Genomic DNA, 144,179 nt, shown 5'->3' on the forward strand with positions numbered 1-144,179 from the left:
GTTTTCCAGGTTGTGTAACCAGATTCCCTAACAGTTCGTTAATTAAGATGAAGTTTCTACTTTTCCTTATTCCGTACCCGCCTCGCATCCTATAACCTGTGTTGTACTGCAACACCTGTGACAAATCTGCCCCATTGCTTTTTACTTTTTCTTCGTAGGCTTCCAGTGCGCTAGCAACTGCCCAGGAGGGAGAAGGTTCATTCAGTGCATTCCTACCTCGATACGATTTGCACAATATCTTAGACTCTATTGGGACAGCAATGCTCTATTCCCTCACATACGGATTACTGGGAAATATTCAACTTCTTTATTATGGTGATATTTGCTTCTGTGTTCTCCAATAAAGAAGGTAAGAATTGGGGGTGGGGAGAGAAAATGCAAAAATAAAGAAAAATATCTTATTTTCTGCTTGGAAGGATTGAGCCGCCTCAGAACAGGGATGAATTATGCATGAAATTGTCAGGTAATTCTGTTTTATTGGTGGCTTTCAAAACACACTGGTTAATTAGAGAACTAAACACACTGTCAGGATGTTGTCTTAAAGATATTTTAATTGTCACGGAAGGGAAAACATCATTTAAATTTGCAAAAATTTTTTTAGGTACAAATCTTTTGGCCTTTTTTGACATCTACTGCGGGATACATTAAATTCCTGGGAAATATTTCATTAGTGATAAAGAATTCTGAGTGGTAAATTGAGACAAAAATTGGGGCAAATTTCATTAGGATTGTGACGGCAGATTTCTGGTGTGCGAAAATGGCAAAATCATGGCGCATACTGTAATTTACAATGTTTGGCTTTTCTCCTCCAGCTTCTGCCATTTTTCTAAAAGTGGGCAGGGTTCTATATAATTTACACAGAGACGCCGCCAGATGCTACAAATATATTAAGAGGTTTGCACCTCTTAATTACTTCACGTCCGCATAATGTAAAATGATATTAATTAAAATGCCGAGTCCGCTCCGTACCCAGCGGCTATCAGTTGTTGCCGCCAGTAACTGCCATGATTAGAGATAGCTCTGATTGCGGCAGTTCAGTGTTTAGATGCTGCGGTCAAAGCTGACCATGTGCCTAAACAGTCAACGGGAAGGGAGTACCCCCTTCTTTAATGTCCCATTGGTAACCCCCTACAACAGAGTTGGAGGTGCTGATGGGTCCACATGGCAGCTTGAAGCCTACTGAAGGGCTTCACAGACAACTCTGAAAATCACTAGATACAACTAAAACATTAAATGGCCTCTGGCAATTTTTTCTTAGCTGATATCTCCTTCTGTGATTTGTTTGGAATGCTATTATATGGACCTGCAAGAAGATGTGGACCCTTGACGGTGGGTTGCGAGCTTCCATATTTTGGCCAAAATATTAACAAAGATTAGCTAGTTTTTATCGTTATTTTTGCGGTAAGAAGTCTGACTTTAGATGCTGGTGGAGCCTGGATGTCGATACCGGTGTGGTTCACTCTTGAGGTGCAGGGCAACCCACCTGTGCAATGCTCTTCCATACAGTAATTTGACCCACCTGCATGCTATGGGCTGTGGTGTCTATCAGTAAGTATGGCCTCAGGCAGTGGTTGTTTTTGGACAGATGTGTCCCCCTGCTGCGGTACATTACATTGTACCATTGAAAATTACAACTCGGCCCACAAAAAACAAACCCTCAGACAGCTAAGTCAATGGAAAAAAGAGGGTTAGGATTTTTTTGAAAGTGGTGAGGAAAAAACAAAAATAAGTAAAAGGGATTAAAAAGCTTAACATTTGTTTCTGGGAAGCTGGGGCCATCACCAAGCTTTTCTAGAGCCCCAAATGGCTATTCTATGTAGTTATACAGTGACACATTTCCTGGTCCCCTATGGGTCAGGGTGTTGCAGGTCAGGGGCCCGGCTATACCTTCTGTACAGGGGACTAAGACTGTATCATTGTGTAAGATATGCACATAGCCGTAGTCAGAGAAAGACATAAATATACTTAATAATATATTACATTGTTCTCCACTTCTGGCTCCTGCAGCAAAATAGGTTCTCGCAATATGTGGAAATAAATAAAAAGATTCATGAAGTGCATTTGCCTCAGGAATAATCAATAGCGCCTACGTCTGATTTACTCCACAGTCCCATAAATCTAATACAGAGCTGGTCCTGGTGTGAAGGGAAATGGAACACTTCAGACTGTGTGGTTATATGTTGCAGTATGGCCCCGGCTAAGTTCCGGAGAGACGTATTATTTCTACGGGTGGATGGTGGCAGCCTACGTGGGCACGGTCTTCACCACAGTGTGGGACCTCAAGATGGACTGGAGTTTACTGGAAACGAATGCCCAGAACAAGTTTCTCCGAGATGAGATGGTCTATGCAAAAAAGATAAAAACAACATATTAAGTATGCGCACAGAATGTATGATACAGCGCTCCTACTACTGTAAGGGCATATGAATAGCCACTTTATTAGAAACCCCAGTTAGTATTGCATTTGACCTCCTTTGGCCTTTAGGACGGCAGCAATTTGTCAAGGTATAGATTCCACTAGGTTTTGTAATAGTTTTGCAGGAATATTGGCCCATGCGGACAAGAATCTTTTTGCAGTTGCTACAAATTACATGGAGGTCCCACCCAGCTGACATAGTAGAAAAGGAGAGGAGTGCAGTAAACCCTATGGTAATGGAGTTTTTTTCTCTGATCATATCTGGAGACCAAATGCGCTGTGAAAATTGAATGAGCTGTAGAGGTGTTGCCAACCAGGAGAGCCCACCAATGGTTGGCACGACAGTTGTGTGAAAAGCTACAGAGAGAAAAGATTGGTGGATAGGCGCGACTCTCCAGAAAAAATAGTGGGACAGTAGGATATAATTCTCTTTTATTGAGCATATTAAAAACCAGGATGGGATACGCATTTCGGGGCAAACACCTTCTTCAGTCAAACTGGGTGGGAAATCACGTCTAGGACTTCAGGAGTAGGGTCCCAAACAGTGCTTGTGTAACCAGTGACGGAGCTGGAGACAAGGCAAGAGAAGTGGAGGAGGAAGAGAAGACTTGGTCTTATACATACCGGTAGTATTGCTGTTGAACTCGTCTTTACTAGAGATGAGCGAGCACCCAAATGCTCGGGACCACGTTATTCGAGTCGAGCTTTTCATAAAATTCGAGAGCTCTACCCGAGTAACGAACTTTGAGTTGACTACAATGGGAGACTCAAGCATTTTTGTATGTGGGACACTGGGTCCCGAGCTTTTTTTTTTTCTTTCGGGGTCGTCGGTCTCTCTCTCTCCTCCCCCCCCCCCTTCTCCTTCCCACCAGACAAAAAATTTTCAAATGTCGCGCGGGGAGGGGCTAAAACAGGCACGTCACAGCGGGGAGGAGCCAAAAGCGGGGCGGGGTCGTACATGATTTGATGTTCGTTCAAGTAACGAGCACCATCGGGTACGCTAATACTCGAACTGCATCAAGCTCGACAGAGTATGTTCGCTCAACTCTAGTCTTTACTCAATATGGTGAACATTTGGGCTCGGTGACCACAGGAGAGAGAGTTTGAATAGTGTCTCTGGCGTTCGGAGGAAGTTCAGGGCGATTTCCACCACTTCCACCAGAATCCGAATAAATTAAAGTCTATTAGTACCAGGCTTTTCTTTGGTCCAACTGCTGGATCCGCAAATTGACAACATGTCTGGTCCCAAGCACTTGCTACTGCGTTACAGATGTACACTGGGCTTCTGCCCTATTTATTAACTATGCAGGCTCCTCATTCCAGAGTGTCTTTCCGCATTTCTCATCTCATCCAAATCTCACTCCTAGAGGTTGTAATGCATATGGGTGATTGGTGAGAGCCCAGTTTGTGAACCTCCACTGAACACCTTTACAGTGTTATAATCTGCAGGGAATAATGATCAGTAGTAGCGAGAAAACATCTTAGTCTTTGTAGGCGTCTTATATGGAATTTCTTCCGGCTAGAGAATGAACATTTAAATAACTGCGGCCAATTCCGGGCAGTCAGGGACATCTCTTTAGCCCCCGTTCTTGTCTATAGCCAGGCTGCCCTGGAGCATCTAATGGATCAAGAAAATGGAAGCAAACACCCCAGGAGAGCGAGGGGTGGCGGGAGGAAAAATAAGATTTCTTTGCGAAGAGCCAAGTAAGCATTGAATCCTTATTAACCTGCTCAGGGACTGGAGGAGGGTGGAAAGTGATACCAGGGAATATGCCAGGGAAGGAGATGTCAAATAAGATTATAGGAGAGTGAGATCATCATTACTTTCTAAAGTGCCGCAAACTGCCTAAAACTAAACCCCACATAAATGCAGTTTATAACAAAAATATAGGGGAAGGAGCTCTAAAGAACTAACAGGGGCTCCTTCCTGGTGTTTAAGATCCCACCTGTCAATTCCAGCTTTGAAGGTAAAGAGGGTGGCATGAGTCAAGGACCTATAGGTTTCATAGAATTCTCCTGAACTCATAAGAGGGCGAGTCCAAAAATTATGGCTGTAGAATTAATTTTAATCAACTCTCAGAAAATACAAATACATTATTTTTTGACCTAATCTCCCTGCTTTTTTTAATACATTTTGTCCATCTGTCAACAAGCTTTCATATTCCCTCATTAAAAATGTTTTAGGCTGAGCTGTGAGCCACGAACGTGCCGCTGTCTTCACCAGACGTGAATCTTCATCCTCTTAGGGCTTCTATCAGGGGACCAAACAGGTGATAGTCTGATGGAGCAAGATCAGGACTCTAGGGAGGAGGCTTTAACACCTCAAAATGATCAAAAAATCAGTTCATGTGCAGCTCGATGTCATCAGCCGTGGACGGGCACCCGACTACTTCTTCACGGCTGAGACTTGTACAGCCCTCCTTGAACTTCTCTATGCATTCATACACAAGTCTTCAGGAACAAAACACTTTCACCCTACTGTGCACAAAGGTCGGTACCAGACACGGTCTAAGACCACAAAAAATGAATCAATGCAAACTGCTCTTCTTTCATGCAAATCACAAGTGGGGCAGCCATTTTTTTTGCACTGCAGACACAAATTAGCCGACCTAACATGCTCAAACCTGCACAGTAGTGACAGCAACCTGCGACGGAAAGCATTGATAAGACAGTGCGGCCAACAGAAGTTTTAATATAACTGGAGTATGGATCATTTTTGACTAACCCTCATATATCCAAGGGTGCCCTAAGCCATTATGCTGCCTGTGGCGAAATGTGAAATGGTGCCCCCTCCTCCAGCAAAAAACAACTTATTTTACAGGCATTGAAAGCGTCAACACGTAAGATACCCAACACATATGTGAGACCTGTCTGAAGTGACAGAGTAATAGTGTCCCCCTTAGTGGTCCCGGTAGTAAAAGTGACCCTATTAGAGGCCCTAGTAGTAATTGTGACCCCCATAATGGACTTTCAGCAAGGCAGCAAACCGAGGAACAATTCATTCACATAGCACTGTAGCTCTGGACAGGCAGTCACCGCTGCTGTGCTCAGTCTGTGATCCCCGACCTCTTTCCCCGGTGTCTGAGCTGCATACATGATAGTGTCTTCATGTGGGAATGCAGATGCCAAGGAGAGAGGTCATGGGTCCCAGAGTGAGTACAGCAGCAGCAGCCGCTAGAATGGAGCTATAGACAAAGTGAGTCAAACGTTTTGCCTGGCCAGCTCTCAGCTGGCAGTTCTTTTTTTATTTGCCATTAATAACAAATACCAGCTAGGAGCCAACCCCAGCGCCGCCCCACTGAGGTCCTGCAGACTCCCGCCTGAGGCAGCAGGCTCTGGTCACCTCATGGTAGGGGACCCTCCTGTGTACATCATCTCATAGACTAATAGTAAGGCATGTTCTGACAACAGTTTTCCCACAATTGCTCTGCAGGCTGAGCCGCATCTTGCTGAAATGCCAAAGGGACAATTGTCTGGATCAGGACACTCAATGGAGTTTGAGTTGACTGGATGGATGACCTACTTGGTTAGACATTTTAGAAAACACATAATTGAATGTCTAATTTTAAGTCGTGCTCATGGACAGTTGGTAACATCTTGGAATATTTCCCCAAAACATTTTGTTTCCTTTACACCCATCACATGATGCATAGTAGTGTTTCTTGAACATTTATGGTTCCCATCAAGCTAATTAATCATAATGTTCACATTTCCCTTTGTCTTTATCTCTGCCCCACACTTATTACCTTCTTATTGAGCTGCTGATGTATATCCAACGTGGTATCTGCACAGTATACATTTTCTGACATGCTTCGCTGTCTCTGATGCCTCAGAATGAAAGGAACCAGAGAGCAGGGGCTGTGCGCATGATGGATGTGTGACAGCAACTCAGTACAGTAGTAAATGTGTGGACAGAAGATAACAACAATAGATTGCAGGGTCACAAAGGGGAATGATTATTTGGGGTTCACAAAGGAGTCACTAATACTGTAGGGGAACACATATGAAGCACTATTACTGTAAGGGGAACACGAAAGGGGCACTAATACTGTAAGGGGCCACAAAGAGGGCACTATAACCGTAAGGGGCCACAAAGAGGGCACTATAACCGTAAGGGGCCACAAAGAGGGCACTATAACTGTAAGGGGCCACAAAGAGGGCACTATGACTGTAAGGGGCCAAAGCAGGGCCACTGATTGTTGGTAGACACAGTAGGAGAATTATTACTGTGTGTAGAGTACTGAGAGAATCATTAGCACTTAGGTTTGTGTGACATAAGCAGTACTGCCAAACTTCATAGCGATATAAATATAATATGGCATCACTGGCTGGCTACGGTGTCTGCTCTTAAGCAGCAACCCATGATTGTGACTTCTCCTAGCAAATGTCACTCTCATACATGCATCTATTTAAGAACATCCTTGTATTTCTGAATTTATATGGCGTGGTGAAATTAATATACACAGTACCGCCATATCAGTGTCCATTTGTGAGTGTTGGTATGAATTTGTGAACTGGGGATTCAGGTACGTAAGACTGGTCCACCTCAGAAGGGGTTGGGGCATCACATACCTTTGGATATCTGGACCCTCAGATGGGCAGGAGGTCATTGGTCGGTGATGGAGATACTCCAGTGTCTGCCATGACATTTGGCACCCGGCTAATTTGAAAGCATCACATGATTATATTTTGATGCTGGAAAATCGTTCACTACCAATGGCCAACATGGCCGTCAGTTTAGGCTGAGGATGAGCTGAGCCTAGTTGTTTGGGTCACTTTTCTTCTCCAGAGATCCTACTGCCAGAGCTCTTTATGTCAGGCAGGCGGATGTGGATCCACCTTGTCATACACCGGTTTGGCTGTTGGCTGAGGTAGCAGCACCTGGGGAACCCCAGTTTTCACGCTTCACCCCTCCAAGTGGAATACTGACTTTGCTGCGGGGTCCCCAAAATTGTCACACACAATCACAGATAGTCCAGGTGTGTAAACAGGGAAGTAGGTCAGGGCAGGCAGCGGACAAAAACAAAGTCCAAGATGCAGAGCTGAGGTCAGGGAGAACGCTAGTCAGAATGGTCATAAAACAGGCAAATGTCAGAACCCAGTACACACACAAACTGGGACTTGGTCACAATGGCTAATGAGACCAATTGCTTAGGCATCCACCCTAGGGTGTGGATGTTTAATATAGCACATGCTGGCTGGTGATTGGCCCCAGCGGTAATAGTGACATCCCACAGCGGCCCCCCAGTAGTAATAGTGACATCCCACAGTGGCCCCAGTAGTAATTGCGACATCCCACAGTGGCTCCTGTAGTAATAATGCTCCCCCCCCTACTCTGCTCAGTGCTGCTGCCACTGATCGCAGGTGTACACTGTGACGTGCTGCAGGACACCTCCTTCCCTCCCCTGCTCTCGCGGAACCAAGTAGCAGATGTCAGGGGAGGGGGGAGGAGGATCCCGGCTGCACACTGACGTCACAGTGTGTGCCGGGATCAGCGCCTCTAGCAGCACTGCTGAGTGAATACTGGCAGGGGAGCTGCGGCACCCCTGCCAGTATTCACTAATGTGGTGAGCGGCTGATGGCGGCGTGTGCCAGCAGGGAAGGCTCTGAGTGCCGCCTCTGGCATGCGTGCCGTAGGTTCGCCACCACTGCTCTAGAGGCAGACTGGTATGGGGTCTTTGGAAAGAGGGGACTCATGCTTGGTTGGTCCCATCCAGTTTTTAACTGAGTATCGATAACTAGTGCAGGACTTCCCTCTCCAGAGCAACGGTCTACTAAGGCAAGCAAAGAAATGGACATATGGATCAAGGGCCATGTAGAGGGGAACAAGCTCCGACCCTTGAGGCATAGTGGGGGGGCTCTTTTTAATGCTTACTCGGGGCCCCCTCTCGTCTCTGTATGGCGGCGGCAGGTTTAGGTTAAGAATCTCTCACTTTTTCAGATTCTGAGCAGAACATAAACATTCCGGAAAACAAGATTGTACTCACTTATAACAAGAACATCATTCTGACGGCAATGTAAGACTTCGGAGCGCTGAACATGACTTAATACCTCCACTAAAACAGCACAATCACTTCTAATATGTGGGCAATGGGATTTACATTCGTGTAATCTGTCAGGTTTTCTCCGTACCAGGAAAGCGACAAGGTTCTAATTTAGATTTTAGCAGTAGAAACATGGATTATTTTTTTCTTGCAAAAATGTAATATCTGCTCCCCGCGGGTGTAAATCACCGGTCCCCCATCTCCAGCCAAGCCTCCATGCCGGAGTAATTTACAGTGACAGCTAATACAGGCTGTGATTCAGTGTAGCACCAGATGTACTTACCGTAGAAGAGGAAGAACGAGAGTGCAGAATTACGTACAACAGTCTGGTACTATGATTTTAGAGGGGTAAGGGGCTATCGGAGGTCAGCGTTGACGTTCCTTCTGTAATAAAGCTGGGTGACTAACCACCAATATGGCCGTTGCAGATTATGCAGTTATTATCCCAGCTATACCACAGTGATGCTTATTTCTACCTTCATACGAGGGTATTGCTTGAGCACAGCATCAGGTCCACAGTTATAAGATGAGGCGGGGGGGGGGGGGGGGGGGTTATATTACTAGTAGAGATGAGCGAACGTACTTGTTAAGGGCGATTTTGCAATTGAGCATCACTTTTTTTCGAGTAACTGACTACTCGGGTGAAAAGATTTGGGGGGCGCCGGGGGTGAGCGGGGGGTTGCAGAGGGGAGTGGGGGGGGGGGGGAGAGAGAGAGCCCCCCCCTGTTCCCCACTGCTACCCCCCGCTCCACCACGCCGCCCCCCGAATCTTTTCACCCGAGTAGTCAGTTACTCAAAAAAAGCGATGCTCGATTGCGAAATCGCCCTTAACGAGTACGTTTGCTCATCTCTAATTACTAGCAGCTCTTCTCTGTAGTCCCTGAAATCTGCTGGTTCCAGTTGCTCTTTTCAGCTATGCAAGATGACCAATAGGGATGAGCGAGTATAGTCGCTAAGGCACTACTCGCTCGAGTAATGTGCCTTAGCCGAGTATCTCCCTGCTCGTCCCTAAAGATTCGGGGGCCGGCGTGGGTGACAGGTGAGTTGTGTTGGGGAGCAGGGGAGAGCGGGCGGGAGAGAAGGAGAGAGAGATCTCCCCTCCGTGCCTCCCCACTCTCTCACGCAGCTCCCCGCCCGGCGCCGGCACCTGAATCTTTAGGGACGACCGGGGAGATACTCGGCTAAGGCACATTACTCGAGCGAGTAGTGCCTTAGCGAGTATACTCACTCATCCCTAATGACCAACACAATTTTCAGACTACCTAATTCCCACAGTGCATTGGCAGTTTTAGACTACCAATATACTATATCTGCTCTCTGATTGGCTAGCGCTGCTCATGTGATTAACATTGACCAATAAGAGAGCAGTACACAGTGTGTTAGGTAGTTAGAAAATTGCTGTAGAAATTTGGGCCCAAAAATGGTGGATCAGAGGGGTGCTAAAGAAGAACAAGTGTCCCAAAACCAGGAGGGTTGCTTTAACTTCTACAGTGCACATTGCGTGCCATACTTTGCCCAGATAGTGCCATACTGTGTTCAGGTTGTGCCAAAGCGCAAACTTGAATAAGCACAGTGTTGAGAGCCTTGTCTACATAGCGCCATTCTGTGCCCACAGAGGCAAACAGTGTCCAGATAAAGAGCGTGCCTTAGTGTCTAGTTTAACTCCTACAGTGCCCAAATTGAGGTTAAGCTCCTGCCAGCCCTCAGAACCATTTGTAATGGAAGAAATAAAGACAGAATTTTAGATCCGAGTCACTTACTGCGCCAATTATATAGCTGTTCGCTGCTCTACTTTTTAGTGCCGTCCATCTGCACCTCTTGGACCAGGTCACTGGGTCTTTCTTGAGTACCTCTGGGGTCTCAGCCAGGATATTATATGATCCCACAAGCAGGTCTTGATAATGTGCTTTGGTTCAATGTGGCAATTCAATAGTTCATTCTTCCTGGTCTTTGGTCTCTGTTGCCATAGTGGTTTCTAATTAACTCATCAGGGCGCACTCATACAAGTGTATTTAGCCTGAAGTATACCCAGTGGTAAAAGCCTATCGATTCACATTGGGCTATTCAGACCTGCACGCATTAAAATAAACCACAGGAGCGTAATACACTCATATTTTGGTGTGTATTACATGCCATTATCATGGTCTAGTGCAGTGGTTCTCAACAAGGGCGTTATTGCCCCCTGGGGGGTGTTTTTACTTCTCAAGAGGGCGGTGGAATGAAAAGGGGCGGAAGGGGGCCGTTGGAACATAAAGTGGGCAGTAGGTTGGTGTCCTCTGTTTGCTTTGTTGATTTTTTTTTTGTCTAGCAACTACATTTAAAAAAAAATTAGTAGTGATACCTCGGTTTTCGTCGATAATCCGTCCGAAAACAAATTGGTGAAATCCGAAGCCGATGAAAACCGAGGCAATTATTTCGATATGAATCTCTTACATGTAATGGGGGTTGTGTGCAGCCTGTGCGCCTCGATCATATAATGTATGACTTTTATAACTCCATGACTGCGCTATAGATCAATCACACTTCAAAACACTGGATAACCTACAGCACAACCTAACCTGCTGTATTCCATAATGCCGCTGATTGGCTGGAACCGCTTCAAACTTTCACTTGTTGGGTCTCTGGGAGTTGTAGTCTTAGTGGACACCAAGTGTCAGAACACTGATATAGAGACCCACGCAATTGAAAGTTCCAGCCAATCAGCGGCATTATGGAATACAGTGGATTAGGTTGTTCTTTAGGTTATCCAGTGTGATTGATCTGTAGCGGAGTCATGGAGTTATAAAAGTCATACCTTATTATATGATAGAGCGACATAAGCAGTGCATTCTTGAAGCATACTTTATAAAAGAAGAAATGCCATCAATATTCAAATGAATACTTGAAATACAGATTCATCCCTTCTCCTACAAATGGACAGCTTCCCTTGTGTCTTGTGCGAGAAAAGGCATTTTCGAATGAAGCTATGAACCCTTCGGGCCTGAGTGATCACCTTGCAAAAAAATGCATTCAGCCAAAGTGGGTAAGCCTATTTCATTTTTCCAAGGTTTAAAGTCAAAGTTTGCGAACCGCAGCACTGTAGGCAAGCTATTTGGAAAATCTGCTCTCAATGCTGACAAAGGCCTCCTTGCTTCCTATAAAGTCTCTTTATTAATAGCGTAATGTGGCAAATCACATACTATTGGGGAAACACTTGTATTGCCCGCAGTTAAAGAGATTGTCAGTACCATGGTGAAATCGATTCCTTTGAGTACTGATATCGTTTCGAGAAAAATTGACAAGATGGCTGCTGTTGTGGAAGAAACGCATTTGGACGTGTTAAAGAACATAGAATTTGTAATGCAAATTGACGAGTCAACGGTTAGAGACAATGAAGCATTGCTGGTAGCTTACGTTTGCTTCATTAGTCGGAATGAAGAGGTAGCGGAGGAACTGTTGTTTACCAGAAATGTAACCACCGACACAAAAAGGCTCCTCTATATACAAAAGAGTGGAAGAATTTTTCCAAGAAAAAAACATCCCTTTAACAAATGTACTTGCTTGTGCAACCGACGGAGCTGCATCCATGATTGGTCGATATCGCGGATTTATAGCCCATTTAAAATCTGCTATACCTGGCATAATGGCAGTCCACTGTGTGATCCATCGGCAGCACCTTGTTACTAAACATTAATGTGAGAGATTGCATGATTCTCTGCACTATGTAATTAATGCTGTTAACAAGATGAATGCGCACTCTTTGAACGAACGTCTTTTCTGCGAGCTCTGTCAAGACCATGGCGAAGAATTCAAACGTCTACTCCTACACACCAAAGTGAGGTAGCTGTCAAGAGGAAAGTGCTTATGATGCTTCTACGAACTTTTTGACACAGTAGTTGAGTTTCTTCAGCCAATAGACCCAAATCTTTGTGATTCAATCGAACTACGACGTCATGACGTTGCCTATCTCGCAGACATATTTGACAAACTCAACGAGGTCAACACAAAGCTACAAGGAGACAAAATGAATTTCATTAAGGCTAAAGGCATAATCTCTTCATTCATTGCCAAACTGGACCTTCATACCAATAACCTGAGTCGACGTGAGCTCGATCAGTTTCCGAGTCTTCAAGAAATTGCATGTGAAGACAAACTTTAAGATGCAGACTTAGACGTTTTTTCCTCACACCTCAAACAAGCCAAAGACGACATGCAAACTAGGTTTCATGATTAGAGATGAGCGAGCGTACTCGGATAAGCACTATTCACTCGAGTAATTGGCTTTATCCGAGTATCGCTGTGCTCGTCCCTGAAGATTCGGGTGCCGGCACGGAGCGGGGAGCTGCAGGGGAGAGCGGGGAGGAACGGAGGTAAGATCTTTCTCTCCTCCTCTCCCGCCCACTCTCCCCTGCTCCCCGCTGCGACTCACCTGTCAGCCGCAGCGGCACCCGAATCTTTAGACCCGAGCACAGCGATACTCGGATAAAGCCAATTACTCGAGCGAGTAGTGCTTATCCGAGTACGCTCGCTCATCTCTATTCATGATCTATGTACCCTTGAAATACCAATGTGGGTACTCAATCCATTTTCAGCAGATGCAGGAGAATTTCATCCCAGATTACAAGAGCAGTTGATTGACTTGAAACATGATAGCAAAGCCCGAGCACTTTCCAACAATGTGGCTATAAATATTTTGGGTGAAAGTGAAGAATTCCTATCCTATCCTGTGGCAGGAAGTGTTAGCTTTTCCATCTACGTACTTAGTGGAGAGGGGCTTCAGCCCGGTTCAGCAGCTCCTGACAAAAGCGAGACACAAACTTCAGATATGTGTAAGAGGCGACTTGAGACTGCGGTTGATGAAGACAGAACCAGATATCACGAAATTGGCGTCCGCTCATCAGGCCCAAGGAAGCCATTAATGACACAGATTGATTGTGGCAAACATTATAATTATAGGTCAAATTTCATTGCTCTTGCATTTTAATTAGTCTTCTGACCATTAAGGATTAGGGTGTATCTTGGATTTTCTTTATACGCTGTACGTTTCTATCAAATGATAAAGATGGTATTATTGCTTGCTTCCCAGTTACCTACTTGGCCCTGCTACATCCCCCAGTTACCTGCCTGGCTCTGCTACTTCATCCAGTTACCTGCCTGGCCCTCCTACATCATCCAGTTACCGTCAGGCCCTGCTACATCATCCAGGTACCTTCACAGTTCTGCTACGTCATCCAGTTACCTTCACAGTTCTGCTACGTCATCCAGTTACCTTCACAGTTCCGCTACTTCAGTCTGCAACTGGCACAGCTTTGCTACATTAACCTGTTACCTACCTGAATTCTGCTATATCAGCGCTGTTACCTTTACCTGTCTGCCACATTCTCATCAAGCCTTGTCTCACCCTTCTGGTCGCGGTTCCAACGATCCACAAAACAACAGCACCTGAGGTAGGCGTGGTTACAGCATAACAATATAGAATCAGTGAGGACGGTCGGCTTCACATGGAGCGCAATGATTTCAAAGGATTTGTTCCCATTTCCTTATTTTGCACGCACACTTCAGTTGTGCAAAAAAAAAAAAACGATCTATTTTCTGCATAATTGCGCATCAAAGGTCCTCATAGAAGTCAACGGGGCGCGCAAATGTGTGCGCAATGAGATGTGTGAAAAGAACACATCTGGAACTCATTAATTATTTCAATCGTCTTTGTTTGCAGCGTGCAAATGAGCATGCCTTGCGGGTGCAAAAAGTACAGCAAAGTACGCCAATGTGCGCGCAAAAAAGCATAGTTCGTTACGCAAAAATGCTACACAAGTGAAACCAGCCTAAATGAGAATGAGGTCAACTTGAGTTGGTGTCATCCGTCCCGTCTGTGTCACCTATATCCTGTGACATAGTCTCTAGTAAGACGGGCTGGACTTGTGATTGACACCTCAACTTTTTGACTCCTCTATTTCATCAGAACAGAACATCTGGAAAGTTGGGGGGCGGCAGCCGTCTCGGTTCCATCGCAGTCACTTTCCCATTGTAAATCTTCTCAGGGCTATAATGAGGAGCTCATGTGAAATCTACTTTCTTATTCGGATTTGAGAAGCCTTTGTTCTCACACAAACATCTTCAAAATGTCACGTTTCCATCTCCCAATCTCCGGGCTCAAGATTTTTACTCAATTACACAAATCTCCGGGGACGGCTGGTGGAAATGAAACCTCATCTTGATACAACCTCATCATTTATCTGCTCCCGTCTTCTGGAGGGGGGGTGGGATGGAGGGGGATAGGACCCTCCGTGATCGCATGTTATATGATTAGAAGTGATGGTGGAGATTATATATATTCAGAGAACTCTAATAGATTTATTATACTCCTTATTATATTGCGCCCCCCCAGAGGAGGGACTGGGCGCGGAAAATGTTCACTTTCTGCCGTAATCTGGAACAGACCATCTAAGCAGAGGACTGCGACACAATCTGCCCAGGGCTCAACTCACACGAAAGTATTAGAGCACGGAACATTTGCGCATGTAATACGCAGAAAAGAGAACCCAATGGGTTTGTTCACATGCGCGTTATTGGGGGTGCGGAAATCAGTCGCGCAAAAATATGCAGAATGCTCTATTTTGCTGCATTTGCGCAGGGAAAGAACACATCTTGAACTCGATAAACTAATCGGCCATTTCAATGGCTGAGAACATTGGTGGGTGGGTTTTTTTGCATGCGCAATTGTACACAACTTGTGTGCGCAAAAATACGGTAAAATACGCTGATGCGCTCACAAATACGCAACACCCATTCTGCATAGACATGCAACAAAAACTAGCAGAAGTACGCTTACGCTCGTTTGAATTCGGCCTAAGTTTGTATCTATTTTCATGCTAATTTGTGCGCGTGTCAGATCGCGTGTGAGAAAAATGCGATTATTTAAAATGGTTGTATTTGCAAAGGCAATGTGCAGCGCTTCCTATATTTGGGGGATTCTGTTCAAGAATTGCCCATTATTTCCTATGGCTACCTACACATGAGGGATTGCGATCTTGGCCCATATCTTGCTCGCCAACGTGCATTTTTACTAGACGCTTTTATGTCAAAAACGCCGGCCATTGCTGCAGTGAAGTAACGATACGCCGGCGCGGCTTTCAGCCACGTGGTGGATTGGCAAGTGTTTTCCGTGGTTTCCAATGGAAAACCTCGCATTGCACTTGCGTGCCCATCACCGGCAGTGCGATGCGTCTTACTGTTTCAGTGAACATGGGCGATGTGTTCTGAGAAACGCCGAAAAATAGGACACCGCTCATGTATAGAACTCCATTTAAAAGAAAAGGCTTCATATTCGCGCCCATTTGTGTGTCTCACAACGCAAAGTTATCTCGGCCGCGTGAAACCAGCCTACAGGAGCAAAAAAAAAAAAATCACATTGCACTCATGTAAATGCAAGTTTCGTCCAAGTGCAATGCTAGTCTCTATTTTTTCCTATTAGAAGAACATGCAATTTTTACGCAGCGATGCATTTTTCTTGCACACAGTCGAGAAAATCGTGCGAGAGTTGTGCATTGCGAGACACACAAATCTTGCATGACTACGAATTCCATTCTTTTGAATGTGGTCGTACACATGAGCGATTGTTTTCCCCTATCTTTGGGCGTTCCCTCACATCGCCCGTTGTTCTCCATGGCCCGGTGACAACACATGCATCCGAACATGGAACCAATGAATGTGTAAGCGGGGTACTTCTAAAAAGCGCAGATTCAGGGTACTAAATACTGAGTTTTGTTTGGCCTGTTTTATACGGACTACCAAATCGGATGACTTTGTAGCGATTAGAGATGAGCGAGTATACTCGCTAAGGCACATAACTGGAGCGAGTAGTGCCTTAGCCGAGTATCTCCCCGCTCATCTCTAAAGATTTGGGGGCCGACGCGGGTGACAGGTGAGTTGCGGCGGGGAGCAGGGAGGAGAGAGATCTCCCCTCCGTTCCTCCCCGCTCCCCGCTGGCCCCCGAATCTATAGAGACGAGCGGGGAGATCTCGGCTAAGGCACTACTCGCTCGAGTAATGTGCCTTAGCGAGTATATTCGCTCATCTCTAGTAGCGATGCGACATCGCTACAAAACGCATGTACAGGAAGCTCATGGATTCTTTTGCACTCGAGCACCGCTTTTTCCGAGTAACTGACTTCTCGAACGAAAAGATTCGGGGGGCGCCAGGGGTGAGCGGGGGGTTGCAGAGGGGAGAGGGGGGGGGGGGAGAGAGAGTGCTCCCCCCTGTTCCCCACTGCTACCCCCTGCTCCACCACGCCGCCCCCGAATCTTTTCGTCCGAGTAGTCAGTTACTCGGAAAAAGCAGTGCTCGAGTGCAAAAACACCCGAACCGAGTACGCTCGCTCATCGCTACTTTTGTTGAGTTATAGGAAAAATTATTAGCCTCGAAAATCTGCAAGAAAAATGAAATTTTCACATTTATCATCCACTTTTCTTTAGTTCCTGTGAAACCTAAAGAGTTAATATACCTTGTGACGGTCATTTTGAAAACTTTGAGGGGCACACTTTTTTAAATTTGGGGTCATTTATGGGGGTTGGTAATAAATAGGCCTCTCAATGTCACTTCAGAACTAAATTGGTCCCTTAGACTGCCTTCAAAATCGTGCGAGATTTGTGCGTTGCGAGACGCACAAACATGAACCCCATTCAGGGTCATACGCATGAGCGATGTTTTCCCACATGGCACCGCGGTGAGATACTATGCGGGAAACATATGGCAGCACGTTTCATCCAGCTGTGAGATCATTGTTTTGAATTGGAGAACTGCGCGATCCTCTGCTGCGGCTGTGCCAGCTGTGACAGGGGGATTCCCTTCATCCCGCCGATGTGCGGCTGTTTTCACATGGCGGCAAGTGCAATATCGGGCCGTGAATCATGGCCTAGTATCGCAGTCAGCAGTGTGAAGCAGCCGTAAAAAATAGATTTTGGATATTTTCATCAAAATTACAAAAACAACCCCAATAATTACACGCTTTCTGACGTCCAAAATGAATAAAAAGACGCTTTCAAAATGGCCCCGACCTACAGCGCACATGGGGGAAATGTTATTTATTAGCTATTTTGCGTAGTATGACTATTAAAATTGTAAAGGACTTCAGGATAAACTACATTTTCAGTGCACTGACTTTCATCGGAGCGCACCCCTTGAACTGTTCACCGTCCACGGCTTGGTCTTCCACATTTTGGGGACATGGCAACAGTCAAACTGGTAAGCACTTGATATGAATGGCGCTGAGCACTGCTTGACTCTCCCTAGTGGTGCTGATGGCTGAAGCACAACACCGCCGCTAGACTTAACAAAGGAACTGTGACCTGGCCTGACTCAATGTATCAAAGTCACATTTTATGATTTTACAGCAGTTGTGAGGATGTCACAAATCTAATGACACCAAAATCATCCACCAAAGGTCAGGCGAAGGGGTCAAAGTGAGGTGCAAGAAAAAGCCTGCAAGCTTGTTTATATTAGATACTGTAAGTTGCAGTTTTCAGCAACTTGTATTTGTTGCCCATAGCAACCAATCACAGCACAGCTTTCACTTTACCTCAGCAGTATAAGAAATGGCAACCAATCACAGCGTAGCTTTCACTTTACCTCAGCAGTGTAAGAAATGGCAACCAATCACAGCGTAGCTTTCACTTTACCTCAGCAGTGTAAGAAATGGCAACCAATCACAGCGAAGCTTTCATTTTACCTCAGCAGTATAAGAAATAGCAACCAATCACAGCACAGCTTTCACTTTACCTCAGCATTATAACAAAATGGCAACCAATCACAGCGAAGCTTTCATTTTACCTCAGCAGTGTAAGAAATAGCAACCAATCACAACGTAGCTTTCAGTTGTTGTACAGCTGAGGTAAAATGAAAGCTGTGCTGTGATTGGCTGCTTTGGGTAACACAGGTTTTCTTTTAGACATCTTCCACTAGAGTGTGGGCCTACATTTCTGTAGCCGATCCTGTACAACAACCGCCATGCCTCACATCATCTACATTCACACAAAAGCGGCGCAAAGCTACTTCTCTCAATCAGAAATCAAAGTCCTGATTTAACAAACTTAACCCTTTCCAATCCACTGTCTGACATCTAAAGACATTATGATTTAAGGCTGTACAGCTCCGATGTTGGAAGACATCCGTCGGGGTTCTCTTACTGTATATTGCCAGCCGCTCTGCTGTCGGAGCCTATCTAACGTGTCACCTCATGCAGTACTGTCTTTAGCCAGCATATAGCGCCATTATATAATGGCAGAAAAAGAGTAAGCCCCCTAGGGAAACCAGGATACAAATTGGACTGGAAAGAATTAATTAAAGGGGTATTCCTAGCTCTGCTTTTCATGGCTGAGATGGGAATACCGGGCCCTCCATTTCCGACCACCTATGAGAAAGAGCCCAGCACGGTTTCCATAGCGTCTATTTACGCGAGTGATTTTTCATAGAAGAATTGCACCCTGTGTTACTTCTTTGGCAATATCGCCCCAATTATTTTCTATAGGACTACAAAAAAGTTGCATTGGACTCGTATGCAGATGCGATTTTCATGTAAGGGAGATTTTTAAAAACTTTTCCTATTGAAATAGTACGTCATTTTGTTTTGCGTAAAAAAAAAAAACACGTGAAAAATCCCCTGCACCGCGATACAACGCCTTTTTTCTTGCAACACTCATTGCAGTTGCATAGAAAAATCGCATATTAAGCGCTCCCACGCACTTGCATTTGTGTTTTTTTGTTAACGCGATTGTCAATGGGACTTTCTAATGTTAAAAATGCAACGCACCAAAAACGCAAACGCAAGTGTGTGGCAGCCCTAAGGCTGGATTCACACAACTGTTTCTGTGCGCGCAAAATGTGCGCACATTATACATATGAAGAGAACCCATTGATTTAAATAGCTTTATTCACTATCGTGTATTTTGCGTGCGCAATTCTCTTACGCAAAAAATATAGAGCATGTTCTATTTTTCTGCAAATACGCAACACTACATGTGCAAAATCGCAGTACAAATGTGCATACGCTCGTGTGGGCTGCGGGCGTGAGCGGGGGGAGAGAGAGAAAGAGAGATCTCTCTCACTCTTCCTCCCGCTCCGCTCCCCCCTGCCCCCCGCAGCCCACCCGAGCCTGCTCGGATCACTAAGCAGTTACTCGAGATGAGCGATGCTCGCTCGAGTAACTGCCTTACCGAGTAGGCACGCTCATCTCTAATTATTACTCATTGAGGCTGCAATATAGAGAAGGAGGCATTATCAATAGAGATGAGCGAGTATACTCGCTAAGGCACATTACTCGAGCGAGTAGTGCCTTAGCCGAGTATCTCCCCGCTCGTATCTAAAGATTCGGGGGCCGGCGAGGGGCGGGGAGCAGAGGGGGAGAGCGAGGAGGAACGGAGGGGAGATCTCTCTCTCCCTCTCTCCCCCCCGCTCCCCGCCGCAACTTACCTGTCCCCCGCACCGCCCCCCGAATCCTTAGAGACGAGCGGGGAGATACTCGGCTAAGGCACTACTCGCTCGAGTAATGTGCCTTAGCGAGTATACTCGCTCATCTCTAGTTATTAATTATGGGGTCAGTAAATTATTACTCCATAGGGCAGAGAAGAGACATAATTAATTAAAGGGGTTGTCCTGCGCCGAAACGTTTTTTTTTTTTTTCAATAGCCCCCCCGTTCGGCGCGAGACAAACCCGATGCAGGGGTTTTAAAAAAAAAAAAGACGGATAGTACTTACCCGAATCCCCGCGCTCCGGTGACTTCTTACTTACCTTGCGAAGATGGCCGCCGGGATCTTCACCCTCGGTGGACCGCAGGTCTTCTGTGCGGTCCATTGCCGATTCCAGCCTCCTGATTGGCTGGAATCGGCACACGTGACGGGGCGGAGCTACGAGGAGCAGCTCTCTGGCACGAGCGGCCCCATTCAGAAGGGAGAAGACCGGACTGCGCAAGCGCGTCTAATCGGGCGATTAGACGCTGAAAATTAGACGGCACCATGGAGACGAGGACGCTAGCAACGGAGCGGGTAAGTGAATAACTTCTGTATGGCTCATAATTAATGCACAATGTACATTACAAAGTGCATTAATATGGCCATACAGAAGTGTATACCCTTACTTTGTTTCGCGGGACAACCCCTTTAAGGAACAGAAAATGGGCATTTTTACTTATGGAACAGAAAAAAGGGTTTCATTATTCACTAGGACAGAAAAGAGGCATTTTCAGTTATGGGGTAGAAAAGGCGAATTGTTAATAATGGGGGCAAAAAAGTGCTAATATTAATTATGGGGGCCAAAAAGGCAGCACTACTTACTGGGGTAGAAAAAGTGGCATTCGTACTCATGAGAGCAAAAAAGGGTCGTTATGACTCATGACGTCAGAAAATAAATATTATTAGTTATGGGGCAGAAAAGGCAGCATTACCCACTGAGATAGAAAAGGTATCTTTAGTAACTATGGAAACAAAAAGGGGGCATTATTATTCATGGTAGGGGTATTATTAATTATCTACCACTTACTCTTAGTTAGGAGGTATGATATCACTGAAGCTTTTTGTCAGCCTTACACAAAACATGCTTTGATTTGCCCCCTGCCCGTCACCCACAGCCATGTTGAGGGCCTTGTCTGTTTCCTAATACCAGGCCTACATGTCTAGGTGGTGGGCTCACTCGTTGAACCTTTGAACTGGGCACATCAGTGTGTTAAAAATTATCCTACTTCCCCGGTACCCACATCTCCTCAGCATACCACAATGTTTTTGTCAGGGTCCGATAAGCATGGACCACCAGCCTATCACAAGTCTACCGAGGGCTGGATCATCTAATGGGCAACAGTTCCAGTGTCTGATTGTTCACCGTTAGATAACAGAAGCCATCCACCGGTCCTGGTGGTATGAGGGAGACCAGCAGACAGCAGAGTGCTGCTAATGGACCTGGCAATACACGTCAGAGTCCATGCAATAATTAAATTCGGCCTTCACAATTTCGCCTTCTTCGGTACCACTTTCTCTCTAATGGGTGGAGGCCCAGAATCTCAGCTCTCTCACCCTTACTATGAAGCAACCACTGACGAAGATGGCGCGAGCATGTGCCCCCTTTCTTTTTACCACCTCTACTTCCGGTTCCCACACTCACAAGACCACCCTGCTCCTCCGCTCATTTCGCTCACTTAATACATCAGCCTAAAATAATATGGAAAGTGTTACATTTCACACCTGAATATCACCAATATTAGTAAAACCAAATAATTGGTATCCTATATGGGCATGGACGATGCTGCCAGCAACTAAATGTATTGGGCATAATTGAATTTTGATTCGCTGCTACTTTTTCTGTATTTGGAAAGCTGAGAGAAGGGCTTTCTGGTTTTGCTCTGTAAGGGCATATTCCACTCTAGTGCTCCATCTCTGGACAGACTATTAATTACAGCCCAGCTGGAAGACTAATGTGCCAACTTCCACAATGTTGTGCCAGATGGCTGTGTGCAGTAACGAGCAGTGCTCACCAGGGAAGAGTTTAGTTAGTCTTGCCCCTATAAAAACACAGACTTGGCTCCCAGTAATCTAGCAGCAACTGTATGGTGTTCTCAGGTGATGGTAAGTGCTGATAACTTGCTCTTCTATGGTGACAAAAACTATCGCAGATATGCAACCGTAGCGTAGGGGTGTTACCAGGGGTGCCCCTATCATGACGTGACCTGAGCCTGCCACCTCAGGTGGCAGGACCTCAGGGGGACCGCGAGATGCCACCTGGCCGGTATTTCTTTTTTACCAGCCATATTAATGACCGGTAAAAAAATAGACAGCAGCGAGTCGGCGGGACAGCAATCCGACAAGTATTTCACTTACTGGGTCTTGCCATATGCTAGTTAGGGAGATAATAGGCAACCTTTCTAGAAGCAGGGTAGTCGCCCTGGTAAGAACGGCCACGCAATTTTTACTTCAAGCCTGACTAACTGTGAAGGAACACTGAACACATCACGTATACACTAATAACACAGGACAGGACCAGGAGTGGTGCAGGTTTGGGAAGGCAAAGGACAAAAGCACACAGACACAACAAAGAGACAAGAAGCAGGATACAAGACAGGGGACATATAAAGACTAGAGAGCTGTAAACACACAAACTACAATAAGGCACAGGATAAGCACAGATGAGATAAAGAGAGACAAGACCTATGCTTGTCAGAAGCAAACTTACAACAACACTGAGGCAATGAGGGGAAGTCCCAACTCAGCTAAATAGAGAGATAATTACCATGCTCTACAGCTGAGTTGGAATCACTGGAGCAGGTAACCATTGAAGTGCTGGAGGGAAGTATGCAGCAGTCCAAGCTACAGGAAAAACAGAATGCCTGCATCTGCCAGAAGTAGCAGGTGTTGGACGACTCTGAACTGTAGACCTAATAGAGTACCCCTGGACGAAACTAAGGGCAAAACAGGCACGTCGGGGTGCAGGGATTTCCAGACCCTCGGTTGCATGGTAACACTTTATTATGTGCATGACATCGAGCTTGGTTGCACCTATTGTAGGTTTATAGGAGCATGATTTTCTTTGGAAACTTCTTATATGTGTGACCTGAGGTGATGTATTTCCCTTGTATTGATGCTGCATTTCCTTTTTGTTCTGTTTTATTATATATGTAATTCTCAATAAACAATTTTTTAATGAGGTTGATGTACGGGACTGACATTCTTGGTGGGACTATACTTGTCTTCATATGTGATTCACAGTGTCAGAGTATGCAGAAACGCTCCCCTTTGACATGAGGAATGGTAACACCCAAGGACCCAATTCCTTGCATTATGGATTACTGATCCTGTAATATACATGGAAGATCCAGTGAACCAGATAGCGGAATAACTTCTTCAAACATGAATTATCCAAAAATCCAAAATGCGACAAGTGCCTACAGCCATATAATGAATAGCCTATACATGCGCTGAAAGGAAATAAGAAAAATGTTATACCGCGTTTCCCCGCAAATAAGGCCCTGTCTTATATGAATTTTTGCCCCAAAAGAGGCGCTAGGCCTTATTTTGGGGGATGTCTTATTACACTTACCTAGCAAGTTCGGTCCAGGTCCCCCCGCTGCTGAGCCGCGGCATTGATTGACGAATTCATAAATCTCGCCTCCTCAACACGATGGTTGTGATTGGTGCTTAATCGCTGCTCAGCCAATCAATGCAGCGCTTGATGAACCAATCACAGACATCGCATTGGTTAGTTCTTGAGCACTGCTCAGCCAATCAGAGCCATCATTTCCTGGAGGTAGGATTTATGAATCCCATAACCAGGAAGTGATCTTATGTGGGTGAATGAGGACTGCAGGAAGCACGGCAGAGCTCTGTCTGGCAGCAGGAGGATATGCACCAAGCCTGCTAGGTAAGTATTCCTATTTTAAAGGAACGCAGCTAGGGCCTATTTTCAGGGTAGGGCTTCTATTTCAAGCCTCCTCAAAAAAATCAGGGTAGGCTTATTTTGGGGGGAAACGGAGTATTTACTTCCATCATGTGACGAACTGTGTTGGTTTGGCCACCATGCCACGGAAAGGCCGAATTCACATCTGCACTGGAACCTTCAGTTGGATGTTCAGTCGCTGATTCAGCACAAAATACCAGAAGAAAAAATGCTGCATGCAGCACCAGTAAAATGCTGAGCAGAAACCGAATGGACCCCATTATAGTCAATGAGGTCCGTCCATTCAGGGCCAGCATAGGAGGGATCCATTCGCCCAGGGGATTCTCCCTCAACGGAGCAGGAAAAGGCAATTCCCACAACAGATAGGAGGTAGCACTTTACATTTATGCAGTCACATGTTTTTAATGTACTTGTTTCCTATTGTGCATTCATGCACTTGATATTAGTATCATGACACCTGCGACTAAATAGGACCATTGTGCGAAACGCGTCAGGGTCATTAATTAGAGCGCTAAGATTGTATTTCACTATCTGGTGCACTTGATCTGCCACATATAGAATCGCAATTGTTTACCACACTTGGAGCAGTTTCCGTGCGGTTCCAGCTAGAAGTGTTCCTTCCGTATAGCTGGCTTCTCTGTGCATCGCCTATTACTTATGAAGGGGCCCGAAACGCGTCACTTTATGGATTTCTAATAAAGTTTGTGGTGTGGAAATGGAATCTGCGTCCTGCATGTGAACTATTCTTTGAAACATACTGTTCTTTCCCTGGGATGAGGTTGGCACCCATGATCCTCAGGATGTTCCTCTGGGCATTCGCCCCTACATTATTCTTCACTAGTCTTTGCACAACACTAAAAGTTATACATTATTCATCTCGGTCAATCGTTTTTCTTTTTTGGACACATTTGGCTTATGTGATGCTGTTCTTTTTCCTTTTATGTGATCCGTGGTTTACAGGAGGAGCAACAGAGGAATTGCACAAGCCAGAGTTTTACCAAAAAATTGCTCCAGAATTGGCCAAGTATTTACTAAAAAAGACAAGTCAGGAAACAGACAGCTTCAAAAAATGCTAAAAATCTTTGCATCTCTCCCCAGAACATGAAGCCGTGCAGCCCGGCCGTCAGGCGCAGTTCAGCAGCACAACAGTTAAAAGCTCCCCGTTTGGAGTAACAAGCCTCAGTAATGTGCAGGTCTGCGAGAGATAACAACTCAGTTCAGACAGCCAGTGAAAAGGAACACCGAGGACATTTGGAGTTTTCTGCTGATTCAATTACTTCTATGTGCAAGAAGGCAAACAAAAGACTGCAGAATGCAAATGCCAGGAAGTCCACAATTGATGTTGACAGGCCGCGCGGCTCTGAAAGCTGCAAACGTTTCATGATTTACCTCTCTTGCTTAAAAACCCATCGGGTCTGCGCGCCATCCGTTTTTCTGATGGCGAAAAAAAACAAAAAAAACAACCTCGTATAAAAAGTCACCGGGCCTCCTATAGGAGCGGAGCGCTCGTCCAGGGCCTCCGCTAACAAATCTATGCAGCAAAATAAATGTGTAAAAATCCTAATAGCTTTACATTATAATGAAACATAATACAGCTATTAAAAGAGGTTGTTTTCACCCGCCGCATTATAGCGCAATAGCTCTACCTCCTTAAATAAGCCATTTATCTTCCCACTCCACTCCGCGGCTCGTAATCCCCCCACACGTACAACAAAGCACTAATTTTGGAAATGCTGTTTATAAGTAATCATGTTGAAATAGTGAAAAGCTTTAGCATCGTTTGCAGGAAAATACTGAGTCTGCAAGAAACGCGTCGCTACGGCGGCAAAGTCTGATTATTATAACAAGCCATTTAGGATAAATCAGACCGGAATATTCGCCATAGTTGTATACGTTGGCATTTTGCATTCAGTCTTGGCTTTTATTGAGTCGAGAGTAAATGAGGCCCGGAATGGTTTTAGTAATGTGAAGGAAGAAACTCCACGCGTTTTTATGGAAAGTCAAAGAAAGCAACAGATTAAGAGAGATGTGGAAATGACATGCTTCCCTCAGAATTATCGCCGCTTCCTCTCACCCTGCCAGGCCCAGAAATAGAACGTTTTGCTAAGAAAAGACAAATTCAGGCGCAGAGGAGATAAATTATACTATGTCCATATTTAAAGCACTGAACAAATGTAATGACATTCAGAGTACGGGCGATGGCATGCCGCTGGCACCAGATGTATTTATCATTAATGAAGAAGAGTTAATAGGATAAAATGGTCCGCGGCAGAAGGAGTCGGGAACAGGTGAAGAAAGCGAGCCGTAGAAATATTAGGGATGAAGCCACCGAAGGGCGGACAGACAGCAGAGGGACCCTGTCTCAAAAAACGTACATGGTCCCCCCCCCCCCCCCGCTGTCAATCATTCATTATCACCCCATAGTCAATGTGAGTCGCCAGTCTGGCACAAGCCTCTATTGACATATACATATATATAAAAATGTGCCATGACTAAAATACGAGGAGGTGAAGATTTGGGGGGAGTCAGCGGTCATCACCTTAGCCCCTTCTCACTGCAGCACTTTTTGGTTTTGCCATTTTCAGTTTTGCTTCCCACTTTTTAAAAAATCACGACTTATTTTTCTGGTGGCGTGGCGACAGGAGGGCTTGTTTTAGTTAGATTTTTCAATGGTGCCGTTTGAAGTATCATATGAGGTATTGGAAAACTAAAGAATTTCTAAGCAGGGCAAAATGGAAAAAGATGGCAATTGTGGCCTTATTTTTTGGGTCGGGGGTAGAGATGAGCGAGCGTACTCGCTAAGGCAAACTACTTGAGCGAGTAGTGCTTTTTGCGAGTACCTCAAAAGATTCGGGTGCCTGCGGGGGAGAGCGGTGAGTTGCGGGAGTGAGCAAGGGGGAGCGGGGGGGGAGAGAGTAAGATCTCCCCCCGTTCCTCCCCGCTCTTCCCCGCCGCTCCCCGCCCCCGAATCTTTAGAGACGAGCGGGCAGGTACTCGCATAAGGCACTACTCGCTCGAGTAGTTTGCCTTAGCGAGTACGCTCGCTCATCTCTAGTCGGGGGGTTATTTTTATGGGGTTCACAATGTAGTAAACAATGACATGTTATCTTTATTTTGTGGGTCGGTATCATCATGGCGATTCCAAATACATGTAGGTTTTTTTTACATAGTACGGCTTAAAAAAAACAAAAAAAACAAAAAAAAAAAAAAAAAGTTTTTTTTTGTTAATTTTTGAACCCCATTACTTTTTTGTCAATGGAGTTGTGTGAGGGCTTGTTTTTTTGTTTTTTGCACAGTGACCTGTAGTTTTCAGCGACACCATTTTGGGGTACATACGACTTTTTGATTGCTTTTTCCATTTTTTTTGTTGGAGATGGGGTGACCAAAAAAGTACAGTTCTGGCATTGTGTATATGTCTTTCTGATGGAATCCACCATGCAGGATTGGTAATATGTTATTTTATTTATTCTTTTAATGTGACTGGGAATTTATTTTTCTTTATTCAGTTTCTAATTTTTAGAATTTTATTTTCCTTTTTTTTTTTACATTTTCCTTTAGTCCCCACTGGATACTTGAACTGTGCTCATTTGACCATTCATACAATATAATGCAACACTATAGTATTGCATTATGCTCTATTTTGACTGGAAATCGATCAAGATGTGTCACCGGCACATCTAGAAAAATGATCATTCATCACAGCCCTGGGAGCTTCAGAAGGCCCCTGGCTGCCATGCAACCTGGATGGCTCCCTGCACACTTAGCGCAGAGGATCTGTTCGGAGCCCCCGAACACTGATCGGGACATTTAAATGCTGCTGTCAGAGTTGACAGCGGCATTTTAAGAGTTAACAGTCACAATCGGTGATCTCTCTGATTGCAGCTGTTGTGAACAGGTGTCGGCTATCAAATACATGCTGGATGTCAGCCATATGTAGCAGGCTTGGCTATAGAGCACGCTCCATACACAGACATCCGATGATAAGGCGATCTTGGTTTAAAAAATCCAATTTCTGATACTCTATTAACCCTTTGCAATCCAATTTTGGATTCAGGGTTTCCTAGGGTTTTTTCTCTTTCTGCCATTATACAATGGAGCCATCAGCTGGCTAGAGCCAGTACTGCGCTATGGGACATGCTGGAGAGGCCCCCGACAACAGAGCAGCCAGTAATATACAGTAAGAATACCCCGCCGGATGTCTTCCAACATCGCAGCTGTACAGCCTTCAATCAGAATGTCTTCAGACGTCAGACAGTGGATTGGAAAGGGTTAAGGAATTCTAAGTAAACAGGTGAGAGTCACCTTCATCTTCTAACTAGTGCAGAAAGTGGCCACAAAGAGTGTCTTTCGTTCTGGAGGACCTGACATGTCCATACGTTATATGGACAACCATTGATTTTAAAAGGCACTGTGTAATGCTTCGCTTTGCCTGTGGCGGTGCTGCAGGGAAACTGAACACTTTCTGCCGGGTTCCTTTACAGTTTACAGCTGATCTCTTGGGGTTCCAAGAGCAGAATATACTGCGATAAGGAAAGGGATTGTCCAAAGACGAAAACCATTTTAACCCTTTCCAGTCCACTGTCTGACCTGTGAAGACATTATGATTTAAGGCTGTACAGCTCCGATGTTGGAAGACATCCGCCGGGGCTCTCTTACTGTATATTGCCAGCCTCTCTGCTGACGAAGCCTATCTAACATGTCACCTCATGCAGTACTGGCTTTAGCCAGCATATAGCGCCGTTGTATAACGTCAGAAAAAGAGTAAGCCCCCTAGGAAAACCAGGATACAAATTGGATTAGAAAGGGTTAAAATATAAAACTTTGAAACAGCTGTAGGAACACTAAAGATCTTCTAGCAGGTGGCATCTGGTGGTTCATCAAACTGTTCTCTGGGAGAGCAATAATGATTGTGTTGACCAAGATTAAGGTGCCAACAGAAGCTGGCAACCGTCAGTAGCTAAAGACACTTTTACGGAGCCCAATTCTTGACCCAGAAGGAATATCAAAAGTATGAACACCCACTTATTCATCTGCTAATGATCGTTGTTATTCTCAGCCCATGTACAAGTAAATGAGCACTGATTGACAAGCTTGCCTATCGGTGCTCATTACATTGGCCTGTGAATCAACCCATGTAAATGGACCATAATTGTAAGAAGAATGAACATCTCCTAGAAGCAAGAATCTCAGCTGGCTACCCTTTCTTCCAAGACAAGTACCATCTCTAGTGGTGTCATTATTCAATGCCAGTCTCCTTTTGTTATGACCAGCCAATGCCATGGATTCCTACATAGGTAGATAGACTTCAATCATTTACTTGGCTCCAGGTCTCTTATATTGGAGTTCTTCTGTGAGGGTTGACCTAATAAGAACATACATTCCTGCCTTTTGTGGTGGACTGTCTGGTTGCTCCTTGCTTAAGGCTTCCCCTAAATCCTGAAGGTTGACTCAGCCTTCCGAGGTCGGTAAAATGAGTACCCAGCTTGCTGGGGGGAATACAAGATGACTGGGGAAGGCAATGGCAAACCACCCCGCAACCCTAGGAGTCAGTCATGACTCAATGCTTGCACCAGGAGACTTTACCTTTACCTCCCCTAAATCACAGCAACCGACAGACTTATGCAACGGAGACTGTGAGCCAGATTTGTAGAGCACACTGTCTATCCGTAACGTAAGCATGGCACCACCACCAAGTTCTTCAGCTTGGGACCTAGAGAGGTGAGTATTAGTTCCTCAGCTTATTACCTAAAACATTTCCTCAGATTGAGCAATGCCTGCATCGAGGACCCCAAATTCCCATTCTGAATTTCTCTTCTAGAGTGGCACAACGGCAAGCATTGGCAATCAGTGTTTGCCCCTCTTTTGCCATGACCCTTTTCTTGCTCGGTTGATGCATAGAGCAGATGCCCTATGGGTTGAGTAGCCTTGTTGCCACCACTACTCTTACTACCAAACAAGAGAGTTCCTGCACCAAAGCCCAGTTGTGTCCATGGCAGACATGAGTGCAGATAAGGTTAAGCAACGCCCTGAATGGCCTTGCCCACAAATATGCAACTTTAAAACGTAACCAGCTTTCTTGAAGTATAGGCATTGCCTCAAGTCATCCACCGATGACTCACATCTTATATATATCCTTCTTAGAGCAAACAGTAGCTTACAATAAAAAAAAAAGTGACAACATTATATACCAACAGTATGCTGTGTACTGTATATGCCAGCGGCGGGTACAGCTGAATAGTCAAAATGATTCATGGAAATGCTGGAAGCTGCTGACAGAATAAAATGGAACTTTGGTAAGAGAAGCCAACTTGGCGCCCGTAATACGCTTATCCCACACATCTATATTACTTTCATGTCACAAACCAGACGCAACACAACACTTTGCCAGGTACGTATCAAGTGTTGCTAATGGCCAGTATGCTATTAGGTTAATTAAGATTTAGTTTCATGCTGAGCCTCTTTGTACTGGCAACTGATGTGGAGACAAGGAAATGAGAAGAACCAATGAGTGCACAAAAATATTATCCTCCTGACTGCATAATCCCGCTGTAAAAAAACACCCATCAGAGATGTTACAGAGAAACGACTGCATAGAAACAACGGGGTGAGCCGTGCCAACCACTATTGTGCTTCTACGCATTTTGTAACCGTTGGCGGCAAAACAAAAAAAATTGAATCTGAGTGGATGCTTTGGGAGGTACCACGTTTCTTACCCGCACTACTTACACTTAAACTTGATTTTTAGGACTGACCTCATAAAGGGAAGCCACAAAAAATTAGACTTCCCTAGCATGGTCATGCTCTGCTCTGTTCAGTAATCAAAGGCTATTTGGGTATTCCGGTTCTGGAAGTTCCCGAATATATAGAGTCTAGCAGAGGTGCAACTTGAAGCTCCCCGACCCCGATGCAAAACTTGTAAGAGGACCCCCAACTATAATGCTTTACTCATAGTACTGGGCTCCCTATATGGAGAAGAGAGGCCTTATGGGCCTCCTAAGGCTCCTGGGCCCGGGTGCAACCGCACCCCCTGCATCCTCTATAGTTACGCCTCTGGAGTCTAGTCAAAAAGCCGGATACAGCGCTATATGTCAATACCGGTGTCCTGTATTGAAATAACAATAGGGTACTTGAATAGGAAGACATGGGGGTGCTACACAATGGTATGGCACACGGGCTACTGGAGGCCTTGGAACATGGATTTAAATTTTGCGTCGTGGCCCCTGTAAGCGAGAGTAAATCCCAATTGCAGAGTTGACGAGTAGCATGTGAGAAGCAGGAATCTGCTCTACTTGCCTATCTTAAGTCCGATGGGACCGCTGCTAGGACTGAAGTAAGGAAAGTGTACTGGAAGTGTCCTCCTCCTGCTACAATAGGGGGCAATTATCCAGGAAGTTGTCCGCTGTCATCTGCAGGAGGTTCAGACACCCTTTCACATTGAGCCCCTGGAATAAACACAGGTCCAACAACTCCATGCATGTATGGAGGCCACGTCAAGTACGCTTTCCTTACTTCATTCATAGCAGCAGTCCCACGGGACTTAGGCTAACTTCACACGGGCGAGGGTGATATGAGACCATGAATCCCACCCCTATATTGCGCTCGCCATCCATGTGAAACCCCCAAGGATGCAAGGCGTTTGATGTGAAAACAGCCTCGCATCCCCTCAGGATGCAGGGAACCTCCACTGTGACCGAATACTCTCTCTCTCTCTATTACAGGGGCTACAACGCAAAAATGAAATCCATGTTCCAGGCCTCCAGCGGCCGGTGCGCCGTACCTTCGTTTATCACATTCATGTCTTCCTATTTAAGTACGTTCTTGTTATTTCAATCTAGGACACCAGTGGTGAGATATAGCGCTGGATACCTGTAGGCTCACAGTCAACGTACACTTTAATACCTGAACCACTTTCCTCTAACAGGTTTAAAGTTGACAAAGAGCCCCAAAATTTAAATAGGAGCCCCTTCAGTTTGGTCAAGTGATCACCCATTTCCACCTCCCCTTAACCTCAGCCATGATACAACCCTACAACGGTAGTACTGTGTTGGCAGTGTCACACGTTGCCTTCAAAGACCTGCTAACGGAGACACAAGTTATTTGCCTCTCTGCTAGCTCTTTTGGGGGCATGGATTGCTGGTGTCCTACTATTTTTCTATGAATCTATAGTCTATAGATAATGGTAGACACGTCCAGAAATGCAGTTAGGCTTTCCTTCACCTGGGGTAAAATGCAGTTTGCTTTCTGGGCCTCTATCTAAATATCCCAGCCAAGTCAGAGAGGCTGCATAGTTGACGCTACTTCCCCTTGACACCCAACGCCTGGAGCACAGTTCCTTCCTAGCTATGCCCCTAGGCACATCACTTAGCAATATTTGCTCTCTTATGACATGACTTGGCCTCCATTTTTGCTGTGTGAAGGTATTTTTACATGGAGTAACTATCGTTACTGGAAACAGTGATTTTGGGCAAAAGTCAGCCTGTGTACACGCAATTTTTTGGGGAAGCTGAAATGAAATGACTAGTGACTTATCGCTCGTCACGCTGTTGGTGGCCACGTTTAGACGGAATGACCATCATCTGAATTAACTCTATCAAGTGCTTATTCGGCTGATAGTCATCCTGTATAAAGGTGCCTTAATACTATCATACACAAGAAAAATTTCAGCCAGCTCACCTGTGCATAGTCAACGCCCCGGTATGTTCTAACACTCCGCACACAGATGTTCCCGGAGCAAGGATCCACATAACGGCAAACATAGAAGTAATCCAGCAGCAGGAAATCATCAGGTTAAAAACCAGCAAACAGTTCACCTTGAGACAAATTCAGTTGACCCGTTTTGGATGGAACATACTTAGCCAAAACATTAGGTTGTGGTAGATCTAGTATAGGATAGAGATATTTACTATGAAGAGGAAGGAGGCTCCCATGGTGCAGGTAGACCCCATTCTTGGTGTCAGTGTGTGCACTTGGGACACTACCAGCTGGAAATTAACAGTAGTTAATAAGCGTACCTGGGTTTTCAAGATGTTTTTTAAAATAGAACAGGTTCTCCTTACCCACTCATTTGCTGCTGCCGTTTGCACTCTGTTTCATGTCTGTAGGTTCTGAGTTTCAAGTGGTCTTCCTCATTTTTCTACAGCCCTGCTGTCTGTAATCCATTTTCATGCAAGGGGTGTGTAGGAAGCCTAGTATTCTGCTAGTAATTCACTGTCCTGCACTTCCTTGCCCTGACTTCCCATGCTGCATTGCACAGTCTGTGGGTATTCTCACCCCTCTGCTCTCCTAGGATGATTCAGGCATTCTGGCCAAATGGGGAGTAGACTCGATATAATGTGTGTACTGATACAGAAACACACAAACCCTGGAGAGGTAAAGACTGTAGAGATTGTTATCACAGTGTCTGCAGATCTCTCAGACTGCAGCCTCCGAGTGCACAGGAGTGTCCCTGTGAAGATAGTTCCTCCCCCTCATTGCCAAGGAAACATCCTTGTGTCCTTGCTACTATAGAAACTCTGTACCTAACGACAGAGAGTGGATTGCAGAGAAGGGAGACCTGGAGTGGCAGTCACTTCAAACGTGATTTACAGGGGTAAAACAACACAATTTTTAATGTAAGTATATTGCAGAAATAATGAGACTAACCCAAGCTAGTAGATGAGCAGAAGGTGTCTAAAAAATGACTACCAGTTTAAGGTGATATTATTGCTATCAATACAGAACCTTCTTGAGTGTGTGTGTGTGTGTGTGTGTGTGTGTGTGTGTGTGTGTGTGTGTGTGTGTGTGTGTGTGTGTGTGTGTGTGTGGGGGGGCAGGAATGACAAGGTTTGGGGTCGTAGAGGAAGACAAAACTGGGCACAGAGCAAAGAAACAACTCAAGAAGTGGCCAAAAAGAAGGGCCTACTTCTCTAGAGGTTGGCCCCATGGCATGGTGGGCCTCCATGATAGTCATACCTACCAACACTTGAAGTCCAAATAAGAGGACATTTTAAACCTCACCTTGCATATGCAAATATGCTGAAGTCCAGTCCCATTGTGGTCCTGCTCGTGGGACTATCCTGCAAAAATAATACTGTTGGGAGGTACGACCGTAGGTGGAGTATGCCAGTGATTATAATTGTGGAGTTACTGGTACAGCTGGTAGCAGATGTTTTTCAGGAAATTGCTGAACAACATTCAAGGCGGGTGGGCATATCTGCAGAACAGCCCTAAGGCCCAGGCTATAAAAGTGACATCTGCAGCAAGCTGCGTTGGTTAATCTGCGTCACATGACTTATTTTTCCCATAGAAGTCAATTGTAAAGATGCACGATAGCGGCAGTTTCCTGTTACTTTTACGGAGTCACATGTAAAAGTTGCAGTTGACATAAAGCTTTGGCATCAGTCACATCTCAGTCACATTTGCTTTTGGTTCAATGTAATCCTATATGTTATATGTGCTAATTTGCTACACATTAATCCCCGAATACTGTCATCTGGATCGTCTCTGCATGAAGGATACTTTGCTTTATGCATACTCCCTACAGAACTAACAGGCCAGATCTACTCGGTATGGATGGGTTATAAGTTATAGAGACCCCTATATGTCCACAGCAGTGAATATAAAGTAATCAGGCCTCCCCTGAAGCCATGATCCCGGTATTTGGGAATCTAAGTGTAATCAAAATTCTAACGACCACCTGTCACCGTCATGTGATCAGTTACCGGGGGGGGGCTCTGAGCTCCACCCCCTGATCACATGACGGCGACGTCATCACATTCCTAAAACATGCAGAGCCTTACAGCAGCCGTGTGCGTACAGGACCTGTGTTAATGTCACCATCGTGTGATTATTAGAACCCCAGTGACTGATCACATGACGGTGACATCACAGGTCCTGTAAGCACACGGCTACTGTCTGGCTCTGCTGGTTTAGCACCTGTTACCAACTCCAAACCCTTTCACTATATTATACTGGTACTAGTAGGGCCTATATCCGTAAATTGTATGTGACCATCATAAGGCCGGTTTCACATCTGCGTTGGAACCTGTGGTTGGAGGTTCCGCTGCAGATCTGGCTCACAAAAACGGAAGAAAAAAACTGCAGCACTTTTTCGGAAACCGAACAGACTCCATTATAGTCAATGGGTCCGTTCAGCGCTGCTCAGTTCCGTCCTGAGACAGAGCCGTTCGACTGTGGGGATTCCCCTTTCCTGCTCTCCCAACCACACAGGAAAGCGGAACCCCAAGAGTAGGCGTGAAACCCCCCTTATACAGTTAATATAGAGCAGCCATGTGTAGAAACACTTAAGTTACTTTGCAAATACATTACTTACATGGATACAGACTTCCAGCCTGTATTAGAGTTGCATTTACAATTTTGAAAGCTTCTCTGCTGGTTCAACATCTGCAGTAAGTCGACTCTAGATACTGGTGCTCTGTGAAGTACAGCATTTACACAGGATACTGCACAGTCATCAAGTGTAGGGAAGGTGGTCGTCCTCTGCATCATGGGAGCTCAGCTCTGTTATAGTGTTGATGATAACTATTTCTAATCATAATTAACAGAACTGTGAATGCAGCTCTGGAGGAGAATACAGGATGTAACTCAGGTTGAGTACAGGATAAGTAATGTATGTACACAGTGACTCCATCAGCAGAATAGTGAGTGCAGCTCTGGAGGATAATACAGGATGTAAGTCAGGATTAGTACAGGATAAGTCATGTATGTACACAGTGACTCCACCAGCAGAATAGTGAGTGCAGCTTCGGGGTATAATACAGGATGTAACTCAGGAGCAGTATAGGATAAGTAATATATGTACGCAGTGACTTCACCAGCAGAACAGTGAGTGCAGCTCTGGAGTATAATACAGGATGTAACTCAGGATCAGTACAGGATAAGTAATATATGTACACAGTGACTCCACAAGCAGAATAGTGAGTGCAGCTCCGGAGTATAATACAGGATGTAACTCAGGATCAGTACAGGATAAGTAATGTATGTACACAATGACTCCACCAGCAGAATAGTGAGTGCAGCTCTGGAGTATAATACAGGATAAGTAATGTATGTACACAGTGACTCCACCAGCAGAATAGTGAGTACAGCTCTGGAGTATAATACAGGATGTAACTCAGGAGCAGTACAGGATAAGTTATGTATATACACAGTGACTCTACCAGCAGAATAGTGAGTGCAGCTCTGGAGTATAATACAGGATAAGTAATGTATGTGTACACAGTGACTCCACCAGCAGAATAGTGAGTGCAGCTCTGGAGTATAATACAGGATAAGTAATGTATGTGTACACAGTGACTCCACCAGCAAAATAGTGAGTACAGCTCTGGAGTATAATACAGGATGTAACTCCGGATCAGTACAGGATAAGTAATGTATGTACACAGTGACTCCTCCAGCAGAATAGTGAGTGCAGCTCTGGAGTATAATACAGGCTGTAACTCCGGATCAGTACAGGATAAGTAATGTATGTACACAGTGACTCCTCCAGCAGAATAGTGAGTGCAGCTCTGGAGTATAATACCGGATGTAACTCAGAATCAGTGCAGGATAAGAAATGTATTTAAAATTACCCAACTTTTTGCAACTGTGTTGCCACGTTCTGTATGCAGGTCCTAACCGGTGGACATTCCCACAACCTTTGTTTCTGTGGACAGAATTAGATACAAAAGTAGAGATCTTTAAGGGAACGCTGTGGGCAAATAGGACACCATGTGTTCTGTCTAGTGCGGGGCCCGAGCAGCACACAGGGGACTGTCTTAGTGTTGTGTCTTGTAGGCTAGTTTAGTTTTGCCTGCATCGTTTCTTTAAGCTTAGTACAAACTTTTCTGGTAACTACATCGACTCACGGAGTACTCAGCGCCTCAGTCCTCTTCAATGTCACCATTGTACCATCTGCAAAACTCATCAAACCAGGAAGAACCAGCCCGAAATGTAATTTCAATCGACTTTATTATTTTGTAAATGTGAATTTTACAAAGCATCTTACAATGAATGGTCATGTCTGATGAAGCCTTGTTTAATCTCTCGTCCATGATATGAAAACCGCTATGACCATTTTCTTTTTGGAAATGTTGGATATTTTTTTTCTCCTCACTTTGATATATCGGGAAAGCCATGGTTACAAAATAACAGTCGTAACTATACATAGTAACAGCACATACGTACCAGTGGATGGAACACAAACAGAAAAAAAGGCAAATGGAGCCCAGCTAATAATAACTCAGCAGTGGATCTGTGAAGTCCGCGTCTAACAGTCATGAAATACAGTACTAGGCCCGCCCAATCTAAACAGACCCCAAAAAACCCACCATGTACTCCGTCTCTCCTCCCTAAACATCATGTCCCGAGGATTAATGCTTTATTTGATTCCGATGCCATCCAAGTGTTCAAGTCAAAATATTTAGACAACTTTGCACGGTTCTATCCGCTAAAAATAGTATTGCATGTGCCGCGCTTCGTCGCCCGCGGTGTGCAAAAGCTTGGGGTGGAAGAGACTGATTACAATGGGAAATACGAAGCCTTCAGCAAGTCTTGTTGTGGAACTACAACTCAGCATGAAACCGAGGGGGGCGCAGGTTGCAGACCACTGCGTTAGACCGTGTAGATTGGTGGCTTTTGGGTTATGAGAAGAGAGGAGCGAGCATACTCACTAAGGGCAATTACTCAAGCGATCATTGCCCTTAGCGAGTACCTGCCCACTCGGGAGCAAAGATTCGGCTACCAGCACGGGTGAGTGGTGAGCAGGAGGGAGCGGGGGGGAGAGAGGGAGAGAGAGATCTCCCCTCCGTTCCTCCCAGCTCTCCCCCGCCGCTCCTCACTCCCCGCCGGCACCCAAATCTTTTCTTCCCAGCGGGCAGGTACTCGCTAAGGACAATGCTCGCTCGAGTAATTGCCCTTAGCGAGTATGCTCACTCATCTCTAGTTATGAGCATGAAGATCAACGCATTCTGTGGACTTGAATGATGTGGAGTCCAAGTCAGGCCGTATTCACAAGGGCCGAGAGCCAGTTGTGCCCGAGACTCTAGGGTGCAACTCACATGGCACAGCACCCCCAGTCAGTGTGCTGAATGGGACACGGCACATTACGTCTCGTTGCAAAACTTGCATGAAAATAGGACTTGTAGCAATTTTTTTTTTCCCATAGGCCAAAATTCTGGATAGAACTCGGAAAACGAATTGAAAAATCATTACGTCCTATTTTCACGCGAGTCTCGCACAACAATGGGATATGTCATCTCTAATGTCCCGTACATCGCACAAATGAGGTGTCTTTGAGATTTGAGTAGCGTCCAAAAATCTCAGGCCTGGTTCACTCTCAGCCATGTGGATACGGCCTCAAACTTGACCATCAGTCCGAATGAAAATTTTGTTGGGGTGTTTCCGTTGCGGACACGGACAGAACTCGCAAGAGAATATCATCTGGGTGAACACAGCCTCAAAGAGCATTTCCATAGGGAATAGAGAAATCATTGGGGGTCCTCCAGTTTCTTCAAGGGGTCGTCGAAACCAGAAAATGTTTGAAAGCAGCTTCCCTTCCTAGCTTATAGGTAGACCCCCTATAGAACGACCATATGCATTTTAAAGCATATAGAAAGAATTGCTATAATCATGGATGTTTTGGGGAAACTTGAGCATCAACCAATATGGCCGCCCATCCCAAAGTTGCCACCGCATTTATTCAGTGATATTGGAGCAGTACATAGGTCACCCTGCATGGGCAGATTTACTATTCAGGAGTCTATGGGGGTTGTAATGGTGGCCATTAGGCTTCCGAAATGAAATGTATAATATTGGTTGGCAGATGGGGGCTTAGATTTGGTTTTATTGGATTTGTTTTAGACTGGAAGGTTATTTAGAGGGGCGCTAGAACTAATATTTGGCTTTCATACATCCCTATGCATTGAATAACTTATTGAAAAAACAACCCTAACATTGTGACTCTGCTCTGAGGCCCATCCTAGATTTATTTATTTGGTTACTCGGGTTAGGGTGCATTCACATGGGTGACAGCGTGCTGCGCATTGTAAAAGTTGTGACTCGCTTCGCTCAGCCCACAGACACCCTGCCCATTTGCTGTGCGGGAGATCGGACATCTCGCCCGTGTGAATGCACCCTTACACTGGAACTCAAGTGGCAAAAAGTGGAGCAGGATAAAGAACCAGCTGTGCCACAACATGGAAATGAAAGCTGTCCAAGTGTGCGTTCACACAACAGAAATGCTGCGGATCCACACCAAAATCTGCAGCATTTCCGCATCGAAAACAAAGTCAAAATCTGCACCACTTGTGTGGATTTTGACTCGGATTCAGCTGCGGGTCCACCGCTGATTTCAGCTACAGCTAGTATTTAAGGAGGATGTTTCGGTCTGCAACCTGTGGCTCACCACAGGCTGGTAAGATATGGTGGGAGTTGTAGCTTCACAATATTCATCCCGTCGATTCGCCAGAAAATGAAAGAATCTCACGCCGAATTGGTACTCTCTTAAAATGGTATGCTCTATTCTAGCTGTTTTGCTGCAGGAAGCAGATAGCTCTGTACAGTATAGTGGCCCGGGGTGGCACTGCAAGCAAAGTTCTATTGCTTTCAATGGGATTTAATTTGCAGTACCAACCTAGGCCACTAGGCGATGTAGAGAGCTATCTGCTTCCTGCAGAATAAGGGCAACCTCTTCAAGGATTGTCTGATGAAGACAGCCCTCGTTCATATGCCCTATTAGTGTCTATGGTTGTTATAGAGGGGTTTCTTTTGCTTGTGACCCCTGCAATGAAGAACTCTTAAGGGGTTCTGATTGACTTGAGCCATCTTGGTATGTAATGGACGGCCATTCATCTGAATAGCTACCATGTAATGCCACATCATCCCTGAAGTGGCTGCTATACAAGTACTTGCTGTGGCAGCTCTAAGCTGATTAGATAACCCCTTTAAATTTGTATCCCTATCTTATAAAGTGATGGCATATTGGGACCGATCCTGAGAAGGCAGAGAAAGAAGTGCTGACTTGGCGTAGCATCATTTTCAACATCCTTCCCTGCTCAGATATGTGACCTGGGATCGCTGCTGGAGAGGGAAAACTTAAAAAAGGACGCACAATAAACTAATGCTCCGTAGAATAAATAGGGCTCCTGAGATCAGACCCCCGACAACCCTAATGTAATAGCCTAGCGATATGCCATCACTTTATAAGATGGGAATACCCCTTTAAAGGGGGTATTTCAGTTACAAGACTTTTTCCACGTTTTCACCCAACTGCTGGGACTCCCACTGATCCCGAGAATGGGGGACCCATATCCCCACCGTTTCTCAGTGCAGGATCACTGATCCCAGTTTATCTAATGTTAAAGTGAATGGGCCGTTGGTTGTGCATGCGCGGCTCCATGTATCTCAATGGGGTAGACATAGATAGCCGATTACAAAACACTCAGCTATTTCCTTATGTCCCGCTGAAATGAATGGCGTGGCATTGTTCATTTCAATGGGGCTGACGAAAGTAGCCAAGCATAGCGCCGCCCTTTTGGTTCAATGTTACAAAAGTAGGTATAAGCAATCCTGCACTGAAATAGAGAGGACGCAGGTGCCTCGATCTCGGGATTGGGGGAGCTGCTAGCGGTCGGACCTCCACCAATCTATTTTCACCCATCCAACAGAAGGGTGAAAACTTGGAAAAAGTCTTACTTTCCAGAATACCCCTGTAACCGAGCCCCGACCAGTATGACGGATCAGTTATCAAACCGTTCCTGGCCAATTTTTCCTAAATTAAAGAATACATGGGACTTCATGCATAAAAAAAATTAAAACAAGGTGGTGAGTGTTTGGGGCAAAACAAAAATACCACCATGTGCTTGTGAATAGTGTCGCTCATCGTGATTGGCCGGGTGATAAAATCGGGCCAAACTTGGATCGGATCATCCTGATTACATTTTTAGCAGATCACCAAAATATTGTCTCTTTGCTTAGAGCAGGAAGGACAGGTGTGTTGCCTCAGTGCTGCCACCTTGCGGTTCACTCCCGACCTGATTATTTCAAGAATCGCTCAACAAGACTTGTGAATATGGCGTTTAATGTCAGACCAACGCATGAGCCCTATTGTTTGTAAAAGTTGCGCAAAATTGGATGAACCTGATCAATACAAGTTATTTACTCATGTTTATAACATTTACGCTTTTTTTTTCTTTTGGTCACTGTCCAACATTGTTCACAGACAGTGACCCCTACAGGCTAGAAAAAGAATTACTATCTGAAAAAGAGAACCTATAAACTGCATATAATTGGAAAGCATTCATCAGCATACAATGTGACTTGTGAGCAGTAGCCATACCCGGTCTTGGCATACTGTATCTTGCCTTCTGTAAAGAACAATGAGGACCTTGTTCTTTTCTGGAGAGCAAGCAATAAAAAGAGAAGAAAAAAAAAAACAAGAGCCTGTATTTCTTGGTCTCATCCACAGGGTTAAAAATATATCAATTTCATAGCATTTACTAAAATTTTTCGGATAGAGTAACTGCAGGACAATGAAACACGTTGAAGTGAGACTGGAGGTCACCGTGCCCTTTAATAATGCAGTGTAACCATAAAACAAAAAAAAATAATAAAGTACAGTGTCATTACATGTGTGCGGGAGTCAGAGGAAAAGACAGCTTCTGCTTCATCCATCAATGTTCCACATTAAAGGGGAACAAAAACTATTATACAAAGTTCCCCTTTAAAGGGGGTTTCAACCTTCAGATTAATTTTTGGCTTGCACAGACCCTCCTTAAAAACTTTTACCTGACTTTTGCCACTAGACTGGCCCCTTTACATTATGGCATTTGTGACACATATGTTAACAATGCCCCTCCCCCTGTTAACTTTTTGGAGCAATCAGCAGGGCCAATTCACAGTTAGGCATTTCCCCTCCCCTATTGATACATGAAGTCTCTAGTGAGCATACGCCTAATTCTGACGAGCGTGCACAATTCTGGTCCACGAAAAACAGCCCGATTTTAATCCGTATGTATGTCCGTTATGCGTTGCGTGTCTGTTTTTTTTCCCCGTATACAAGAAAACGGAAGGAGGCCCAATTTTTTTTCTAGCATTACTAGATTGGGGAAAAACGGATGTGATTTCTGTGCGCTCCTTTTTTTTTGCACACCCAATGACTTAAATGGGTAAGTGACGTCCAAGCTGTTTTTTTTTTCTACATGGACCATCGTTTGGCGTAAAAATAAAAAAAATTAAATAAAATACTTCTTTGTACAGCCACATTGACTGTAGGGGGATCAGTGTGTAGTTAACCCTTTGCAATCCAATTTTGGATTCAGGGTTTTCCTAGGGGGCTTTCTTTTTCTTCCATTATACAATGGCGCCATCTGCTGCCTAGAGCCAGTACTGTAGTATGGGATATGCTGGAGAGGCCCCCCGACAACAGAGCGGCCAGTAATCTGCAGTAAGAATACCCTGCCGGACGTCTTCCGACATCGGAGCTTATACAGCCTTCAATCAAGAATGTCTTCAGACGTCAGACAGTGGATTGGAAAGGGTTAATTGCAAACAGGGATGTGAAAAAAAAAAAATCACCTGTATGAACAAGCCCTAAGGGGTGGGTAATACAAAGAGAACCCTCCCCGATGCCAGGTTTACCCAGGAGCTGATAGCTCCATTAACATTTGTGGCGCTGTGTTTGTTTTACCGCCCCCATCCTCTCTTATACTGGCACTGCCCTAATTTAAAGGGGTCCGTTCAATGACCGATTTTTATTTCGCTTTACTCTACTATTGTCACCATTATTGTTTTTGCTGTGGATATAACCCATAAAGACTTTTCTTATAGATGTAAGATGCAACATGAGGTTCGATCAAGCTATAATTCTGAAGTCTTATATCTCAAGTCAATGAAAAAATCACAATTCTTGTAAGGAGAGAAAAAAAAAAAGGACTTGGTCAGTTAAAGTTGCAGGAGGCTGCCGTGCACAAGTTAAAGTTATCTGAAGGTAACCAACCCCTTGAAGATCCTAAATCTTCAGAAGACCTAGGAACAAAAGGTGCTTTATATCATGCAAATACTTTTAATATTGCTAAACAAATAAACCCAAAAGTAAAACATGCATTGCAATGATAACAAACGTCATAATTAGGCAGACCTTTCTTTGAATACTGGACACCCATCTGGCTAAAATCGAACAAACTGTTGTAAACAGGAGGGATTTAAATAAAGTTTATTCAATCCCGTTAGGAAGAATTATTTGACCTTCCGCCCACAGACATAGAGGAACTCGTTTTTTAAAAATTTTTCACATATTTTTAGCAAAAAAAGGATCCTCTAAGGCACTCAGGAAAGCCTGTACAATCACGGTTCTCTGTACATTCGATACCCACTTTTTTTTTTTTTGTGAAATCTCATCCATTCGGTTTTTCCAATCATCATTAACCCTTGACACACAGAAAACGTTAGTGCAAATTTCTCGCGCGCGTCCTGGGACGCCCGCGAGTCCTATACCATTCACATTTTTTTGTTTTTAACATTTTTATCCTACATATTCTGCTTTCCTAAAATGAAAAATATATATACAGGAAGAAATGAGCTAAATAAAAATATATATATACTCTTCCTCTCTCCCATTGTGCAAGGTGCCTGTCAATACCCCATATAAGGTTCTTCTCCCTCTCTCTCTCTCTCTCTCTATAATGAGTCTGTGCAAGACGTGAGCTTTTATTTTACATTGGCCCCTGAGGGCCCAAAACATTTTCTTATTGTACTAATGAAATAGGGGGTTGAAAGAACGTACATAAAACTCATGTATTTTACATTCAAGGCCATTCCGAAGAATTTCCATTAATTCACAGATCATGATCAGTTATAACACACACACACACTTTTCACTCCCAATATAATAAGTGCTTTCTTATTTCTTTAGATACTACAGATTAATACCCCTTTGGTTTAACCTTTATTGATCTTTAGCTATACTATTACCTGCACTGCAGATACCACGGTCAAGGTACGCTGTGCGAGGAGGTACCTTGTTTTTCATTTACCATATATGTATATTAAGATCTAGTCATTTGTGCCTACAGTAATCTCAACACTATGCTGCTAGAAGTACCTGTAATGAGGTTGGAGCCAGAGAGAGATACGCTTATTGGTTTCAGCTTAAGGAACTCAACACATTCCGGCTTTTTCTTTCCTGACAAGGTCTTTGTCTAGGTCTTGGATACGCAACACATTTTGGTCCTTTCGAATTTGTGCACATTTTGTAACAGGGTTGTGTAAATCTTTATAGGGAAATAGAAGAGATCAAAGGGACCAAGAAACAGACATCCACATGTGATAAAATGTGTAGGGTTAGATTAATATGGGCCAATTATGAGACTATTTGTAGCGCAAGAAAATGGGATCAGGCCCCCAAGACTGGTTGAATCCCATTTTTGGCACTAATTCTACAAAGCGTCATAATACTCCCATATTAATAAGACCTAAGGCTGTTCCTTGAGTCCTGATCACTTGAACAGTGTAGGGTTATGGGTCCAGCTAGCTTCAGGAACACCATGCAAACATTAACAGTCACCCTGTTTCACTTAACTTAGAAAAAAGAAATGGATGTTAGAAATGGACTGGTACAAGTGCTATAATAATACAATAAAATCCCCAAACCCAATCTCATATAGTCTTCATCATCATCAAATAACCAGGAGGGCCCAACGAGCTTCACACACTTTGTTAGTTGGGTCAACAAACCAGTCTGGTATCCTAAATTACGTCAAAAGTGCTATCTTGCAAGTGTTAAAAACATGGTTGACTTGACTATGGCCCGAGCCCAAGTCCTATAAACCCTCCCCTCCAATGACTGACTGATAAACATTTTTCTTTAATGGTCCCTTTAAAAAAAAAAAAAAATCTGCTCTACCTTCAATATAAATTTAGGAAAATCGGATCAGATTCATAGAAGAACTTCACAAAAATGAGCTCCTTCCACCTTGTCAGCTGTGAAGAAATGCATAATTTGCTCAAGCAAAATACCAATTGAAGATCCCATCATCTATTATTGGGTTCTAGGGGCAAGAAGCCCCGGCAGCCCCCTAAACACTTTTAGATAAGTTTTTTCCCCCCCGCTATAAAGTGCTTTACATTAATTTCAATCTGACTGAAAACAGACTAACGCACAGTGCCAAGGGAAGAGCCTGATAGCGTGACCTGATTCTACCTTATCTGAAGGGCCCCCGCAGGATTCTGGGAAATGCATGCATCAAAGGCAGACTCCATTAATTTGTCAAGGCTTGGGAGGTATCCAAAAGAGAAAGTGGGGGCGAGGCAGTTTTTAAAATATACACTAAGACTGATATCAAATCAATAAACTGCTTTTACATGACAAATTAATGTACTCTTAATTCATTTTGAGGATATCGGGATAGCCTGGTGCTGCGTTAGCAAGGTTCAAATGTTATGCTGCTAGAACTTCTGTAGATTACATCTTACTTTCACCCTGGAGATGAATATCTAATTTTAGAGGATTACTTTATAAGTGAGTCACTGTAAATAAAAAGAGCATATGTAATAAGGATGAATTAAGCAATAGCTAAGATGAAGCCCATTATGGCCACCCTATTTCTGAGGAAACCTTCAAGCCAAACCTTTGAACCAGTAAATTCAGGTTATATTGGACAAATCCAAAGCAGCAAGTCCAACTTACATTCTAAAGTAGTCAACCTAGTGCAGATCGGTAGAGCTACCAATCTACACTCTGCAACAGTCAAGCCGAGTTTGTGAACTAGAAGTCTGAGGCTTCCTTGGTTCCAGAACCTCTAAACTCACCACTACTGAGCAATAAACCCCCCGTAATAAAGGCCTAGACTGAATTCTTCATTGACCAATGAAGCCCCAAGCCAAGACCTCGAATAACCAAACCAATGAGGAGCAACAAAAACTCAAAACCCAAAGTCAATATTGCTGATGATTAATGGATTCCAGGATGTCCACCTTATCAACAGGATCAGATCTCTATAGCTAGCTACAAATAGAAGATAACCGGTTGTCAAAATGGGAGAATTTGACATTTTTTTTTAACCAACTGTGGTCAATTCGTTAGTGTAAACCACTAACTAATCAATTTTAATCTGCTAAGGTCAATTTTTCTAGCTGTTCATAACCTTGAGTCTACGTTAAGATAAACCCAATATGGGGTCATTTATGTCTTCCTAATGCTGCTGGCATTTCTTGACTGTATAGGGTCGTAAAGGATTGCAACACTATCGGGTAAAGGAACCATTGTACAACTGGTCATAAGCCTGATGACTGCTTTTAAGCACATGCTTATGGCTAGCTTTAAGATCCAGTTGAAATAATAGAAGACCAAGACCAAGGTCATATTTGTTTTCCACGAATTTCACATGGTCTATACAGTCCATCAACCAAGACAAAGACATTGAGTCTACCACCCCTTACCTCCTTCTATAACACTCAAAAAGCCATGTCCAATTTAGAGGAATGAGTCAATACTATTTAGTGCCATGAACATCTTTCGAGAACACTTGCTTCCGTTTTACGGGAGCAATTGACAAATAATGGATTAGCACTTTCATAGCGGGGAAAGAAAATTCTATAGATTTTCAGTTAAGTATTCAATTATGTTCTTGGCTTTTCGTTCATGTTTGCTTTCCCGTTTACTACTTTATTTTTCATGGTACCAGAGTAGATATTACATATCTTTCACTTCTGTGGAAAAACCATCTACATTCACATAAAGTCCTTCAACAAATTCCTGGACAACATTTAGGAAATGACGAATCCAGATTGTCTGAAGCCTAATCTAGTTCTTGAGCAATAGCACCAGCTCAACGCAAGACCAACCACAATTGGTATTCTAGCTGGTTTAAGACAGCTGTCATATGTTCATGGATAAGATGGTGATCTATATGGCCAAAGATTTTCAGCAGTTCATCCAAGTTTTTTGTCTGTCTACCTACCTAATACATAGAAATGAAACAACTGGGATATGAACGTGGTCTGCTGATGGTAGCTGATCTATCAAAAGTGCATATTGTTATAGGAAAAGTTACATGGATAAACTTCATTTCATACAGACGTGCATTTGGCATCATTATATTTCCGGTAGGAATTCTCAAACTACTATGGAATTCTACCGGTATCCTTTGTTCCTTCTACCGTGTATCCTTAAACTGGTCTCCTCCCTTTTGCAGTCATTCCCCTCCTAACATACCTCTGTCACATGCTGCCCTCTGCTCCCTAATATAATCACTTAGGTCCCTGCCTTCTGCAGGATCAGCACACTCCTCTCCTGCTGCTGTCATCATTCTCATCATCTGGCCATTTCTTATTTATCCTACCTTCCTGTCCTCAGGACAAACCCCGTGCTCACTAATAATCATGGAAACGACAGGTCACTGCCTCCCACAAGATCAGTTCACTCATCTCCTGCTGCTGTTGTCAACAACATTCTCATAACTGACTGGATATACTATATCTTTCCCCACTTCTCAGCATTAGTTCTCATCAGTAGTTATGTCAGAAGTCACTGTCTTCCACAACATCACCCCACTCTTCTCCTGCTGTTGCCATCATCTCTTGGATAGGATATCCTTCCCAACTTCATGACACTAATTTTGTCACCTTTATCCCAGTCCTCAGTAATAATCATGGGAATGACAGGTCACTGCCTCGCACAAGTTTAGCTCACTCACCTCTGTTGTCATTATCATTCCCAGAATTTAACAGTCTACTGAATGTCCTACCTTTCCTTACTAGTCCTGTCCTGATTAGAAATCATGAGAATGACGGCACGGTCACTGCCTCCCACAAAGATCAACTCACTCATCTCCTGCTGTTGTCAGTTTGACCATTTGCTGAATATGCTATCCTTACCCTACTTCATGAGACTAGCCTTATCCTCTCTAGCAATGAGAAGCACAGGTCACTGCCTCCCACAAGATCAACACACTCTCCACCTGCTGCCATCATCCTCTACATTCATCTGATTGGCTTACTGAAGTAAAATGCACCAGAAACCAAGCCATATTGCATCATCAGTTGTCATAAGCAGTTACATTAGTCTTAATGCAAGAGAAAAAAAAGTAAACCAAGAAATGAGTAAAACCCAATCATCTCCGTTGTACAAAAACGCCTCGTTATGGCACCTAGACTTGTTCCGTAGATTCCAATTCCCATTAGGTCTTGTCCTTGAATGACTGATGTAAGTGATGGTGACATCTGTTTTACCCGTGAACAGATGAATGACGCTGATTATATTGTTTTTTTGAGGTTTTTTTCTTTTCTTACGTGCTTTTGAATGATAGATTGTTCAACCTGGCTGGAAGAGAAAAAACTAATGGATGCATTCATTTCGTTAGAGTAAGTTCTGTTAACTTTTAAAAAGGAGCCCGTTTTGTCTTCTTATCTAAGGTGGTCACTTCCGACCCGGTAATTTACAGTATAACGAATGCGATTATTTTTTTTCCTTCATATTTTTCTTTGTGTTTGTTTTTTTTTTGTTTTTTTAGTTTTCGTTTTTTAATACAAGCAGAATAAAAATCACATTTTAGTCAGGCAAAAGTAGCAGTTCTGAGGATAAGTGGCTGATCACATTTCTTTTTGTATTAGTAATTCATGCAAGCAGTGCTAATATTACACATCCCTTATAGGTCACCGTCTGGACGTTCCGTCGTCTTCGCTCTTCCATTCTATAAAGTCCCACTGTAAGCAGCGTCTTGTCTTCTCACCGGGGTTTCTGGCCTGCTAGTAGAGCCGGTGGTTTGTTCAAACGGTGGCGGAGGTGTGCTCTGGTTATCTGATGCCAACGGATCGGTGCCACCTACCTCCTGTATGACAGAGCCGGTTGCCCCCTCTGCCTCCTGGGTCTGTTCGAACGAAGGATTGGAGTTGTTGGTGAGGTCAATGTTTGCTGTGTTAGTTCTTAAAGATACTATGGTGCCAGAATCACCTCTCCGCTCTGCATAGATTCGTTGCTCAAACGCCTGAGCCGAACTTGGTTGGAAATCGGCCTCCATCGCGACCCCGGTGGCTGTGGCACCCATGACAGAGCGATACATCTCCACGCCCTCTGGCAACATAGATTTTATTTTGGGGAGCCAACGCTTGCGCACTCTGCGGGCGTTGGTGCACATATCTGCGGCTATGACATTCATCTCACTCTCCTTAAAGTTTGGTGCAAAATTCTGACAATATACTGGAGAAACAACACAAAAACATTAAAATAGAGTGTTACAACAATAAAAAAAAATACAATGTAACAAAAACAATACACCATAACGTAAGACCGCAAGGTCCAGAACCCCTACTAGGGGTGGAAGTTATGAAGCATGATGGGCCACCAAATAAGTTGCAATTGATAGGCGTGCCAGACTGTTCGTGGTGGGATGTCCGGACCGTCTCCTTAGTAACTCCTCCAATACCACCCCTCTCTCCACATCTGCAGTCAAAATCTCTGTTGCATTGCACCGTGGCCTCCAACATCAGAGCAATGCGCAGTATATCTGTCCCTATTGTGGGCAGATTCATCCCTTGCTACTGCGCATGCACCAATCTTGGAGGTCACGAGACTTTGACTGCAGATGTGGCGACGTGGACAGGAAGAGGCGGTGTGGAGGAGTTTCTCAGGGCTCCAGAGCCAGTCCCGGACAGCCCCCCACAAACAGTACGACCCGACGGATTGCACATAATTTGCACAGAGCATGGGACAAATACAACTCTTTATTTTATAGGCATGTTCGACGCTGGGTGAACAACATGGGAACTGCTGAAATGCTCATTTTGTCAGGGTATAAGCAGATTTAGGTTTGAAAAAACGGTGAAAGGTTCCCTTTAAGACAATATTGCCAACAGCATATGATAGATAAAAAGTACAGTACTATAATCCCCATTATCACGTCAACCTTTCACCTGCAGCAATAAGCCGATTGTGTGTCACTTTTATAGACTTCCAAGAGGCGGGTTCAGGACTCCCATGCAAAACACTTAGTAATCTTTAGTGACTAAGCAAAAAAGCAAACTCTTATACACACACACAAACGCCTGCAGAGTAGAGCACGGAAAGAGCCAACCCTCCCTTTAAATCTATTATTCGTGACAGTGTAGCGGGGTACCACTACTTCCTTGTGAGAGACTTGGAGGTCTGCTCACCCAGGGAGCACCGAAGCCTCCACCCACCCGGGGAGCAGCGGGGCCTCCACCCACCCGGGGTGCAGCGGGGCCTCCACCCACCCGGGGTGCAGCGGGGCCTCCACCCACCCGGGGTGCAGCGGGGCCTCCACCCACCCGGGGAGCACCGGAGCCTCCACCCACCCGGGGAGCACCGGAGCCTCCACCCACCCGGGGAGCACCGGAGCCTCCACCCACCCGGGGAGCACCGGAGCCTCCACCCACCCGGGGAGCACCGGAGCCTCCACCCACCCGGGGAGCACCGGAGCCTCCACCCACCCGGGGAGCACCGGAGCCTCCACCCACCCGGGGAGCACCGGAGCCTCCACCCACCCGGGGAGCACCGGAGCCTCCACTCACCCGGGGAGCACCGGAGCCTCCACTCACCCGGGGAGCACCGGAGCCTCCACTCACCCAGGGAGCACCAGAGCCTCTGCACTGCAGTTACTCTGAGACCTGTCCAAATAATAGTGTCCTCCTTGTACACTCGCAGAAGACGCGCCAACCTGCGCTGTCTCACGCTATATTAATGCTGGTGGACTATCGATGGTGAGAGAAAATGCTAATTATTGTTTGCATTAAAGTTTTATTTGCAAGCAACTGCAATTCCGCATCATGTGGTAAAGACACATTACTTTGTACGTTCCCCATGTGAGAAACCCGTGTGATCAGCATTCGCTTGCCATCATGCGTTAGTGCACCATTATGGTGCTGCAAGAGTCTTATGTCCCTTGTTGTTCCTTATGTGTACTGCCCCGCTTGCCAGCTCAGCCCCAGACTTGGCTTCAACAGCTTTCTAGTCCCTTTAGTGTATAGTTGATGTCTATAGTATCAAATATCGGTTTACTTTAAAGCGACCCTCTGGTTTTGGTACAAATTCTGGCCCTGGAATATTACCTGCAGTTGTTCTTCTCTGCCTTTCTTCCAATCTGCAAGCTCCGTGCCCCGTTTTTGACCGTCCAAAATGGCTGCTGTAGTTTTCTAACTACCTAATGCACACTGTGCACTGCTCCCTGATTGGCTAGTGCTGATCACGGGATCAGCTATGGCTAATTGGAAAACAGTTATAGTGTACTGGTAGTCTAACACTATCAATGTACTGTGGGATTAGGTAGTCTGAAGACTGTCGGCCAGGTGAAAATGGAACTTGGACTGGCAGATCGGAGGAAGGGCAGAGAAGAACAACTGCAGGTAACACTAGAGAAGAGAGAGAGGATTCAAAAAGATCTAGAAAATCTTGAACAGTGGACAGCGACTAACAGAACGGCATTTAACAAGGAGAAATACCAAGTACTACATCTGGGTGAGAAAAATGAAAAAAACACCTACAGAATGGGATGAATTGGGCTAAGCAGCAGCACATGTGAAAAAGACTTGGGTATACTAATAGATCATAGACTGAACATGAGTCAACAATGTGATGCAGCAGCCAAAAAGGCAAACACAATTCTGGGATGTATTAAGAGAAGCATAGAGTCTAGATCACATGAGGTAATTATCCCCCTCTACTCTTCCTTAGTCAGACCTCATCTGGAATACTGTGTCCAGTTCTGGGCATCCCACTTTAAAGAAGACATAGACAAACTGGAGCAAGTTCAGAGAAGAGTTGTCAAGATGGTGAGTGGTCTGCAAATCATGTCCTATGAAGAACGGGTAAAGGATCTGGGAATGTTTAGATTGCAAAAAAGAAGGCTGAGAGGAGATCTAATAGCTGTCCACAAATATCTGAAGGGCTGTCACAGTGCAGAGGGATCAGCCCTATTCTCATCTGCACAAGGAAAGACTAGAAGCAATGGGATGAAACTGAAAGGGAGGAGACACAAATTAGATATTAGACAGTGAAGGGGATCAATGAGTGGAACAGGTTGCCACGGGGGGTGACGAGTTCACTTTTAATGGAAGTGTTCAAACAGAGGCTAAATAAACATCTCACTGGGAAGATTTAGTGATCCTGCACTGAGCAGGGGGTTGGACCCGATGACCCAGGAGGTCCCTTCCAACTCTACTTCTATGAGGTAATATACCCCCCCGTCTTCCTTTCGTCCCTGGATAGAATTTTGTCTCAAAACCTGAGGGTCGCTTTAAGGCTATATTTTTTGCAATGTGACAGGATGCATTGTGACTACTAATCAAATTGTAAATGGCCTCATTATAATTCTGCTTCCTACATGTCTCAGTTGATCTAGGCTCGGTAACAATCACTCGAGGTTTACTGGTATAGCCCACAATATGGCCACCTCCATTACACGTAGAAGACAGGGGGCGCACAAAGCTCTTCTTGGACTAATCCCTAACTTTACATACATCACAAATACAGCAAGTATAATGTGTTCTTACACTTAACAGCATTGAGAACCCTGCTGTCCAGAGGTTTTCTGCTCGGGTCGCTGGTCGAGGAGCGGATCCCTGTCCCACAGCTATTAGCCAGGGTGTTCCTGAAACGAGCAAATATCAGCACATCACAAAACTGTAAGAGAAGGCAGGCAATACTGAGGTGGTCACGGCAGAGAAACCCCAGATGGTCATTACTAACATAGCAGAACATTACATCCATTTTTTTTTCTCACAGTGGAACTATGCAGAAAAAAAACTAACTCCAATTGGATACCATCAGCAAGTAGGCTAGCTTACAGATCCTACTACAGCTTCAAAAATCATAGCGGTTCATTAATATGCTCGGTATTTACAAATATACAACAATCTAAATATAAGATGTGACTCATTTTGACTTATAATCTAATCAAGACGCTGAGTCATTCGTTCTGTTAACAGCAACTTACTGATGGTTTCCAGTAGCAAACTGACAGGTAAAAACTAGCAAGAAAGTAGTGATGATATATAAAATGCTAGGTTTTTCATTTGCGGATCACAGCAGCCGCTGTAGAAGGAATCCTGCTGGGGTATACATGACCGCTGCAGCCATCACCAGTGATGTCCTGTAAACCTGCCTCTTAGCTTCCACATTAGACGCCCATGTGACAGTTTTAATGTGATTGCAGGGTCCTAATGGGTTGCTATGCTACCCAGGGGCTTCAATATGCTCTCCGAGTCTGCCAGCTATACTGGCCTAGGAGACTTAGCTTCATAGGTTTTATAATACACTGTCTTATTTTAGGGGAAACAGAGTAGCAGTGTCTTATATTAATTTTTTGCTCCAAAAGATTTAACTTTTTTTACATGTATAACTGCCTGCACACTATTTAAATTGTTTTCTTTTTATCAACTGTAACTAGGGCTTAATTTTGGAGCAGGGCTTATATTTCAAGCACACTCAAAAAGCCTGAGAAATCATTCTGTATGCTCAAAAATCCCGACAAATCATGCTAGGTCCTATTTTCAGGGAAACAGGGTATATTCAAGAAGTATATTAGTGGATTAGAAGAGTGATAAAACATGGTAATATTCAAGTCCCCTAGTGGGACCAAAAGAAAAAAGAAAAAGAAAAAAAACGTCAAAACCCCTCTTTACTATGTAAAAAAAAGTAAACATTTTAAAATCCCAATTCTACTATCATCACATCCGTAATAACCCGGTGAAAAAAGTATATAATTTAACCCGCACAGTGCATCCTATGAAAAAAAAAGTACAAAAAACTACTTTTGCCTGTCTTGCCTTCCAAGAATAGAAAGTGATCAAAATGTTGCATAGATCAATAAATTGTGTCATTCAAAAGTACAACTCATCCGGCAAAAAACCCTTACACAGCCCCGTTGACAAAAAAAAAAATGTTAAAAGTCTTTGAATGCAGCGATAAAAAAAAAAAACATTGAAAAAAAAAAGTGTGAAAAATTGGGAAAAAATAAACTATATAAATTCGGTACTGACATAATCGTACCGGCCCGCAGAATCAATTCATCATATTATTTATACTGCATGCTGAGCGCCGTTAAAAATTTTACAAAACTGCCAGAATTGCAGATTTTGTTAATCTTGCCTCTAGGATAAAGCGGAATAAAAGCAATCAAAATGTTATTTGTTCCCAAAAATAGGATAAATAAAGACTAGAGCTCAGCCCACAAAAAACATCTCTTATAGAGCTCCGTCGATGCAAAAATAAAACGGTTATGGCTCTCGGAATGCGATCATGACAAAACAAAAATTTTCAGTTTTTTTCATCAAGGTGCAAACCGGCTTTGTCAGTAGAAGTCAGAAATAGTTGATCAACGGCGGTCTGCCTTCCAAGATCCCACCAATCAGCTGATCGCCAGGCCTGCGGTCGCTGCAGACAGCGCTGATGCATATAGGCCTGTCAGTATTGCAGTGGCCTGGTACTACATTAAACTCAATGAAAACTGTGCTTGCAGTACCAAACTGGGCCACAGCATTACAGACAGCTCTATCTGCTTCCAGCACCAACTGTGGGCTTGGCGATCAGCTGATTGGTGGGTATCCTGATTAACTGAATGGCAGACCCCCGTAAATCAACTACTGATGACCTATCCTGAGGATAGCTCATCAATAGTAAAAGTCCCAGAGAATCATTTAAGGGCCCTTTTCTAGTATATCTTAAAGGGGCTTTCTCACCTCAGACATTTATCGCACATTCCCAGAGTATGCTATAAATGTCTGTAATGTGGGAGCCCACCTTTTAGTCACCCACCAACCAGGAAGAAGCAGCTGTATCCAGTAGAAGAATGGAGGGGTGAGGTAGTCTCACATGTTCATGTCTCTCCATTGAAGTCTATGTGAGAAGTCCTTTGACGTCTAGGGTCAGCATAAGATGTTTCAGAGGTTTCATGAAGATCCAACCGATGAAGTTTGAGATAATCTTTTAAAGTACACCAAAGTCAAAAACCAGAACAATAGCAGATGTCACACTTTCGAGAGGGCAGCCAGACATTTCCACTACATCTACTGGACTGTTGGGGGACCATAGATCAGACATAAAGTACCTACTTAACGGTGCAGTTGGCTTTACCTATATGGTAGTAAGCTATAGTGCAAACAGAAAAAAATTAAAGGTGCGGATGAATCCAGTTCTTGGAACCTACCGGTCAAAAAAAGTAGCGAGGAGTCGTCGTAATAGGACCTTATGTTTCACTCCTGCACAGAGGTGGCAGTTCATGAGTTGTCCCCGGGTGATATAAACACCAGAGCCTATGGAAACACACGAGTTGTTAAAGATTATTTCCCCTAAAAATACAAAGAATTAACATAAGTTGTCATCTTGGGTCAAGTCTTTTTACATTCTCATCAACCATTTTCGGAGTTGTCTAATACATGATGGGCTTCTACAACGTGACAACCACAACCAATACTTTGCCTACAAGAGTTCTCGGCCAACAAGACTCCCATGTCACCACTCCCCAACTTCTCTTACTACTCCGTCTGGGTAAGTGGACGGTAGGTAGGAAAAAGGGATTGTTCAGGACTAGAAAAACATGGCGGCTTCCAAAAACAGCACCACATCTGTCCACCAGTTGTATCTGGTAGAGAAGCTCAGCTGCATTGAAGTGAATGAGGCTGAGATGCAATACTACACACAACCTGTAGGGTACGGTTTTAGGAGGAAAACAGCCAAGTTTGTCTAAGCCTAGACAGACCAGGGGTTGTCCCACCAAACTAGCCGATAGATGGGGCTGAGACTGCTGGGACCTCCCAAAATCCTGAAGGTCTGGGAATGAATGGAGTGGAGGTTGGGCGTGTGCACCGCTGCTCCTTCATTTCCATGGGGCTTCTGGAGATAGTCAAGTTCAAGAGTTCAGTTAGCAAGTTGTGAAGCTTGACAATGGCGCATCCTCTGGTCCAAGGAGGTAAGTATACACACTCATCATTTACAGTGGGGACACACAAACAACGCGTTTCAAGGCTAGATGTTAGTGGTGACATGTCTAGTCTTGAGAGGCGTTGTTTGTGCCCCCTGCTTGGATCAGTGCATGCTCCGTAACCCAACTGCTGAGGATCTCTCTGCCGAATGGTTTGTTCACTAATCGGCTGGCATGAGGAGCGGGAAGCAACCCCACCTGAGAATTGGAGCCAATAAGGTGAGCAGTTTGCATATGTTTGCCATTGGTCCTGTAGGTGGGGCTGCAGATGAAGCTGAAGATGAAGCACTTGGCTACCTCTGGCAGTCCCACTGAAACGAATGGAGTGGCGGTGCACATGCTCAACCAGTGCTCCATTCAGTGATCTTTGGGACCCTCGTTCTGGGGATCAGTGGGGATCCCTGCCATTGGACACCCACTGTTCAACTAAGTATCCCCTAGACTGTGGTTATGGGCTAACGCAATTTAGTGGGACAACCCTTTAAGTACAAGGACCCGGAGCTCAGGATGAACAAATCTTGTGATGCCACCAAGACAGTTGAAGACTATCATGCATGGAATTGTAGGACCATACCAAAAAAAGAGAAATTTTCCTAAATAATGATGTCATCGATAAGCAAAGGCGACACTCTTCAAGGGATCTCCAATTTAATTTTTTTTAAACCGAAACAGCTCCACCCCTCTCCAACAGGTTATGCCTGGTATTGCAGCTTTAATGGAGCTAAACTCCAATGCCAGACACAACCCATGGACAGGTGAGGTGCCATTTCTGTAGATTAAAAAAATATATATATCAGACCCTTTATCTAATCCCGACAACCCCTTTAATGCTCTTCCATCTCATTGTCATAAATGTCATTGCTTCTTTCCTGCCTTTTCACACCGCTCAGTGTGAAATCCCTGCCTGGAACTGCACTGGTTAACCCCATCGTCATGTGAAACTAAGGATGAAAATGATAATTTCTCACTCCATTAAGGAGAGGAAAAAATGAGATGCTTCATGACTATGAAGAGGCCGACGGTAAACCTTTCTACAAATCACAGTCACCGATAAATCGATGCCATCAGAAACGCAGCAATGGGCTACGGTGAAAGCTCTTTGGCTGCCTCCCCCCCCCCCCTTAGTTCTCGTCTTCTTTACCTTGAATGAACTCCCACACACAGACCGGCAGCTCTGAGATCTGCGGGTATTGATTCTAATTATATACTGCTGACTGCAGAGGAGCGGAACTCCATCCCCTCTAGTCAAGTCAATATGCACACTGTGAGATAGGGAGGGTGTCTGCATTAGAACGCAGGCAGCTTCACCCTACTCTATAGGCGGGCACAACAGCTGTCTGAATGGCATTCCTGAGCACGCCGAAGGTGGCACCGCTAAAATGAGACATTTTTATTAGGCTTTTAGATGTGGAACTTGAGGACTTTGCAGAAGCAGCAGTCACATAATACGTTGTAGATCTGACTGGTAAGCAAAAATGGACTGAATGTACCCAGCAATGACGAAGTCTGTGGCATCACGTGCGTCGAACGCTTTGCCGGTTCTAATGGCGGTCACTGGTTTTACTTCAGCCTGTCCACTAGGTTTAAAAATATATGTAGTCCAATAAATAGAACCCATGACAGTGCTAGATATTAGCAAGAAGGTATGGCTATATATACACAGGCCTGCCTCCAGGTTGACATGGGCCCTTGGGTGACAGTGATTATCCTTAGTGATTTATAGGCCCCGCTGTGCCCCCAGAGACATTTATAGACCTCGCTGTACCACCTGAAACATTTATAGGCCTTGTTGTGCCCCCAGAGATATTTATAGGCCCCGCTGTGCCCCCCGAGACACTTATAGGCCCCATCTGTGCCCACTGACAGGCTTATAGGCCTCGCTGTGCCCCCTGACAGGCTTATAGGCCCCACTGTGTCACCTAAGACTGTGCCCCCTTAATCATTTATAGGACCCGCTGGGACATTTTAGACCCAGCTGTGCCCCTGAAAGGTTTGTTGGCCATGCTTTGCCCCCTGAGCAAATATTAAGGCCCCACTGTGTCCTAGCAATAAAATAAAATAATAAACTCATTCACCTCCATCACCCTCCAACGGCACCTGTCTGGGTTTTTCAGGTGCTGATGCTAGCCTAGTATACATATATACAGTTCTCTTATCTCTCTACAGGACTATAAAGACTTTATACTGATGTAGCATTAAAGATGTTGTCAGGATTAAAAAGACGGCCTGATTTTTTCTTTCTTCTTTTTTAAATCTACAGAAATGGCACCTCATCTGTCCACGGGTTGTGTCTGGCATTGGAGTTTAGCTCCATTAAAGCTGCAATACCAGACATAACCTATGGGGAGGGGTGGAGCTGTTTCAGTTTAAAAAAAAATAGTAGAACCCTTTTTTCAAATCTGACAACCCTGTAACCCTTGAAGAGTGTCGTCTTTGGGTATCGTCCTACAATTCCCTGCATAATAGTACTGAACTGTCTTGGTGGCATCACAAGATCTGACCTCCGGGTCCTTGTACTTAAAGGGATTGCCCCACTAAGTTGCGTTAGCCCATAACCACAGTATATAGGGGATAACTGGGAGTCCCCCAGGCTGCACGGGCATGCACAGTCCCTGTCTTCTCCTCCTTTGCCCCATCTTGTTGCTTCTTTTGCATTATAACGAGTTAATGACACAATCAGCTCTGCCACATCAGCATAAAGTCTTTATGGTCCTGTTGAAAGATTCCCAGCCTGGGGGACTCTGAGAATAAATGGGCACTCCAGAGCTGCTGTACATGGTCACTGTAAGCCAGTAGATTCTGAACTCGTCTACTAGTGGAAGATCGGGAGTTTGCCAACACAGGAAGCAAGCACGGCACATGGCGGTTGAACAAGAGGGCGTCTCGGTACAGATTAAGTATGATTAATGAACACGAAGATGGGGGGTTAAGATAATTTAGAAAGGTTATCTGCCATCCTATGTGAACTCCAGATAACACATTGGGTGATGTTCAAAGACAGAATCAGCCTTCTGCATCTGACAAACCCACCACTACATCACTTATTCTGCCCCCCTTCATCAATGGAGATAGGTGGGATAAGTTAGCAATCATCAGAGCCCTCCATCCCATTGCAAATCATTATCGTCAACTCCTACTCAGCTTGAAATGGCTGATATCAGTGAACAATAGATGAACTGCAACCTCACAAGAAAGTAAAACTTTTTTCCAAAAACAGCACCACTGCTGTCCACAGGTTGGTTATGGTACTGCAGCCAAACCCCATTTATGTCAATAACACACACAAGGCATGTGTGGCGCTGTTTCTTGAAGAGAGCAACCACATTTTTCTAGTTCCGTCCATCCTGTAGATTCGGTGTACTGTCCCTTTAAGTAATGTGTAGTGCGGTGAGAATAAAACCTTAACAAAAGCCATATTGTAGGCATCAGAGACTCGAGTCCTGTGTGATAAAAGTCCGATCGGTGCGGACTCACTACTGAGACCTCCACTCATCCCAATAATGGGGGTCCCGTGTCCCCCTCCCCTCGTCACTGCACCACCCTCAGGACATGGAGACTGATTGCAGCGGCGGTTGAGCATACGTAATGCTGCTCCAGTCACTTCCTTGGGGCTGATGGAAAAAGAGAGTACAAGCTCTTGGCTCCAGCAGCCCCATTGAAGATGAACGGAGCGAGCCGAGAGTGAGAAGGAAAAGGGAACATGGTCCACCCATTCTCAGGATTGGCGGGGGGCAGTGGTGAGACTTATCACTTGTCTTATAGGTCATAAAAGCTGGTTTGGGGACACTTTCTCGCTCACACTGACAGTCACGAGAACAAAAAAAATGTCCAATTTTTGGGCAATTCTGTTGGCAGCCCAAAAAAAAAAAAAAAAAAAATCACACCGCCATGTAAATGCAATTTTCACGCGAGCGCGATACGATTTTCTATTTTTACAATTGCACCACCATGCGTTTTCACGCGCGTGAAAATCCCACAAGCAGCGACACAACCGCTGGTTTACGTACGATATCGGTCCACGTTCTTCTAGCTGCCGTCGCACTCGCCTGTGTCAATACGGCCATACGGCAAGGAAAGAGCAGAACGCATCACCGGGGCGCAGTAGTAGTAGTCGTCCTAATGGGCTCGCATAATCATAGTCTACTTTTTAATTACGCTCGTCAGGCACATCAGAGGTTAACGCGACAGGTTCGCGAAAGAAAAAAAAAATATGTTGGCTTCTCGGAGGAAGAAGGGAAGGGGGGAATAAAAAGCCCCCAACACCTGCCAATGGTGATATTAATGCAGGGGAGAGGAAATAAAACAGGCGCTACATGTATTATGAGCTGGAGATATTAATCTGCCTTCCGCAGATTGAAAAATGCAAATTGTCCTCATCCACAGGTGTGCCGAGACACGATTTACAGTTGTGCCTCACTGTGAAAATAACCCATGTCACATTTAATAGCAGCACATAAAATGTAAACTGCAACAAAATGAATATTCTAGCAGCATAACGAGTGTTGGTATTCTGTATGCTAACAACCATTTACAGTGCCCGGGCTATTGTGCTGTGCAACTAAATTGATTTTGTTGGAAATGTACACAGCACTTTGGATGTCAGGCTTGTTTAGTGGATGTGACAGTTTAGGAGAGGCCACTTATAAAGGATAAACCTGAAGTCTGGATGCCGAGCGTCCCCGGATAACGGCTGTGTTTGGAAGCGTCTGCCAAGACCACCCATGGCCACTGTTAAAAATGCGTCCCGTCTAATTGCCGCTGACTACCCTCATCTCCTGCGGATAGCAGGTACAAGCTGTACCCGGAATAGATGGCATCTGGCACACGCCCAATAGACTTCAGATCCTATGTGTATTCGTGTTAGATTGCCAAGCAAGGGGGTTGGGAGGTAGCCTCAAGTGTCTGCTTGAAGTTCCGATTCTCTTTCTCCAACCTCACCTCCGGTACATCACTGAATGTGAAGAGGTGGGGTGCTAACTAAAATATTTTGGCTGGCAGTCTGAAGAAGGGGCTGATTTGGTCTTGAAACGTACAGCGGTTCAAACAATAGGTGGATGACTTAGAGAAATGCGACCCACGCGGTGGCACAGGGCAGCAGACACCAGGGTAGACGGAGGGCGATTGCACCCTTAGGTCCACCTGACCAAGAGTTGTTCTTCATATGTGAATCATCCTCCTCCCAGGGCTGTCTGCTCTGCTCTGATGGTCCAAAGTGCTGCTGTCAGCACAATAGTGCCCCTGTAATACAATGGCTTAGTTATGCTATTGTGTTTATGCACCGCTTGGTTCTGGTGCTGTATTTATCTTAAGCTTGGTTTTGGTGCTGTGTCAATTTTAGGCACTTGTCTGGTGCTGTATTCACATTTTGAGCTTAGTTCTGATGCTGTATTTATGTACTCAGTTTGGATCTGGTGCAGTATTTATGTACTGAGTTAAGTTCTGGCGCAGTATGCATATACTGAGCTCGACTCTGGCGCAGTATGCATATACTGAGCTCGACTCTGGCGCAGTATGCATATACTGAGCTCGACTCTGGCGCAGTATGCATATACTGAGCTCGACTCTGGCGCAGTATGCATATACTGAGCTTGACTCTGGCGCAGTATGCATATACTGAGCTCGACTCTGGCGCAGTATGCATATACTGAGCTCGGCTCTGGCGCAGTATGCATATACTGAGCTCGGCTGTGGCGCAGTATGCATATACTGAGCTCGGCTCTGGCGCAGTATGCATATACTGAGCTCGGCTGTGGCGCAGTATGCATATACTGAGCTCGGCTCTGGCGCAGTATGCATATACTGAGCTCGGCTCTGGCGCAGTATGCATATACTGAGCTCGGCTCTGGCGCAGTATGCATATACTGAGCTCGGCTCTGGCGCAGTATGCATATACTGAGCTCGGCTCTGGCGCAGTATGCATATACTGAGCTCTTTATATACTGAGCTCGGTTCTGGCGCAGTATTTATGTACCGAGCTCGACTCTGGCGCAGTATTTATGTACCGAACTCGACTCTGGCGCAGTATTTATGTACCGAGCTCGACTCTGGCGCAGTATTTATGTACCGAGCTCGACTCTGGCGCAGTATTTATGTACCGAGCTCGACTCTGGCGCAGTATTTATGTACCGAGCTCGACTCTGGCGCAGTATTTATGTACCGAGCTCGACTCTGGCGCAGTATTTATGTACCGAGCTCGACTCTGGCGCAGTATTTATATACCGAGCTCGACTCTGGCGCAGTATTTATATACCGAGCTCGACTCTGGCGCAGTATTTATATACCGAGCTCGACTCTGGCGCAGTATTTATATACCGAGCTCGACTCTGGCGCAGTACTTATATACCGAGCTCGACTCTGGCGCAGTATTTATATACCGAGCTCGACTCTGGCGCAGTATTTATATACCGAGCTCGACTCTGGCGCAGTATTTATATACCGAGCTCGACTCTGGCGCAGTATTTATATACCGAGCTCGACTCTGGCGCAGTATTTATATACCGAGCTCGACTCTGGCGCAGTATTTATATACCGAGCTCGACTCTGGCGCAGTATTTATATTCCGAGCTCGACTCTGGCGCAGTATTTATATACCGAGCTCGACTCTGGCGCAGTATTTATATACCGAGCTCGACTCTGGCGCAGTATTTATATACCGAGCTCGACTCTGGCGCAGTATTTATATACCGAGCTCGACTCTGGCGCAGTATTTATATACCGAGCTCGACTCTGGCGCAGTATTTATATACCGAGCTCGACTCTGGCGCAGTATTTATATACCGAGCTCGACTCTGGCGCAGTATTTATATACCGAGCTCGACTCTGGCGCAGTATTTATATTCCGAGCTCGACTCTGGCGCAGTATTTATATACCGAGCTCGACTCTGGCGCAGTATTTATATACCGAGCTCGACTCTGGCGCAGTATGTATATACCGAGCTCGGCTCTGGCGCAGTATGCATATATTGAGCTCGGCTCTGGTACAGTATTAATATACTGAGCTTGGTTTTGGTGCTGTTTTTATATACTGAGCTTGGTTCTGGTGCAGTATTTATATACTGAGCTCTTTATATACTGAGCTTGGTTCTGGTGCAGTATTTATATACTGAGGTCTTTATATACTGAGCTTGGTTCTGGTGCAGTATTTATGAACTGAGCTTGGTTTTGGTGCTGTTTTTATGTATTGAGCTTGGTTCTGGTGCAGTTTTTATGTACTGAGCCTGGTTTTGGTACAGCATTTATTCAGTTTGGCTCTGGTGCTGTATTTATGTATTAAGCATGGTTCTGTTGCTGTATTTATGTACTAAGCATGGTTCTGTTGCAGTATTTATGTACTCAGTTTGGTGCAGTATTTATGTACTGAGCTTGGTTCTGGTACAATATTTATATTCTGAGCTTAGTTCTGGTGCTGTATGTCTATGCTGAGCTTGGTTTTGTATTTATGTTATAAGCTTGGTTATGGTGCTGTATTTGTGTATTGAGCTTGGTTCTGGTACAGTATTTATTCACTGAACTGTTCTGGTGTGTATGCTGCCATCTTGCTGCTTTTTCACAAGCAGAATACAGGCAGACTGTCTATTGGTACAATATATATATATATATATATATATATATATATATATATATATATATATATATATATATTAGTTGTTTTTTCTTATGACCCCCAGAGGGCACAACAAAAATCTAACCTAAGGTCATTTCTGGGATTCTCCGTTTTAGCCAAGTTGGACTACACACTTCATGCAATTGATAGTAATCACCCAACAAGTTTATTAGTTCCCCTGTTGACAGGAAATTTGGGGGGCCATATCCAAGGATTTTTTTTAGGGTCAATGGGTAAGTTACTAGGTTTTAAGGCATGTCTTAAATAACTAACAAAAGCCATCAATGAAATATTATGTCCTCTACTTCACTGACAGCTTCATGTGGGATCGAGCCTACAGCATGGAGGAAGGAGGACAATAGATCTCCTTAGTGGTCAGGCCATAAGACAATGTCCAGTTGCTGACCATTCAGTCCCCGACTGAGCTCCCAGCCATACTCCATCAACGCTCTCCTCACTATGTCTAGGGTTTGTGACTGCACAAAAATAATTTTGGAAACCAAGAAAGGGATTTTCTTGCAACCCAATAGTCTAAAACAAGACGAACGTAGGAGAAAAATCATTGCCCAGAAGAGGGGCGAGGACGATGTCCGTTTTTACTCAGATCAACATTGCAACAATTTGCTGTCTCCATTTACCTGCAACTAGTTCCAACTTCTCTCCAGGGTCTCCTTCCGAGTAGAGCTTAGGGTGGCAGCGGTATCCGATCTGACTTATCAGGCTGGCAGGAAGTGCCACCAAGTCTCGGCGGATTAGGACGCAGGAGCGATTCTCTATGGAGTTCTGTATCTGCTCTGCTTTCTCCTGTGCCACTAATTGAAGAACAAGAGTTGCTGATAAGAAATATATCAAAGTCATATATTGAGTCATACATCAGCATTTTTCATTAGAACACAACATAATTAATTAGAATTACATTTATTTAGCACCAACATAATGTAGCTAGGGCCGGACTGAACATTTGGGCATTAGGACAGTGCCCGACAGCCCATGGGCATAGGAGTCTACAGTTACATTTGTCTTAAACAGCTCTACCAACAATAGAGGGTATGCCATAAATCTCATACAGAAGGGAATCCTACTATTCTGTCCCAACGTATCACTAAACTGGGGTCCTGACAGTGTGCGCAGCCGTTCACCATTATCCCTTAAAAGGGCTGTCAAGTGGTAAACAATCAATGGCCATTAAAAACAGATTGGCCACTCAGGATCTCCACTGATCAGATTTTCATTGGCTTGGTCCGCTTGTGCACCAAGATAATTTCTACAGTAAGCAGACAGCTCCGTTCTCACTGCAGTGGCCAGGCTTGGTATTGCAGATATCGAATGGAATGGCAACTTTACCTGCAATACCAAGCTGGGCTACTGTAGTGGGAATGAAGCTGTCTGCTTCCTGCAGAAATCATCTCAGTGCACAAGTGCAAGGGCCTGGCAAAAGCGGATCGGCGAGGGTTTCAGGCGATGGACCCACGCCAATTTACTATTGGTTGCCTATCTTAAGGATGGGCCATCAATAGTTTACAATTGGATAACCCCTTTAAAGGTGTTGTACCACTTCTAGCTGTTTTGCTGTAGAAAGCAGACATCCAGCAGTAGCCTGAATTGGTACTGTAGGCTGAGTCCCATACACTTCAATAAGATTCAGCCTGCAGTACCAACCCAGGCCACTGCACAATGTACGGAGCTGTCTGCTTCCTGCAGCAAAACAGTAAGAGGTGGGATAACCCCTTTAATGGATTAACCCAACTATGCTAGGACTCTAGCAGTTTTCTTCTTTTACGCCTGGGGTCCCAGACCACTTTCAGTCTTCCCCCGTCCTTACACATAGAAATAACGGCAGGCATTGTAAAAGTAATATTGACCAAAATATTACTGAGCAATAATGGACACGGCCTACATGAGACATTTCCTTACTGACCAACCTATCAGTAGACAGGTCACTGCCTCCCATAAGATCAACACAATCATCTCCTGCTGTTGGGATCATCCCCATTGCCTGATAGCAGGTCCTAAGGAAGAACAATATCTACTACAACCAGAAAATGATCATCAATGCTATTATATTATTCTAAGGTAGTCTGGCCATATAGGAAAGGATGAGATCTGGTCCTTCCTCCGGGTCTCGTCACATCTGGTTACAACCACCTGGGGGCATCCTTACATGATAGTTATCCTGAAGTACCCAACATGCTATGAGGTGAGGTATCCAAGTAATGCTCCTTTTCGTCCCCCTGATTAACTCATAAGGGCTTGGACCCATTCACTAAAGATCACATTGCTCCAGGGGGGCTGTATGATGCGGCTGAAATCAGGAGGTGGTATTTGGGGGAAAGACGCCAGATCTTCCCTCCATGGGCCCCATAGCAACTCATTGGCCTGTCTCCACGGCACATACCCCAATTGTCCAGGCTAAGAAGCAAGAGACTCGAAAGTTATAGCTAAGAACTCCAGTTGCTACTCAATCCAAAACTCAGAAATTGTAATTGGTCTGTACAAAAACCACCATAAAGGCTTGAAATAGGGATTGTATCAGCGCTCAGCGCCCACAGGCAAATTATTACAGGCCCGAGGAATTGTATACATGTGCAATAAGGCAAACAATAGTGCAGAACGAGGTGTAAACAGCCCCCCGGGGCCACCATGCATCTCCATAAAGACCATGAAAGGAACACGCCAATAGCCAGGCACTGCACACGACGAGCGGAATACTAACACGGACGCCAACAATGACACTTTCTTCTGCCTTACATAAGACACAATTCATGGATCCTTCAGGCATTCCTATTGTTTATTTAGCAGTGTCTATAGATTGTAAGCTCTTCAGCCTCCTTAATGTGCGTTCAGGCCTGTATGTGCTACATGTATACGATCTAGAGAGGTTCTAAAAGTAGTTAACGGTTTTGATAGAAAAAGGGTCCATCAAGCAGCTAGTTCTGTTAGTACTGAGCTTGCAGTTTATAGTAATCTGATCACTAGGTGGCGCCCAGTGCATTCACTGCTGAGTTTCCCACCCATCATGAAGACAGAGGTTCCGTGTGTCCTCCTTTCCTCTTCACTGCCGGCTCGCTGCAACCCACGCAGTCAGGAGATTGAATGGAGTGGCGTTGCACATGCGCAGTACCATTCCATCTTCAACGGGATTGTCGGAGCTTGTAGTCTGCTACTTCCATAAGCCCCATTGAACTTGTAGTAGTAATATAAATGTGTTTCTTAAATCAGCCTAGGCAAACATATATATATTAATATATATATATATATATATATATATATATATGCGCATATATCCACCTTCATAGGAAATAGCTAGCAGTTAAATGGTTAACGGGCTTAAAATTAATACCCTGGTATGTACAAGTACAATGTTGAAGGTAAACCCCATATGCATCTTCCCAGCGCTAGCTTACAAAGAAGGGGGCGGGACTTCTTATCTCTTACTGCATTCCTTCAGTCCAGATTGGAATATTAATAGAGTCTATGCTACTTGGGTTTATAGGAATTACGTGTTCACATAGCGACATACACCTGGGGCGTAAACATATGTTAATCATTAGCGTCATTACATACTAGGCCAATTATGAGTTGTCATGATGTTGGGGGGTGGTGCATGTAATTGGTGCGCCATAGTCAACTATATCTGTATTGTATATCTTTAAATAAATCAGAAGGGTATGGGGGCTGACGGATAACACCAGTCAGTTCAAATATATATATTCATGCATGAAGCTTCTCATTATAACCAATTTGGAGCAGATCAGTGAAATCTTCTGAAATATGATTTATTCCTATAACAAACTGAATTGAGTGTTGGCAGTGAATGTGCAGCCACCACTCTATTCAACCCCCTCCTCACTGCAGAGAGCCCGGAATGAGGAGGAGAGGGGGACACGGGACCGCCATTCTTGGAATCAGTAGGGTTCTCAGTGGTGAGATCCCCAATAATCAGACTTATCACCTATCCTATGGACATCAATTTTGGGATGCCCTTTGTAATACTCATTTAGGCAAATCAGATGAATTGATTTATTCGTATATAGCTAATTTTTTAAGTCCCAGCAACATCTCAACATAGAAGAGAGGAGACACCATAGCAAAAATGGGCCCCTATTATAATCTTGGGTTCTACCACAAGGATCTGGAGTCAGTTTTCCCCTTTACATCCTTTGAGACAATCCCTCACCCCACGTTTCCCAATAATACAGTTCCTCCGTATAGGAGAATCATGCAAAAGTTCATGCCATCCAATCATAAAAATCACAAAACCACCCAGAGCTGGGTCCCTTTCCTTCGAGGGCTCCATAAGTCTACCTCTAAGAACGTGATTCCCCAAACTTTTACTCTACAGACACAGAGGTCACTCTTGCTGTATTTAGGCGGCAGGTTCTCTTTAATCCCAAGAGAGACGGGTATTTATGGAGCGGGCACCCCTGCCAATGTTTGCACATATTATACACACATAAACCATCTGAAAAGTAAGCACGGGTGATGGTAACGTTTGAGCAGGACGTGGCATAAGAGTCTATGAGAAGCAATGTTTTACAAAAGTGCCAGGGCCTACATTAACAAACATCCATTACATCTGAGAGGGTTGTCACACACGAGACACTACAAAGGAGATCTGGTGGGAGATGGTGTCTTCAACAAATCATAGCTCTTCTCGTAGTGACTCACGCTCTTCCGAGAGCAAACAGTTCTTTGTTTGGGACGTCTTCGTGTGTTCCATTTAGACAGAGGCGCCCACCAGCTATACCGGCGGGGTCCTGGGACATAAATGATGGCGTAAACCATTGAAGGTCGAAGAAAAGAAGGAAGGACCAGAATGAAGCTGACCCTGGCAAACGCACTGCCAAAACCATTATAAAAAGGAACCTCAACGGGCAACATTTCTGCTTTGTGGAAATGATAGTATGCTAGAACCCCATTACTCCAACTTCACTTGAAGGGGCTCGTTCACATAAGCGGTCTTGTTTTCTGTTCTGCTGTCTTATCAGTGGTGGGTTGCCAATAGAGGTTGAATGACCCCCATCACCCCTGCCCCATTTGCGGAACATTTATTACCTGATTCACTGGGCAACAGCAAAAATGTGATTACATAGTCACACCGTTGCTGGCCGAAGTGGTCAGCGCAGCATCAGACTCCTCCCTTTCCTGCTGTCATTGTACAGTGCGCAGGAGACTGGAGGAGGAATCAGCTGGGTGACCGAGTGCTCCAGCTGCCGTCATTGTACAGTGTGCAGGAGACTGGAGGAGGAGTCAGCTGGGGGACAGAGTGCTCCAGCTGCCGTCAGTGTACAGTGTGCAGGAGACTGGAGGAGGAGTCAGCTGGGGGACCGAGTGCTCCAGCTGCCGTCAGTGTACAGTGTGCAGGAGACTGGAGGAGGAGTCAGCTGGGGGACCGAGTGCTCCAGCTGCCGTCATTGTACAGTGTGCAGGAGACTGGAGGAGGAGTCAGCTGGGGGACAGAGTGCTCCAGCTGCCGTCAGTGTACAGTGTGCAGGAGACTGGAGGAGGAGTCAGCTGGGGGACAGAGTGCTCCAGCTGCCGTCAGTGTACAGTGTGCAGGAGACTGGAGGAGGAGTCAGCTGGGGGACCGAGTGCTACGGCCGCCGTCAGCACCAGTGTTACAGTGTGAGTATGCAATCACATTTTTACTGGTGGCTGGTGGTGAGACGGGAGGACTCTGTTACCGAGTGGGAGCCAGGGGAAGGTGGCCCTATTATGAGTTATGGGGCCCCATGAGTTCCATTTACATCGCTGGTCAGAGGAGTAGTAAAATAGAAAAGAAAATGGTTCAGCTTTACTTTCCATTGATTTCAATCGGATTTCTAAGCTTCATTTCGGCTTTTAGTTTTTGATGAAAAAATAGCGCGGACTGGCGCTCTTTTTTGACGATACAAAAATGAAAAGTGAATGAAAAAGGACAATTCTGTTTTTTTTTGTTATATTATAGCGAATGGGAGACAGAACTGATTGCAAAGGTTCAGGTTTGCTTCCGTTTTTGTTGTCAGTTTAACGTATCCATTTTTAAAGCAGCGTGCACAAAAGGGACGAAAGACCAAATACAATAAAACCAATCCGCCAAAAACGAATGCGAATGGAATCAGATGGAAACAAACGTCTGCCAGATCCATTACAAAAGGAAGAAGCTATGGTTTCCCGTTTGCTGCAGTTTTAAACCTGTTTTGCTACCAAATTCATATTATTAAAAATGTATCCATCAGAAATGGAAAGCGAAGTGCTGATGTGAACGAGCCCGTACCTTCAGGAGGCCAATCAGGAGATCTTCACATGTACCTTCAGGGGGCCAATCAGGAGATGTTCACATGTGCGTTTTTTTTTTTATTCGTTTCAATGGATTTATTTTCTTTTCTCTAAATGTAAAAAATGGATCTGTAACTCTAACCAATGCAAACTGAACTGAACAGAACCAGTGCTGTCCGATCCGCATCGGTTAAACCCATCCGGAAATGAAAAAACAGACGTTTCGTTTGCATCAGTTTCTAATCCGTTCTGATCAGTTTTTAATGGATTCTTCTCGCTTTGTTAGCTCTACTTTTACAGTCGCACACGTGCAGTATAATATAACGGATCCGTTAAACAGAAGCCCAAATGGATACAAACGGAATCATGCCTGTTAGAGATGAGCGAGTAGTGCCTTAGCTGAGTATCTCCCTGCTCGTCTCTAAAGATTCGGGGGCCGGCGCTGATGACAGGTGAGTCGTGGCGGGGAGCGGAGTGGGGGTGGGGGGTTGTGGGAGAGAGAGCTCTCCCCTCCGTTCCTCCTCGCTCTCCCCTGCCGCTCCCCCCCCCCCCCCCCCCCGCCGGCCCCCGAATCTTTAGAGACGAGCGGGGAGATACTCGGTTAAGGCACTACTCGCTCGAGTAATGTGCCTTAGCGAGTATACTCACTCATCTCTAGTGCCTGTCCTCGTGGAGTACAATATCAACCCTTTCCAATCCAATTTGTATCCTGGTTTTCCTAGGGGGCTTACTCTTTTTTTGCCATTACAGAACAGCGCTATCTGCTGGCTAAAGCCAGTACTGCATGAGGCTCCAACAGCAGAGAGGCTGGCAATATACAGTAAGAGAACCCCGAATGACGTCTTCCAACATCGGAGCTATACAGCCTTAACCCTTTCCAATCCACTGTCTGACATCTGAAGACATTATGATTTAAGGCTGTACAGCTCCGATGTTGGAAGATGTCCATCTGGGTTCTCTTACTGTATATTGCCAGACTCTCTGCTGTCGGAGCCTATGCAACGTGTCACCTCATGCAATACTGGCTTTAGCCAGCATGTAGCGCCGTTGTATAACGGCAGAAAAAGAGTAAGCCCCGTAGGAAAACCAGGATACAAATTGGATTGGAAAGGGTTAAATCATAATGTCTTCAGAGGTCAGTTCGGTTTCCAGTTTATTTCTTTTAAGGCCGAAAAAAAAGTTCTGAACTTCAGTTTTTCCTGTTCATCAAGAATACAAAAACCAGAACAGAGGTATAACTAAAGAAGTTCCAGTGAAATCTATGCTTTTTTGTTTTTCAATGAAACCCTGATGTGAACTCGGCTTCATATGTGCGTTTCGGACTGTAAACCACATGGATGTCTATGTGAAGAGATCACCCAACACAGGACTAAAGGCCCATTTACAGGCAACGGTTATCGCAAATGACCACAAATATGCGATAAGCGTTGCGTGTAAACGCGCACATTGGGCACTTTTCATCTGAACAATGATTTTAAGGTGAACTTAAAATCCATTATTCAACCACATAGAGATAAAGTATCTCGCAACAGACCTCATGCTGTGTTCTCCATGGGAGTTGGGATATTAGAATGTATTTTTCCAGCAGCCCAACAAGAACAAGGCAGCAGTGTGCAGAGCACAGCCCACATTTACATGCAAATGATAAAGTGTTAATGGACATTAGAGTCCATTAACACTTTATGCAAAATGATCGCTAAAACTTTCAGTCATTTGAAAGATCATCTTTGCATGTAAATGGGCCTTAACATAACAGAGCAAAGCTGTCAATCACACTGCAGCCCCAGCCAGAGTGCTCTGTGCAGCAGTGGAAATCATGGTGGTTTCGGGCAGCAATGGTCAATGAGGTATGGGGAGTAAGGAAGAGTGAGACGTGTATTTGTCATCTTCTCTGATATGTTCACAATACTTTATGACAAAAGTTATTACAGAACAGAGCAAAGTGATATAAAGGTGCGCTGCAGGCTCTGTGCCCACAGATGGTATTGCGTACTATTACTGCATAGACCGCCTACAAGAGGACATTGATAAAGTAATGCGCACATCTGCAACTACAACCCGATACTGGAAAGTGGTTGCAACTTTTCTTCCTCCTCGGAGCACTAAAGGGAACTGAATGTTGGGGAGCATCATGGTCTGGCGCTAAACATTGCACAAGTCTCAATCCCAACCGCTAAACCATGCTTAGGGTCAAAGAAAGAAGATGTAGCAGCAATATATATGGACAGCTGGTTCATATACAGTATCATTCTAGCAGCAGGGCCAGTTTGTGGGAGTGATAAACTGGGCACTGGTCCGCGGTTCCAGAGAAGGACAACCGCAGGTGAAATATACAACCTACCCAGGAGTTAACTGTATTATTTTATGCGGGAGCTGTATGGCGGTATTATATGGACTTGGTGGGCTGTATAGGACAGTATTATCTCAGCATTTTATTGTAGGCATTATGAGGGAGTTGTATGACAGTATTATATGGGCTCTTTAAGACATTTTATAGTGATTCTATATAGGTTATGTATGGCAGTATTATCGTAGCACTATACAGCATTATTATGTGAGCTCCATTTAGTATTATTTTTGCACTATATGGCTGTATCATATAAAGTGAAATGACAGTAGGGTGTCCTTACTTAGCTTTATGCCAAGAGCACCATTTTCTATAAAAATGGCCCTGTCTAGGGGAAAGTTGTGTTTAAATGGAGGTGCAAACCAGACGTGGAGGTTTGTAAATGATGTTGCAACCAATCTGGAAGAGTACCATTTCTAACAACCCAGTATTATTTAGCAGTGTATGATGGTATTATTTGGGAATTTAACCCTTTCCAATCCACTGTCTGACCTCTGAAGACATTATTATTTACCGGTGTACAGCTACGATGTTGGAAGACGTCCGTCGGGGTTCTCTTACTGTATATTGCCAGCCTCTCTGCTGTCGGAGCCTATCCAACGTGTCACCTCATGCAGTACTGGCTTTAGCCAGCAGATAGTGCTGTTATATAATGACAGAAAGAGAGTAAGCCCCCTAGGAAAACCAGGATACAAATTGGATTGGAAAGGGTTAATTGTATTAGGTTGGAGTTGTATGGCGGTATTATATGGACTTTTTGGTAGTTCTAGATAGGCTGTATATAACAAGAGCACCTTAGCACTATATGGAAGTATTATGCGAGAGCAGTATGGAAATATAATATGGGCTCTTTAAGGCAGTATTATGGTGATTTGAAACAAGAAGTCTATGGCAGTATTATCTCAGCGGTATTATGTGGAAGTTCTATGGCAGTATGATATAGCCTCTTTAAGACAGAATTCTGGATATTATATATATATATATATATATATATATATATATATATATATATATATATATTATATATATAGTATATGTCAGTATTGTTTTCCTTGTTTTCCATTATATGGTACAATCATGCAGGTGGGATATGGCAGTATTATCTTGGCACCATATGGCTGTATTATATGAGGTCAATTACAACAGGAGGTCCTTATGTACTTTTTGCCCAAAACACTATTTTCTATAAAAACGGCCCTACGTAAGGGAAGTGGTTTCGAATGGGGATGCACACCAATTCTGGAGGTTTGTGGGCAGTATTGCAACTGATCGGGAAGAGTACCATATATAGATTTTGTTATGTCGCCCTTAAACTATATACTCCTTCCCCCACCCCTCTCCGAGTCCTGCATCATCCATCAGATGGAAGAAGCTGTCCGGACGGCACATGACAGGTTGAGAGGAGTTAATCTCTGCGGCATATAAAGCATTACAGAGCAGGTTACATGATGTTCTCCTAAATGGCAGCTCCTCCCTGGGTTTCTCATTCCTATAAATTCCAAGGGAGCAGAACTTCTTCTTACTGTCTTGTAACCGGCCTTATCTGTCCTTTTTTAGACCTCGCTTCTTGTCACAACTTTCATGGTTTATAAATACTCGTATTTCAGCAGCACTTCAGATCTTGTGGAAAAGTCAAACCATCTGCCAGGCTGCATGTGCAATTAAACATCATCTCTGGAGTTTACCCGTTGTCAGCCAGAGAGAACCACAAAGCCAGTTGGGGTTATGTTAGGATACGCCGGTGGTTTAGAGGAACTCTTCCCTTCATGCACACCGTTACATAGACGGTTGACGAGTTATAGCGGGATGCATCTCTGTATAAGATAATCGTCGTTGCGATCAAGGCCCGCTCTAATGACCTAGAACAGAGACGATTGCCATTGGGCCAGTTGAGTTCACTCCAATGTTGTCACACATTTTGGGAAGTTTTTGATGGACTTTCCCCAAATTTTACAAATTCAATTTATATTCTAGATATACCTAAAAATTACAAACTATTTGCACCACCGTCATTCCCGTAGTGCCGTTTTCCTCCCATGGGTGGCACTGGTCTGGGATACCCAATAGACACCCAATAGAGGAGGAACGGAGGGATTTACCTTTATATACTCTTTAAGAAGGGCCACTCTGGTTATCTTTTTAATTCATTATGTGGCTATCCCCCAGTATATATATATAAGTTGGCTAGTGTTACCTTGGTTAGTTACCACTTTCTCCTCCGATGGTCATGTGATCTCAATTATGACCATTTCAGATCTACTTGGGGTTAGGATGTCTGAAACTAGTCACATTCTCAGTTTGTGTGATGCTGTTACATAGACCCTAAAACAGAAGCAGCTTAGAGGGGGATATAGACTCTTTCATCACAGTCACTGATGATGATCACACAGGTATAATAGAGGAGATCACAGCTCACCCTCCTAACAATATACTTATGTTCTGTAGTTTATATAGAGGGTAATGAGCATTAAACTTTCAGGAATGGTATAGCTTCAGCTAATGCTGTGATGATGCATCATGGGATACATGTAAAACTGAAAGTAAAAAAAAATCTCACCATCAATGTGGTGCCTGATAAGCATCAGACAGGAGGCTGCACTGCATGGAAGTAGCTGCAATGCACAGAGGGGACCTTTAGAGTGTGATGGGCAATCAGGTGAGTGGGTAGGGATGGAAAAATATATTTTCGCCAGTTGGCCTTTTAAGGTTTTAAGGCCTATCCAGCCTACAGGCCTGAAAGCGATGAAGTCTGCAGTGAGAATCCATAGCATGAAGTGATGTTTAAAACGTGTATCCACCTCATCTGGACTTCTGCTGAGATTGTACGGGCGCATTAAAATCAGCGGTTTTGCTTTCCGTTCTGCAGTTCCGTCACAAGAGCAGCAAAACAGAAAAAGTGTCCTACTTCCCATTGAACATCAGTGGGATCTTCTAAGCCTCCGCTCAGTTCGATTCCGTCTCGTCTGTTTTCCTTCGCAATTGAAAAAATAGCGCAGACAAAAAAACCCCCAAAAAACAGAACAAACAGAAAGTAGCCTCCCATTTTTTAAAATTCTAGTCAATGGGTGACGGAACCGAAGGGAAGACTTTCAGTTTGGTTCTGTTTTTGCTGTCTGTTTAACGGATCTGTTTTGAAACAAGCCGCTGCAGAAGGGAAGACCGAGCGGGCGAAACGTCGTCAAAAACGGATGGAAATGGAATGAAACAGAAACAAAACTAACAAAAATGGTTATTTTATTATTTAGGTATTTTACAGATTTGTATACCGGATTCCTTAAAAAAAAAGTGGGGGGGGGGGGGGGGGGGGGACACTAAATCTACGGTTTCCATTCGGTTCCTTTTTAATCAGTTTCATTTAAAAAGCAAAAAACGGAAAGTAAAACGCAGGCCTGAATTCACTGTAATCGGCACTCCCACAATGCATTGCTCTCTGGAAACGATCGGCGTTCTGAAATTGGCTTTAGGGTGCTTTTACACGAAATCATTATCGCTGGATCTTCGAATGGGACCGATAATCGTTCCGTGTAAACGCGGGCGCGATTAACCGACGAATGATAATTTGCTCGCTTATGTTATTCCAACATGAATATCATCGTCGGCTCGTTCGCTAATTGTTCGGTTTAAACCGCGCTCGCTCAGTCGTTCTCAATTATCGGAACAGCGAACTAAACGTTCGTGTTAACAACTAAACAAACAATTATCTGTGTGTTTAAACTGACCGCCCGAGCGAACCGCGTTTGTTGTTCGCTTGGGCGCACGATTCCTCGCTCTCCGTTTAAAAGCTCCCTTAGACGTGAACAGAAAAGACTATAAATAACCCCAAATCCGAACGTGCGCCAAACCCAAAATGAAGTCAAAGCAATGCTGAACACAAAAAGGCAAATGTACAACAAGCGTTCCTGCGGTCGCTGCGGACCCCTAACCAGCCACGCTGGGGACACCAACGCGACACAAGTCGGTGAGCTCCTCCGATCGCCCTCTGCATCTGAACCCGTCGACATCTGCAAAATCTGTACTCTGCAACCGTAGTTTTTCCTTATAGATGCAGCAGAGCCGAATTTGCCTGTAGCAGCCTACAGATGTAGCAATCCTTAACATGACCGCTGTGTCTCGAGAACCTAATTTACAGCATTGCAGGTACGTTATTGTAACGCGTTAACATTCGCTACATCTGCATGTATGTTGCCATATTGCAAACTCCCCTCTGCTACATTTGTAGCCTAGATATTCCAATAAAGAATAGGGATAGAGCCACAGTACGTAAACAGTAACGGATGTCGCTGGCCGGGGACCATAATTAGAGCACTTTGCTGCCTGTCTAGACACACAGAGCCGTTGCTGGTGTTGAATACCGTTGTGTAAAGGCCGGGCCAACTCCAGAGTAAATAGTAGCGGGAGCAGGAGGAAAGCTTAGTGTTTATTGTATAGCAGAGGCGAGGAGATTAAAAGCTGCTACTGCGACGAATCCCAGCAAACAGCGGAGTATTACGGGGAAATCGCCACAATCCCTACCTGTGTTATGTACAAACAACACACGCCGTTAGTGCTGGGTACAGCAAACACAGCTCAGCTGCTCCAAGGACGCCTCCGTCACCATCACCCGTCGTCTACGCTTCTCCAAACCGCAGGTTTATTCAGAGACCTCTCCCGAACAGTCTAGACAGGGGTGTCCGACGCACCCACGCCGAGGGCCACATCAGCATTATGGTGGCCGTCTATAAGGCCCATTCGCCCTGCGTATTACAAGCGTGTTTTTTTAACGTACATAATACGGACAGCCCATTGATTTGCATTGGGGTATTCACGCATGTGTTTTTCACGCATGTATTTCATGCACATGAAAGACAAACAAAAACGCAGCATGTCCTACTTTTGGTCCGCAGTACAGACCGAAAGGCAATGGGATCGCCTGACTACGCATGTGTATTCAACATATATTTACAAATGAAGGCAGGATAAAACTACGGGACCTTCTTGAGGTTTTTTTTGGGGGGGGGGGGTTTCCGCACATAAATATGAATATGCCCACCCAAAAAAGTAAGAAAGTCTAAATACGCAATGAATACGAACAGCTTTGATTAGGAATACGCAGTATATTGCACGGGTTGAAGCTGCATCCGCTCGTGAGAATGAGCCCGAAATGTAACTACTCCTTACATGGCTGTGGAGCTCTCGGATGGGGTTTCTCGCCTCCCACCTCTTTAGCCTTCTACCTTGGAGGATGGTGAGGGTGCCGGGTAGTGCTGGCAGAGCTGTGGCACCAACTGTAAATCCTTCTGCGTCTGGACCTCACTGCGGTCCATATAAAATGACAGGCAGGCTGGATTTGGCCAGCGGGTCTTGAGTTTAGCACATGTGATGGCCACAGACCCCGGAAAAAAAAGTCAGCACGTCATGGTCAACTTTGAGCCCAAGGTATTGTGATGCCCTGAGTTTTCCCGAAAAGCATTGGCCTAAAAGTTCAGACGATAGGACAGGAAAACACACAAACAAGATATGGGCCAGCAGGGCCAGAATTATAACATGGGACCCTAAGCAGCAAGCAGATTACCCCCTCCCATCCTCACTTGTCATTTTAGACAGTTTTTCTCCAACTTTTAGACCTTGTAATACTGTCATGTAATGCCAAAAGTATACTTCAATATACACAACCCACATCTAGTAATCCCGCCATATACTGTGCAAATAATAGGCAGCATTCACTTAACATGCCCATAATACCACCATATAGTGAAAAGCCAACACCGTCATACAGCACACATAATACCACATAGTGCCCCAATAATGTGCAGCATCCAATTAACACACCCTTCAAGAGCCCTCAAAAGAGTACATGCACACGGGCATCTCAAAAGTTGCGCTGCGAGTTTCTCAGGCACAGCCCTCAGATACCCCGTCCGTGTGCTGCCAGATATGCTGAACCCAACACATTAACATGCAAAATTAAATAGGGCATGCCACAATTTTTTTTTTACTTAGACTGCAGCAACACCCCTTGTTCTCCTGGCATCAGCGCTCACATCCTGAGCGTCGTGGTGCCAGGAGTTTAGAAGCGTGACGCTGCAGCCTCTGATTGGCTGCAGTGGTCCCCCTGATTTCCTGTGACATCACCTGTTGCAACAAATACTGGGACCACAGCGGGGCTGCAGCGCCGGATCCTGGTCGGCGGAGGGGAGATTATAGTTCAGTTTAATACGCGGGCCTTATTGAAGCAAGTATTTTTAGGCCTTTTAAAAAGGCCACGAGGAGCCGACGAATGAGTCTTAGTTTGTTTGTTACTGGGTTGTTGGCCCTTATACACAGCCCAATGACTGCGCAAAAGAATGTTGAGGAGGTTTGTGCCTAATCGTCAGGCCATGTATGCTATACTTGCTCTACATCAAGCTTCTGTGAGCCAGCAGGGGTTCCCAGGAGCAATCTCACGGGTCACGGCAAAGGCAAAAAACTTTTAGGACATGTCAATCAGAAACACCCCTGTGCTACGAGACCTCAGGATCATCACGTTCCTAACACTTCCAGTTCTATGAAAATTAAAGTTCTGCAACCTTCTAACATACTTTGTGTCTGATTGTCTCATTTCTAATACATCTGCTTGCTTTCAGTGAATGAAACCATTCTTTTTTTTTGCATTAAGAAACTAAAAGGGGCTCAAAAACTTTTGCTATCAATGACCGACACTCTGGTTCCCCACCAATCAGCTGTCAGAGGGGTCAGTGCTGAAAGTCGATCACACTTTCTGTATTGCAGGCACATTTCCCATTAAACTCAGTGGGAGGTGTGCCTGTAGTACCAAACCAAGTAGCTGCGGTGTGTTAATCACTTCCACCACTGTCCTTATTGACAGCAGTGCTGGGGATCCCGAGTGGCGGACCCCTGCTGATCAACTATTGATGACCTATCCTGTGGAAAGGTCATCAATACTAAGGGTCCTGGAGAACCCCTTTAACCCCTTAGTGACATGGTCTACTTTAGTCCTGACGATGTGACAATTTTTGGGGGATTCTCACCTTCACTTTTCAAAAGCCGAAACTTTAGTTTTCCATCCATACAAAGGCTTGTTTTTTTGTATGGTAAGCTGTATTTTTACGGGTACTACTTTTGGGAGTGGATAATGTAGTATATAACTGTTATTTACTTTTCTTTGGAGGACTGGGAGAAAAAAAAAAAAATCAATGGGCCGATACAAACACGTGGGTTTTTAAATTTTTTTTAAACAAAGAGGGGAAAGTGCGCAAAAACCTTTTTTTTGATGCTACAATTTTTTACGTTTTTTTTTTATTTTTTATTCTACATTTATTCTGGCCCTGTAGGGGACTTGAACCTGCAAAGCTGTGATCGGACTAATATATCACCGATCCCCGCTGTTGTAGCGGTAGGCCTGCAGGCAGTCACGGCTGGCTCCCACTGCAGGTGGCGCTGGCTCAGTTTCTGAGAGTCTGCAACATTCATAGAATGTAAGTTTATGCCCATTCATGCAAACCCCTTCCCAACCAGAATGTACATTTACATCTCGGGGTGGGAAGGGGTTAAAACCTAATACTTCTCATAGCTGAGGGTCTGCTACAATCGAATCCAGACTCGGCAACACACGGTTTAGTTCAGTAGACTGGAAGGACCCATTTATGGCACTTCTAACCCCAAGAATCTATAGTACAGATGGAGTATAAGGTCTTGAGAAGAATAACACTATAGCCCCCATAAGCAGGAAGTTATCGCTAATGAATCAGTAGGGGACAAAAGAAAAACTAGCCATGAGACTGCTGCATCGGTGGTCTCAGACCTCTCCCACCAAATATTCTCCTAGGTCCTAGTATAATCAGACCGACGGACCACCTATATTCATGTACGCTGCCTTCCCTCTTTATGGGATCATCCATAATCTGATACATTGTTAATAAGACAACAGAATTAGAACACATTAGATGACACATCTAATTGGTGTCGAAATTAGGAGTACTGTCCCTTTAAAAAGTCGTTGCAACATCAAGAACCCTCCTAACCCTCTCCTCAGGCACCTGTAAACTTCGGTCTCTCTCGCTGCCGGTTTAGTAACATCCACCTGATACATTCACTTGTGAGAACATCTGTTTAATGGAAGTTATAAAATTGCATTATCATAGGAAGGAAGGAAGGAAATGAAAGTCGTACTAATCCCACAAGGCAGTCTAATCAGCAGGCAGAGTACAGGAGGGCTGGGTGGGGGCAACACACCCAGGATTAACCCTTTAAAATCAGAAATCCATCAATGTCCTATGTAGAGAAGACCTGAAGGCGTAGCATAATGATTGATCGGAGGCTGGAAGATGGGTTCTTGCTCGGGTACTTGTCTGCGGACTATCAGTGCAGCAGATCTATACTTCCTAACATCTTCCATCCTCCTCCCTCGTTCGATATTTTACTGCATAAACAAAATGTTCCCGTTCAATATTTTCTCCTGCCTAGATATATACCTAGGAGCAAGTTTTTTTTTTACCGAGGAGGAGTGAGAGGAAACATCTGATGGTCCATTGACCAACTGCTTGAAGTCAACCTAATAATGGAGAGTCTATGAAGGAACTCAACTTCGGTTCAGTTAATTAGAGTCATAAGTAGTTCGCCACCTACTCATGGATGTGACACTCATTTACCAGTTTGCGAATATATCTTGGAAGCCTATAAATACAGGTTCCATCACGAATCCATGATCTACCCAATGCACTGACCAATCCATATTGAGAAGCTCTGTCTCAGGCTTGGTAGGTGGTAGAGGATGTCCTGCAACACCGTAATCTCAAATATTCCAATTACTGGCGTACGTAACAGAGGTGGACCATGAGATTGCTATGGGGCCTTTGGAGACAGGGGCCTAACTTTGATTGCACCATTGTATTTGCTGCTGGGCAGTGAGAACACATGTAAGACTTTCCTTCAAAGAGGAACTGCATCGTTAGGAGGTGGAGAACTGGCACAAGGGTCATTTTTAAGGGCATGGAATGGGGAACAAAACCAGGCCTCCTGTCTTGGGTGGCAAAATTGGCCAACCGTTTCTGCTATGGGGCCCTATCTCTTCTATGCATGCTACTGCTTCCGGTCCACCATATCCAAATCTTCACCTGACCACCATGTCTACCTCCACTTTACTCTTCAAGAGGTCATTCCCGATGTCTCCAGCAACAGAGACACTTAACAATACTACACTTAATTCCTTTAATCCACCATCTAATGGTTTTGGCGATTGTTGATGGTCCAACATATAGCTCTACATTTTAAGACTATAATTTGGGATTTTCCAGGTCCTTATGCAAATTTAAAAAGGGACTAAATGCTAAATTGTGACCCTCAAAGTTATATTCTCCATGAGTATTTCTACTTTAAAAGCCTCCCATTGTTCGATGTCTCGCGGATTATGCGGAAGATCGAAAAAGAGATCCTTGTAAAATTAGGTTTGGCTGGCATCCGCCTCCTGCGTACAGAGAGGTCCTGCAAATGTCCCTGTTGCCATGCAAGTCTATGTGTAAAAGGACATGGGCCTCATTTCGATTTTTGCTATGGAGGCCAAGCTCCAGTTAACCACACTAGCCAACATCATGATGGCAATGGAGTGATCGTCATGGGGGAATAGAGTGGTTGCCCTTGGGTTGGTAACTCACAGGACAGATTGGGAAATACATCTCTTACATTGTTACTGTGTTTTAGTTACAGAGTCAGGAACGCTATGTTTTCTCCTTAGGGAGAGCAGTGAGTGAGGAGACTAATAAGGCCATGCATGCTCCTCTGGGTAATATGCAAATAAGGGAGATGGAACAATACCTCTGCAGCGCCACCTATTGGAACGCAGCATTCCTGTAAATCAATGTTAGACTCTTTATACAAGCCTTGTAACAATGACTGGTATTGGAGTTACAGAGGCAGAAACGCTGTGTAAACATTGCAGTGTTGGAATTGCGTATCCTTTGCGTGTGTTTTTGCGCGCGTATACCCGTATATGTTATGAGTGCAAAGAAAAAAAAACGCAAGAAGGGAGAAAAACCTAAAATGATGTTCTTAGTGTTATTTTTTTTTATTCATTAGCATGTTTCCTAGCAACATGCGTGAAAAACGCAGTACTTGTGTTGGCGAATCATACGCCCCCTTAGAAAACAGAAGGGCTTACGTGCGTACTACTTGATAAAATAAGGGCATGATGCGATTTCCTTACATACGCAGTTACTGAACGCAAATGTGAAAAGCCTTTTACCTTCATTGACTCTATCCACCGTGATATACGCGGTGAACATACGCCCGTGTGAATGAGCCCTTAAAGGGGATGTACAAGAATTACAAGTTGTCCATCCTTCCACAGGATAGGGGATAAAACTTGCTGATCAGTGAGGGTCTCACTGCTGGGACCCCCACCAATCCCCAAAATGTGATTGTCAAGCTGGAATTTTTTGGTTGTGGTCAGCTGAGAATAAAAAATGTATAGTATGGACGGCCACATTTGACCAATCATTTGCCAGTTTGGGCAAGTCCACTCAACATCGTATGCCCATGGGGAGCCTGAGGAGGTTTTAAAGCGGTTGTCTTGCTGCCGGTTGATTTTTAATCCTTTTTCAAGTATAGCTGCAAATGTGTTAAAATAACCAAACCAGCAGTACTTACCTGTCCTCTTCCCCAGCAATCCAGTGCTGCCGCTCTATGATCTTCCTAGTCTTTCTTTAGGAACGGCTGCCGCCTGACCACTGCAGCCAATCAGAGACTGCAATGGTCATGTGTCGTTCTCCCGGCATCGCTGCTCAGATGCTGGGAGCCTGAAGCTAAGCAGAACGGTACCCGAACACAGCCACTAAGTGGTAGTCGTTCCTAAGAACAGACCTGGAGGACTGCAGGGCTGCAGCGGTGGATGGCTGGGGAAGAGGACAGGTAAGTACTGCAGCTTTTGTTATTTTAACCTACTCCATCCCCACGACACCATAAACTAAGTTATGGTTCTATTAGGGGACATGACAGGGAGTCGGGCGATGTATTTTTTATACTCACCGGCTCCCCCGATCCTGAGCTGTCACTCGCTGCAGGTCGGCGCACGGCACAAAAATCTGACTCTTTCCAGAGTCTTGTGTGCATGCTCCCCTATAGACTTGTATGGGAGAGCACACGCATGGTACTCTAAGAAGAGTCAAATTTTTGTGCCGCGCTGGATGGCGGGAGCATATAAAAAAAAACAAAAAAACTTAGTTCATGGTGCTGTTGGAATGGGTAAGTTTTTTTTTTTTTAAATTGTTTGGCAACTAGACAACCCCATTAGTGTAACCAAAAGTCAAGTGTTCAGCAGCACATACCTTTCTCAGTGAGGTAGAGAAAAGATGCAGCGCCCAAAGAACAGTGAACCAGCCGTCCTCACAGAGAGATAAGGGCAGCAAACTTTGGTGCAGTATAAAAAGTTTCTTTTTATTCCTCTACGACATTAAGAACAACCAACAACGTTTCAACCCATTCAGTTGTGACAAGGACCCTGCATGGGTTGAAACGTTGTTGGTTGTTCTTAATGTCGTAGAGGAATAAAAAGAAACTTTTTATACTGCACCAAAGTTTGCTGCCCTTATCTCTCTATTTTGGATCCCCTTTAGTGTTGCCAGATTTCCAAAGTATATAATAGTGCAGATATTGATGCGGATTTTGGTGCAGATTTCCTGCTTGGGAGGTTAGTGAATTGACTGCTGCAAAGGTTTCTCTACAGATCAGGAAGTAACAATGGCTGGAGGATTTTACCAGTGAAAGGGCAATATCACCGGCAAATTCCTCCAGCCTTCAACCCCCACCGGTAGTCAGGATTTCGTACAGATTATATGATGTGGAACCATACCCTAAGGCTTGCAGTTGTTCCTCATTCCGTCACAAAGTCCTATTCTCACCAAGTCTCTAAACAGGTCATTGCCTCCTACAAAATCAGCACCCTCGTCTCCTGAAATAATCGGCAGCTCCGCAATACCCTCCGGTACATGTCTGTAATCTCCAACACATCCTTCTACCTGGTCCACCTGAAGTGGACAGGTCACTGCCTGCACAAGATCAACACACTCATCCTCTGCTGTTCCATCACTGCCAAGTACATTATGGTCCCGTTAGTTCTATAGGTTATGGTTTTGTTTTTTTCTCAAGTTCTCGGAATGTAAGATTTTTATTCTGGCAGATCCAGTTACTTTACTTTACGCCTAGTTGATACCGCTGGACCCTAGCGGACTAATTAACAGAATTCAATGGTTACTGGCTATCGTACACCTCAATTGTCCTGTGACTCGTCAATGACAACGGACCCAAACACATACTTATGGTAGTTGACCACAACCTGACGGTAAAGTCTCAGCTGGTATAAAGTACTCCATCATGAAATACGTAAATAGAATAAGCTACCAAGAACAAGAAAGATTTAGAAAGCTGGAGTACCTGTGTAGCCACCTGTAGATTTAATGTACATCTGTCCATAATGCTCCTCCACCATGGTGTCGTAGGCCTCGTCATCCTCTTCATCTTCTTCATTGTGGTAGGACGTAGGGCTGTCGGTGGTAGGAATGCTGCTTGCACTCGGGCTTGTGCGCTCCCCTTGAGAGTAAGGTACTTGCTGTACATTGGGAAAGAGTGCCGCTAAGCTAGACATGCCATAGTAGGATACTCGGGGTAGTTTTGGTGGAGCAGCTCCTGTAACGCTCATGGCAGAATTGTCTCTGTTTTGTGTCTCTGCCGGCTTTTTGCCTGGCAAATTGGGCATGGCAATTGGTTGAACCTCCAGACTTTCGTTTTTGACTCTGGTTAAAAGAGGGATGGGCATGGAAGGGGACATGACGTAGGGCACCGTCGCGGCCTGCGTCTGGTTACAGGGGCTTTGCGGTTCTGAACTGGCCTCTTCGATCATAGTAGTCTGAGAGTCACAATGGGGGGAGCTGACCTTGAACATCAAGTCTGTACCTCGCTCTACAATGTGCTGGATCTGAAGAAACCCTGCTGTGTACATGACCACGAGCTGTTCGCTGGCAGCCATAGTTAGCTTTCCAGTGTAGCAAAAGGAGAGGATCTGTTGAAAGCATGCTGGGGGCACGGTGGCAGGCAATTCGAAAGCACTTTTGCTGTTCCCGCTGAATAAATCTCTAAAGTACAGGCTGCTTGCTGCAAGCACGGCGCGGTGTGCCTTGAACGCTTGACCTTTCACGACTATGGAGACATCGCAGTACAGTCCCATGAGCCTCTGCTCATTCAGGCAACCCAAGACAGTGTTCCCGAAATTGGGTATTTCAATGTGTAACATCTGTGACATGGCTGGGATTTTGCTTACAGAGACATTCAACAAAATCGTGTCTGAGACAGTTCACATCTGTAAAGACAGGAAACAACAACAAAAAATTAGGATCTAAACTAAACAAATCAAAAAGATTAAAAAAGGCAAACTTTTTGGAAAAAAAAAAAAAGTTCACAATAAGAACCAACATCTGATATAAAATGTATCTTGTTATTTGTATAGCGCCAACGTATTCCGCAGCGCTTTCAAGTAATTTATTTATTACCCCCCACCAACTCATTTTACAGACCTCGGAAGGATGGAAGGTTTGGACGACCTTGAGACGGCTACCTGAACCAAGCAGGGATTGAATTCGCAACATTCGGGTCGTGAGCGAGAGCTTAGGACTGTATTTCTGCTGCCTTAACACTCTGAGCTCAGGCCCACCAGGAACAATATTCCTGATGACTTCATATAGGACTGTTTTCTGCTGGACTCTATAGAGCATTTTTTGGCTGGGTCGCAGTATTATATCAGAACCTGACAAACTGGAAGGGCCAACTCATATCACACTTACATGTTACATGGGTACAGGAACTAGATCATCGTTGTTTGACAGGGACCTCTCACTCGAGAGAATTGGTGGGGACCAGAGATGGTTTCTTACTAAGTGAAAGAACCAGGGACCACCAGGCCATGCAAATCTCCAGATCCCATGACAAGACAAAAAGCAAGTGAATGTTGGCGGGCATGGGCAGCCTGATGCAGTTGCAGAAGGTGCCAGTCACCAGCTTGTAGGACAGTGGGCAGATGTAGGCTGGGGGCGATTGACCACTTTAGGTCAGACTAGCCAGTTGGTGATCTTCCTCCATGTAGCAGCATCTTGTGGAGCTACACGAGTATTCCTCTGCCTGGCTCTATCTCCTCCCCTCTGAAGCACATCGGCACCTCCATAACACAATTGTTTAGATCTGCTACAGTGTTTACATTATGTGTTTGGTTATGTTATTGTATCTATGTACTAAGCTTGCAAAAAATTTAGGTTATGAGCTCAGTTCTGGGGCTGTACTGATGTTATGAGCTTGGTTCTGGAGTTCTATTTATGTTCTAAGCTTGGTTTTGGCATTGAACTTATGTATTGAGCTTGGTTTGGGCTGTACTTAAGGGATTTGGTACTGAAGCTGTATTTATATTTTGAACTCTGGTCTGGTCTGGTGCTGTATTTTTGATATGAGCTTGGTTCTGGGGCCGTATTTCTGTTAGTAGCTTGTTTCTGGGGCTGCATTTATGTCATGAGCTAGGTCTGGTATTGAATTTTTGGACAAAGCTTGCTTCTGGGGTTGTATTTATAGAGCTTGGTTGTGTGGCTATACATTTTTTTTACAGAGCATTGTTCTGGGGCTGTATTTATGTTATCAGCTTGGTTTTGGAGCTCTATTTATGTTATCAGCTTGTTTCTACGGCTGCATTTCTCATGAGCTAGGTCTGGTACTGTATTTATGTACAAAGCTTGTTTCTGGGGTTGTATTTACAGAGCATTGTTCTGGGGCTATATTGATGTTACCAGCTTTGTTCTGGGGGTGTATGTATGGTTTTGGAGCTCTATTTATGTTATGAGCTTGGTCCTGGTACAGTATTTATTCCCTGGTATGGGTATGTTGCTATCTTCTTGCTTTCTGCTCAAGCAGAATACAGGCAGACTGCCTATTAGTGCAATAGATATCTTTTTTTCTTATTATTGGGTTTGGGGTGGGGGCAAAATAAATTTCACACAGAGTGCCATCTAACGTAAGGCCAGCACGTATGTATTTATATTGGTCTGCTATTGTATCTATGTACCGAACATGGTACTGAGGCTGTATTTGTGTACTGAGCTTGGTTCTGGTACAGTATTTATAATTTTTTTTTCTATGATGCTGGTGGCACCAAAATAAAAAAATTTGCATAAGATGCCATCTAACCTAAGGATACTACACAACGCTATAGTTTGAGGTTTTGAGTGGAGATCAGAATACCAAGAAGTAGATTGGAAGTAAGCAACACTAAAGCTACTTCCACTGTCGCATTACCACCCGTAAATACATTGCTGAGCAGAAGCCGCACGCTCATAGACGGGGAGTTATCAGAGGTGACAGCTCCGCAGTACGCACAGAAAAGCAAATAAATGCTACAAAAAAACGCGATTTTAAAAGCATAGAAAAAAAAAAGAACCAAAAACCGCGAATATATGATGTTTAGGACCCTTAACAGGCTGGGCGGGGGCCATATTGGTGGTCACACATCTTTCCCAGGAGCAGAGAGTTTCTCACTAATTGACATTAGAGAATAAAATGTGATTGTTGCATCGTTTAACCAGCAATAATGATAAAAAGAACCATAAAACACCATAAAAATGTATACAAAATAGAATGGTAAAAAAACTGAAATTTGATTTTAAGGAAAAGTAATCTACACATAATTTTATTTACAACATCCCAGACTCCGAGTGATTACCGTCTAATTAAGCAATTAATTTGCTTTAGTAACAGAGCGTTCTAAAGTCTACAGAAGTCAGATGACACTACAGATCAAATGATCAAACGGAGACTCTTAACACGAGTGTCAACAGATGCGATGTGCCTGAAGATCCTAGTACATACAGGCAAGTCAAGTACAGATGTAGCAGAGCCGAGTTTGGCATTTGAAGAGGATTTAGAAGAGAACGGTGGTCATCCTATGGCTGCTGACCCTTGCGGAACCAAAAGTTGCAGAGTATCCCATCGGTCTCACACCAAAGATGGTATGTTGGGATGCGGGTTCTTCTATGACTGAGCAACTACAAGTCTCAGCATGCAAAAATGGGGCATGGAACCAGAGAGTGTCACACCAGTCTGAAACAGTTATGCCTGTCCAGTGTAACTATACATGGGTTGGCTGATGTATGCTGGGACGTGTGGCTCTCCATATATATGGGTAGGCTGGGGTTTGTGGTTCTACAAGAACTATAAGTCCCAACATTGTCTATCAGTCCTGTTGAGAATTTATACTACCGCGTTTCCCCGAAAATAAGACAGTGTCTTATATTAATTTTTGTTCAAAAAGGTTTAACTTTTTTACATGTATAGCTGCCTGGACACTATTTAAATTGACTTTTTAAATTAACTGTTAGCAGGGCTTAATTTTGGAGTAGGGCTTATATTTCAAGCATCCTCAAAAATTCTGGAAAATCATGCTATGTCTTATTTTCAGGGTATGTCTTATTTTCAGGGAAACAGGGTATGTATGACTTGTAGGAGTCTTGCAATAAATAAGGCTGTGACTTGCAGTTCGACAGCAACTGAAGAACCATGAATCCCAACAAGCGGCAAGAGATGCTGGGAGTTGTAGTTCCATAACAGTCAGAATGCCCCCCCGCCCTTCTAAAATCTGAGACCGTGCAACAGAAATAGCAAAAACGTGAAACGTGCGATGTGAACTATAAGAGATGCAGGAAGAAGAAAGGGCTGTGACCATTCCTAACTCCAAAGGCCCCACAAGGGTCAAGGTGGCAGAGGTACAGAGAAGCACTTTCCAAGTTGAGGTATGCTCCCCTGGAAGGCAAATCTGGGGTCTAAGAAACCTGCTGACCCCTCTACAACATCCCTGAAAAGTCCTCGTGACCAACATATGTGCAAAGTGCACACACAAGTGACACGTGAAGTGCGGCTCGGCCAACTGACCGGCATTACGGCCAGGCCAAAGTAGTGCAGACGCCGCAGGCTGACTCCATCCGATCTCGTCAAACCCTCTTAGCAAAAAGATCAACTTTTCCCAACATCCCCAAGTAGAATCTTGAAGCTGCAAACTTACGCAGAGCAGATGGAGAATTATTATGTGTGCTGGCATGGAACACAGTCGAAAGCCCAAGTTCACACAAAAAGCCTCTAAATCGTTCCGTCTCGTTATTACGCCTCACACATGCAATATGTTGTGGATTTGCAACTTATGTTAACACTCATCGGCTCAGCACTGACTCATTTCATCTCGCCAGCGACGACTAACAGGGAGCATGGTGGAAAGATCATCAGAACAAAACATCACCGGCAACTGATCCCGACGCAGACAGGGAAGTGCCGTGTATCATGCCGGCAAGGGAGGGGGGGAAGGGGGGGGCAGATACTGTAAGTTTTTAAAGAGACAAATATACCTTTAACAATGGTGTATCGCGCTTTCACTTTTTTTTTTTGTTATGTACTGAAAGGAGTCTGGTAACCATGGTGATAAAACTTTTCTGATGTCTCTTTTCTACTTCTTAAAGGCCGACTCAATTAAAAACAGTGAAACGGTGGTAACAATCCGATAATATCACTCAGGTGTAATATAATGTAGTGATCCTGGGGGGGCTGGGGTATTTCGGGACTGATTTATTGAAGCACATTACAGTTAGCTTCTTCCAAGTGAAATGGCTGATAACAGGGAACAATAGAATATAGTCACCAGCACATGTGCTCCATATATATATATATATATATATATATATATAGCTTTCCAGTTCACTTCCCATCACCTCTATACAATATATCGCACTTCTCATTTTAGGTTACATGTCTTATACTCTCCGACGTAAAATTAGGGCGCAAGCTCCTTGCAAAAGTCACCCTACTTAATGATTGGTCGGAAGTACAGAAGAAGCGTTTTATTGTAGCGGGAGCCAAGCAGAAAGATGGCATTGGAGTTCATTACGAAGAGTTGTCCTGCTTCCTCAATTACTGGTAGGTTAATTGGCTTCCCATGAAATTGGCGCTAGTCTGTATATATGCGAATGTCTGGAGGTAAGGAAATTAGATTGTGAGCCCACGGGGAGCAGGGATTGAAGGGAACAAAATGTATTCGTTTTTTCTGGGAGGATTGCAACATGTTTGCCGCAATCTCCCCATAATCTAATATGTACTAGAAAAGCACATTTTCCCAGCGAACCCATAGAAATGAAGAATGCTCGGAGAGCAATGGTCATCCAACTACCCCTTAAAGTTACTAATATTCAGCACGTATTCTAAAACAATGGTCGGCCATACTTGTCTAATCTCCTACAATCTACCCCAATGGAGCCGCACTTTGGAGTTTCACCATGCCGCAAATGAATCTCTTAGTCTCCAGCAGTCAAAACGTTAAATTCTGCTGATTTCTGTCCTCCCTTCACTGCAGGATCAGTGCGAGGACTCTTAATACCAGCGCTTTGAACTTCTTTCATGGAAATGATACGTCCCTTATGTCATTCCTAATTGGAAAACTTATAAATATGCGTTAGGGACCACTGGAAATGTATCATCGCCTACTGAAAACGGTCACCCCATCTGATGCCAGGGTGGACGGATGGGTAAATGTGCCAAGCTAATCAAGATACTTCTCAGAAGTGAAGTTGTTTTGATCCCTGTTTTTCCATTTTCGGGTATCAAAGCCACTGTATTACTATGTAGCCACCGTACAACTATGTATCACTCGGTTAGCTTGCAGCATTGGGGTCCCAGGTTCGAGGGTGACCAGAAACAAAATCTGCATGGAGTTTGCATGCTTTTTTTCTGTGTTCTACTGTTTCCTCCCACACTCCAAAAACTCATATTCATAGGAAGCCAATTAACCTTAAGGTGTTCGAGTGCATGTTTGTGATAGGGAAAGTAGATGATGAGCCCCACCAAGGACAGGGACGGATATGGGTGCATTCCAAGTGCAGTGCTGCAAAATATGGCAGTGCTAGATTAACAATGGGAAATCTAACACACATATATATATATATTTTTATCTATAGATACACACGGCACACATATAACTAACATGCATGTCCATATACTAGGGGAGGGTAAGCGGGGCATGTGCCCCGGGTGCAGAGAAGCACTAACGAGCCACTCTAACTTGGCTAGGGTGATAAGGTATAGGGATAGGTCAACAAAACTGAATTTGAGCCCCAGGTGAAAGCAAGCCTGGCTCCGACTACATACAACACATATGTTAAAGCCATGTCCTGTATATTCATTCATTAGGGGCTCTGCTACCCGCATCTCGTGATCGCCTCTCTCGCCGGCATCCTTATAAACATTTGCATAACAAGTAAACTTTTGATTTATAGATCAGTGCTAGCAATGTGCGATCAGCCGCCGCAAGCCAACCGAGATTTCATCCATGGAGGAGATGCGTGTGTTGCTAAAAGGTCCTTTAAGTGCAGAAGGGGTTAATGATCTCAAGTAACGTGGAGGAATAAAATGAACAATGGAGATGTCACAGAGAGACAGAAACAGGTCTGGCGGTCAGCTGTGTTTGCATGCAGTGGTCTTTCTACTTACACGCTGCAGATCTCGCCCCTTGCCGTTAGACCCCCGTCCGGTAAGATTTTCGAAGGTATCCGACGAAAGCGAAAAAGGACCCGTTTTTAAGTGTTTGGGATGTAAACATGTCCGGTCCGAGCTTGTAATGACATCCGGAGACGTGCCAGGACAGAGAGGGCTAGACGCCGGCAGCAAACCACGCTCCGGTTGAAATGTGTCGAATTATGTGCCAGTGCTGCTGCCTCTGAAATGATCTGAGTGGGCATTACATCCTATAGAACATGCTGCAGTGCGAACAGAAGAGTCTAAATTTTTAATACCCACTGGGTGGTGTGGGGGGGCATAAAGGGGGGGGGCGTGGAGCAACGAGGACCTCTGTACTTCTATCTGGAGACTCCTATGATCTCCACTCCGTGAAGATTTAAAAGGGAGAGTTGACAAAAGTGCAAGGATGCTTTTTCAAGTCAGACATGAGCCCATTAATGCATCCCCCCCCCCTTCCTCTCCTGCCCGCCAGTGTCTGGATCTAAGGCGATGCAGCTCACATAGAGCCTTTAATATCTTACACTGCAAACAACTCCAGTATCCCCAGACTGTGTTATGGTATTGCATCAAATTACCTCACAGCAGGCTAAATCAGGACAATAGCCCAACCACTTGTGCTGTAATAAGATTTGCCTTTTTGCTGCATTAAGGAGCAAGAGGAGCCGAAGACTTGGCCAAATATCCAATGCGAAAAAGGAAAAACCCTTCCTTCTCTACTGACCACCAGCAAAGAGTCAAAGCCCGGGCTGTCAGGCATCGGCATGGGCACCAGTCTCGCCCCTCTACTTAGCAGGAACGAGTGATCAAATGCTAATATATCCACCAGATACCTCAACATATTCTTTCCAGCGGTGGGGGGGGCAAGAATCAAACTATTGTATCCCCGAGCTGCAAATAGACAGCATGCAAGAATAGAGACACTAGACAGACAGGCAAGAGGAGGGGGTAAGGGGGGGTATGTCCCATTTTCTTATGTCTGCAGAATAGAACCCATTACACAAACCTTGCTAAGAACTTCTACGTGTCCGCCAAGCAAGAACGTACCTTAAAATTCCCAAACTGGTCCCGACGTCAGGGATAGAAGAGGTCCCCTCCTTGTGTGTCCCGCTTTCAGCAGCCGGTAACTAAAAAGAAAATGAAGAATAAAATAGCCCAGGGAAGGGGAAAAAAAAAGAAAAAAAGAGAGATCAGCATCAGAGGAAGAAGAAGAAGAAGAAGAGAAGAAAAAAACTCTGTCTCAAGGTTTTAGCAAGTCAAAATGTCCACAGCAGTACATAGCATGTCAATGAATTGGCCGGATGCAGATTAACATTCAGCTTGCTCTCTGCAATGAATAGAGTCCTTTGATTAGAGACTTGGAGTAAATGCCAGTTCTGGGCTGAAGCTTTAAAAAACAGAGGAAGATCAGTGCCAGAATAATGCTTTCAGTGTTGGTACAAGACAGACTTCTGATGAGTCACTGCAATGCAAACAAAGATGGCAGGATTACTGTACTGTATGCTGATGGAGTGCTTAGTGGTGCCACAGCAACACAGACAGGTTGAAAATTTATAGTGCAGTTTTGCATATGAATTACACTGTAAACTGCCTCTCCTGCCATCCAGTCCAGAGTGTCAAAGCATTTAAACTATTCCAAACAGTCTGCAGAGCTGGCAGCCACCACATTAACTCCTGCAGGCGGAGAAGGAGAGGGAGATGCTGGAGAGAGTCCAGGACTTTATATATTATTACAGTGTGCAGTTGCCATCCCCTGCTTGCTCTTCTTGCTACTTTCAGGAGTGGGAGTTTGTGTTAGGATGTGTCGTTCCCTACAGCCTGACATCTGGTCTGCAGCAGGATTCCAGACACAAGGGGAAAGCTGGGAGGTTTATCTGCAATAACAATTTAAGGGAGGGAGGGGAGGCATCAATCCTCACTGTTATTCTTCACATCAGGTCATTACAGTCCAGGTCAAGGAAATACCTAGCACTGGCTCTCCAGGAGGGGCGGCTGCTGCGTATTATTACAAATGCTGGGGGATTTAGAAATATAGACACATTTGTTTTGTCTGGAGTTTGCAAAATTGCTACAATGTGGTTTTGTCTTTAGGTTTGCAACGGTTTTCGCAGACGATCGCAGTTGGGTTGGACCCCCCTGAGCTGCATTGCTGTAGGATGGGTTTGTAAATGAGCCGTCAATCAATGGGAAAAGTTAAAGATGGGGCTCAAAAGCAACTAAGGGGATTTCAATAGACCCACTGCGGCAGTCAGGAACACTGTTGCCCTCCGGCCATTTGGGTTGGGCCAATTATGACATGAGGGTTGCGCGATTCAATTGACAACCGTATAGTAATTTAGGGAATTCACTTTTGGCCCATGCCACTTAGGTCCGTGGTCATTTATGTCACAGCGCCTCTGAAGTTGTCGTTTAGCCTTAACTTTTGACAAGGATGTCTGATTCAGAAAACCCGATATATATGTATAAAGCGTGGAATCTCAATGGTTTGACAAAGAGCAACACCCTCTGTTAGCCCATCGCCGGCCCACAATTGCTTATGTTCGTTTACAGTATTTATGTGCTGAGCTTGGTTCTGATGCGTTATTTAGCAGATTGGTTGTGGTGCTGTATTTGTATACTGAGCTTGGTTCTGGTGCCCTATTTAGGAGATTAGTTGTGGTGCTGTATTTATGTACTGAGCTTGGTTCTGGTGCCCTATTTAGGGAATTGGTTGTGGTGCTGTATTTATGTGCTGAGCTTGGTTCTGGTGCCCTATTTAGGGAATTGGTTGTGGTGCTGTATTTATGTGCTGAGCTTGGTTCTGGTGCCCTATTTAGGAGATTGGTTGTGGTGCTGTATATGTGCTGAGCTTGGTTCTGGTGCCCTATTTAGGAAATTAGTTGTGGTGCTGTATTTATATACTGAGCTTCGTTATGGTGCCCTATTTAGGAGATTGGTTGTGGTGCCGTATTTATGTGCTGAGCTTGGTTCTGGTGCCCTATTTAGGAGATTAGTTGTGGTGCTGTATTTATGTACGGAGCTTGGTTCTGCTGCCCTATTTAGGAAATTAGTTGTGGTGCTGTATTTATATACTGAGCTTCGTTATGGTGCCCTATTTAGGAGATTGGTTGTGGTGCCGTATTTATGTGCTGAGCTTAGTTCTGGTGCCCTATTTAGAAGATAAGTTGTGGTGCTGTATTTATGTACTGAGCTTGGTTCTGGTGTCCTATTTAGGAGATTGGTTGTGGTGCTGGTCTTTATGTACTGAGCTTGGTTCTGGTACATTATTTAGAAGATTAGTGCTGTATTTACATACTGAGCTTCGTTCTGGTGCCTTATTTAGCAGATTGGTTGTGGTGCTGTATTTGTGCACTGAGCTTGGTTCTGGTGTGTTATTTAGCAGATTGGTTGTGGTGCTGTATTTGTGTACTGAGCTTGGTTCTGGTGCTGTATTTATCTGCTGAGCTTAGTTTCTGCTGTATTTATGTTATGAGCTTGGGTCTGGTACCAAATTTATTGTTGCTATAAATATATATATATATGCGCCTGTATTCTGCTTTATTATCTCCTCCTCATGACAGGTTGGGGGCACAAAAAGAACAGGGTACCATGTAACCTAAGGCTGATCCTGGAGGGGTCCCCAGTTCGTCCTCATTGCTAATAATCAGCAGCTCTTGCATCTGAATGGCTGCATATAATAGTACTTTTCCCAAATAGCGGAAGGGAAAATGAGCAGCCGGCCACAATTTCTCCTGGCAAAATCTGCTATTTGGCGGGGTCTCAGAAGTCGGACCCACGGCAAACAGGCGATCGCTGCGGCGACTCTCATTCCACATTCACCGGGCATTTAGTAAATATTACAAGTCTTCTATTAGGTACTCAACTGATGCCTAATCTGTAATCCTCTCATCACCATTCACAGAAGGCATAGCGGCACAGGGCAAAGATTATCCCAATAATGTACTAAATGCCCACCGGCTTCCCTGCTTGCAGACAGGAAGGGGGCACCTAATCGGTCTTTACAAAATACATGGGCATGGCTGCAGGTTAAAAGCAGATTAGGTACAATAGGACGGAGCCAGCCAATAGCCGGGAAGGTAGAGGACTGCCAAGAGTATTACGAAAATCCACAGTAAATACGAGTCCTTGAATCGTCTTCTCCAGTCACAATGCAGAAAAAAAATGGATCCTATAGTTGTATTTCTTTCGGGGAAAGCTGAGTGACAACCAATATGGCCGCTCCCACAGAACCTGTCACTCAGCTTTCCCAGACTCCTAAATGGAATCTTTAGACATGGGCTGAATGATTATTTAAAGGGGCTGTCCCACCAAAATAAGTTATCCGCTATGGACAAAATAGGGAGTAACTAGCTGATCAGAGGAGGTCCGACCGGTGGGACCCTCTCTGATGACAAGAATGGGGGTCCTGAAGGCTCTTGCATGGATGGAATGGGGCTGCCGGAGATCGAGTTCAAGCCTCAGCTATCTCTGTCAGTCCTATGGAAATGAATGGAGTGGTGTTGTGCATGTGGGGACCTTGGGACCCCTGGTTCTCAAGATCAGCAAGGGTCCCAGCGGTCGACGATCCACTGATCGCCTAGTTATCCCTTATTCAATGTATGTAATGCCCACTGTGCTCTTCCGCACTGCACCAGAAGAGGGCGCCGACAGCAAGGGTGGATCAAGTCATTATTACATATTATGATTAACCTCCTCAGGGTGTTCTATGGTAAGAACATTTCCCCCTAAAATAAAGAGAACCACTACCAGTAATGAGTGAAATAATTCCAGGGCTCCAGGAAAGCTGTGTAGGAGCCTTATTGGTTGCACCCAGCTTTCCCACACATCAAATAATAAAAATCATGTTCAACAGCTATTAAAACACTCAAGGCAGGTCTACTGTGCTACCTTATGACTCCAAGAGCCCACACTTCATGATAAGGGAAAGAGCGGTGCAGGTTGGAGTGGCCTAGGGGCTTTGAAACAGTCATGAACTGCAAGTAGTGATGTCATGGTGCGCAGTATGATGACATCACTTAAATGTGAGAAGTTTAGCCAATCAAGCAACTTAGTATTAAAAGTTAAAGGGGTATTCTGGGATATTTTTAACTTTTGCTATTGATGACCAACATGTCATCACTAATGATCGTCAGGGATCCCCGACAATTAGCGGATTCTCGATGCCCCTATCGCTGTGGACAGTGGAGAAAGCAGAAGGCGCCGACTATAGCGCAGCAGCCCAGGTCGGTATTGCATTGAAGTCAATGGCAGCTGCACCTGCAATACCAACCTGCAATATCACTGGGAATCAGCTGATTGGGGGGATTTCCTGCTGATCATCTATTGATGACTTGTCGGCCATCAATAGCTAAAGTGAGAAATATCCCGGAATACCCCTTTAAAAGTACAGAGCCCCCTCTCCAGAGCTTTAGGGCTTCCCAGTATAGCCATTTGTTTGTCAAAAACCAATATCTGGGGGTCTTGTATTTTGGATTGTGCTCCGGCCCCCTCCCATCTATATATCACACGGCTTGTATTCAGATACAGGTTATTCTGCAATGAATTCTGAATTTATGGTTAATGGGTGTTACATATCCAGGGAGTGCATTGATTAAAACGAGCGAGGTTGGTCATAATTGAGGTCAAGCTGTAAATTAATTAACTGCCCCGGTACCTGCTCCAGAAATCTACATGGACGTACAGTCAGGCAGATGTGCTGTGGATTCCAGCCGGCGATGCAACCGCACAGACATACAACTAATTCATAACCAACTGATAAGCTGCAGACACTATATGGGCTTCGTATAGGGAAACTGCGGCCGAGTTATGGGGGGCAGGGGCGTAACTATGGGGGGTGCAGGGGATGCGGTTGCACCCGGGCCCAGGAGCCTTAGGGGGCCCATAAGGTCTCTCTGCTCCATACAGGGAGCCCAGTACTATGAATAAAGCATTATAGTTGGGGGCCCTGTTACAGGTTTTGCATCGGGGCCCAGAAGCTTCAAGTTATGTCTCTGTGCAGCATGGTTTAGGTATGGGTACGGGTATAGATACAGATAGAGGGGGGGCCCCAGCTCACCTTTTGCATCAGGGTCCCTGAGCCTTTACTTACGCCCCTGATGGGGGGCACTGCGGTTTGCAGGGATATGGGGGTGTTCTTATGAAGGAAGGCTATGGCAGCTGGCACTTTTATAGAATCCTGGGAACACAGACCATAGCTGGCAATGTTAAGGGGCACCGACCCCGACTGACACCGTTATGGGGGAAACAAAGCATGGCTGGCAATGTTAAGGGCCGCAGACCAAGACTGACACTTGTAAGGGGGCACAGACCAAGATTGGCACTGTTATGGGGGGACAGACCATAGCTGGCAATGTTATGGGGGAACAGACCATGGCTGTCAATGTTATGGGGGAACAGATCAAGAATGACACCACTATGGAGATACAGACCATTCCTGGCAATGTTATGGGGCACAGACCAGGAACGACACCACTATGGGGGCAAAGACCATTCCTGGCAATGTAATGGGGCACAGACCAGGAATGACAGTTTTATATGGCACAGACCATTGTGGGGACACAGACAATGCCTGGCAATGTAATGGGGCAACAGTCCAGGAATGACACCACTATGCGGGCAAAGACCATTCCTGGCAATGTAATGGGGCACAGACCAGGAATGACACTGCAATGGGGGCACAGACTATGCATGACAATGTTATGAGGCACAGGCCATTATGGGGACACAGACCATGCCTGGCAATGTTATGGGGCACAAACCAAGACTGACACTGTTATGGGGGCACAGACGATTGCTGGCAATGCTATGGGGCACAGAATAAAAATGACACTGCAATAGGGGCAAAGACCATGCGTGACAATGTTATGAGGCACAGGCCATTATGGGGACACAGACCATGCCTGGCAATGTTATGGGGCACAAACCAAGACTGACACTCTTATGGGGGCACAGACGATTGCTGGCAATGCTATGGGGCACAGAACAAAAATGACACTGTTGTGGGGGCACAGGCCATGCCTGGCAATATTATGGTCTCACAAACCATCGCTGACACAGTTATGGGGACACAGACTATGGCTGGCAATGTTATGGGGCACAGACTAAGACTGATACTGTTAAGGGGGCACAGACTACAGCTAGCAATGTTATGGGGGCACAGACCATGCCTGGCAATGTTACGGGGCACAGACCATGCCTGACAATGTTACGGGGCACAGACCATGCCTGACAATGTTACGGGGCACGGACCATGCCTGACAATGTTATGGGGCACAGACCATGCCTGACAATGTTATGGGGCACAGACCATGCCTGACACAGTTATGGGGCACAGACCATGCCTGACACAGTTATGGGGCACAGACCATGCCTGACACAGTTATGGGGGCACAGACCATGCCTGACACAGTTATGGGGGCACAGACCATGCCTGACACAGTTATGGGGCACAGACCATGCCTGACACAGTTATGGGGGCACAGACCATGCCTGACACAGTTATGGGGGCACAGACCATGCCTGACACAGTTATGGGGGCACAGGCAGGACTGACACAGTTATGGGAGCACAGACAGGGTTGACACAGTTATGGGAGCACAGACAGGACTGACACAGTTATGGGAGCACAGACAGGACTGACACCGTTATGGGGACACAGACAGGACTGACACTGTTATGGGGGCACAGACCATGCCTGACCCAGTTATGGGGGCACAGACCATGCCTGACACAGTTATGGGGGCACAGACCATGCCTGACACAGTTATGGGGGCACAGACCATGCCTGACACAGTTATGGGGGCACAGACCATGCCTGACACAGTTATGGGGGCACAGACCATGCCTGAAACAGTTATGGGGGCACAGACCATGCCTGAAACAGTTATGGGGACACAGACATGCCTGACACAGTTATGGGGACACAGACATGACTGACACAGTTATGGGGACACAGACATGCCTGACACAGTTATGGGGACACAGACAGGACTGACACCGTTATGGGGGCACAGACCATGCCTGGCAATGTTATAGGGGCACAGACTGTGCCTGACACTGTTATGGGGGCACAGACATGACTGACAATATTATGGGGACACAAACCATACAGTAGCTCTTTTAGATTTCATTATTTGTGGTTTTCTACAAGGAAATGCTCAGATATGACCGACTCTGCCGTTCATAGAATACAGCCTGAAGTAAGCGTTAAGCATCTCTGACCGGCTGATGCGCACCAAAGCGGTGGCGTTAGGAGGCGCAATTCCCTCACTGCCCCGCTATATCAGCGGAATGACCTCTGCTGTAAACGGAGCTATCCCGGATTACAACGTTATATCAGAGAACTGCTAATAACGCAATTCCCAAATGTGATTAGCCGCCCTCACTTCGCAGCCACCATTGTGGATAAGTGTTTTACAGGCCGCTATTTGTACCCTCCGTACTGCAGCACGTTGAGCAGGATCCAAGTAACTGACACTGCAGCATATAGCAGGAGATGTAATAGGTGCAGACAGGTACGGGGAGCGGCCCGCCCTGCCGGAGGACGGGGCAAGTACAAAATGTGTCATCTACAATTCTGGGTCACCAAGTGATATTCTGACGCTCACCGCCTTCATTCCTGGACATCACAAGGTCAGACAGAAGGTTTATCGTGCCACAGAATATGCAGCTGCCACGTCATCAGTTCTCTCTTAGGGTGTAATCACACGGGCGAGAAAATCGGGCGAGATTGGCATATTTACATGGAAAAAAAAAATCACAGCATGTTCTACGTTCGTGCTAGTCTCGCCCGGAAATAGAAGTGCGGTCTTCCGCACAGTAAACGGATGGAGTGTCCGTGCGCTGTGCGATACAAGTCGCGCACGAGAATGTCGGGCGCAACTCGCTGTCGCCCGTGTGAATGCACTCTTACAGCGGTTTATGCTTTGTCACAAAAAGCATGTACAGTACATGGAGAGGACGTATAGAAAATGGCGCTGATACCAGTCTGCGCCAAACATGTATCACATCATATAAATACGCTATACATGAAATAGACCACATGGTTGCTGCATAGCTAGTACAGGTAATATATGGACCTTCTGCGAATACTCGGTGCAGTATACATTATATACACAGGCTAAGGGTCTTCTACACGGGACGACTGTTGGGGTAGCACCGAACAACCGTCCCGGTAATCGCCGCTCAGTGAATGGAAGTGGAGCGCGCCGCAGATCGCTCCAGCCGCCCGCCTCCATTAACGTTCATAGATGAATGGTTGTCTCGTTCACACGGGCCGATCGTTATTTGATGCTCATGCCTGCAGAAACTGAATGACGAACGAATTATCATTCAGTCGCTGTGGGCATCTACACGGCCCGATCATTCACGTTCCTACGATCCAGCGTAAATCTGACCGGGCCGTGTAAAAGGGCCTCAGTAAATGGGAACAAAGCAACCTACATAGGAGTACATATAGTACAGCAGACGTGTTATAATATATCATACGGCGTACACAGAGGTTATGCATCACTGCGGTATATGGGGGTCATCCAACGGTACAGAACAATATACAGATAATATTCCACATCATAGTACATGGTGACCCAGTATAGTATACATGCATGTTCACACTAAAGTATATGGTAGTATAGTTTATTGTAATATATGGTCACACAACACATATACAGGGTATGTTCACACTACAATATATTGCAGCATTGCATTAGGACAGTATATTCCAGTATCCGCCAGCATACAGAAGTATATTGCAGTGTCCTATAGTACTATATATGATGCATATATACAGTATAGTTTTATTATATGCCAGTATCATACAGTACTTTATATGGGGACACAATATAGCAGACCTATAATATATGGTGGTATAGTATAGCGGTTGTATATGCTAGTATCCTATATTATATGGGCACAGAATATAATATATATACAGTATATGTTCACTTTACAGTATATAGGAGTATATTTTAGTATCTTACAGTATATGGTAAAATGAAAAACGTTCACAGCTTATGGTGGTTTACTACAGTGTTAGTATAAGCCAATAGCCCACAGTACTGGGTACACAATATAGCACATACAGTATATATTAACACTACAGTTTATAGTATTCGTACTAGTACAGTATATTGAGTATCCTACAGTATATGGGAGTACATTTCAATACCCTACAGTATATGGTGGTGTAGTAGTGTATATTATTAGTATATGCCTGCATCCTACAATATGGGCATACGGTATAATACAATATACATATGTTCACACTACAGTATACAGTAGCATAGTATTAGCATATTTTAGCATCCTCTAGCATATGGCGAGTATATTCCAGTATATGGTACCATAGTATTATATAGTTTTACCATATGCCAGTATATAACACATATATGTCACAATACAGTAAATGATGGCTCAGTATAGTGTTAGTATATGCCTACAGTTTATGGGGACACATATAGCACATATACCGTATGCTCACACTATGGTATATGGCAGTACAGTAAACAGGCATATAGAGGTTATGTATAAGGAATACACAAGAGAATATCCAATGTAGATATAATACCCCATGTTGTAGCACATGGTGTTGCAGTATAGCACACGTTATGTAATATCACATAGCAGGTTGCAGTACGAAGCCATCCTGCGTATACAACAATGAGGAGTATTATCTGCACATTGTATAGCCTCTCCCCGTGTACTGCAGTGATACATAACCAGCATTATATACCACCGTATACTGTAGGGTAAGCATCAGCTTGTATATAGCGTGTATTTAATCCTGGCACGTCTAGGGGTTAGGTGACACCCTAGTATATGGGGTCCTAGCATGGCACACCGACGTCTGCACACTGCAGTACGTGCTGCCATAGTATAGCACTGCAGTACATGGGGGACGCTGCAGTCTGTACAGGGTAGTAGTGCTAATGTACGGTAGCACATGGCGTATACTAATACGGCACCCAGACATGTAGCAGACTGTGTGACACTGCGGGGATGAGACCGCGTTCTGTTCAGACAGCGAGCTGCACTGTGCTCTGTCATACTAACAAGTTCCCTCTCCCTCTCGCCCGTCTTATCAAACACGGGGGGTGCTGTTTTCACCAAACTCAAAATGTGCCAGGATCAGCAAGAACAGTGGCAGACTTGCAGTGACTTGGCTTGGAGGCAAATTAATTAGACATCAGGCTATCATTTGCCCTCGCGCTTATACAAAAAGACACTGACAAGAACCATCTGCGCTTCCAGACAGCCAGTGGAGACTAAACTGCCTCAGCTGCTGCGGAGCTCTTGGGGGGAAAGAAGCACACGTGTCAATCAAAGTTGCCAATTGACAAGTCAGCTCGTGCCCTGCGGTAACCGATCGCGGCATCGGAAAAGCTTCCAACTCTCACAAGGGCCTTATTATATACCGTCACCCCCCTGTCTGCACAGCAGCTGGGTGCACAACATGCAGATACCAAGCAGACAGCATATGGCTGGTACAGACACTGGCAGTCAATATACAGAGTCCAACGCCATATTGTAACCCTTCAGGAAAAAAAGATTTTAAAAAATCAGATTGCCTAGATATTAGGAGCGGTTCAGGATACGCCGCTGCATAAATGTGGCAACGCCAACTGCCCTGTCCTGCAAAGTGCATACTTTGGCAATACAAGAGTTAGCAGCTAATTCCATATAAATACAGGTAAGCATGAAGCAAAAGATGACAAAGGGTTAATACTGCCTCATGATCGAGGCTCGGAAACAAACCCGATTGTCAGGACAGGGTACGAAACTGAGCCTAACTGCTATGTAATGCCATAGCCTGCCCACAGCTCCCTGCCAGGCTGAACGTTACAGAGCTACTGAGAAAGAGAAGGCCGGCAGCCTGGTCCAAAAGCCCCAAGAAATCATCCCCCCTCCCCAATAAAAGTACAAAGCCATAGAGGATCTTACAAGACATGCGGCGCAGTTCCTTGGCTCGGCTCAGTCATTACCTAGTATGGAGGAACAGTCTGCGTGTGTGTTTTCTCCCTCTGTCTTGTGCAAGTTAGTCTGTGAGTCAGCATTAACACACATGAGGAGATCAGGAGCCCTGCCGAGCTTGATGCAATGAATGTAGACTGGGAAAAAAAAAAAAAAAAAAAGAAAGTGAATTTTGTTGGACTCGAGCCCTGTACTGTAATTCAATTGCCTTTACTTTTCAATTACTGCATAGAATACTGGTAGCCAGAGGCAGAGGATGTGTAAGCATTGCTTACTGCTTACTGCCTGAGATTATACAGACATGGGGGGCTCTGGTGTATAGGGGTCCGAGTGCTGAGGATATCCCTGCTAGAGGCCTTTATCAAGACGTATGGTCTCAGGCGGCGATGAAACTGTAACCTGGAGCCGGCCCAGGGCTAACTGAGCGCAGAACAGTCAGCACCATGGGGTTTGCTTGGCCGGGCATTGAATGGCCGGTGTTATCAAACATGTCCAGATAGAGAGTCCAGGATCAGGTCGGCTCTTAATCTGTGGCTCTTGGTTGCCCACAGTCTTCTGACTGGTCCTATAGCCTTTTCTTAAAAGGGTTGCAGCAGAATTAACTTTTATCACATATTCATAGTATAGTTGAAAAAGTCTGATCGGTGGAGGTTTCACTGCTGAGACTCCCACCGCCCCCGAGAATGGAGGACTCGTGTCCCCCTCTTCACGTCATGGCAGGGATACTGACGTCACGTTGAGTGGAGCAGCACGCGAGGTTGCCGTTCCATTCTTTAAGCCAAGTGCTTGTACATGTTCTGCAGTCCCATTGAAAGTGAATGGAACGGCACTGCCCAGGCGTGCCCATTGCTCCATTCAATCCCCTCGCTGTCCACAGTGAGGAGAACAGAGGAAACGGGACTCCATCGATTAAACGGTTATCACTTAACTTATGGGTGATTCTGGTACAACTCCGTCACAGTGGAAAGTCATTGGAGCTGGCTCCACAGTTCTGCAGCCATGGGTCCGCTGACTATCGCCAATTTCTTTTGCATTAGGATCCCCGAGTACTTTTAGGAAAGGGTCCCATCACTTTGCAGAGTGCCGCTTCCCCGCTTTGTTCTCATGATCATGGAGGCTTGCAAGATGGGTCATCAAATGTAAGATCCTAGAAAGCCACCAGAGTACTGTAAAAAAATGCAACTTCCTTATAAGCTTTGTGTTACTATTTCTTGCCATTTTCAAGATCTTTGATTGCTGTAAGATAAGAAGTATCCTTGTTTAAATCCAGACCTCCTGTAAGTGTGAGCTCAGTGTGGCTCGTTAATGGCCCTAGGGGTAATAGTGACCCCTGTAAGTGGTCTCAGTAGTAATAGTGATCGTGTTAGTGGCCCCTGTAGTAATAGTGATTCCTATTAGTGGCCCCCACAGTATTAATATGGCCCTGCAGTGGCCCTCCAGCCGGGCAGCAGCCTGACAAGCACTATACTCACTCCATATGTAGCTACACTACAGCTGGCAATAATTTTCTTGCTGGCCATTAAAAGGCACATACCGGCCAGGTGGCAATCGGCCGTTGCCCCTTGGAGGTCTTGCAGTCCTCCACCCGAGGCAGCAGGCTCAGGTCGCCTCACGGTAGGGCGCCCCTGACTGTAGCAGATATTCATGTTATCAAAACCCTATTAACACATCGTTTAAACAAAAATCTAATACTTATCACAGCTGAGGGTTTGTTACAACATAGTATCCAGTCCTCTGCGAGCTAAAGACTTCAGCAGCACAAGTCTCTCTCTCCTGTCCTGATAGTCTTCCTATACTGATACATTGTAGCAAGCTATCTTGTTTACTAATGTGGATACAACTGTGTCGGATATGAGAGGACTTGTCTTCAGAGGTGTTCCTCTTGACATATAAGCAATGTATCCTTTCACTAGCCACAAGCTGTGACTTTGCACTATGGCCAGCCCTAGCTACTTGCAACTGTGCAATCGCACAGGATGCTGGCCACCAGATTATGGTGTGGGGTGGAGAAATCTCTTCCTGAGGTCCGCCCAACCAGATAATCTTCCTCCGGATGGCAGCATCTGTCAGCCCATCAGCGCCCCTGCAACACAATCTCTTAGTTCTCCTACTGTATTTATGTTATGAGCTTGGTTCTGGTGCTGTATTTATATACTGAGAGTGGTTCTGGTACAGTAGTGGCCCAGAGTTAACAGGGCCCCTCCATAATGTATGCATGCATTTGTCTTATGCTTATGTGTTTTTAGTGTCTTTTATGTTGAGTGAATATGATGTGTATTGCATAACGGCAGCACTAGGTTGGTTAACTTTCTGGTATGTGAGATGTCTAGAAAATGTATCTTGTTGTTTGTCACGTGATCATGCTATATACATGTGATTGCAAGGTGTGTGAGTGGGTCTTCTGTTCGGAGCTTGCAAGAGAGAAGAGCATTTGTGGAGATGCAGGTGAGCCACACAGACACCTTCAGTTCTGTGTGGGCTGGAATGGAAGAGGCTGAAAGGTATTCTCAGCCTTCCCTGAGCCTGCTTTACCCAGGAGATGCCAGTGGTATCCTGAACCACTGAGGAGAGAAAGAGTGGAGCTGCCACGCAGCGTGGAGTGCATGCCTGCCAAATGTGAGTGCCGACCAGTAGAGAACTGGCGCGAGTGAAGGAGTTGGTACCGGGAACAGAACCCTACAGATAACTTGGACTGTGGATTCTTCTGACATTCTGTGATTTCCTCTCTGTCGCACCACTTTGTGATTCTACACCCTTTTCCTGCTGGCGTGTATAATTCTACTGTTGGACTGTAAATAGTTCTCAAGTAAACGAGCGCTGCCGACCGTTCCCGGCTTTTCTCCTAAAAGTCTCCCTGTGTGTGGATCACTTATTTCATCATCTGAATTCACCGCGGAGTAAGAAATGGTGGCATCACCCGTGACAAAACTGTGTAAGGTAAACCCCATATTGGGTTTTCCCCATGAAAGTTTCCCCTAGCGGCAACTTGGACGGGTCCTGTGCTACCCTCGGGGTGGGAGATGGTAGAGCCCAATAACAAGGCTTAAACTGTACCCCGCTGTCTCCTTGGCTGTGGGCCCACTCCTTGGATGCTGCAGTGCTACTGAGCTTGGTTCTGGTGCTGTATCTATATACCGACAGTGGTTCTGGTACTAAATGTACTGAGCTTGGTTCTGGTACTGCATTTATGCCATGAGCTTAGTTCTGGAGCTGTACCTACATACCATACTGAGCTCGGTTCTGGTACAGTGTTTTTTGACAGAGCTGTTTTGGTGTGGGTATGCTGCTAACTTGCTGCTTTCTGTACATCATAACACAGGAAGCCTGCTTATCAGTATAGAGCTTTTTTTTATTTTTCTTATGGTGGGGCGATGCCAAAAAAATCCCCCCCAGAGTGCCTATTAGAGGGCACTGGCTTAAACACTATTATAATATAGTTGTAGAACTATTCATAATGAATATTTTTAAATAAAACTGCAGAACATGTCTGACTCCTCGCTGCTGCAGGCGGCTTTGGAAGCGATTGTTTTACTTTTTCCCCCCTCTCCCTTCCGAGAGCCATAACTTTTTTATTTTTCTGTCAGCATAGCCGTCGCAGGGCTGCTTTGTTGTATCTGGTAATGGCTCCATTAAATGTATCATATAAATTTATTGAAAAAAACTTTTTTTTTTTTAGTGGGCTGGAATGGGGAAATAAAGCAATTGTGCCTTTTTGATGGGATTGTTTTTTTGGACTTCGCTTTTACAGCATTCGCTACTGTGCAGTATAAATGCCGTTAGCATTATTCAGTGGGTCAGCACGATTCTAGGGCCACCTAAGTTTTTATAGTTTTTGTTAGGTTTTAATATTTTTACAAAATACGGAAACCTTTTTAACGACTTCACGACTGCTGATGATAAATTTACATTGCTGCTTCCTGGGCTTTGTGCAGCAGCGACGTAAATTTATGTCATTCCCTTCCCCTCCAACCCCACACATACATATATTATGGGGTCCAGATGACATCATCGCTGACAGCCAATCATCAGCTGGGAGGGTTTGTATACTACAAACTTTACCAGCAGGTCAGCTCAGTAACAGACAGCATGTCAGGGTGAGATCAGAGGAGGAGAACAAAATTTGTAAAACACCAGATATTAACCCCTTCCATATATTGGATTTTGGTGCGAATCCACATCATTTGGTGTGGATTTTGACACAGATCTGCAGCCAATTTCACCATTTCAAAAGTAGGGGTGAAGGGCTATTAAACAGTATAGATGTTAGGTGGTGGAGGGTGACCCAGCAGCACTTTTTATAACACCCCGTCTCACACATACGTTTCTCTCAAGTTTCATTTCATTTTAAAATTTTTCAGAAATACAACCAGGAAAATGAATTGTCTAATAATAAACCCTACAGAAACCTGAAATACTCCGCACTGCTGTGAACTCTCTAGTAACCTGATGCTCTATATTGTTACTTCAAAAACAGGGATATATAGGAGTGTTAATAGATGAAAACTGACCCCAATCTAAATTCCCTTGTGATATATTCTTGCGCTCATCCTATCCTTGTCACGTAAATCCTGCCCCCTAGTGATGGGTATTATAAAATGCAGATACATTTTTAAAAATGTATAATAATTAAATAAGTAGTAAACTCACTGGCAAAAAACAATCCCTCCCCTAGAAGTTGTCAGACAGAAATTGAACTTTCTCTTTGTGATTGCAATGTTGATAAGTAATTAATTACAATATCAGAGCAAAAGGATAATTTATTGTGGAGAACTGACCCCTTGTAGGGAGGCTCTAGTACCCTGTTGTACCGCCTCTAGCTTGGATACAAGATGTGATACAGGTGGGCATGGAGGCTCTAGTACCCTGTTGTACCGCCTCTAGCTTGGATATAAGATGTAATACGGGCAGGCATGGAGGCTCTAGTATCCTGTTGGGCCACCTCTAGCTTGGATACAAGATGTGATACAGGTGGGCATGGAGGCTCTAGTACCCTGTTGTACCGCCTCTAGCTTGGATACAAGATGTGATACGGGTGGGCATGGAGGCTCTAGTACCCTGTTGTACCGCCTCTAGCTTGGATATAAGATGTAATACGGGCAGGCATGGAGGCTCTAGTATCCTGTTGGGCCACCTCTAGCTTGGATACAAGATGTGATACAGGTGGGCATGGAGGCTCTAGTACCCTGTTGTACTGCCTCTAGCTTGGATACAAGATGTGATACAGGTGGGCATGGAGGCTCTAGTACCCTGTTGTACTGCCTCTAGCTTGGATACAAGATGTGATACAGATGGGCATGGAGGCTCTAGTACCCTGTGATACAGCCTCTAGCTTGTATACAAGATGTGATACGGCCAAGCATGGAGGCATACAGGTTCTGTATGGTATCCTGAGGCATGTCGCTTCACATTTGCTGTAACTGAGCCTCTAGATCATGCAAACCTGTAGGCTGTGCTAGTTGGCATCCCAGATGGTCCCCATACATGTTCTGTTGGTGACAAATCTGCGGATCGGGATCCCACAGACGTGTGACAATGTTGTGGGGGCTTCCTGTGACCCCCTTGTGTGTGCGGCCGAGCATTATCCTGCTGCCTCCTGGAAGCCGCCATGAGAGGAACACATGTGGCTGCAGGATGTCCTGAACATATCGCTGAGCTGTCATTGTCCCTCGTACCACTACTAGGGAGGACCGACTGTTGTATGTGATGGCCCCACAGACCAGCAGACTAGCAGTGGGGACATTGAGGTGCTTCACAACAAAGGCAGGATTGAGGCGCTCACCCTGAGGTCTCCAGACAAGAACACGGCCGCCGTCCGCGCCCAAACTAAACCAGTTTTCGTTGCTGAAGACAACCGGCTTCCACTTCTTACAGTCCAGTTTCATCGTTCACAACACCACTGCAAACAGGGGCAACAGTGGTTGTCAAAGGCCGTACATGTAATGGGTGCCGCGAGACCAAATGTTCCTCCGCCAAGTGCCTGGAAATGGTTCCAACAGACACAGGAGCCTGTAATGGTGGTGCCACCGGTCTCTGGATGGTGGACAATGAAACAGTTGGAGATGTTCATGCTTGTTGGATGATCCTCTCTGCTGGTGGTCTTTCTAGGCTGTCGTGAGCCCGGACGCTTTAGGGCTTGCACACAACAGTCTTATCAGAACAGCCCAGGTGGGGGACAATTCATGGATACGACCATCCAGCTTCTCACATCCCAATAATGCGCCCCTCTCAGACTCTGGTAACGGGGTGACTCTTCTCTGCGTTGTAGAGGCGTCTAGTGGTCAACAAGCTCCACACAAGCGGAAGAAGAGGTCACCACACACAAGGAGCCTCCGAGAGCCTTTATAGGCCAATGGGGAACCAGTATTAGGGCCTCAGGTGACAAGACCGTTCATCTAATCACCAGAACTCCCATCATTTGCATATCTGCATGCCGAATTTTGCAGCAAAACGACAATTTCCTCTTGAGGCGGGATTGTTTTTAACAAAAGAATGTATATTATGGAGACCTATAACTGCATACAATACCATTAAAAAGGTTAGCCAATATCTAAAACTATCCCCGATCCACAGGATAGACCATAACTTTATGATCGATGGGGGATCTCACCCCTGAGATGCCCACCTATCCCAAAAAAGGCGGTTCTGTGACCCCTCCTCCTGACTGCAGGCTCACTGGACCCCCTGCAGTGAGGAGGAGAGTCAATGGACTGGTAGTTGCGCATGCACGGTCAATGGGACTGCTGGAGACAGTAGAGTAGAAAGCGCTTGGCAATTTCTGCCAGCTCCATTGAAATGAATGGTGTGTTAGCCGCGCACATACTGCCAGCACTTCATCCAGTCTAAGGTCACTGCAGGCTGAGAGACAGTGACCCCGTAAATGAAGAGATGGGACCCCCGTTCTCAGAATCGGTGGGGGTCTCAGCGATCTCTGTGGCATGGGACCCTCAGACTCTCCCTAACTGGGGCTTCCTTAGCTTTTAGTAGACGAGGCATTCTGGCAACACACTACAAATACGTAGCACAATTTTCGGCTGCCCAATATGCAAATTTTAACTCCATTCTTTTGAGCGATTTTTTTCCCCTCGCAGCAATGGATAAAAATCTTCTATCTTTTGGCGTTCCCTTGGAAGTCCTCGTCCATTGTTTTCAATGGGACCTTAAAAGACAACACATAACACTCACATGCTGTGCGATGTGATGTTTTCCATTGAAATCAATGGAAAACCCCTGCGATTCTCTGATGCAAGTGAAACACCCTGTCTGAAGATCACAATTTCAAAGAAGTGCACAGAGCAAACTGTGTGAATACGCCATTAGGAGGCTCCAAGCTACAGGAATGGCCATGGCTGCGAGAGGACACTGATACAAGTGACTAACTGTAAGTGAGGTCGACCTCCATCTGGGTAGTGGGTGTGCAATCAATGTAACAGGCCATTTGGTTGCCATGCCAGCACCTTCTGAAGACCCCCAGGGCTGCCATAAATAAATGCCTATGTCAAAATACGGTATAGTGTAATACTGTGGTATTACATTATACTATATGAGCGATCACACAATTGCAAGTTCAAGTCCTCTATGGGGACTAATAAAAAAATATATACGGTATATATATTTTTGGGAAAAAAAATAAAGTAAAAAGTTTTTAAAAATCCCCTTTTTCCATAATAATAATATAAGACAACATATTTGGCATCGCCGCGTCCATAATAGTTTGCACTATCAAAGTAACACATTATTTATCCTGCGCGATGTACGTCATCACAAAAAAATAAATAAAACAGCAAAATGGTGCATTTTTGGTCATTTGGTCTTCCTGCAGAGTTTTACCAGTGTTTGTAAATGTGGGCTCTGCTAGCAAAGAGCACACATGGGTAGCGAGTGTACTGCACATGCCCGTATATCCCACGCACGCAGCCATGTGCAGTGTGACTGTCTTTGTTTTTCTTTTTTTTTTAATTACCCGCTGTTTCATAGTGGGGTTGCGTATGAAATATGTATTGCATATGGACAGCGTTTGCATACACTGCCCATACAAAAGTACAGGACTCGCGCTGCATGGTACGTCAGGAAATAGAGCATCCTGCGATGCATTTCTCTTGTGTGTCTACACGCTCATGAGCATGGATCAATGAAAGTCCATTGACTCCATTCACCGCATATTATGCCCATGTGCATTGCATGCATAATACGCAGTGAAAAAAACGCCCGTGGACATGAACCCTTAGGGGCTAAAACAGATCAAGTGTGGCTCCGCTGTTCATTTGTGCCTACCTCGCGATCCAGCCCACGACTTCTTCTATGCGCACCAAATTCTACCAAAGATTGGCTGTTCCATTGATGAGTTGCGGCTGCCCGGAGAGGTGGCGGATCGGTCTCCTACATCCGACTGGTCTAGAACAGTAACACAGATGGGATTAATGCATACCCCCCAAACATGTGTTAGGCAATCCGGAGTTTTGGATTGCAGCATTGGCTCTATGTCACGTAATTCCCATGCCCTAATAATTGAATTATTCTTCTACCAGAAAGAACTTTCTGTGTTAAGCTAAATATAATTTCACTATTATTACGCCATGTGAAAGCTCAATTATGCAATAAAGACTATAATAAACTATTATTAATACTTATTCCCATCTGATAATGGGAAGACTATTTCTTCGCCTTCTCTCCACCCATAACCATTACAAGGATTTGCTATATTTTGCTTACAAATACGTTATTTAAAGGTAAGGCTCCACTTGTGGTCAAAAGTTTTATATAAAAAACTTTTTTTTAAAACTATATAAAAAGTTGAGCAACTCTGTATTTGTAAAAGGTTTCTCAAAAGTGTTTAGGTTCAAAAGGGGATCAGTCGTGTCAAAAGGGACTGGCTGCATAGCTTTACAGACTCCAGGGAGGTCTTTCTTTTGTTACCACAACCCCCTCACACCCCTCTTGATAGATCAGCTCTCCCAATACTTTAAATCTGTCAGTTGGCAGTGACATCACACATTGTTCATGAGCATTGGGGACCGCCCACTTGACACATTCACAGAACCAGGAGCAGAATCTAAGAAAAGCCATTATGGGGAGGGGGTGTATTTACACGTAACTGAAACGGTACAGACTTTTCACAGTGGAAAATCTGCACCAAAATCTGTGTCAAAATCCACAAACATTGGTTCAGATTTTGATGTGAATCCAAAGAAGATTTTGCCCTTTGAACTGAAGGGGTCATGTCTGGTGCCACTCCACGTCAAAATCAGCACCCATTGTTTTTAATGAAGATTTTGGTGAAGATTTTCCAATTCGGAAAATCCACACCATTTCTGCTATGTGTGAACATACCCTTAGCCTTCAGCTTGCCCAACATAGAAGTGGTGACACTGTTACAACTTTGCTCCACCATTTCTTCACCTTCTTTCCACCCATAACCATTACATCCCCTTTAGTTAGCAACTACTTGGTTGAAGATGACGGAGACTTTAGTATGATAAAAACTTATGTTCTGATACAACCCCAGCCTAATGCACAACGACCCTTTGACCTAAAATGGGTGGGTTTATGGATATGAGAATCATATAAACCTGAGGGCCACAATATATTACTCTTCTGGCAATGATCCTTGACAGATCCTAGAAGTGAGTGGGGTATTTAGCAGCACATTTTCTTTTACCCCTTCTATGTATTTCCCCAAACCAGACATGTTTGATGGCTGTACATAAAGCAAGACTAGTTCAATAGAGGATCTTCCCATAGGCCCACACTCTTACACATTAAGGGGTCCTTAAAACAACAAAGCTCCAAAAGTTTCAATGGAAGGAAAACCCATTTGGAGCCAACTATTTGCCACTAATTTCTTAGGAGTTGAACTGAAACAAACTTAAGTCACTTGGGCCAACCAAAAGATGATTCTTGGGCCAACCAAAAGAGGATCCGTGGGCCAGCCAAAAGAGGATCCGTGGGCCAGCCAAAAGAGGATCCGTGGGCCAGCCAAAAGAGGATCCGTGGGCCAGCCAAAAGAGGATCCGTGGGCCAGCCAAAAGAGGATCCGTGGGCCAGCCAAAAGAGGATCCGTGGGCCAGCCAAAAGAGGATCCGTGGGCCAGCCAAAAGAGGATCCGTGGGCCAGCCAAAAGAGGATCCGTGGGCCAGCCAAAAGAGGATCCGTGGGCCAGCCAAAAGAGGATCCGTGGGCCAGCCAAAAGAGGATCCGTGGGCCAGCCAAAAGAGGATCCGTGGGCCAGCCAAAAGAGGATTCGTGGGCCAGCCAAAAGAGGATCCGTGGGCCAGCCAAAAGAGGATTCGTGGGCCAGCCAAAAGAGGATTCGTGGGCCAACCAAAAGATGATTCGTGGGCCAACCAAAAGATGATTCGTGGGCCAACCAAAAGATGATCCGTGGGCCAACCAAAAGATGATCCGTGGGCCAACCAAAAGATGATCCGTGGGCCAACCAAAAGATGATCCGGGGGCCAACCAAAAGATGATTCTTAGGGCTGCCATCTATACAGAACATGTGCATATCCATTTTGCATTGAAATCTTTCTTTTTAACACTGTTCAGACTGGAAATATCATCAACCGGACCTAATAGGTTATTTGTGACTCAACTAATAAGAAATTGACTATTGGCGAGTGTCAATGGAGTTGTCTTCTGCTTTACTTTTGTTGTCCAGTATTGCGTCATTGTCGGTCTAATGGACATTCTTATGTTGGTCCAACAATAACCAGCTTATATATGGTTGAACCATTCCTCATGGTGGGCCAAAACTACTCCAGTCCCACACTGGTTGTATTTAACTACAATTATCACCTACTGAGACTTCTGGAATTCATATAATACGGTGATATGTGGAGAAATAATGTGAAATGTTGCTATATGTAAGCTGGCCATGACTGATGACTTACAGAGATGCAACTTAACCAATGTTCTCAGTGCCGACGATACACAAAGCAACTTGGATTCAATCATGTGTTATAGATCCGAGTGTCATGGTCTCTGGCAGTTACAATGAAAAGACCCTTTGTAGACAATGGAATGGTAAAATTCAATAAAGTTATCTGCTTGACGGAATCCATTTTCAAAGACAACAGTTTAGATTTATCGTGGACAATAGAAAAGTTTCCTAACCACTGTCCATGGAGTCCGTTCATACCGCCACACACAAAGTGAAGCCTTCAATACGAAAATTACATTTCACTTGTGCAGCCACAAAGGTTGAAATTGAGAAATGAAGCAGAGAAATTCCTTTCCATTGCAAAGAAGGGTCAGGCAGAGATTGCAATGTGTAAAGAGTTTTATCGGTGTGAAGACCTGAATGTTCCCGGCACCTCCATAGAGTGACAGTTTGGGTTATGACCGCATTGTGTTGTCAACACATCTCCAAGGTAGCAGGGCTTACAGTACCTTGTCTGCCTATCTGCGGCTTTTGTAACTTAAGAGGAACTGTTCGTGACATATTGTACATTAGACCTGTCTTACGCCTCAACTCTGCTTTGTCCTGGCCTGGATTACTGGCAAATCCCCAAATTACATTTCTGGGTGCATATCAATTAGATGCCAGTCTTCAAGTCACAAAGTAGTGTAGGCCAAGAAAGTTGGTGATTATACAATTCATGATGTACTAAGTTAGTTATTTAGACCCATATTTAGATTTTTTCTTTTGTCCTAATTGGTGGCGGCGGATATTTCTGATGGAAAACCCAACGTATCCTCACAGCAGTCCAATTTAAGATACCGCCCGCTCTCAAAGCACAGCGATTAACCGGAAAACACAGATCCCAGTGACTAGTGATCTGGTGTAACTTATAATCAAGCCATGATTTTTTTTCCCCCTATCGAGCGAGAAAGGTAAGTTCCTGTAGGAGGAAGCCCTAATAGAAAGTATGGATATTAGATGCTGTTGGGCCATTGGGAAATCTAGTGCCTAGTCCTTGTTCGGCCAGCGTTGCGTTTAGTGATTGAGTGAGATCTAGAGATTATTTCCTATTGGATTTGCATGTGATCTAGCGATTATCCTCTGTCAGATCACTAGAAGATCTAATAATTAACTCTTGTTGTGTGCGATCTACTGCCAAAGGGTGCTTTTACACAGAACGATCTTTTGGGCGAAAGATGCCGACAGGCCCAGCAATAACCATTCCTGTGCTTTTACACTGGAATGAGCATTGCTAATTGGATGAGGGTGGAGCGGGCCGGAGATCATTCCCGCCACCAGTTTTTATTCAACCACAGTGAATAAAGGCAGGCGGCCGAACGAGATCTCTGGCTCGCTATTCACTAAACCGCTATTGCTCCTGTGTGGAAGCACGGGAACAATAGTCAGTGGGATGCCTCTTGGGTGCCCAACAGTCGTCCAGTCTAAAAATACTGTGATCGTATGTGAGATCTACTGCCCAGCCACTTTTAGGTCAGTCTGAGTCTTTTGGGCTACTGCAACATCTAGTGATCAGCTCCCTTTTAAGCCAGTGGGAGATCTAGATATCATCTTCTGTCAAATCAGTATGAGATCCAGTGATTAATCCCCGTCAGTCCAGTGTGTGATCAGCATGTTTTTGGACCAGTATGAGATCTACTGCCAAGTAAAGATCTAGTGATCAGCTCCTATTGGGCCACTGTGTGACTAGTGATCAGCCATTTTGAGTCAGTGTGAGATCTAGAGATCATCCCCTGTCATATCAGTATGAAATCCAGTAATTAAACACCTATCAGCCCCTAGTAAATATTCCCTATTGCAGGGGTCCCCAACCAGCGGTCCGCGGACCAGGGCCGGTCCGTTAGGTGGTTAGCGCCGGTCCGCAGCACCGCGGGGAACTTTTGCTCTAAACACAAGGCCCGCGGGCCGAATCCGGCCCGCTGCCTTGTGTTTTGTGGCCCGCGGCGTGCGGACGCCGCTCACCACTGAAGCGATTACCAGCGGGGGCGCCGCAGCTCCCCGCTGGTAATCGCGCTGATCCCGGCGCACACTGACGTCTGTGCAGCCAGGGTTCTCCTCCCTGAGTCCCCTGCTCATTAGTTCCGCAGGAGAGGACTCGGGGAGGAAGCGTTCCGGGCTGACGTCAGGGCAAGCAGACAGAGAGTGACAGCAGGGAGGAGGTAAGTATATGGGTTTGGGGGCTGCTTACTACTAGGGGGGGCTGCCTATTATGAGGAGGGGGGGGGGGTTCTGCATATTATGGGGGGTGCTGCCTATACCTGGGGGTGCTACCTATTACAGGGGAAGGGGCTGCCTATTACTAGGGGGCTGGTTATTACTGGGGGGGACATGCTTATTACTGGGGGAGTTGCTTACGGGGGGGGGGGCTACTTATTACAGGGTAAGGGGCTGCCTATTACTGGGGTGGGGGCTACTTATTACAGGGGAAGGGGCTGCCTATTACGGGGGGCCTGCGGGCTACTTACTACTGGGGGGGGGCTGCTTATTACTGGGGAAGGGGCTGCTTATTACTGGGGGGGCTGCCTATTACAGGGGGGGGGCTGCCTATTACTGGGGGTGGGGGCTGCCTATTACTGGGGTGGGATGCCTATTACTGGGGTGGGATGCCTATTACTGGGGGGGGGGCTGCCTATTACGGGGGGGCTGCCTATTACTGGGGTGGGGCTGTCTATTACGGGGGGGGGCTGCCTATTACTGGGGGTGGGGGCTACTTATTACAGGGGAAGGGGCTGCCTATTACGGGGGGCCTGCGGGCTACTTACTACTGGGGGGGGGCTGCTTATTACTGGGGAAGGGGCTGCTTATTACTGGGGGGGCTGCCTATTACAGGGGGGGGCTGCCTATTACTGGGGGTGGGGGCTGCCTATTACTGGGGTGGGATGCCTATTACTGGGGTGGGATGCCTATTACTGGGGGGGGGGCTGCCTATTACGGGGGGGCTGCCTATTACTGGGGTGGGGCTGTCTATTACGGGGGGGGGGCTGCCTATTACTGGGGGTGGGGGCTACTTATTACAGGGGAAGGGGCTGCCTATTACGGGGGGCCTGCGGGCTACTTACTACTGGGGGGGCTGCTTATTACTGGGGGGGGATGGGGGCTGCTTATTACTGGAGGGGCTACCTATTACTGGGGAAGGGGCTGCCTATTATGGGGGGAGGGGGCTGCCTATTACGGGGGGAGGGGGCTGCCTATTACGGGGGGAGGGGGGCACCTGCTTATTACGGGGGGGATGGTTATTACTGGGGGGGAGCTACTTATTACAGGGGGAGGGGCTGCTAATTACTGAGAGGTTAGGGCTGTCTATTACTGAGGGGTGGGGGCTGTCTATTACTGGAGGGGAGGGAGATAAATTATATGCCACCCTATGTGTGTGCTGTGGGGCGGGGATAGATTATATACTGCCCTATGTGTGTACTGCCAGGGCATTCTAAATATCATAATTAAATAAGAATGGACTAAACTCCAACCCCCTTCATAACCCTGCCCTATATAACCAAAGCCCCTCCCATGTCCCGCCCAACCCTGCCGGGCCTTGTAAAAATGGTCTTGCTGGAAGCTGGTCCCTGGTGCCAAAAAGGTTGGGGACCACTGCCCTATTGAACTTGTGTTCTCTACTTGTCTTGGCATTTTGAGATCTAGTGATCATCCCTTGTCTGATTTGCAAGAGATTTAGTACCGCGTTTCCCCCAAAATAAGATCTATCCAGAAAATAAGCCCTACCCTTAAATTTCAGGATTTTCAAGGAATATAAACCCTAGTTACACTACATAAAAAATACATTACTTGGCAGGCTTAGTCCAGGTCCCTCCCATTGCTCTCCAGAGCCAACACGGTTCTCGCAGTCCTCGGAGCTCATACTACATCACTTCCTCGTTATGGGATTCAAAAAATCCCACCTCCAAGAAGCAATGGCTGTGATTGGTTCATTGAGCGGTGCATTGATTGGCTGAGTACCGGTCGAAGAACCAATCACAGCCATCGTATTGGTTCATCCAGCGCTGCATTGATTGCTTAAGCAGCAATGGAAGAACCAAATCACCAGCCATCGCATTGTGGAGGCAAGATTTATGAATAATCTGAGCCCTGCTCAGCCAATTCATAAATCCCGCCTACACAACAACCGCTACTCCACTTCCACGACAACTGCTGCTCAGAGGGTGATTGGTTGAGCAGTGGTCAAAGAACCAATCAGCTGCTGAGCAGCAGTCATTGTGGAAGTGGAGCAGCAGTTATTGTGGAGGTGACATTTATGATTAGCTGAGCCGGGCTCAGCTAATTCATAAATCCCGCCTCCACAATGTGATGGCTGTTGATTGGCTAAGCAGCGCTCGATCAACCAATCACAGCCATCACTTCCTGGAGGCGGGATTTATGAATTCTGTAACTAGGAGGTGATGTTGTATGAGTGGCCGAGGACTGTGGGAACCGCACTGGCTCTGGAGGGCAGCGGGAGGGACCTGGACCAAGCCTGCAAGGTAAGTTAAATAAGACATCCCCACAAATAAGACCTAGTGCCTCTTTTGGGGCAAAAGTTAATATAAGACAGGGTCTTCTTTTCGGGGAAATATGGTATTTAACCCTAGTTGGACCAATGTGCCCTACTGATCTTTCCCTATTGGACCTCCGTATCCATTGACCGTCCCTTCGGGTTCGTACAAGTTCTGGTAATCATAAACTTTCAGAACAATATGAGATCTAGTGATTAACTCCTGTTGAACCAGTGTGTGATTTAGTGATCTACTGCCCACCCCTATTGGACAATTGAGAAAACAAGTATCAGCCTTTCGATTCCATATAAGATGTAGAATTAGGGGTGTAATACGCCACACTCTGGTGTCATTCAGGATTCAATTTCTACAAAAAAAAATGTACAAGTTAGATCAGTGATCTCCAACTTGTAGCCCTCCAGCTGTTGAAGCATGCTGGGAGTTGTAGTTTCCTAAAAACTACAGAGCTACAGGATGGAGCCCAAGGTTGTTCTTGTGATGGGCATCTAGCAGTTAACCAACTATTACAGGGATTCAGCAACATCTTACAACACATTCTAACGGGTGGGGCCGAAATTCCAAAACCCTCAATCACGTATTCTTAGAGGTGATGGGCACAATGCAAAACATTATCCCATAGACCAGTCACATCTGACCACATGATAGGAAACAGGAACGAGCGTGACCCACACAATGTGTATTTTACATGTTCGTGCCCACACAGACTTCTGGTTTTATTTGGCCTTTTCTGCATTTGTGTAGGATTACGACCTCCGGTAACATATGTAGAGCAGAGATAACAATGTACGTATTGTTTAGGCAGTGGATACAAAGGGAGGTCACATGGAACAAAGCGCCTGTGTCATACATATTTCCACATAACCACACACTTGTTTAGGGAACAGGACATAAAATAAATGCCACCATTTAATTTTGACGACTTGCGATGTATAAAAGGAAGCGGGTGAAGCAATAATCCGGAGGATGCAGTTTGTTGCTTAGAACGAGGAGAAAGTGACACCAACAGCCTGTGGCACAGACCAGGATGTGGACCCTTCCGGCATGAGTAGGGTTGGTGCTGGCAGAACCGGGGAGCCGGGTGCCCATAGATATTAGATCAGCTGCTCCCAGCCATTTCCGTGGGATCTGTTGACCATCTAATGCCCATGTGGTCTGGCAGATACAGTGAAACCTCTTAACAAGACCACCCAAAATTGCATTCTTCTACAGGGGTGGTCTTTTCTAAGAAGGGCAAATATGCAAAAGAATTGAAGGGAACTGAGTATATTTTATGAGTAATCTAATCAAGGTTAAAGCCAAGGGCCATAAGTCAAGTTGTGCCTGAAAAACTTTGGCGTAATGCACGTCAGTCATTGTTGGCCTTAGGTTAGATGGCATTCCGAGTGGAATTTATTTTGGCGTCCCCCCCATCATAAGAAAAAAAAAATGTATATATTGCTCTGATAGGCAGTCTGCCTGTACTCTGCTTGAGCAGAAAGCAAGAAGAAAGCAGCATACCAACAACAGAACAGCTCAGGGAATAAATACTATACCAGAACCAAGCTCATAACATAAATACAGCACCAGAATCAAACTCAGTATATAGATAAAATACCAGAACTAAGCTCATAAAACATACAGCCATAGAACTAAGCTTATAACAAACACAGCAGCGCAAGCAAAAGATTGTGCTGCGGAGGCACTGCCTCAGAACCTTAGAGGGGTGTAGACAGAGCCAGGAGGAGGATGACTCATGTAGCTCCACAAGATATTGCTGCACAGAGGAAGATGATCATCTGAGCAGACAGACTTAAAGGTTGAGTTTATCCTCAGTCTACAAGCTTTGGCGCTCTGTGAGACCGTATGGATCGCATATAGCGAAGGCTGACCATGGCATCAGACAGCATCATGGTACTGTTGTATCTTGTCTCCACCGGAAGAATGGGTGGAGACAAGTGTTGAGAGTCCTCAGCTAGAGGGTATGCTTAGGTGATGGCCAAAGCTGGGGATTGGCTTGCGCAAACATCTCCCCACATGGACCGCCCATTCCCCTTGCCCAGGTCACCCATCTGGCAGGGGGACCTCCCCGCTTTCAGCGTTTTTGCTCCGCCCCCCCGTGACCCAGTATCAGCAGGTGGCCCCACTGTAACAGTGATCGCTGGGGTCACCTGCTGCTGTGTTGCGGAGACAGTGACAGGGGAGGACGGAGCATTCAGCCAGCAGAGAGCCGCAGACACACACAGGGGAGTGGACTCTACAGCTACCGCAACCCCTGGGACATGGCTCTGGCAGCTGACACTTCTTGGCTCTCACTCCCAGCCGGCAGGGACAAGCTGCAGAACCAGCGGGGAAAAACTGCAATGACTGCCTCTACAGCAGGGAGAACAGTGTCAGCAGCAGGGGCACCATGGAGACACAGATCGTGACAGGACGCGGGATGACAGCGGGAAACAGTAGGGGAGCAAAGCTGTGAGCGCGGCACCGGAGCGGGGAGGAGAGTGACAGCCTGGCCACCTGCAGCGCAGGAAGCACTAGAGCTGAAAAGAAGAAGTAGGAAGCTGAGGGGAACGTTATCAGGGTGGTAATAAGGCGTTACATATCACTGGCCAGGTCTCCACCAATATTTTTGTTGGAGACAAGATATAACAGTACCCAGCATCACAATGGGGCCGGGTGCAGTCCATGAAACACCACAGACAGCACATGGTCGGAAATACACCTGCATGCCTTTAGCTTAAGGCTGGTTTTTTAGAGATTCTGACATTGGGTATTGTGGCAAACAAACGGGACAAGTTGGATTTTACTATAGTTTGCAAGTTCTTCTATACTCAAACTTCTGATTCGGGGGCATTCCCAGTACTGATCAGCCTGTCTCTCTCGAGAACATGCACAAGCTCAGCTCCCATCTCTTCTTTCAGAGACTGTGTAGCATAACCATGCCCATTCAATACCATACAGCTTTATCTCCATCCTCTCTATAGGTAGGTGCTGATCATTCCCCTAACTGATAATGAGAGCAGAAAATTCACCTTAAGTGAATTACAGCCCTTTGTAATAGTAGCTTTCTCTGCTTTCTGACCACCGGATCTCTGCAACCATTCCTTGGCTCATCATACTGCCCTCTGCATGAACGTGCCAAGGAATGGTTGAGGAGATCCGGCGGTCAGAGAGCAGAGAAAGCTACTATTACAAAGGGCTGTAATTCACTCAAGGTGTAGGGCTAGATGTTAACAACAGGGGAGCAGGCTAGTGGACAGTTTACTCTGACTGACTTTGCTAAGATTTCAGTCCTCCAGTCTGCAGTGCCTTGGAAAACAATACAAGCATAGAAATCAAAATCAGATTTTTTTAAAATAAAAACCAATTCTAAGAAGTCTTCATTTCTAAAAACGCATTGGTTAAAGCAAAAAAACATTGCAAAGCCTTTAGCTCCCCTAGAAATAAGCAATGCTAGAGGTATCTGGCAGCCACATTTCTCTCCAATGAAATGACATGCATATTTGGCAGCAAGGGCGTAACTATAGAGGATGCAGGGGATGCGGTTGCACCCGGGACCTAGAGCCTTAGGGGGCCCATAAGGCCTCTCTTCTCCATATAGGGAACCCAGTACTATAAGTAAAGCATTATAGTTGGGCGCCCTGTTACAAGTTTTGCATCGGGGCCCGGGAGCTTCAAGTTACGCCTCTGTTTGGCATAACTGAATTTTAGGGTCATTGGGGCGGATACCATGTGCACAAGTTTCCATTGGGACCCATAACAAAACCTTGCATGACCTTCCACCTCACCACAATCACCGTTAGTAGCAAGGTCAGGAAATTACTCTTAAAAGGTGTTTACGGGGTCATAAACACGCAGCTGCTCTCTTCCAGAAGCAGCAGGACGTCGGTCCATGCATTGTGTTTGGTATTGCAGCTCCGTTCTATTGACACAGCTTGGACATGAACTTGCCATAGTAGACCTCTGTCTACTGGAACATTAGTGTGCCTATAGGTTGAGGATGCCGAACAATGGGAGCAGATATTCTGAGGTTGGGAACACAAGGCTATTCACTGCAAATGCATAAAAGATTCCATGGTTTCAGAAAGGCATGCACCAACGCAAACATTAGCCCCACAGATTACAATAGTAAAGTATGTGACAACCCCTTTATAAACCTGCCTCGTTCTGCTCGAAAGCAATGGTTTCCAAGAAGTAGTAAGTTTTGATATTGCTCTCGTCCAGAAGGCTCCTGTAGACTGCAGGCACAGATACAACATTGTTACTGATGAAGGCAACTATGATAAAAGTTGTAGTTGAGAAAATGTTAAACTTTTCTAATACACTGAGTCAGGCAGAAGAAACTGAACATTCTGCATGTCCAAGGCTAGCACACTCAACGTTTCCCGTTGCAGTCTCCTGATCCTATGCACTACAGCACAGTTTCACATAGTCCTCTAAGTGGGCAAGGCTTATCCTAAATGTCTTGGTCCATGGATACTGCAGTATATAGAACATTCATAGTCTAAACAACATTTGGCCGTAGGGGTACTGTAATGGGCGTCATTACTATCTACTACCTATATAGGACACCAAGGAAAGATGCAGTAGAAGAATAAAAGAGGGAAACGGGTTGTCCACTTTGAACAACTATTTTCAGTTAAAAGATGAGCCGATCACAGGGTAACCCACTGCTGTGATCTATGGGGAACTCTGCAGCAAGTGTTCAGTTTTCCTGCAGCGCCACCACGGAAGAAATAAGGCATTACATCATTGTCATTTAAAATGAATGGATTATAGATTTGCAACGTATTGACATGCTGGGTCCTCCAGAGCAAAGCAAGAACTTGTAGCCACTTGAGATCTGACCAATAGATTAGGGTTGAGCATGGGGGAATCTCTCCAACTCTATTGAATGGGTTTTCTGGGACTAAAAAATAAATAATCAAATTGGCAGAGAATGGTGTACAATAAAAAAATAAATAAATCAACCTTCTTTAAAAAGGGCAAATTCTATTGCACTCTCGGCTCTGCATTGGGGGTTGATACAGGAAGTCTCAGAGGTGGCTTGGCTCCCACTGATTTTAATAGCAGTGAAGCTGCCTCTAAGAGTCCCTGCTCTGCCTCGATGGAAATGTCCAGTCCTGCTGCACGGACAGTGGGCTAGATGATCATCCGATCGTCGAGGACCCCGTGTGGCAGATCACTGGTGATCAACTACTGATGACACGTCATCTATAGCATTTGCGCAGAAACCCCTTTAAATGGCTCCCCGCTCAAATGAAGGAGTGAGCCCTGGTCCTTGCCTCTCCAATCCCAGAAAAAGTTGCAGCGGTTCATGACTGCTAAGCCAGGGATTGATTGGCTGAGCGATCAAGTGTACAATGAATGGCACTGTGACCACTGCAGTGGGGACCAGGCTCCTGCACTGAACAAAGGAGCCTTTTAACCCCTGTGCTTCCAAGCCATTTTTTTTTTTAGTAATTTTTTTTTTTCATCTCCACTTTCAAATCATAACTTTATTTTTTGGTTGATACACCCTCCTGAGGGCTTGTTTTTTAAAGGAACAAATTGCATTTGTCCAAGGTACCATATAATGTACTGAAAAAACGTTAAAAAAACTTCAAAGTGAAATGAAATGGAAAAAAACTGAATTTTGCCCTTTTTGTGGGGGTCGTTTTCTATGGCGTCCATGATGCAGAAAAAAAATAAGTTAACTTAATTCTAATTAATAATTGATATTGTTTTATTCTTTGTTGTACTACTTTCAGAAAATAAAATACCTTTTTTCTAAGCACTCGGCTCTGCCCAATAGGGTGCCAACCAAGTATCGCTACCACATCATGACAGAGGGGAGCGCTACTATGGGCGACCAGTGACTGCAGTAAGCGCTGGAACAAGTGCGCTGGGTTACGTAAGCCGGACTGTTGAAATCTCCCTTGTGCCTATTCTGAACCAGCTAAGCTCTACTTCTCCTTTCAGGTGCATAGACTACACTAGAGATGACGGGATCATTGGGGGCCCGATTACAGATTTTGCAACAGGGACCAGGGGCTTCACATTATGCCTGAACCCTTAGGCTGGGTTCACACAGGACGGATTTGCCATGGAAATTCCGTGTGTCAAATCCCAGGATTAGCCAGCCATGTGGACGAGATTTTGCAAAAATCTCGCCCACCTTGGGTTGGCCAATCCGTTGTGGCAAAGCCGGGCGGAATCGGCGATGTGGCGGGGAATTGACTGCCGCAGCATGTCAATTCTTTTTTTTTCCACTGCAGCCTCACTCCTCTCTATGGGGAGAGAAATCTGCAGCGGAATGCCGGCGGCTGAACCGCTTAAAAACCCGCGGGTTTTGAAGCTGCGGAAATCTCGTGGCTTTTCAGTGTGGCCAAGCCGCGAGATTTCCGCGGCAAATCCGTGTGAAGCCAGCCCAAGTCTAGGGAGTACCTAGATGTCATTCAGCAGGATCTCTTCTATTAAGGCAGACGCTCTGTTTTGCCATTACGTATTTATGAAAAGTATTAAAGAGACCCAAGTGAGAGATAAAAAAATCTGTTTGCACGCGTTCCACAGAAGCCTAAACAGCATCCAGCAGTAATTGAGTTAATTCCCACCCTCGTTAAATCTGTAGGAATCAGTGGAAATGGGAAATAGCTAATCACCCCCTGCTCAGCGGAAACCCGAACAAACCTTCAAAATCTACTAACTAATGCGGTGTGACGCTTCTCAGGATCAATGAGAGATTTCATGGCTGATCCGTCTCCTACTAGAATCAGAGGGAGATTATTAGCACTTTATCCAAAAATGTCAGATTGCTGAAAAGTTTGCAATAATGTACAGATATGCATTTATATATAACAGGTAACTTGGATCCACTCCAAGTAATATAGTAGGGGATTGCACAACAAGCATTTTTCAGATACAATTTTTTTTTTGGGGGAGGGGGGGGGGGCTCAGTCCTTTTGTAAGTGCGAGTGATCATCAAGGGAATACGGACACTATTAATGGAACAGCAGCTGCTTGTAAAGAAAGGGATGCTGGTAAAAACATATTAGACAACGACTTGTAATACAATTCCCTAAAACGATATCATTCTATGGGTCCTTTTACATGGGACGATTATTGGGTGCTTACTTAGAAGTTTTTAAACTTTTTTTTAGTACATTAACCCTTTCCAATCCAATTTGTATCCTGGTTCTCCTAGGGGGCTTACTCTTGTTCTTCTGTTATACAACGGCGCTATCTGCTGGCTAAAGCCAGTACTGCATGAGGTGACATGTTGGAGAGGCTGGCAATATACAGTAAGAGAACCCCGACGGACGTCTTCAAACATTGAAGCTGTACAGCCTTAAATCATAATGTCTTCAGAGGTCAGACAGTGGATTGGAAAGGGTTAAATGGTACCTTTCGACAAATACAACTTGTTCCTTAAAAAACAAGCCCTCAGATGGCTAGGTCAACGGAAGAATAAAGTTATGATTTGAAAGTGGGAATGAAAAAACAAAAATGATTTAGGAGCGAAGGGGTTAAAAGGCTCCCATGGTCCAGTGCAGGAGCCCTGGTCCCCACTACAGTGGTCACAATGGGGGTGGAGCGGGCCGGAGATTGTTCCAGCCATCCGCCTCGTTTCAGAGTCAACAGGCCGATCGTCATTTGAACAATGAGTGAATTATTGTACATTCGTACGAGCGGTGTCGGTATTTACACCTAACGATTAGTTTTCAGACTGGACAAAACCATAGGCCTCCATTGTGTAGTGGCCCAGAGTTGGGGCCCCACAGCACTTATCTAGCTACCTCATGTGGTGTGTGTGTGTGTAGATGTATTGTAAATGGTGTTAACTTGTGTGTAATGGCCTAGACCGGTCACTAGAAGGTCAACATCTGATGTCTGTTCCAACTAACACGTGTATGACTGAGCATAATTTACCCTAACCTGCTCTGTGTCTTGTCAGTCACCCCTGTCTAGCCCGGGGATTGGGTAGGGGGATTTCCTCTAGCTCATGATTGGTTAGTGGGGAGATATAAAGGTTAGAACTTGGGTTGTTGTAGGGGTGGTGTTTCTGAGAAGAGAGTCCAACATGTAGGCTGAGAGAGAGCCAAAGAGAAGGTCAAGCTGAGCCTCGCAGTAATCAAGCCAAGTCTGAGCTCACACCAAGCCCAGCTTAACCTAGTCTGGGTCAAGTCAAGTCTGGGGAATTCAAGTCTTTTGCTACCCTACCAGAAAGCATCTGAGTCAGGGCAGACCTTGGGAAGCTGGAAGGAAATCAGGCCTTGTAACCATGAGTTTACCATATGCCTGCCTAGTCAGAAGTCAGTGTGTCCATGAGAGAACCTGCACTCTTCCCTCTATTCCTCCACAAATAACCTCCTAACCCAGCAAACCTGCAACTTAGTCTGTCAGCTGCCACAGTAGAGAGAGAGAGAGAGAGTCGAGGAAATCACTGTATGTTAATGCCTGTACATGAAAAGTTGTGGAAGTTTTTACTGCATGCAAGACTACCAAGTGTTAACTGTATGCTTGAATCTATAAGAATCAGTAAACTCTGTGCCTTCGTTTTACTGCAGCCTGTTTGAATTTGTCTCTTTATTGTGCTACCACAAAAACACTGGCATTCAAAAGGCACTGGCGTCAATTAGACATTGCATGAACTATAACGGCTATGCAGAAAAACCCCTTGCAATCCACCTGCTGCACGAGTCACCATCCTAGGTAGGGTAGCTACTACCACGACCGAACCAAAGCTAGAATACCCATTCAAACTACTTCTGCCAACTCCTGCTCGTTACAATTGCCCAAACGAAGACCAATAAGGTCTCTTGGAACAGCCTTACGTCTGTTTCTGGCATTTGTGCTGGACAAAATCCCATTTCCTGGGATTCTGATAAAACATGGGGACATGAATCAAAATGTTCCCCTATGTTTGTCGATGTGGGGATGCCTTCTTTTCCTTCAGTGATGTTAGATGTATCGCACGCTGGCCAAGCATGCATAGTCGGTGCTGCATTCAAGTCAATGGGGCTGACGGAAATACCCAACTTACTGCTTAGCTATCTTGGTTTCCCCGTTGAAAGTGAATGGCACGACCAGTGCTCTATTCACTCTCTTCCTCACTGTGTGTATGTGTAGGGGGGGTGGGGTGGGGAGGGGAGTTGAAATTAGCCTTTAGTGATGAGGACGAGGAACATAGAACCCGTTCTCAGGATCCTGTGGACTGGGAAACACCTGTGATCTTGGTACAACCCCTTTAGCCCTTTTAGTGGCATGCCCAGAAAATCTCCGGGGCTTGCTGCACTGACCATGCAGTTAAACCCCAGAAGATTTCCATGAACAGCTCTAGTGCTGAAATGCTGGTCAGAACACACAGTTATTGTGCCACTGTAGACGTTTGCCACTTCGAATTACCTCAAGAAAATCTTTGGGGCTTGCTGTGCTGACATGGTAATAATAAACCTGCAACTGAAGGGGTTAATAGTGGAAGTCTCTTATCTGGGAAAGCCATCAATTACCCCATGTGTTACATGATTTCAAGGGGCACAATATAATGCTTAATTTGCTCTGTAGTGGCACAGCAAGGAAATTTAGCACTTTCATCACAGATTACAGCTAAATCAACCCAAAAAATCTTATATAAAATGGAAAATCCATTGAAGCATTTGCAACGGACTGAGATCTTATCAGATAGTTTTTTATATATATTTTTCTCTACTTTCAATTATAGAATGGATAAAAGGTTAGTGGTAGTCCACCAATACTTATAATCATGCCCTTCTACTCAGGGGCGTATACAAAGAAGAGAGGGGTGGGTTGACGGGGTAACACCGCCCATGAGGAAACAAGATAGAGCTAACCTGATCTGCTGATTCCCTTTGCCAAGGCATTGGGACTACTTTTACGGTACATACAGCCTAGCTTCTACCAGAAGTGCCATTTAAGATGCTAAACAACCTATAGTTACCAACACGGATTTCGGTTACTCCAATCTCAAAGTAATGAGAAGTGAAAGTCAACGTTTGCGTATCTTCACATGCAGCGCACTCTGGCTTAGAGCCTGGGTCTATTTTTAATATTGTTTACTAAAAATCCCGTAAATTAAAAAGGAAACACAGATAAATGTTGTAAGAATCCTGGGAGGCCGCACAGAAGCTTTAGCATTGCTTTCCTTCTGCATTAGAGGAAGATTACTTAACCACAAACACCAGATTCCCCTTGCAGCTTTACACAGCAGTGATAAAGGGCCTTCTTCATCTCACCATCAAAACGAAGTTCCCAAGACAGACTTTAAAGGACAAATGAGACGTTTTATCAATAAGCACCCTCCATCCTACTACAAAATTCTGAAGTGCAATAGCAAAGCAGAAAAGTCTGTAAGGAGAGGCTGACAGTTTATCTGGTTGTTTGGTACGTCAGCTGGCACAATTTAAGGGGCGCAGTAAGAAATGACAGGGCCCAATAGAAGAAAAAAGTAAAACACAAGAGCCTCTTATGGTAACCTTGTTCTAAAATGATCACAATATTCCAATGAGTGATGATTCTTAAAGGGCCACTCCAGTGATTTTTTTATTTATTCGATTCATTATGTAGTTTCCTGCTTAGTATTCCGTAGCAACTGAGGCCACGGGGGTTTGTAGGGGATGGAATACTGAAGAACACCTACAGCAGCCGTATGCTTACAGGACCTGCATGATATCACCGTCATGTGATCAGTCACCTGTGTGGGAGCAGTCTGGGGTCATAAGATCAGTGTGTGCGGGAGTCTGCTGTGCTGCTTTTCATCCCTGTTGCATGAAGAATGCATGTAGCAGAGCTCTATGTGATGTACATGTAGCAGAGCTGTTTGCGTGTGACGTGCATGTAGCAGAGCTGTGTCTGTTTGATGTGCATGTAGCAGAGTTGTGTGGCGCATTGCACCACCAGAAACACTCGTACTATATAATTTCCTAATAATTAATAGTATACTTATGAACTGAAGCTTATAAGGATTAATATAAAAAGGTAATGATAATTGAAATGTCCCATCAGAAGGCAGAATGATGCATTATGGGATTGCTGTGAAACTGAAAGTAAAAAATCTCCCCCTTAATAGGGTGCCTGATAAGCATCAGACAGGAGGCTACGCTGCATGGAGAGCTCAAGAGCGTGGCCTTTAGGTGACGTGGGCAGGGAGGAAAAAAATGTGTTTCGGCCAGAACGGCCATTTCAAACCTAACGCAACTGAAAATAGAATAAATATAGACGTAGAAAGACTAGGATACAACATGACCCATTGAGCATGGAGTAGTGCTAGTAAAGACACCAGTAGGATGAAAGAAAACTTTATTGAGAACCAGCAAGGTAACATGTTTCGAGAGAATGTGCCTCTTCATCAGCCAGCTGAAAATTACACAGTGGAGGCTAGAGGGAAGTCTTGATGGCTGCCAATGTCTGCAGACGATTTAGCTCCATCTACTGACATCGGAAGCCATAAGGACCTCCCCCTGGCCGCTAACTTCCAGCTGTCTGAAGAAGAGGCATATCACCTCGAAACGGTTCTCAATAAGGATTTCTTTTATACTACTTTTGTCTCTATTAGCACCATTCTATCAATAGGTTGTGCTGGATTCTAACCCTTTTACCTCCATGCTCGTTATCGCTAACACAACCACTGGTTGATCAGCGTATCTAAGCTAGCAGCACCTACATCTCCACCATGATAAAGGCTCAGGACGAAACATTGCACACTACACTCCTGTGCTCGCTCCTCTATCCAAGACCCGCATTGTTTTCATCATTCCATTTGAGAACTGAAGAGGCTTTTGGAATAATACGCCTAACCTTTTGATGGGCCGCCAATGCTGTTTGCAGCATACAGTTCATAAAAACAGAGAATTATATGGAATCTACTGAACTTGGGTCCTCCGATGTGTGGCCCTCAGCTTTTGGCAATAGAGAGGAACCTTGAGTAGGGATTCTCCCCCCCCCCCCCCCCTTCCCAATCATTCTCTTTAAGGCTAACTAACCCTTAGCTCATTTGTAGTAATAGCCTCTGGCAGTCATAAAAAGAAAGCTCCTTCCACACGGCAGTTTTGTTTTTGTGAGCGAAGATATTCAGCAAGTGCTACAACAAAACATATCCCGAGTCATAATATGTAATCACACACTTATTTCTAGTTCATTACAATTTTATTACACTGGAAAATGGAACTGCTGCCTTTGGGATTTAAATTAAAGGTTTGGTCATGCAATTGATTTCAAACTATTGGCTGAAACGATGATGAAATCTTAACGTTTGGTATAGTGAAGGGGAAGAAGAACACAATAGCAATAGGACAATGGGGACTTTTTTTAGAATGAAGATAGATTAGCTGAGAAGGGGACATTAAAGAGAAATGTGACTGCAGATAGCGCTGATCTAGTACTAGGAAATTCCAAAAAAAACCACCCTACTGCTTTAGACGAAGGATGGTCAAATCTCATGAGCTGCGGATGCCTTCTGGGTGCTTAACCTAGAAATGTGCTGTGTGTCCAACTTTTCATTTTTTTCTGGAGGTTTATGGACCTTCTTACTACTGGGTCACAAAAAGTCAATCTTGTTCATGCAATGGTCTGATTGGCTTTCAGGTTCCACCATACTTGATCTGCAAACAACATTTCCCCTATTAGTTATGCCCCTGCTCGTGGCAACGTCTGAGGTGCTTCAGAAAGAGTGAATGCATATCCCGCCAGCATTCAAATTTTCTTCAACCCCACCCCTTTATCCTTCAGCCTATCGGCAGGCCAAAGTTCGAAACTGAATCTCCTGCCCCCTTTTGCCATAAAATTTTGAAATCCTCACCACCCCGCCTCTTCCCTTCCCTGGCCAATCAGCTTACGGGGTTTTGAATGTTCCACTATTTTTTTGCTGGCATTCAAATCTCTGTAATATCCACATTACAGCTTTCCTTTGGTCCTGTACTCTGTGCCACATAGTCGGCCCATCCTGCCATCCCCTTCCCTCCACACTATGCACATTCCATTATTATCGAATGTCGACCCATTCCCCACCACCCCTTTATTTCTATTTTCCCCAGTCTTTCGTCAGGTTGAGACCTGGTCTCCGCCAACCATTCCCCGTGGGCTCATTGATTAGCCCCATCATTGATGTTCAAGCGGAACTCCTGCTGACATTCAATTTTTTAATACCCTGCTCTTTCATTTCTTCTCAACCTATCAGCGGAGTGAGATTCAAGTCTGAATCTCCAGTCCATTCCACACGTATTTACAAAACTTCACAATCCCGCCCCTCCCGTCTGGCCACCTCCTACCATCATTCAAATTTTTTGCAACCCCTCCTCATCCCTCCCCAACCTATTAGCAGAGGGAGACTCAAATTTCAATCTCCTGCCCATTCCCTGTGGCTTTTCATATCCTCCCAACCCCACCGCTCCCTAGTCTGGCCAACCAGCGAACAGGGATTTGAATGTCCTGCTTTTTCTCCCTGCAGGCATTAAACCTCTAAGCTTCCTGCGCTGTATCACTTCTCCAATATTGATTGCCCTGCTTCACACAGGTATCCATTGCTAGTCCCCCTTCTCTCCACACTTTACAGTTTCCACACCTCATTCCTTTTTCATTTTTTTCAAAGAAGGTCACTTGTCGCCATCTCTGAATATTTAACCAACTTAACTATCTCCCATCTGCTGCTATTCTTTCCTATATCAATTAAGTTCTCAGCCCATTAGATTCTCATTTCCTTAGGATTTTGGGGATTTCCATAAACGATAGATAGATAGATAGAAGAGATGAGCGAGCATACTCGCTAAGGGCAATTACTCGATCGATCATTGCCCTTAACGAGTACCTGCCCGCTCGGAAGAAAAGATTCGGGTGCCGGCGGGGGGGCGGGGAGCAGTGGGGGAGAGCGGGGAGGAACTGACGGGAGATCTCTCTCTCCCTCTCCCCCCCCCCCCCCCCGATCCCCCCTGCTCACTCCCGAAACTCACCGCTCACCCACGCCGGCACCCGAATCTTTTCTTCCGAGTGGGCAGGTACTCGCTAAGGACAATGCTCGCTCGAGTAATTGCCCTTAGGAGTATGCTCGCTCATCTCTAATAGATAGATAGATAGATTTGTAAGAAAAATATAATCTATACTCCATTACCCAATTGACTTGCATTCCCCAATATGCAACATTTCTATTCCGAAGCGTTGGTTATAAATGTGGGGACCTTTGGATGACCAGGTCTCCCTACTGAAGTAAGTCCCTATGTACATAAGTCAATTCATTCCACTCAGCATTCAGCAGCGCTGGAGTTTTTTCTCACTCTGCAGATTTTACTTTCACTTTATTCACTTTTTGATCCTACCATTGGTTATAGATTTTTCTCTGTAAAGGCGCTCTCACACATGAACGTGGCAAAGCGCCGCAATTTCACTTTCAGCCGCAGCTCCCTGCGGCCGACAGCGTGTTTCAGCGCACCCCATCATTGTGAAGGGTGATAAGGTGCGCTAAAAACCGACAAAGATAGAGTAGACAGCGCTCGAAAATCATGGTGCTCGAAAAGCGCTGTCCAGCGCCGTGACGGAACGCATGTCTGTGTTGCCCCATCAATGGGAGTGTTATACCATGATTAACGCAGCGTTTTAAACACCAGGTTAATCGCGGTAAAAACTTTTCATCACTGTTATTAATAGCTGGATTTATTTAGTTTCATGTTGCATATATCAGATATTTTACCCTACATGCCAAATATTATATAAACTTTCCATTTATTGCCCTCTTTTGATACTATTAATATGCATTTATTAATGTGCTTAATATTGATACCTGTATTTGAACCATATACATTATTTATCCATTTTTTATATATATATATATATATATATATATATTTTTTTTTTTCATTAATGTTTATTTTTCTATTTATCCCTTTATTCTGAAACTGATTTCTTGTACCCATCGCTTAGTTTATGTCTTTTAACCACCTGATGTAGGGGTGTGACCCCGAAACGCGTTTTCATATGCTGGCTTTGCACGTTGTATAATAAAAGAGAGGTTCATACTATACTATCTATGATCTCCAATTTCCACCAAGCTTACAGTGTTGCCCCTTTTCACCAGTCTTTCTAGTCTACGCTCCCTAATGATAATTCCAGAAAAAAGAGTTGCACAAGCAGCACTCACTTATTGCCCACAGGGCGGGATCCAGCAGAGCAAAGCCACAAAAAGGGAACCCGGACTATAGCTCCAAGATGACCCATAGGTTATGATAATGTCGTCATCTGTGTAATGTTAAGGAAATTCTGAAAATATGATCTGTTGGGGAGTCGTGAGGTCTGGAAGTTTGGAAACACTCGGCATCTGGTTGATATACGGTACCTTAAGGCCCATTTACACGAGCCGATGATTGGGTTAGAACATTCAGTTTCCTAATCATCGTCCCTTGTGAAATCGCAGGCATAAAAATGCTCACTCAATGGTGGCATGTCCCTGAGTAAATGGGGAGATGTACCATTAATGAATGTCTTCTGTATGGGCATGTGATTGTAGTAACGATCATTCATCCCTATACCAGCGATCCTCTCCAGCGTGTGAACAGCAGAAATGAGAGCCAATCAACATGCCATGAGGATTATTTTGTGTAAAAGGGCCTTTAGATGTGAGAATATACTGGTTCCATACCAGCTGGACTTCTTCATTGAGACAAGAATTTCCCTGACCTGCCTATCAACCAGCACCTTGTTCTGTATGGATAAGTGGCAACCCCCCCTGAACAGATCAGTGGCTCTTGTTTTTGGGGAGTGCCTGGTATGAGAAAGTGCTCTTCCTTCTGGGGGAAGGCCAATTTGCACAATTTTTCCCCATGGAGCATTGCCTAAAAAATAAGTCTTCATATCACCTGGATCTCCTCTGTTGCTTTAAGTGGTTTTTCCAAGATTTTAATAGTTATACATTTGGGACTAAAAACAGAAAAATGACAAATGTTGCAGTATTCTTAGCTTGCTGATATGTGTAGCCCCCCCCCCCCCCCCAGGTGCTCCTGTTAAATCCTGGAAAACCCCTTTAAAAAAAAAAGTGTTACAACCCATATTGGTCAGAAGGGTCTCTTAACCCTTTCCAATCCACTGTTTGACCTCTGAAGACATTATGAATTAAGGCTGTACAGCTCCGATGTTGGAAGACATCCGTCGGGGTTCTCTTACTGTATATTGCCAGCCTCTCTGCTGTCGTAGCTTATCCAATGTGTCACCTCATGCAGTACTGGCTTTAGCCAGCAGATAGCGCCGTTGTATAACAGCAGAAAAAGAGTAAGCCCCCTAGGAAAACCAGGATACAAATTGGATTGGAAAGGTTAAAGTGACTCTCCCGTTTCAGGACTGGAATGGTAGGGTGCATATTGCCTGCAGTTCTTCTTTACTGCCCCTCTGATCGACTGGTTTTGGGTACTGTTTGTGGTCATCCAAGGTGGCCTACACAATCTTCAGTCTACCTATTCCCTCTACATACAATATATATAGTATATACACTATATATGGTGGTACATTAGTACTTTTAGACAACCAATACACTATAGCTGCTTTCTGATTGGCCAGAGCTGCTCATCTGATGAGCACAGGCCGATCGGAGAGTAGTGTATTAGGTAATTAGAACATTTCTGCAGCCATCTTGGGATGGCTGAAAAAGGGGCCTGGAACTAGTAGATTGGAGGTGGTGGTGGTGGTGGTGAGGTCTTCCAGCTGGTGCCCCCAGCAATCAGCAGCAAACTTGGGGGAAACCTCAATTTCCCAGCAGCGCCACAACAGTGGAAATGAAGCATTACATTGAGTTCATTCATATCAATGGTTTTCGGTCATCCGCAGGGACAAACAGTTCTTTGTATCCGCTCTCCACTTTCGCCAAGTAAGGAGGGTCTTGAACAATTGATTTCCCTCTATTAATCCAAAATTTAGATTTTCTGAATTAGACGATCTCCTTAAAGTCTACATACTCCAATGTAATTTTACAGCCCAACTTTCTCCCTAAAGCTGCCTTATAATATATTTTTACTATGGCGCTATCAAAGTCGCTGCTTCTAATGTGCCTAGGCTCTATTATCACCCCCCCCCCCCTTCATTGGCATCCTATAGGGACATACAGTAAATCCACTGAATTTGTAACCCTCTAATGCCTTCTTTACTGAAGCCCAAGAAACCGCTGCCTTCTTATATTATTCCAAAAAAGTGTAAATCAGGGCAGGATGCTGGAAGCTGTAGCTCTGCTCCTTCTAGATAGCGAGAACTTCAGACCTCAAGAAAACGGTGGCGTCTGAAAGACAAGCTGGCAGACCATCGCTGCCAATTCCAATGTCCTTGTTGTGTATCGTCTAAGAAATATGCTATCACTGCAATAGTGGATTTCTCTTGTGTGTTCATCCCGTAGTGGAGTGTTCTTACCCTCAGAATCTGCTTTCCCAGTAAATGTCTCCAAGGTGAGAGAAATATTCTATTGGAAGGTGACCAATACCTCTCAAGAATGAAAACAGGCATGGAAGTGTGACCTCTGAAGTTGGAAAGACAAACTTCATTTACAACAGTAATTTATTATAGAATGACTATAAAGTCTTAACGCTGAATTGAAAGCAAATAGTGAAAAGTTTAAAATGCCCATAAATAATAGAAATGGTCCATGACTGTACATAAAGTTGGCGTGGGCACCAAGCATAACTGGTCAGATGCCAAGGCCTACTAGGCTTGTGATATTGTTGAACATGCTGTACACACTTCTAAGTCTGTGGTTGGGTTAGATTAGGGGGGGGGGTCATTGGGACTGTCCACATGGGCCAAGAAGATACATCTAGAGCTGGCTATGGCTTTAGGTTTATGGCGCAAATTCAAAGAAGCTTTATTGGTAGAACCCAATAAACATTAGCATTGCCAAAGCAAGTGGAGAAATAGGGAACGATGGATAAGAGGCAAGGGGATATGGACACATCAATGGTAGGGGCTATAGAAGGCAATGGCATATCATGCCTCTTTCAGAGTCTATGGTAAGCACCAAAATTGTGTTGTCTCCACCAGCAGGACGAAGAAGAGTTTCCCTTCCTTCTCAATGGAGCTGAAGTCTTGGAAGAGTCTACTGAATTGAGTGTCCCTCACCGATGAGTATGGCCATATTTACATGGGCAATATTCTTGCACGAGTTTTCTGCGTTGCGAGATGCATGGAAATAGATTGCATTGTTTGCAATGGCTCCATTTATAGTCAAGCTATCGTTATTACATGGGTCAATATAGCAAGGAATTGTGGATTAGGTACCAATAACTGACTTAAATGCCGCTGAAGTGTCGACAACTCGGGATTAAATTAAACAGCGGCTTTTAAGTCTGTTATTGGTGCCTGATCCACGATTCCTTGCTGTATTGAGCCATGTAATAACTACAGCCTCTGCTGCCAATATAGCAGCTTGACTGATGAAGAGGTCCTCCTCCCCAAAACGCGTTTTGTTACTGGTATGCTATACAATAAAAGCATTGATTTTCATGGACCTGCCTAAAGTATACTAATTGGGAGTTTGCGCCGTGCACAGCGTTCCTCTTTACAGTTTTCTTATGCAATATCTAAAGCCAACCCATCAGGGTGAGACGTCTGACCTGGTTGGCAGCACCTACATTTTTACTTCACCTCTTATCCCTGCACACGGCATCATCTAACCTCCTCATCCCCCCAAAAAATTTTCAGCCACCATTTTTTGAATTGCTCCACCCACAGGATGACAGCTTATTTGCATACTTTTTTCCCAGGGAGCATTGCCTGTCTTATAAGTCTCCCTAAACCAACTTGGCGCACTTCACAAGGAGAAACATTATCAGAGAAGGTGGGAAGGGCTAAAAAAGTGATGAGTGCATCATTTTATATTGCCATTTCTCATGCCCAACACAGGAGGGCGCTCATGCCAAAAAAAATGTTCTTTTTAAGAAAATGCCCGTTAAACGCCCCCATGAATACACATGGCCCAGATGTAGGCAGTGCATGAACTGCCCCTAGAAATGAAGCCTCGGTGAAAGGGCCATTCCAAGCAGAAAACACAAAGCAATCGCTTGCCTTTCTCTTTATAATAAGTCGTCAATTATACCTGATCGGAGTTTTGTAGGTTCAAGGAATACCAGCTGAGATTCGGAGAGGGGCAGAAGAGTTTGTATTTAATACTAGGCCATAAAACACGCATGGCTTCATAAACTATTATGGTATTACGACCGACAATAACAGAAGCAATTGAGGGAACACTCTCTAAGAGAAATGAAGCTTTTCAAATCCTTCACAAACCATATTAGTTCCAGAAATTGTATCTGAAGCTGGAACCTGTTGCATCGGCACAGTGCTTCGTGTTCTCATATATGGTGCTACAATACAGCAGGTAGCGCAAGGGGAAAATGCCCAGAGTTAAAGGGGTTACCCCAAAATCTAAAGTTATCCACAAGATCGGGAATAACTTTATAATTGGTGGAGTGTCAGCTAAGAGACACCGAGAACAAGGGTCACATGGTTCCCTCTCCTCCTCGCTGTAGGCTTACTGCACCCCTGGCAGTGAGGAGGAGATTGAATGGAGAACCAGCTGTATGACAGATGGCTGGAATGGCACCATCGGTAATAAGTATTGGACAGCGCCACCCCTGGGGGAGATATGAAGATGGCGATGTGTGCAGGGAGGCGTGTTTACCCTTAGATGTCTTTACACAGCATGGAGTTTGTAGGCCTATCGTTGTCTACCTATACCCATTGATAAAGTAACAGCGCATGAGGAGGACCTTTAAGTATTCCGGCCTTCATGTTGGAGCTCCGACAGAGAGCCTGATGGATCAGAGGTATACGGCGACACTGACAAGGGGCAGATATTGTAGACACTGTAAGGACCCCGATAACTAAGGGGTCACAGAGTACAAGAACTAGACATGATGTGGAGAAAGACAGACTATGTGGAAGGAGAAGGAGGCTCAGTCCCAGAAGAGGACAGCATGGTATACCCAGATGCAAAGATTCCCTGGCCTCAGCAGGTCTATATTTTTTTTCCCGTTGTGGCCACGCTCCTCTCTATGGAGGAGTCGGCCGCAATGGGAAAGCATGCGGCCAAGCCGCTCCCAAACCCGCGGCTCAGTGCTGCGTAGAGTCAATGAGTAGGCGGAGCTATGAATTTATGTGTATATGAGACATTCTTTGCATTATGTGCAGAAGGCACCTATGGTGTCTTGAGGCCTCGATGTTCGAGTTTGCCGAGGACCACCGGAAACCAAGAATGCAGAACTAAGGATGAGACAGACAGCGCTATATAGTGCAAAGTGCCTTGCCGGACTGAGTTGAGACAACTTATTAGCGTGAAGACCTGGGTAAAGTTTTTATGCAACGTTCAAGTACTGTGCATGTACCCTTAATTAGAGGGGGTCCTTCTTTATAAACCAATCAGCTGGAGAAGTCAGTGCCTGCAAAATTGGTCTTCCTCTCTCAGGAGGACCAGGCATGTCCATGCTATACATGGATTTCAAATTAATTCCAGTGGACACCATGTAATGCTTTATTTCTACTGTAGAGGCGCTGCAGGAGAATTGAACACTTGCTTCCAGGTTCATCTACAGCATTCTACTGATGGTTAAAGGGATATTCTAGTAATATTAAGTTATCTATCAACAGGATAGGGGGATAGCTGATTGTGGGGGTCTGACTGAGGTCTCATATCATAGGTGCCATAGAGAATGGCAAAATGAGTGGGGAAGCAGCGCCCATGCTCAGCCACCCCTCCATTCACTTCAATGAGAGCGCTAGAGATAGCCCAGCACTTGAACTCTATTTTAATCACTCCCAATGAAATGAATGGAGTGGTGACTGAGCACCATTTTGAGTTTCTCAGGGGATATGGTACCCTATTTCTGGCGATCAGTGGGGTTCAGGGGTCAGACCCCTACCAGATAGTTATCCCTTATACTGTGGATAGGGAACGCCTTAATGCACTCTGCCGAAAAATTGTAATAATGGGCCCAGATAGAAATGTTGGATTGCTGCAAACATCGGCCTGTGGTTATGTCTCAGGCAGATATGTCAATGATTCATTGTGGTCTGATTAGACACCAGTTGTTGTCACCAGAGGCTGTAAAAGTGCTTTCCCTGTAAAAAGGCTCTCACAGGATACTTTTGAGTAGTGTGCCCTTTGAGGAGACATCATTGACCACTAGACATGACTCTACGATGCACTCAAAGGCATTTTGCCCAGTTAACAGATTTTGAAAGGCGGGGGCATTATTGGACTGAGAGAAGCTGGATGGTCGTATTGACAAACTGTCTGTCATCTACGCCGTTCTGACCAGGTTGTTAGGAGCTGTGGGCAGTGATTACATAAGTTCACACATACAAGGCGAACAGGCTCTGGACGGCCCAGACAGACCACCAGTAGAGAGGATCATTTGATCCACCAACAAGCAGATCCAACAGATTTGTTGTCCACCATCCAGGCACAGATGGCACTGTCATAACAGACCCCATTTTGTGTCACAGTGCCCATTACGTGTTCTGCTATTAACACTCCAAAACTGTCCCCTTTGTTTGCAATAGTGTCATGAGCAAGGAACCTGGACTGTAACCATATAGTCTTTAGCAATGATTCTAGGTTCTGTTTGGGAACAGATGATGGTTGTGTTCAAGTATGGAGGCTTCGTGCCTTTGCTGTGGAGCAGCACACTGCCCCCTGCTGTTGTGATGGTCTGGGGGGCATTGCATATGACAGTTGGTCCCCCCTAGCAGTGGTACGAGGGACAATGACAGCTCAGCAACGGGCAGGAAATCCTGTGGGCACATCTGTTGCCTCTCATGGTGGTTTCCCACAGGCATTTTCCAGCAGGATAATGCTCGCCCACACACAGCAAGGGCTTCCCAGGAATGCCTCCGACAGTTGCCGACACTTCCCTAGCCTGTCTAGTTGGCAGGTTTATCGCCAATTGAGTTTTTAGGAGACCTGCTGAGATCCCAGCCTTGGCACCCAACGGAGTATGCAGGATCTAGAGGCTCAATGCAACCTCTGTGGGCAACTGTGCCACAGCATAACATATGGAGTCTAAGTGCCTCCATGCCCGACTGTATCTCATTATCTATCCAGGCTAGAGGCGGCCCAACAAGATACTAGAGCCTCCTCCGAATTATACACTTTTACCCAATAACCTTATCCTTTCACTCCAATATCGCACATACATCTATTATCATTACCTTCACACATATAAAGTTTCATCCGATTCCAACAACTTCTCCTTGCTGCAATATTTTTGTCTCAATGAGTGTATTATTGGAATATCCCTTTAAGGCTCCCAAAAGTAGAAAAAGTGATGGTCAGCTTATTTCAAGTGGACCCTTGTAACAAATACAGTATGGATTGTGCAAAGTAGACAACCGCTTTAAAATACTGCAGTTTGCGAGGAAAGTCAGCCGATAGATCAACTTCTATGACCATAGAAAAAATATAGAAAATATAGAAAAACAAACAATCAGCTATCCAACTGGAAATCAGACATATGCGCAACTTGTTTACCCAAGTATGCAAATGAGTACACCCCCCATTCCAATAAAAAAAGTTCTAATTGTTACGAGCATGGGAAAAATCAGATTGTTCAGACTGCTTGTTAACAAGTGAACAATCTGCATATGTATGGCCACCTTCATTAAATACATAACATCTGTCACTTATCATTAGATTACAACAGACGTTTTTGCATCTAAATCTTTCTGTGGAATGAAAATATGTAATGCCCAAAAGATAATGAGATCATCTCTAGGCTCATCATTGGCCCATCTGTCGGGTTAATCTGACCCCTTGTACGGTAGCCAGTCTTCAGATATCAAAACACAATAGGATAATGTAAGAAAAAGATTGACAGAAACTAGAAAATTATCTAAAAGGAATTGTTATTTGATTGCAAGCAGATGTTGCCTTATAGCATGGGATCAGTCATGGGTAAAAACACACATGAAATAAAACTATCAATCATTGCCTTGTACCAAATGCAGAAGAGTGATTTCTTGTGGTTTACCCCTACGGTAAATGTTAACTGAAGGTTGCGAAACACAGGAAAGCCAGTGGTCCATCGGCAAAGAACAGACGAGATGCTTGGATCCCCTTCCTAAAAACACATAGGAGACCTTCCATGATTAAGCTCATTAGGCTCCATGAGTTTGGAAGTAGTGCCTGCTGCCCAGCATCATTCGAAGGCAGATGGTCGGAGATGAACATGGGTGACATGGACTCAGCATGGAACGTAGACCAGACACGTACTCGCGTGGCATTTAGTCATTCTCATGAACTGCACACTGCAATGTATCACAGGAAACATCGCAATGATTGACGTAATGGAGAAGAGACTGTGGAGAAGAAATATGGAACTATGGGGTCTCCACCCTAGTGCTGGATCCCCCATATCTTTTTCATTTGTTGTACGAGAAGGGCAGTGTAATCCTTGGTCTAGTTCCCCCCTCACTTGTTCACTACTTCAAAGTACTCATGGGATACAGTTGTGGAGTCAACCTAATCTAACCCTTAGGCCATAGACAGAAAGATCTTACCAACGTCAATGCTTGACAACTATCCTCCTAAGGCTCTTTCAGAAGTTTGGTGGCCCACAAGGAAGAACATTAACCTCTGTTCTGTGAGGAAAAAAAATGGATGGATTTCAATCACTTCAAAGGGTTGTAAAGTTAATGGAGAATATCGCTTTAATAAGCTGTACTTACCCATTTCCCGCCGTCAAGATCCAACATCGAAGCCCTGCTGTGGTCTCTGCATTTGTTCTGACAGCAGCCATCACAAGACGTTAGGTGACCACTGAAGCCCGACGTTGTAGCATCACTGCTCATTCTCCTGGCATTGGCGCTTACATCCCGAGTGCCACGCTCCAGCTTCTGATTGGCTACGGTGGTTACCTGACTTCCTGGGAAGTTGCTGCCACAACAAATGCCAGGACCACTACAGGGCTGGCTCCTGGTAAAGGGGTAAGTATAGTTCTTTATTATAAGACAAGCCCTTAAATCTTAACCCCTTAAAAAGTCTATTTGTTCAGGGAGGAGCTCTTAAGATGGCTAAAAGCACTTAAAGTACCTAATTTTCAACCAATGGTTGGACTAGGACACAAAACTAGGCCATAAATGGCGATTTGAGGAGCTCGTAGGAATGTTATACCATTGGATCTCAGACAGACGCAACATTTTAAAGTGCATTTAATAACAACAGTGCTTCCATCAACCAGTAGATACCTATGTAGTTAAAAAAACAACCTTGGAAGCCAACATTGGGCATTAGATGATCATAGGCTATGGAGCACTAAAGGTCTCACTACAACTTTTTTTCAAGAAGTGAATGTCAGAGGGCTCAACAAGATGGAAGAAGAAACCAGATTACCCAAGCAACCATAGACATGGAATCAGATTCTTGAACATATTCTATATCCATTAGCAACCTATGAACCTGGTGGAGCATCATTATGATGTTAAAAGGGTCATTTCTCACCTTAATTTGTAGAAAGTGAAGAAATTGTTTTATCAGTAGTTCACAAGATTTAATTGTATGGCCAGGAACACAAACAAGTCACATTTCCTCCTAAAAAGTTTGGTTATCAGATATTCACTTGACCTACTAAGATTGAGAACAGGTTTATAAGATTTCTTCTACTATAATTTGAACCATAAAGAGGTTTTCTGGAAGTAAACTATGGATGAATTTTCCTCAGGATAAGTCATCAATAGTTGACTGGTGGGGGTTTGCCACCCTAGTTTCCTGTCGATCAGCTGATTGAAGTGGAGGTAGCACTCGGGTCAGCGCCGCTGTCACTTCAGTCCATGCCAGGCACAGCCCTGTATGTTGTCTAGCAGCTGTGTCTGGTATTGCAACTCAATCCCTTTCTCCTGTATGAAACTGAGCTGCTCTAAGGCCATGTGACCAAAGAATGTGATGTCACTTCCCTAAGAAGAGGCCACGGTGCTCACAAGAGTCAAGTGGCCTCTTCAACCATTTTATCGGTGGATCCACGCCAATCAACTATTGATGACCTACTCTGAGGATAGGTCATCAATAGTTTAGTCCTTCTGGAAAACCTCTTTAATTCTTTAAAAATTTTCCTTAGAACCTACTACTTTCGCATCAATATCTGATTATAATTCTTCTTGAATGGACTGATATTAGACTATAGACTACTCTTAGTTGCAGATTTGGTGAATGCAACAAAACTTTAACTTTCTGGCATTCAAAGAATAAAAAAGCCCCAATGTATGTGCGTATGTATTTAGAAAACTGAAATTTATAGGGTAGCCGTATGAAGTTCAGAACAGGTACGGAGGATTG

General features: G+C 44.9%; 1 protein-coding gene across 2 annotated transcripts; it reads right to left on the reverse strand.

Annotated features, from left to right (window-relative positions):
• Window positions 1-36,802: 36,802 nt before the first annotated feature.
• Window positions 36,803-103,548, reverse strand: NACC2 (NACC family member 2). 2 transcript variants are annotated; one of them, XM_066580502.1, is made up of 7 exons: window positions 103,513-103,548; window positions 92,582-92,661; window positions 84,389-85,310; window positions 64,020-64,214; window positions 55,005-55,110; window positions 52,351-52,448; window positions 36,803-49,042 (listed from the first exon to the last, which is right to left on the reverse strand). In XM_066580502.1, exons 3-7 carry the CDS (start codon window positions 85,251-85,253, stop codon window positions 48,537-48,539), a joined length of 1,770 nt encoding a protein of 589 aa, XP_066436599.1. In that variant the 5' UTR covers window positions 85,254-85,310; window positions 92,582-92,661; window positions 103,513-103,548; the 3' UTR covers window positions 36,803-48,536. The 2 variants fall into 2 exon arrangements, with proteins under 2 accessions (XP_066436599.1, XP_066436600.1); XM_066580503.1 differs by lacking the exon at window positions 103,513-103,548 and having other exon boundaries at window positions 64,020-64,193; window positions 92,582-93,022.
• Window positions 103,549-144,179: the final 40,631 nt, after the last annotated feature.

This window comes from Eleutherodactylus coqui, chromosome 10 (assembly GCF_035609145.1).
Source record: "Eleutherodactylus coqui strain aEleCoq1 chromosome 10, aEleCoq1.hap1, whole genome shotgun sequence".
In the NCBI taxonomy this organism is placed as follows: Eukaryota; Metazoa; Chordata; class Amphibia; order Anura; family Eleutherodactylidae; genus Eleutherodactylus; species Eleutherodactylus coqui.

What these genes read in the sequence shown, in the direction of transcription:
- NACC2 (XM_066580502.1), bottom strand. Translation starts at nt 85,253, where the DNA reads ATGTCACAGATGTTACACATTGAAATACCCAATTTCGGGAACACTGTC. An exon ending in ATCTACAGGTGGCTACACAG is followed by an intron (nt 64,215 to 84,388) that starts GTACTCCAGCTT and finishes ATTTCTTATCAG; the next exon opens with CAACTCTTGTTCTTCAATTA. An exon ending in GGTTCTCAATGCTGTTAAGT is followed by an intron (nt 49,043 to 52,350) that starts GTAAGAACACAT and finishes TTGTTTCTCCAG; the next exon opens with TATATTGTCAGAATTTTGCA.